Here is a 144179-nt window from a genome sequence, read left to right as displayed (position 1 = left end):
ACACACGCCCGTGTGTCATGGCCGTGTCGATACCAAATCAAGTTAGAATTACACACGGCTTGAGCACTTTCACACGGGCGTGGTACAGACCGTGTCCCTGTTAGACCCAAGTCTAATTCTATTCGGAAAAGGCTAATTTTGGGCTATTTTGGCATTCCAAAGTCTATTTAAACACCCTAGAAGAGGATGAAAAGGGACATGCAGAGTAGAAGGCAGAAAATACTCAAGGATAGCCATCGGAATCAGCTCAGAAGCAGGATCTACTACAAGATTGAAAAGATCTCCATTCAATTTCCTTAGAAGTTCTTTGGGTTTCTTTATGTTTTTTTCTTTTCCCAATTTTGAGATGTTTTCCATTATTATGAACTAACTCCTTAAATACCTAAGGGGGATGAAACCTAAGATGAATCTTATTGCTATTTGAATTATATGATTGTAACACCCCTCGCCCATATCCGACGCCTGGACAGGGTTCGAGGTGTCACCGGACTTAACTCAAGCATACGCATGTAAAACTGGGCCATGAAATTTTGATCAATTTAAAACTTTTCATTTCATACTCGATCTGTCCCTTAAATGGGCTTTCGAGGCCCAAAACATACATTCTAGATGATTTAAGTTTAAACTGAGAACTTAAGAAAAACTTGGAGAAATCCATGCCTTAGGGTTCTACATGCCCGTGTGACTCGGGACACGCCCATACCCTTGCCCTGTGTGCAACACTGACTTTAGGGCGCGGCCATGACACATGCCCGTGTGGCCTACCTTTGGACAATACTGACTTAGAGACACGACTATGGCACACGCCCGTGTGGCCTAACCGTGAACAATAATGACCTAAGAGTTTAAGTGCAGGGAACACACGACCATAACACACACCTATAGGGGTAAGCCATGTGTCACACATGGCCTAGACACACACCCGTGTGTCTTGCTCGTGTGGACAAACTAGGCTATTTTCCAAGCCATTTTGTCACCCATTTTGCACCATCTACACAAGATCATTTCAGTATACTAATTCCATACCAAAAGACATCAATTCATTCATAGAAGGAACATCATATACATTTACCAAAATGAATAATAACCATTATCTAGGCTTAATAAAAAATGAAGGGCTTTTATCTTAAGCCAATATACATAAACAATTTCTCAATAAAACAACTTCCTAGCCTAGCCTTATACATGCCATAATAAAAAATATGAATCCAATTATACCGAGTATTTCGGCCGATAGTGTGATCGATATCTCTGACTTCAAGGGATCCTTGAGCAATTTGGCAGTATTGAAAGAAAATGGAAAGGAAACAAAGTAAGAATAAAGCTTAGTAAGTTGCATATAAATAAATATACAACAATAGTTTCATCACTTATCATCATGCTCATAGCTCAAAGGTAAGCATAACTTGACTTACTCATTACCGTCCACTCAAATCACATTTTCTAATTGAGATCATTACACATGTATACTAAAATAGGTACCTGTAACACTCAAAACATTATCATACTTTCCTTATTAAATCTCTTTCTTAACCCTTAGAGTTGAACCTTTTGGAATACTACCGGATATTCTATAAGCCTCAAACATGGGTTAAGTTGCCGATGCCATGTCCCAGGCATGGTCTTACACTGGCTATCTTCATCGAGGCCGATGCCATGTCCCAGACATAGTCTTACACTAGCTCTCGTGTATACGTGCTGATGCATGTCCCAGACATGTCTTACACTAGCACGAAGCTTAGTCTATGCATGTCCCAGACACATCTTACACTGGCTATCATCATCGTGGCCAATCCATGTCCCAGACATGTCTTACACTGGCACTCCTCTCTATGCCGATGCCATGTCCTAGACATGGTCTTACACTGGCTATGATAATGTGGCTGATGCATGTCCTAGACATGTATTACACTATCCCTTGTCTCAATGCCGATGCCATGTCCCAGACATGATCTTACACTGGCTCTCACATAACCCAATGTTATGGCACGAACATCCGGTTTGTTTCTTAGGGTTCTCACTGGATCTTTCTACTTTCTTAATCGTAAATATGCATACTCAATTCAAATTCTAGAAATTCATGCTATATCAAATCAATATAAATAGAATACATGCATTTAACAATATAGTTGTATTATTTAAGTACAACTTACCTCGGTTTACAAAAAGTACTTGACTAAACGACTTAATCAGATTGCTTGGCTTTGCCCCGGTCTAGGCTCAGTTTTGGTAGATCTTGATCTATAATAGCAAAAATGTACTCATTTAGTTATTAATTACAATTAGGAATTCATAATTTCATATCTTTGGTAAAATGACCATTTTGCCCCTAAGCCTTGGCAAAATGACCATTTTACCCCTATGCTGGAAAATCAATTTTGATCGAATTTATTTGTATTTCAAGCCTAGATAAACTCTTTTTAGTCTTGCAGCCACCTCAAATTCTCACTATTTCACACACTTATTACCTATTTTGCAACTTATGCAAAATAGTCCCTTTAGGTGTTTTCAAGTTAACACCTTTTACAAAAGTTGCTTATAACACAACTAGGACTCATATTCCTCCATAAAAACTCAAAATCTATCACAATTACATCCATGGAAAAATCCTAAACTCTTGACTATTTTGCAAGATATCACCCTCATTTGAAAACTCATGCTTCAAGGGTCTCAAAAATGTGAAAATCTTGAAGAAAACTCATTAAAATCACTTACTTGTGAGGGGAATAAGTTGCTGAAAAATTGAAGCTTTCAAACCCCCTTTCATGGCTGAAAATTTCTGTGGAAAGAGATGAGAAGAAAAGAAATTGATAACTTTTTTCTATTTTGCTTCTTTTTGGTCAAAATAGCTACCAAATTCTACCTACTCTTAAAATTTGTCCCCTCTATGTCTCATGGCCATCCAACCCTCTTAAAAAGGGTCTAATTGCCCTTTAAAGGACCCCGATTTTATTTATCTAGCTATTTAACACATTTGGGCACTAAAACGTAACTTTTACTTTTTATGCGATTTAGTCCCTTTTCGCAATCGAGCTCACAAACGTTAAAAATTGACTCACCAAATTTTTCATGCACTATTATAATCATGCTATAATCTCATAATTATAATAAAATAATTTTCCTAACTTCGAATTTGTGGTCCCTAGACCACTGTTCCGGCTAGGCCCTAAATTGGGTTGTTATAATGATAAATACTTGTTCTTATTCTTAATTGTGAGTTTTAACCCTTGCTTTAATATTCCAGGATATTAATTCAGGTTTTTGATGTGCTTATTCAGTGGAGCAAAAGTCCCTGTTTAAGAGTAGATCATTCATAATTAAGCGGAGTTGCATGCAATCCTAGAAATAGGACGACATAAATCTGCCGGATTAGAGTCAAATCTAATAAGGGAATCCATAGATCGATTTAACGCGACAATAGGGGTTTTAATTAGAAAGAGATTTCGATTAATCAATCTAGAGTCAGTTGTTTTTAGTCTCTCAAGAGATATTAACATAAATCAGGGATTTCTAAAGAATAAGTCAAGTAAATAAATCGTCTAATTTAGAAGTGATAAGTGAAGTCTAGGTGGATTCTTCCTTGGGTATTGTCTTCTCCATCGACTTTCTAAACAGTGTTTTCAAAATTTTAAATCTGTCATAATCTTAGTTAAATAGATAATTAGTCTTAGTTCAAAAACATCCTTTAATTCTTAGGCTAGATAATAAAAAGATAGTAATTACTAGTACTTTTAGTCCTTGTGGATACGATATTTCCAGTCTCACCATAACTATACTACTGTTCGATAGGTGCGCTTGCCTTAGTCGAATTTTTAGTTAGTTTCACGACCATCAATTCTCCTTTCATTTCAATAGTATTATTGCATGCAAAACCATTATCGACTACTTTTATTATCGGTTCGACATTTTCTAGAATTAACATAACTTATCGAGACCTCTTATTTTCACTATTTTAATATTCAGTTTTAGGTACATGAATCTATTCTGGAGTTTTACTTATTAGTTATGTCTTGGGTCTCTTTTAGAGCATCTGCTTCCACTATATGACCATCTAGAAGAATTTTCATCTTTGGAACCGATCAATTTATTATTTAATCTAACTGATTGTCCTACTGGGACTTTGATTCAAATTAAAATATTAACTAGGTTATGCTCATTAAGTTTGTAAATACATTTGACAGTTAACTTGTAATGAGTTATCCTTGTTGAACTCCTGGTTCAAATTACTCTCCTCCTAACTCATTACATGTTATTATTTCTCTCCCCCTAATGTTGGGAAAACTATTGAGTCAAAATTGTAATAAAAAAATCAAGTCATAATTGAATCTCCAATACATTCAAAATATCTAATAATACAAAAAAAACTTGTAATTAATATATATTCCCAACATTCTTTGAGGATTCACTCATCTTTGTGTGTTGTGGTAGAGTAATTGGAACATATACGTACATACAAAAATTCAAAGATGAGAAATATTTAGCTCTTAATCAAAAACAAATTATAATGGAGAGTATTTATAACTTATTGGCTTGATGTGTACAACACGTAAATCAACATAATCTCATGTTGAAATAGGAAGTTTAGTTCTCATAAGTAATGGTTTAGATATTAATCAGAGGCGTTCAATCAATAATTTCTCTAAACCATTATGTGCATAATAACAAACTTTTACAAAAGTTTTTCAAACTCAATCATTAAAAGAATGAGATATAAACTCATCAGTATTAGCAAGGTGAATTATCTTAATTGCATGATCTGAAATTAATTATTTAAACAAGCAATATTGCAAACGACAGGTTGCAAGTTGGTAACACATAGGTGATTATTTTGTTGATGCATCTACCAAAATAATATAATATCAAAACCATCCACATGGTGGATGAATGAGCTCATATTCATTTAAGAAATGCAAGACATTAAATTTCAACTTTAGCTAGTGAGTTTCTAACAATCAATTTTCATTGAGAACAAGCAACAAATGAGAATTCCTTAAATGAGAACAATTAATTTTCATTCAGAACAAATGAATGTCCATTTGAATTCTCAATTAATTTTTGCATAATATATGATCTAGGATGGTCTTACTAATCATGCCAAGTAGTAAATGCATTTGTATCAGTAAACTTCTGGTTTACTTTAACATTTGTTTCAATTGTACTAATTTGTAACAAATTGATAATTTTACTATCATTTATTTTACTTTGTATCCACGTATAAGTACTATTGCGACATTTACTACTTGAAATGTCTAATTCAATGTGAAGTTTATAATGTCACTAAGTCAATAAATATAATTTCTAAATAATTATATGCAATATTCGCTTTAGGGAATATGCCAAAATCTTCAAATGTAAGGCATTTGGTCTAGTAGTATAATTCCTGCTTCAGATGCGAGAAGTCTCGAGTTCAATTCAAAATACTTTTAAAACCTTTTTAATAAGAGTTTTGCATAATCAGTTAACTACCAAGAATAATTGCCTAGGTCATGTTTAGAAGCAAGCCTATATCAATAAATGTCACATCTCAAACATAAAAATATGACATAATGAAAAACTAGCATTTCTTTTCAGAACAATCATCATAAACATGCATGAAATTTAATTCAAAATCCAACCATTCAAGCTCATAGAACTTTTCATTTACAATTGCTCGTGTCATTTCTCTAAATAATTAACAAATGAAGTAATATATAATGTATGAACTACTACATTTAACAATTCTTTGAACTAAATCAAATTTGAATAACCGTAAAATTCATTGGTTTGTTAACATAAATTTGCATGCTAGATATGTTTTAAATATATTATTTAATTATAAAACCTACTATAGTGACATAAATAAATCAGTTAATATTCATTTTCATGAAAAAATGAGATGCTTAAAACAAAATGTAACATATGTAATCAAAACTTAAAAAGAAGATCATCTCAACATATTTAAATCATATATCAAGTTGATTTAATATTTTAAAACATACATTTTTTTTGTTCTACGTTGAGTCTTGAAGATAAGAAGTAAGCAAATTAGACTTCAATAGTAGACTTTGAATCCAATCAAAATCTATTAATAGCAAACTTTGAGAGTGGATCTTATTTTCCAAGTGTACAACAGGTACATAACCAATGACTTTTCATACACAAGTTGTCTCTTTTCTTAAAGAGTTATTGGAAATTCTTGTTCTTTTCTTATTTTCTTTATTTTTCACTTCTACTGGTGAGAAAATTTATTATGATCGTCCACCATGACTATTATTATAGTCCAATTTAATACATCCAGGTCAAAAATCATGTCTTTCGAATTTATTACACATTGTTACATTCTCTTTAGGGAATGATTATGTCTCGTGGTTACAAAATTTTGTTCAATCATAAGAAAAAAAATTCATGATATTGCTACCGTATGAGCACACTTGAATCATAAAAAGTTGAATAAGTTCTCTCTTACAAGGTTTTCATCAATAATATTTTCCACGTAATTTTAGTTGAGAACTTATTCTGAATATTGTAGAGTTATACTCGTAATTTTAAAACTTGCAACTTCAGGTGTATCCAACCATAACGAGCTTTAGATAGAATTATCATATTCTATTGCTCATTTTTTTCTTTTAAATTATTCCACAATTTAAGTAGATATTTTACAGTTAAATATTTTGCTTTCAACCTTTTAATGGGGATGATGACAAAAGAAGATCATAAAGATAGTCACAATCAATTCAATTTAATAACAAGAGTACTCAATAACTCAATCCTCTCAAAGTTTATGAATTCTATATGAGGGTAAAACACACATGACGAAGTCATTGGATAAAACAGTTGGATGAATTGCTTTCGTAAAGAGTATACAATAAGGAGTTTTCAATCATGGTACTTCTTATGGACTGACTCCATGATTAAATAATTGCAAATTACTGGAACGATACTTTTGGACATAATTACAAGCACTAGAGTTTAATTATATATGTTTGATTAGTCCCTCTGCTAGCTCAACAAAAGCTCGATCGGACTGCATTTGAATCGAAAGGAAATTTTACGACTTTGGGAATAAGTTAATTGAGTCAATTTATTCGATATGGAATTAAATTAGGTGGTCGTAAGAATTGTTCAACTAGAGAATTTGATTTTTTTTTGAAAAATTAATTTGGAAAATCTAAGTGATTGTTAGAAAATTAGTTTTGATCAAGTAAAATTAAATTAATCAAATTAATTAAAATTAATATGATATTTTTAGAAATTAATTTTCAAGTTAGACAATTGGCCCAAAGGGTAATTGAACTTGAAAATTGGACTTGAGATCGTAAATTGGGCTCGGGAACCCAAAATTGAAACCAAGACCTAATAACTGGTCGAACGGGCCTGATAAGTGAAATTGAGTCGACAGTCCAACTGGTGGCTAGATCGGACCGATCGGGTCGTCATTGACCCGGACTGAACCGGCAGTAGTTGAACTGGCTCGAGGTGTTGTAAGGGTGTTGCAACTGCATCACCAGACACGGCGGTACCAATGGTTGCGACAGCGGCACCCTAGTGGCCGGCGGCTGTTGGTCGTTGGTGGTTGAGCAGTGAATGAGTTACATTCCTACTGGAATTCTAGCAGAGAATCTGATTTCAAATTAATTATTTCAAAAATAATATAAGGGGCTCCGCGTTAATAACCCAGTCAATTCTTAGAAAATATATTATATTACCTTCACTGATAATAGTTAAAAACATTGCCCGTATGTTATTATTTCAATTTCCTGAGTGGTCTGAGGATTTAACGGATTGGAATCGAGAATAGTTTAATATTAAATTTAATTTAATACTTATATTAATATTATTTTATTAATTTAATATTAAAGTGATATCTTAATATTAAATTTAATTTAATGTTTATTTTGTAGATAAATATTTTATTATTTTAATAAGATTTAATATTAAATTTAATCTAATATTTATCTTGATAAATATTATATTAATTTAATATTAAAGTGATTAAGTTCAATCATAGTTGAACTATCTAAACTCTCACTATATATAGAGAGTATTGGGTCATTATTTACACACACTTGAATTCAAGAGATAGTTGTAGAGAGAAAATTCTCTAAAGAGATTTTTTCAGAAAATTTCTAGAGATATTTTTTTAATTTACAACTTGATCCAAAAGTTTAGAGAAATTGCAAAATTACCCCACGGATAATTTTTGTGAAAAATTTTCTGATTCGAAGTGAACCCACACTCGGCAGACGTGAGTTTGAGGATAGCAGAGAAGACTACTCAATCGAAGCGCTCATCTTAGACAAATCAAAAAGGTACAATTTTAATTAAGTGTTTATTACTTTAGATATCACAACTAAGATCTTGTTTTGGAAAAAAAAAATTGAAACTCTGGGTTTTTCCCCTTCCAAACTCGTTTTTCCAACACTTACGCCATATACCGCCGTCGCGTTGTCACCCCATAAAACCTGCTGACAGCCGTCATAGTGATACTCTATGGAACCTAATATCATCGTCACGATGTCGCCCGAAAAACCAGTTGATACCACTATCACGGTAAATATCTTTCCATAATACTGATTTTCGGACTCCTCCTCTCATTACCTCTTTTACATCACCTAATCTTGATGCTTGAACACCATAGTGTTCCCTTTGCAAGGCCCGAAACTTCGCCTTTAGCGGTATATAACAAGTTCATATTGGGAATTGTGTCCATATTGTAGTAAACATGAAACTATTTTCTATTTGTTTGAACGATGAATAAATAAATAAAGTTAATTTTACATTTCACTATTATGTCTTTTATATTTTTGTCTTTCATATTTTGCATAAACAATGAAATTGTGACAAACAAATATTAGCTTATTGATTGTCTAAGTTCAAACTAATGATAAGTGGCGTTGTAGGAATGTTTATATTACGAGAAGATAACTTACTTCATTAAATAATTTAAACGAGTCCATAATCCTATAGAAGAATCAAAGTGAACATTTGATTCAAATACTAAGAAGAATTATTATGTCGTCTACAATTCCAATTGAGGAGATGACTAGTCTTGGCTATCGAAGCAGTTGACTTCACGGGTAGAGACATAGATGTATTCATTGAAAGAATGATACATGATACCAGACTCAAGATGAATGAATTCTGATTCAGTTTGTGAATCAATTCACTTGTGACGTTCATGGTGTGATTTACATAAATCCGAGTTAGTCACTGACCATGCGTATACAACTTATGTGCTTTGATATAAGTGGAGGCTTATGCTCTAAGATTATCGAGCCCATAGTCGGTATGTTGGGTACATGAATTGTGTATGGCATGGCTTTACTAACAAAAGTGGAATTCATAACTCAATTAAAGAGTTAATGATATCTTCTAATTGGAATTGTGTGGATTGATAAATATTTAACGTGGTCACAAGTTGCTAGTTCTCAAACGAGCAATTTATCATAGCCATTTGTTGATAGTGATCATAGTAATCATTAAGAAAACACAATGGTGACAATGAGATAAAATAGGATTGTATTGAGTGAACGAATTTAACTCAAAGAAATTAAGGATATCATATGAGGGTAACACACACATGACGAAGTCATTGGATAAAGCAGTTGGATGAATTGTTTTTGTAAAGAGTATACAATAAGGAGTTTTCAATCATGGTACTTCTTATGGATTGATTCCATGATTAAGTAATTGCGAATTATCGGAACGATACTTTTGGACATAATTGCAATCACTAGAGCCTAATTGTATATCTCTGATTGTTCCCTCCGCTAGCTCAATAAAAGCTCGATCTTTGAATTAGAAGGAAATCCTATGACTTCGAGAATAATTTAATTGAGTTGATTTATTCCATATGGAATTAAAGTAGGTGGTCGTAAGAATTGTTCAACTAGAGAATTTGATTAAAAAAATTTCTTGAAAAATTAATTTGGAAAATTTAAGTGATAGTTGGAAAAATTAGTTTTGATCAAGTAAAATTAAATTAATCAAATTAATTAAAATTAATATGATATTTTTTGTAAATTAATTTTTAAGTTAGACAATTGGTCCAAAGGATAATTGAACTTGAAAATTGGACCAGAGATCGTAAATTGGGCCTAGAAACCCAAAATTGAGATCAAGACGCAAAAATTGGTTGAATCAGGCCTGGTATGTGAAACCAGGCCGATGGTTCAAATCAATGGTTGGATTGGACCGACTGGGTCGTCACTGGTCCGGACCGAACTGGCAGCAATTGAACTAGTTCAGGGTATCGGCGGCTGCGACGGCGACATTCTAGTAGCCGACAAACGGTCAGCAGCGATGGGTTTTTAGTAGTTAAGCGGTGGAAGAATTACACTTCTACTAAGACTCTACTAGAGAATTTGATTTTAGATTAACTATTTCAAAAATAATATTATTTTAATAGATTTAATATTAAATTAAATTTACTACTTATTTTAATAGTGTTTTATTAATTTAAAATTAAGGTGATTATTTTAATATTAAATTTAATTTAATATTAATCTTGTAGATAAACATTCTATTAATTTAATAAGATTTAATTTTAAATTTAATGTAATATTTATCTTGATAAATATTATATTAATTTAATATTAAAGTGATTAAATTTAATAATAGTTGAATTCTCTAAACTCTCCCTATATAAAGAGAGGTTTGGGTCATTATTTTTTTACACACTTGAATTCAAGAGAAAGTTGTAAAGGGAAAATTCTCTGAAGAAATTATTTCGGAAAATTTCTAGAGATATTTTTCTAATTTACAACTTAGCCCAAAAGTTTAGAGAAATTACCCTACTAATAATTTTTGTGAAAAATTTTCTGATTCGAAGCAAACCAACATTCGGCAGACATAAACTTGAAGATAACAGAGAAGACTACTCAGTCAAAGCATTCATCCTAGACGAATCGAAAAGGTACAATTTTGATTAAGTGTTTATTATTTTAGATATTACAACCAAGTTCTTATTTTGAAAAAAAAATAAAACTTTGCTTTTTCTGTAAACTTATTTTTTGCTGTGTTTTCCAAACCTGGTTTTCCAATAGTTCACTCCTCCCCTCTTAACTTTATCTATCCTATTGAGTTTTTCCCCATAGTTATCATGCAATATATTCAACTAATCATCATCTATCTTAAAGCAGCAATATTCAGCTTCTCATGACTCAACAACATCATTCATGCACAGAATACTCTTCATGCATTCCCTAGTTCATGCAAGTAGCATATCATCATTTATCACTTAGAAGCAGGGTGTAGAAACTCACATTATTTCCTTATCCTTGTCAACTTGGCTTGCTCGAATGCTAATGCCTTCTTAGACTTGGCAATAGTCCATCGATTTTTCTCCTCCCCAAACATCCATGCCCATGACTACTGCAACATGCAGAGCCTCCTGCAAGTACAGCCTCTTCTTATTTAGGACGACTGAAGAAAAAGATGACGATTTTAGAAAGAAGAATGGGTAAATAGAATTAATAAATTCCCCCATTCTCTCATCCTCCTACCTATATATATACCCTTATGGCACGATCTTCACAGACCGTTACCACCACACAATCCTAATTATTATGTTTCCCATTATGTAACTAGTCGGTCCCAATCAAACCAAACTAGTTTTGGACTCTATCTTTCTCCTAACCAGCCACTTAATTCTCTAAATTTATTGCTAGTGTCCCCAACTTTTTGATACTATTCAATCAGCTCCTTGACTCCTCTTTGAGTTCTAGTATCTTGGAAAATCAAGTGTGAAAATTTAATTCAACCTATATCGTTGGATCTAGGGGAGCTCAACTACAAATAGACATCTTTCCTTTATTTGTAATCATCCCATTGATAGTTAAAGAATATATTTGAGAGTATATACTTAAACACTTGGTGCACATTGCTTTCTTGTGGCATTTCAACTCTTTTGTTGCTCTTTTTGTTTTGAGTTGCTTTCGCTATATCTTTCGACGCCTTAGAGAATTTCCGGGAGAATTCTTGTCTTTTGAGAGCTAGGCTGACTTAGGCAAATTTGCAGTAAATGAATAGCTTAAAGCCAAGCGGTTTGCCAAATTAAAGTTTTAGCCTCGTGACATTAGAATAGCCTTGTGTTAGAGTAAGTTTTTCAATTAGTTTCTAATAGTTTATAAAATTTTCTAAATTTTCTAAAATTTTATGATTTTAAATTAATTTCTAATAATTGTTATAAATTTAAATTTTTTTTTATGATTTTAAATAAATTTCTAATATTTTTTATAATTTTTTATAAATTTATAAAATTTTATTCTTTTTAATTAGTTTCTAATAATTTTTATAAAATTTATTTTTTTTTATGTTTTTTATACTTCTAGAATTAATATAGACAAATGTGCATCAATGTTCAAATAAATTTAGACAACCAGTTATCCAGATTCATTGTGTGATTATTTTAAAAATAATTATTTTTTTATTTTTTGCGGACATGGCAATAGGCATGTGCTTGTACCATGTTAAAAAATGGCTCTAACATGACGTTTATTAATGATCACATTAGTATTGATGTTAAATACTAACTGTCAATATCGGATAAAAGGCTTATTTAGTTAAATTTTTTTAGTTTAGAGATTTAATTGGATGAAAAAAATTGAGAGGAGTTTAATTCCTTTTTCGAAAAAATTTGAGTCCCCTTAACAAAATAGTTTTATTAATGCATTTTGAAATTAGTCCTGCTTATTTCAAATAAAACACATTGATGATTTACATGGGTATAGATTCATAGAAGTAGTAAAATTATATTTCCCAAAGCCTCTCCTAAAATTCCCGAAATCAAGCTTCTCACAACAACTCTGGCCCAGTCTTGCCCAATTCTCCTCCTCATCTAGTCTTGCCCAATTCGGTCGGAGTTATTTAATAATTTTTTATAAATTATTTAAAATCGATCGATTAATTAAATTAATTGAATTTAATAAATAATATTATAATATATAAATAAAAAAATAAGATCGATTAAGTTAATTAATTTTTAATATATTTTATCTTTATTTTAACATAAAAATATAAATTTCTGTTAATGAAAAAGGGTAAATTTCGGTTAATGGAAAAAGTTTGGTTGTTTAAAATTTTGATTCGATTAAAGATTAAGAGATTAAAAGGATTGATTAATTCCATTGATGAGATTAATGATGGTTCGGATGGATTACCCTTCGATTAACCAATTGAAGAACCTACTCCAGTCTCTGTCTTCAAGCTTCCGACAGATCAAACCAAATAGCATAATATTAATTAAGGTAAATTTTGAAACTTGAGTCATTAGATTGAGTTAGGGCTTGGTTAATGTTATCTACTCTCTGCCTCTGCACTCACTGTGCTATATCTGATTTTCCGTTTTTGATCCTATTGCTTGTTACACTCTTTAATCCAATTTTTTAAATGGTATCGGTTTCCAGACATAGTGGAATGCTATCGACACTATTTTCTTTTCTACTATTATTAGCGTCTGCTGTCCCTGATGTGAAATTTGTTAACACTGCTATTAAAGTTCTTTAGCGGCGGTGGACGATTCAGCTACAGCCAATAGTGGCTGCCAGTGCTATTTAACCTTGAAACCCAAAAATTTGGAAAATTTAAAAGGTAGCTGAAATTTTTTGGATTGTCATATTGACTGCATATTTGGCAGGGGAAAAAAAGAAGAACAGATGGGGAAGAGGGGAAGAGCGTGTGTGGTGGTTCTAGGAGATCTTGGTCGTAGCCCTCGTATGCAGTATCATGCCCTTTCCCTTGCGCGTCAGGTCTTGCAGTAATTTTCTTCTGTAATCTGGATTTACGGTTTTATTTCTTTGAAATATTTTGCTTTAATATGCTAGAGTTTTTGGTTGAGCTGAAATGTTTATTTTAGGCCAAATGGAGTTTAGTTTTCACAAATTTCTTGCTCAACTTCTTTATTGACGCAATGATGTTATTTTCGCTTATTTGTTTGCATTATGGATTTATCGTGTAATATAATGACGGGTATTGGCATGAAGGAAAGTAATCCTTAAGATAAAATGTTTATTTGGTATTTGGTTTTATACTTGCCTTTTGTGTTGGAGGCAAAATAAGCAAGTTTGAATGCGGAAACACATTAACATTTTGAAGAATGAGAAGTTAAAAGGTTAACCTTTATTCTTGGACAAAAACTACCGCATTTTAGATTCTTATGGAATAATTGTATTAGGATTGATGATTTGTTTGTCTTTTAATCTTTTCTTGGGTACATAGTCTTTTATTAAGTTTTAAGCAATTGCATTTTGCTTTCTACCATTTTCTTTTATGTTTTATTAGTAAAGTGTATCGTTTTATATCAAATAGAAAAAAGCAAACTGAGAAGATGAATGACCATGTGGAGCCTAAGTAATTGGTTCGTGCAAGGAGACTTGTGCTAAATTAGAAATGCATGTGTGTTGGTTCTTCCTGTTCATTTGTTTTGAACAGAATGAATACCCCTAACTATGTATCTACATTGTTTTCTATAGTACTTAATTAATCTTCATAGGAACAAAGCTTGATATAATCGATAGGATTTGACATATGTAGGCATTAAGATAGCAATGACTGGCACAAACATTTTGCAGGTTATGCCTCTCTATATACTTTGGAGAAGACTGTTGACTTTCTATCATTCTTTATGTGACATCAATAATCTACTACAGTTGCCAGTCTCCTTAGTTCTTGTATTTTCCATCAATTCATGCCTACGCCTTGGTGGATAGGCCTGAACCATTTCCATAATTTTTAGAAGGTTTAGATGGAAGAAATTAGTTATGGTAAAGACCGGCTTCTACAACTTCTAAGCTGTCATACTTTCAATTGTCGTGGTTAAAGGAAATTTTCTGTAAGGTTAGCTTTTGTAAATTAGCCCAGTATTAAAAGTTTCATGGGAAATAAGTACTCTGTTTTTTGTTTTGTTTTTTCTTTCTTGGTGTAGGATGATCAGTACTTTTTGATATGCAATTTTTATATGCCCAAATACGCATCCTCTACCTTCCAGTCCTCACAGATCTTCCACAAAAGTAATAAACTTTAATGCTCTGTATATGCCAGTCCTATGTAATGACATGCTTATCTAACATGTCCTAAATAGAGTAGAAACATTTAGAGGAAGCATGGAAAAGAAAGCATGTTGTTTTAGGAGGCACAGTTATGTCTTAGAAATAAAGAAAAAAAACATTATGTTTATTTTTTGTAAATGCCATGAAGAGCTTTCGTTAAAACAAAAGAGTAGTTAAATAAATGAATAAGCTGTCTATTCTTCTCATTATAATTGATTTCGCAGGCATCCTTGGAAGTGGATATTGTTGCTTATGGAGGTATACCTTTCTATGTAATAATGAATTAAATTGCACACCTTTTTTTTTCTTTCCTTTTTTCTGCCATGGAATGTTTACTTTATAGTAAAATTAATAGGAGAGAATCATGTGTACTACTTAACAACTTTCAATAAGAAAAAAAGTTTGGAAAATTTTCTTGTAGGATGGAGATTTTGTGAACCCAAATTTTACATTATGCACTATATATGAAAGATTATTCTGTTCGAACTCTAAATTTAGATAGGCTATCTTAAGAATTTTTTATATTAATAAATATACTAATTGAATGTGAATTTAAATATTTTGATAGGTTCCGAACCCCACTCTGCTGTTATAGAGAATGAATCTATTCATATTCACACAATGGTATTGTCTGGAGGAATATCATGGAGCTAAGGTATTATTACTAGGCTATTATTTAAATTTTTCTAATTAATTCGAAGATACTTTATCCACTAATGCTCTTACTGAAGCCAATCATTCAGTTTGTAATACTTCTTTGGTTTCTTTGCTTCAAAGTTCCTCCTCCTGATGCCTTCATAGTGCAAGTGAGCTTCTATTTTCCACTAGAGAGATCTCAAGTTCTGTTTTCTATATTGTTTAGAACAAATGGTCTTACTCTAACTGCTACGAAATATTGCTATGTCTTTTCCACCAGAAATTGTAGAATCTTTTCAATGGAATCTGTCTTTCAAAGATTTTGATGTACTATCATGGTGTTAGAGATTAACCACAAATTAGCTCTTTCTATTAATTGCTTAAGAGGTCGGAAATAACAGTTTTCTAAAGCTCAAGCGATGAGTGGAAGGCTTATGACTTATGAGCAATGTTTTCAAAAGAGAGAGAGATAAAGAAAGGAATAGACAGAAGGGTAGGGCTTATTTTCTCTCCTTGGACCAATATCTAAATTAGTTGTTTTTCTTTTCCATTTAAATTAGGAAAAAGACTTGTTGGGGTGGGGCAGGGAGGGGAAGGATGTAGTGTACAGAATGCTTGAATGACATCCTCTTCATTTATTTTAAGAACAAGGGACCTTGTGCATACTGTATTCCCTATGAAGTTTTGTGGCTGTTTCCGCAGTGGTTCTTCTTTATCAAGCTTTCTATGATTTTTAAATGAGATTTAACCAGAGTTATCTCACACTACTGCAGCAAATTTCTTCCTATATATTTTTGGGCTTATTTTTGTATGAGCAGGCATGTGGTTGGGTGTACATTTGTTACCTCTGCATGTGTGAATGAGTTTTGTTGGCTTTCTGGTTGTTTTCCTAGTGATTCTTATTTATCAAACTTTCTATGATTTTTAAATGAGTTTTAACCAGAGTTATCTCACACTACTGCAGCAAATTTCTTTCAATGTATTTTTGGGTTTATTTTTGTATGAGCATGCCAATGGTTGGGTTGTACACTTGCTACCTCTGCATGTGTGAATAAATTTTGTTGCTCAGTTTTTGCATTTTCAAACTTTCATTTTAACAAGGAGAAAATTCAACCAAACTCTAGTAGCCATTCTTTCTTAATGATGTGCAAAGTCTTTTTTTTTTTTTTAAAAGAAAGAGAATTCCTATGGTACATGCTTATACATGATCCATATTCTTATGGAAAAATTTTTTTGAATTACATTGATGATTATACTTTTTACTCATAATCTACCTGTGGTAGTATTTACATCATATAAGGCCAATATGGATAGGTGGTGATGGAACCTTACTATCATAATTTTGTTTTTGGTATGTATGGCATCCTATTTGGATTTGGTCTACTCCACGAGGTAAAACTCTCCTGTTTCATTTAAAGCCACTGCTTTCCCAAGTTTCTACCTTAGACTTAGGTGAAACTTTGTAATGTTCTGTAGTTTGTCATGTCTTTCTTAGCATCTTGTAATATCTCCGTGGTTATCAGTATCTTGTTTTTTAGTTAGCTGTTTTTTTCTCCTTATTGCCGGTTTTAAAGGTTGTAGATGCCTAATTTTTCATTACATAAATTTAGCTAGGTCTTGCTCTTTCATTGTTTTAAGAAATTCCTTTTTTTCCCTCTGAAACTCTCTTGATATTTCATCCATTTGTGTAGAATCCTCCTTCTGTTCCAACATTAGTGGCTGTAAAGTGGGCGAGCTCAATGAGAAAGTTGGCATTCATTGTTGATTGGCATAATTTTGGATTTACCTTACTTGGATTGTCTGTGGGAAGAAGCAGCCCATTTGTCTCTATATACCATTGGTAAGTTATAAGCCTCCTGTTTGGTATTGTCAAGAGGACCTTTTTGGAGCTGTGCGATGGATGGATCTTGTTTTGAATTTTAAGTATCTGCTTAGGTTTGAGAAGCGTTATGGGCAAATGGCAAATGGTTCCCTATGTGTAACAAGGGCAATGCAGCTTGAATTAGCTCAAAACTGGGGAATTAGGTAAGATTTCCAGCTCATTGTTGGTTAATTATTTTCATTGTCTGATGAAATGTTATGGGAAAATGTCTAATTATATTGCATGTGGTTAAATTTACAGAGCCACAGTTTTATATGATTAGCCTCCTGAGTTTTTTTGTCCAACTTCACTTCAGGAGAAGCGTAAGGTGAGATTCATGTTATTGAGTTCTCATAAAGATTTATGCTCTAAGATTTATTTTGTAATGGAGTTTCATTTTTAGTTGTTTTGCAGATTAAATAGGTATCTTTGTCACCCTCTTGGGGTTCGAGATTGTGTAACTGCTAGTAAGTCTAGTAAATAATCAAATTTATTTTGATTAGCAGCCTTAAAGAACACTTTTGACTGATTTTACCCTCATGCGGCAACTACAGAAATTGGGGCAGATGACCAAAGTGAATCATTATTTAGAACTCAGGTTGACACTGACATCTTGTTGAAGCCAAATAGGCCGGCTCTTGTTGTAAGCAGTACAAGCTGGTGAGACCATCCTCTATGAGTGCCCTATTTGTGGACTTCTTGCACTCAATATTTCTGCTTTTCTTTTTATCCTTTGTTGTACCCTTAGTTGCTCTAGCCTCATTAAACTTTTACCCAGTAAGTGTAGAAATCAGAGTATTTGATACTAAATAGAACATAAATCAGAGTTTTTATATACAACCTATGACACTACTTTAGGAAACTCTAAGTTAGGAAAGATACTAAATAGGAGATATGATCCCTTAAAATAAGGGATTTTAATAAAAAAATATCTACAAAATATTCCTAAAATATTTACAGAATATTCCTACACTCCCCCTCAAGCTGGAGAATATACATTGTATAATCCCAGCTTGAATAGGAATTTATTGAACACAGGTTTTGGCAAAGCCTTGGTAAGAATGTCTGCAATCTGTCCTTCTGAAGGAATGTAAGAAAGAGTGGCTGTCTTTTTGTTGACTTGATCAGCAATAAAATGCCTATCAATTCAACATGCTTTGTTCGGTCATGTTGAACTGGGTTCTTGGCAATCTGAATGGCAGATTGATTATCACACAAAACTTCAAAGTGATCCTCCTGATTTGTGCCAAGTTCTTTTAGTAATTTAAGTAGCCAAATTCCTTCGCATATCCCCAAAGCTAGTGCTCTAAATTCAGCTTCAGCACTACTTCTTGAAACAACAGATTGTTTCTTACTTCTCCAAGTTGTAAGGTTACCCCAAACAAAAGTGCAGTACCCACTAGTGGATCTTCTTTCAGTGAGATCTCCAGCCCAACTAGAGTCTGTAAAAATCTTAACAGTTCTGTCTTGTGTCTTCTTAAACATTAAGCCGTGTCCTGGAGTTTTCTTCAAGTACTTGAGAATTCTATTTGCTGGTGCCATATGCTCTTCAGTAGGATTAGTCATGTGTTGACTTATCACATTTACGGGAAAAGCTATATCTGGCCTTGTCAAGGATAAGTAGATTAGTTTCCCAACTAACCTTTGAAATTTCTCTCTGTCTACTAAGGACTCATCTTCTTTATTGAATCTCAAGTTTGCCTCCATTGGTGTATCAGCCGGCTTACAGCCAAGAAAATCAGTTTCTTTGAGTAAATCAAGTACATACTTTCTCTGGTTGATCACAAGTCATTCTTTTGATCTTGCCACCTCCATTCCTAGGAAATACCTTAGCTTTCCCAAGTCCTTGGTTTCGAATTCCCTGTTTAACAACTTCTTCAAATTGCTAATCTCTTCCTCATCATCTCCAGTAAGAATGATGTCATCCACATACACAATTAGGATAGCTTTCTTATTTGTAGAAGTTACCTTGATGAAAAACGTATGATCGGCAAGGGACTGCTTGTAGCCATTTTGAAGAATGACTTTAGTGAACCTCTCGAACCAAGCTCTGGGTGATTGTTTTAACCCGTATAGAGACTTGTTGAGCTTGCAAACCTTGTTGCTACCTTCAATAGACTTTGAGCCAGGTGGCAATTGCATATAGACTTCTTCCTCAAGCTTGCCATTAAGAAATGCGTTTTTTACATCAAGTTGGTGTAATTTCCAATCGCAATTTACAGCCAAACTTAGGAGTACTCGAATAGTTTTAAGCTTTGCCACAGGTGCAAAAGTTTCTGTGAAGTCTATCCCATATGTTTGCGTGAAACCTCTGGCCACTAGTCTAGCTTTGTATCGTTGGATACTGCCATTGGAGTTATACTTTACAGCAAAGATCCATTTACAGCCGACAGCCTTTTTTCCTTGAGGAAGGTCTGTAATGGTCCAAGTAGCATTTTTCTCTAGTGCACAAATTTCCTCTTCAACAGCCCTTCTCTATTTTGGATCCTTTAGAGCTTCAGCTATGCTTGTGAGAACCTATTCTTTATCCAAAGTTGCTGTAAATGCTTGAAAAGACGGCATCAATGAATTATAACCAGTAAATTTTTCAATAGAATGCTTGGTGCACTGTCTAACCCCTTTTCTAATAGCAATAGGAAAGTCATCTAGAGTAGTGGACTTATTGATTTCTTCTTCCATTTCGGCAGCTGGACCCAAATCCAATTCTCGGCAAGAATCAGATTGCAAAACAGTCTCAGGGATATGTCTTTTTTTTCTTGTTTAGACACGAAGCTGTTTGGGTGGTGGTGTTTTTTGAAGACTGTCAATTGGAGTAGGTGTATTTTCAGGAAGAGTGTTTAAAGTGGGTGTAGGTGAATTAGTCATAGGTACTACAGGAGAATCAATGGGAGCATTCACAGGTGACAGATCTGCAGGTAATGGCGAACAAGATGGCAATTCTGAAGGTTGAGAATGAAGATTAGGAGGAGATACCTGTTGTGGCTGAAAATCACTCCATGTTTCCCCCTGATTTTCAGCCTGAGTGAAATAGGAATCCTGCTCATAAAATGTTATATCCATAGTGGTGAAAAATCATTTAGAAGGAGGATGATAGCATTTATAACCCTTCTTAAGTGAAGAATACCCAACCAATACACATTTTAAAGACTTAGGATCTAACTTGGACTTATTAGGAGCAATATTTTGGATAAAAACAGTGCAGCCAAAAATTTTAAGTGGCAGAATGGAGGAGATAGGCTTAAAATGAGGAAAGTGCTGCAAAAATATAGATTGAGGCGTTTGAAATTTTAAAACCTTACTAGGCATCCGGTTGATTAAATATGTGGCAGTTAATAAGGCTTCCCCCCACAAATATTTAGGAACATTAGTGGTAAATAGAAGAGAACGAGTAACTTCAAGAAGGTGCCTATTTTTCCTTTCGGCAATGCTGCTTTGCTGTGGGGTTCCAACACAAGAATTAATCTGAACTATGCCCTTTTCCTTAAAAAAATCACCAAAAGACCTAGCAAAAAATTCACTGCCATTATCAGATTTAAATAGCTGGATTTTAGACCCAAATTGAGTGAGAACCATGTTATAAAATTGCACAAAAACACTAGCAGTTTCAGATTTATCTTTCAGCAAATAAGTCCAAGTTATCCTACTGTGATCATCAATAAAAGTGATAAACCACTTACAATTATCAGCATTCTTCACCCGAGAAGGGCCCCAAATATCACTATGGATCAAAGCAAAAGGGTAAGAAGGCTTGTATGTAGAAGGAAAATAAGATGATTTAGTATGTTTGGCAAGAGAGCAAACTTTACAAGAAAAAGAATTAGGCCTTTTATTAATGAATAGAGCAGGAAACAATTTTGCAAGGTATTGGAAACTAGGATGGCCTAAACGAAAGTGCCATAACATAACAGTATCAACTTTTCCTAAAGCGGTAAATGACTTGGAGATCTCGATTTTAGGAGAGGTAGGGAGGATGTAGAAACCATTATGCAAGCTGGCCTTACCAATCATCTTCTTCGAGTTCAGTGCCTGCAAAGTACAATCACGATCATTAAAAATTACAAAGCAGTGCAAGTCTGTGGACAATTTACTAACAGAGATGAGATTGCACGCCAGATTTGGTACAAAGAGAACATTTTTAAGTGCAATCTGTTCATTGAGAATAACAGTGCCATGTCCCTCTATTTTGCACAAGGTACCATTAGCCGTTTTGACAGCTTTACCAAAGGTATGGAAAAAATTGTGAAACAATGCTTTGTTACCAGTCATATGATCCGTAGCACCAGAATCGAGGATCCAATTAGGAGTCAACTGGGAGGAGAAAAATGCAGTAGAAGAAAGGTTACCTTCTGGATCTTTTATGACCAGATTACCCTCACAAGACCCTTGAAACTTTCCAAATAGTTTTTGAAGTTCAGCAATCTGTTCTTTAGTGAAACTAGTGACAGAGGTGGCAACGACAAGGCTTGATTTATTATCTCGAGAGTGCTTGGACTTCCAGTCCTGAGGCTTACCATGAAGCTTCCAACACTTCTCCTTAGAGTGGTCGGGCTTTTTGCAATGATCACACCAAGGTCTCCCCCGTTTGGAAGAGGGAGATGATTGATGGGTCAGTAAGGCAGATCTTTCAGAAGTGGAATATGGTTCATCAGACAGTATCACACACCTTCGGCTTTCTTCCTTCTTGACCATAAAGAAAGCCTCTCGAAGGGAGGGAAGAGGAGACGAATCTGATGGAGCATCGGAACCAAAAAAATTTTCTGGATTTGAAGTAATCTCCGAAGTAGGAGAAGGAGTTTCGGACATGGTCTAGGTTGAAAAAAGAAATCGTAACCTAAGCTGATACCATGTAGAAATCAGAGTATTTGATACTAAATAGAACATAAATCAGAGTTTTTATATACAACCTATGACACTACTTTAGGAAACTCTAAGTTAGGAAAGATACTAAATAGGAGATATGATCCCTTAAAATAAGGGATTTTAATAAAAAAATATCTACAAAATATTCCTAAAATATTTACAGAATATTCCTACAGTAAGAGCGGTAATGGAAAGAATATGCTAATAGATGTTAGTCTATGGAATTTAAAAAATGGTCAAGGTGACAAGTTTTGTTCTTAAAATTGACTTTTTACACAATAACTTTTCCTTAATATGGAAGAAGTTTATCTTCTGTTCTATTTAAGATCACTTAATTTCATTTTCAACCATTTTTATCATTTTATTGAAGTATAGTTATGCTCATTGTAGAAGTTTCTCCTATCCTATTTTAAGATTATTTAATTTCAATTGTAACCATTTCCTTCCTTTTGTTCAAGTATGCACATGCTTGTTTTTGTGTGGTGGGTATTTATAAATCTATTTAGAGATTCATTTTCGAGAATTAACATCTTTCCAGGACGCCAGATGAAGATTTTGAGATTTTATTGGAAGCAGCGGTGATGTATGATAGACGAGTTGCTGCTTTACTGGATGAAAATGATTCTGCCGATGAAGGGGTCCTCTGGAAGGAGATCTCTGGTGGAAAGCAATACTTGTACCCTAGGTTGTTGTTCATCATTACAGGTAATGGTACTGTATGTCCCAGAAGCATTTGCTTCTGTGCTCCATTGTTTCTTAAAAATTTCCAATATTCATTTAGGCAAAGGTCCTGAAAAGGAAAAGTACGAAGAGAAAATAAAGAGGTTAAACGTCAAACGTGTTGCATTTCGTACCATGTGGCTATCAACTGAGGAAGATCCATTGCTTCTTGGTATGATATTCGTAATCTATTTTCTCTTCCTCATAGTTCATTAGGAAGAAGGGAAAAGTCCTTCATACTACACATCCATATTCTTGCTTCATTTTACAGGTTCAGCAGATTTAGGTGTTTGTCGGCATACTTCCTCCTCAGGGTTAGACCTTCCCATGAAGGTATGTCATTCTGGAGCTCCTGTTAAAGCCTTCTTAGGAAAAGAACATTTGCAGCGATAAACCTTTATCACTCACTGAACTTGTATTGGCTAGTAGGTGGTGGATATGTTTGGTTGTGGACTTCCAGTATGCGCTGTTTCCTACTCTTCGTAAACTTGTGCACTTATCATTCATGGTTTATTGGCTAATAATTCGATACCTTTTAATGCTAAAGTCTATTACTATCTGCTACTGGTTTGACTTCTGAAGTATTGACGAGCCTGTGAAGGCTGAGAAAAATGGTCTGCTCTTTTCATCGTCATCAGAGCTAGCTGATGAGCTCTTGGTAAGTGTTTTGTACTTGACAATGACAATTGGTACTTGCAAATAGAAGTGGATGATGCAAAATATCTTGATACAACCCTGCCTAGGAATCATGATAGTTCTTGTTAAGCATCCATTCTCACCTAGATCTAGATAATTTGTTAGATCACTATTGGATCGATTGAAAATTACTCCACTTGCAATCAATGTTGTAGTAATCGGACTGGTGGTCAAACCGGCTTGACCATCTATTCCCAGTTCAACCATGACAAAATAAAAAATTTCAAAATATTCTAGAAAATTTATAAAAAATAAAAATAGGAAAAAAAAATTAATAAACACAATAGATAATGAGGAAACATAAACTTCCATTTTATAAATTATAACCTCAAAATTAAATATTTAAACTACTTCAATCTAGTTCAATTTGTTTTTTAACCGGTTTGATTGGTTTTTACCAGTTGAACCCTTGTTGGTTTTATGCTACTGGTTGGACTACTAGTTCATGATTCAACCATTCGGTCTGGTCTAGTTTTGATCACCATGCTTGCAACTGACACTTCATTACAGCAAACTCCTCTTGTAGGTCTAAAATCTCATGAACTTAATCCACATCAACAAATTCCTTGAAATTGAACAATTACTCATGATTGCATCATGATGACCCTCGAACCATAGCTCCTTAGGCCCTATAAGCTACACGTTAGGGGAAGTGTGTAGCAGTAAGATTCCACATCCATCAAGTATTAGGCTACCTGTGGTCTTGTATTAAAGTTGGGTCCCTCCACCTACTACCAATTGGTTTTAGGTTGGATGCTTGACAATTCTTTTCATAAAAAAGAAGAAAATGACCTCCTACATTTTTCCATATGCAAAATTCCTTCAAAATCCTCTGCTTTTCTCTTTCCCACAGCCTATTGGTGCATCACCATTAATATTAATGCCTTTCTCCTAGGTGTGTCTGGGGTGGATTTACACCCCCTGGACCTTGAAATTCTTTGATTTGGAATCTAATGTCTCTATGTGATCTCATGTTAGCTTGTGTTTGGCTGTTGAACCTTATTATAAACTTGGACCAGAATAACTAATTAAATAGTTCATTGTTATTTTGTGACTTACATTTCCTGAGACTGTTACAATGGTGGTTTCTGATATTCCTTGGTTTTCTATTTTACATATCAACATTGGTAGATGCTCTTCAGGGGATTTCCAAATGAATGTGATGCTCTGAAATCTCTCAAGAACGGTGCATTGGAAACAGGTTCTTCAGCAAGATGGGCTGCTGAGTGGGAAGAACATGCTAAGCTGTTAATATCAGAGGTTATTTAACTCATCCTTAAGCCTTTTTTTTATGTTCCATTTCCCTTCACATTTTACTTCCTCTTATCTGATGTTTCTCAATAAATTATGTCTTATTCATTTCTCTCCTTTTCCTACCATACAGGGTGTATTACCCCTTTCAGCATGCTTTTTAATGAAAGATTTCCTTTAATTTTCCCATTTTTAATTGAATAAATGGACTTCAATTTGCAGGTCATATCCAGAAACTTGAAATAACCTTAACTTCAGCCATATTGTATCAAAGCTAGCCATTCCAGCCAACTTCCTCTGCCAGATATGTTAGTTTTTAGTCAAAGTGTTTGCTTCATGGGACATATGCTTACTCCAATTTTCCCAGGGAATATCACAATCCTTTGGTTAGAACTCTTTAGATTATAGTCCTTTTAGTTCCAAAATGACAGTAAGTTTTTATTTGTGGCAGCATACATATGATCGCATGGTTTGGATTTCTCATGTTTATAGAGTGTTTGAATGCTTCAACCCCTGAAATGTATTATTATTAAATTGATATAAATACATGGCTGCTAGTGATTTGTTACCAGCTGATCATGGTGGAAAAAATCACCCATGGCTCCATTTTAACGATCATTCAGATTACGTTAATGCATAACTGTTTGTGAAAACATATGTGTATACATGCCTGCATACGTGTATGCATGCATACATATCCACAAATAGATGTGGATATGAATATATATGTACATATCCTTGTCGAAGGTCGAAGTCTTTTTTGTTTTGCTCAGGAAGATTTTGATATTTATTTGTTCCATTTTACAAAAGTTGTCTATTTTGTTTGAGTCTTCAGCTATTTTGTTGCTAAGTTCTATACTAGTGTGTTGCCATGCTCTTTTTTGATCAAATTTTCTATGGGAACGACTGGATGGTGTCATTATATACATGTTTTTTTTTAATGGTGAAGAGGCAAGCATCTAACTCTTAATGAATCAAAAACATTACAGTATAAATCATTTGGGACAAATTGCAATTCACAGGCTACTACAACAATAGCTGCAGGGGGTTCCTTGAAGATCCTCAGCTGGCGAGTGTCTCTGCCTGGTTGCTGATCTCCATCCTGGTGCAGCCTTTACTCTATTCAAACAAATATGTCTAGTCCAAGCAAGAGTGTGCTAAGATCGATTCCATGCTCGCATGTTCAGCTCCAAAGACCCATTCATTTCTGTTATTCTTTTTTCCAAATGTTCCAATAGAACATTCCAAATATAATGCACCATTGGTAACACAATCACAAAAGAGAGAGGAGCATTTCAATTAAGGAAGATGTGAAAATTTTGTTATGCATACCTTGTGGAATCAATAGTTTCCAAGTATCTGGAATGGGCCAACAGTCATCTTGAAAGTTTGACAGCTGTCTCACCTTCATGTACACCAGTTCGGTGTGAACCATTGTTGAAGTACTTCCCAAAGCCGTTACCTATTAGTATCATCTCTTATTGACCAAGCGAGACTTTGCCTTATATCACTCCAAACACGCATTCAAGCAAAAAACAGAGCAGTTAGCCCTATCAATCGATATAAGACAAGTATCAATCATGCAGTATTTTTTGCCTAAGAACCTAAGCCCAAAAATATTCCGTATTTGTCACAAGGCTCACTCCAAACTTGTAGATGAAGGAGATGTTTTGCTTTAGCATTCTCCTCAATCCTAAAACCACTAGTTTTAACATGTTGGCATACTTCCTCTCATTTGACAAGAGAGATTTTTCTTAAAAAAAGACGTTCATCCTATCTAGATTTGTTCGTGGACCGTGTCGGGCCTATACTTAGTATTTATATTAATCTCCATTGTTTAGGCTCGGCTCAAAAAATGGACTTAATTTTTATCTAAGCCTGGCTCAAATAGAAATCTAAAAGCTTGGGTCTAACTCGTCTCGCTCATATTAGTTTTTTAATATTTTTTTGTGTAGAAAAAAAATTAAAAAAATCATTAAATACACTAAAAATCACTAAAATAAATGTTTCCCAATGCATTGAGAATACATTAAAATAAAGTCACAAGTAACATTAACAAAATAACAAAATAATAGCAACAATAGCAATAAAATAAAATAAAATAAAGTAGCATCTAATTAGCACTAAAATAGTACTAGAAATAAACAAATTAACACTAAAATAGTAGCACCAAATCAACATTAGATCAACACTAGCAAATCAACACTAGAATAGTAGTACAACATCAACAAAACAATAGCAAAACAATAGCAGAACAGCAAGACTAAAACAGTAACAAAATACTACTCGAACATCCTAAACTAGCAAATAATTTTTACATTTTGGGCTGTTATTTTTTACATTTTGGGATAATTTCTTACTTGGGTTTGACTAGTGTCACGAGGTTAGAACTTTAGTTTGGTAAACCGTACGACCTTAGGCAACTTCTTTATTTCAAATCCGCCTAAGTCAACCTAACTCTAGCGAAAATTCTCTCAAAAATTCTCTAGGACATCAAAAATAAAGTAGAAGCAAACTCAAAAAGAAGGAGCAATGAAAAGCCACAAGAAAGCAATGCACACTTTGAGTAAATACTCTTAAATATATTATTTAACTCAAGAATGGAATGAATACAAATGAAAAGGAGGACTCCATTTATAGTTGAGCTCCCCCAAGGCCAACGGTATAGATCGAATTACATTAATAGTTGAGATTAGTTCTCATCTACAATAACAGAGTTCTAAGAGATTTAAATACTATGCATCCTTATCCTTTAGGATTTACAATAATTATCTTATCCTTTAGGATTTACAATAATTATCCTGGTAAAAATACAATTTACTAAAGTGTTTACAATTTAATCATGATTCAAATAGATGGGCTATGAGTCTCTCCCAAGCAATAGGTCAGTCCTGTCGGGCCAAATGACCCCCAATAAACAAGAGAGATCAAAGTGTGCCCTGGTTGCGGGCTCCTTTGCACAGCCTGTGACACTAGGATATGCATGTTTGGGTTTGAGGGAAATGGCTTTAAAATAAATTTATTATTATAATTTAACATATTAACTATATATCTAATATATTTATAATATATTCAGGTCAGGCTAGGCCTGTGCAAAAAATTCTATCCAAGGCCGGTCCCAAATACAAAACAAGCTTTAAATCTTACCCAAGCCCATTTTTCGAGCATCATTTTTTGTCTAAACCACCCATATTTTGGGCAGGCCTTTGGGCCTGGGTAGATGGCTCGACTCACGAATAGGTCAAATCCCATCCATTAAACCATTTATGAATTTTATCAATAAGAATTTTGAGAAACATTTTATTAACTCGTTTATGTAGCAAAGGAATTCGTAAATAATTTCCTTCTTCATCCATACTTCAAAATCTTAGTTGAGAACTAATTGTGTTTGGCATTGACTTCTCTGTATTAGTCCAGAAGATTATTTGAGTTTTTTAGCATTCTCTTTATGTCTTGAGAAATATCCAAATTGAGATAATACACTAAATATATTTGTTTTTGTATTAGTCTAGAAGATTATTTGAGTTTTTTAGCATTCGCTTTATGTCTTGAGAGATATCCAAATTGAGATAAGACACTAAATATATTTGTTTGGTCAAGATTTTATTGAGCAAAAAGAATAAGGTTTTTGGCAAAAAAAAGAAGGGAAATAGGTAGTGTAGCAATCTAAAATTTTTCATAAAGCATATGACACTATTCCAGGATCTAAAATAGTGAACTTACAAAAAAAAATGAAATACAAGCAAGATAAAGAATTTTATGAGAGGAACAATTGTAATGTAGATGGAAATAAAAAAAAGTATCTTCGATGTGGAAATGAGGCAAAAAGGATCAAATTGAAAATTTTGAAAAGTTTGAAGACTAAAGTACAAATTTAACCAAAACAAGGAATACGAGTTATTAATGATTAATTGGTATAAGAATAATTTGGAATATGTATTGATGAAAATCACTTTTGGGACCAAATTGGAAAGATTGGAAAGTACAATGACTAAATTGTAAAATTTCTATTTTTTGTCGAGAAGAGAGTAAAAATGAAATATTCACCATCCAATGACTATTATTAAGGGTAAATGTGAACTGTGAGATTTGGATATGGAAAGTGTCTATTGTTGTGAACAAATCATGCATAGATTGAAAAAGGGACAAAATGGTAATTTATCATGAAAAAGGTATTTTGGTCATTTATCAAGAATGTATTATGGAAATTTTATTTTGATATGATAATTTATGTATGAGTTTATATAGGCTTTTGGGTGTGATTATTGTGGTGAGCTTAATTATGGACCATACAAATTTTAAACACCTTCAAAACCCCCATTTCAACAAGGGTTTTTATGGTTCTTGAGAGAGAAAGTTGTGTTGGAGTATGTCCAAAGACCAATCATGAGATGATTGTAATTACATACTTGTTCACCTAGTTTATTAATAAAAGGCATTGTCATTATTGTTTATGTTTCTATTTTTGTGCATTAAATAAATTGTTTAATAATAAAGTCCTAAGATTAATATGTTATCCTTAAATGTCCTTAGTCAAGTATTATTGTGGGATTAGACAAAAATAATACATTGAGACTGATGCGTAGCTGATTGATGACAAAGTATTGTCATTGACATAGGGATGTCAAAGTGTAACAGCCCACCCGGCGAAATCTTTGTATTTGGTTACTGTTTGGTGTGTTTTTGATAAAATAAGCATAGATATAGTAGGTAAAATGTTTGTTTTGACTAAGTATAGGATTCTATGTATGCCCCATTCGGTGAACTTTTTTTTGGCGTGTTTTGTAGTTTGGTGAACTCTTCTATTTAGTATCTGCCAAACTCAGAGGCTTTGGGCGAACTTAGTAAGTTTCACAGTAGTTTAGATTTGTTTATTATTTAAGTATGATAATTTGGTTAGTGAAGTTAAACTTAGTTAAATCAGAACTATAATACAATAGATGATAAGATTTAAATTAAACTAAAAGTACTTAATCATGGAAATCCAGAGAGTTAATGGAATTATTTGATTTTTCCACTAACCTTTGTCTCTGAGCTTAAGTATATAAGGTTAGTGGTGGTCTTTCTGGACACCTTTACATTTTCTTATTCTTTCTTGATTTCCTCTGAAAACTCTTTGAAAATTTAAGTTAAAAAAACCTCTTCGAAGTAAGGTTCGTAGTATTCAACTAACATATACATTAGTACCAGCTTAGTGGTAATTACTAATGAACTCTAGGTTATTCTTTAAGTCATTTACGTGTTCTTCGTTCTGAATGCATAAGTGTTAAAATGGTGTGCAAGGAAGGAAGCTTTCTGATTCTGGTATAAGTATTGTGACTCTTGCATGCATGACCAGATTTGATAGGTTGATGATTTGATATGTTTAATTATTTTTATTTTAGCTCAAAAAGATAACGAAGGTCCAAGTGATAAGGGTAAAGGACCTATTAAGACTGTGTTAGAGTTTCTGGTGAGTTCCTTCTTATTTCCATGTGTTGTAGTTTATTTATTTTATATTTCGTGTAAGGCAAGTATTCTTCCTCTGTAATGGATGAAAACTGTGTTAGTGTATAATGATTGAAAGATGTTTGTGTGGTTAATGGTTATCTATAATTATCAGTCTGAGTACATTTTATTAGTAAAATGAAGTAAACGCCATTCCTCATTCTTAAGCCACTAATACATGCTTTTGAAATGTATGAAATCTATGAAATGATATGATCTTATATGTGATGAAGGAGATGTGGAGATATGTTATATATTACAAACCAAATTGGCAGATCACAATAAAACATGCTATTCTGAATGAAAATGATATAAGGAGTTAAGGGGAGAATGGATGTGAATAAATCTGAAAGGTATGCTTCTAATCCTGAATTCTAGTTACATGGCTGGCATAAAGATGGATTAGTATGAGTTGCGTTAAGTTGGCGTACAGTATACGCCCAAGTGATATGAGTTGGCGTATTGAGTTTGTCTGTGTCTTGTACACGCCAGTGGGTGTACTTTGTGTTATACGTGTTTGATCTTCAAAAAGGTTTAGATAGTGTATTAAGTGATGTATTGTATGATTTTTTTTGGAACTCATTAAGTTCATTCGAACTTACGCTATTATTCATTTTTCCTTCTTAAGACTGTTGATAGAAGGAACATTTTGTTTAAGGACTACGTTAGAAAGCTATTACGATTGTGAGCTGACTGCTTTGTGTCTTATCATGCATATCTTATGGGCGTGGTGCATAATTGTATTTTGAAAAATAATTGTATATAGAACTTCTTTTTGTTAAGACTCTATTTTGATGAGGTTTTTATAAAGTACTAATATTTGAGTTTGAGTCAATAAATTATATTTATAAAGTTACCATATTTGAATTTATACGTCATATGAATTGTATATTATTTTCAAATTGATGATATTCGCTTCACCTTAGTAAAATAGAAGCTAAAATACGAATTATATCCATAACTTTGTAAGAATTCTTCAAAGTTTCCGCCAAAATGTTTTTAAGCCAATTTGTTTTCAAGAAGTAATACATCATTCTTGGATTCTATAATAGGGTCGGGTTTGGTATGTTACAAAAATTCAATGTATAAGTACACGTTAGAGAACAACGTATTGGACTAACCTGGCATGCAAATGTATAATATCACGTTTTTCAGTGGTGACGGAACAGTGGTTTCGAAACAATAAATTCTAGCATGTCGTCCATAAATATTATTTATATATTATTTATGAGGTCATTAAGGTCGTATTAAAATTTGGTTAAGAAATTTTAATTGTTAGACAGCTAATTAAAGAAAAGGATTAAATTGAAAAAAAGAGAGTAAAAATTAATAGCTATTGATGTTTTAGTGCCAATTTGATTTTTTATTAAATGAGGGGGGTTTAATATGGTAATTAAATCATCCTAATGGCTAGTGGACAGTAATGGAGAAAAAAATAAATTGATTAAAACATGTGTAATGACAATTTTGTAATTTAATTGAAATTAAGTTAAAAACAAAATTTAAGAAAACACCATCTTCTTGATTTTCACTTGTTTTGGCTGAAAACACCATAGGAGTAAAAGCTTGGAGGTTCAACTAGCACATTTCTTTGCATGAGTGAGTTTTATAGTCCTGTTTTCAATGAATTTTATGTTTTTGAGATCGTTACAAATAGGTATATCTAAATCATACCTTTATTTTTGAAACTGTTAAAAATTTTAAATGTTATCATTGATGAATCTTGATTTTTCTTGATGTTAATGATGTGTTTGAAGTCTTGGTTGTGATTTTGGATGGTTTTGTAAAGTGATTTTTGTTAGTTTTTAGTTAAAGGATTAAATTGTTAAAATGTTAAAAACCTCATGGTATAATGGAGAAATAGTGATATTTTAGGGATTGTTTTGAAGCCTAAATATTTGGCTGGATATGGTGATTTTCAAAAGTGGCTACTTTGACGATTTTTGGGTTAAGGGACTAAGCCGCATAAAATTGGAAAAGTTAGGGGCAATTATGTAATTTTGAAAATAGAAGGGTTCAAATTTTAGAATTTATAAATATATGAAATTTAAGCTAATAAATGAAATAAATTATATTTTAGATCAAGATTCTGTTGACATACGGGAAAAAGGAAAATTAGCAAAGTAGTCCCTAAACTTCTACAACTATTGCAATTTAGCCCAGGTAAGTTCGTAGTGGCTTGTTTTTTATTACAATTAACTTATAATTTATATTTCTATTGGTTTATAATTTGATTATAGATATACTACAATATAAGTTTCAAATGTTAAATAGATGTGTAAGAAATTGAGAAAAGATTATTATTATGGTGATTGAATTGTATTAAGTCTATATATGAACGAAGTGAATTGGATAGCATTTATGGAAACAAGGACGTGCTTATGATTGTACTCTGGTACCCCCGAATGCACATATGTGCTCCTATTTGTACTTCGGTACCCTTGAACGCATATACGTGCTCCTTTTGTACTTCGGTACCACCTGAATGCACATACATGCTCCTGTTTGTACTTCGATACCCCTGAATGCAAAAAAGTGCTCCTGTTTGTACTTCAGTACCCCTAAATACACATACGTGCTCCTGTTTGTACTTCGGTACCCTTGAACGCACATGCGTGCTCCTATTTGTACTTTGGAACCCCTGAATGCACATACGTGCTCCTGTTTGTACTTCAATACCGCTGAATGCATAGCTTGTTTGTACTTTGGTACCCCTGAATGCACATACATGCTCCTTATACTTCGGTACCTTAAAATGCACATACGTACTCCTATTTGTACTTCAATACCCTTGAATGCACTTGAGTGCCTTAGAGTTGCATCATTGATGCCCCTGAAAATGGAATATTGACCTATTGTATAAACCAGGTTTAATTAATTTAAAGTAAAAGTTACACTATGTCCTTACTAGGCTATGTAAGCTTATGCTTTTTCTCATGTTGTTTTGTAGATAATTGTTGTTGACCGTTTGGAAGGATCAACCTCAAAGCTCACACTATCCATCTATTTTGGTAGTTTTTGTATCTCATTTTGGGTTGTGGCATGTATATAGGTTTTTGTTGAAAGAATTTTAATGTTAATAGTTATAGATGCTATAGAAGGTTAATTAACTCTTTGGAATGTGTCATGTAATGCTGAATTTTGATATCTATATATAGATGATTATTATGACGTGTATTTGGAGTAGAAATGTTAATATGTGTGGTTAAGATTGTTGATATAGATTTGGTTGTTTTTATGAAAAATCTTGGATAGAGTGTGATATTGAATTGCTTATAGATTGAGGTGCCTTTGAATGACATCTTGTTTAGAATCTTTAGGTTGTTTATTTGGTATATTGGTGAGTGTTTAAAGTGTGTTTTGAGCTATTGAATGAATGAGCAAATGATGTGTCTTGATTAGCAATGATAAGTGTTGAAATGGCTTGTTGTAGGGGTTAAATTTGGTACACACGACTTGGGACACGGGTTGTCACACAACCGTGTGGCACACACAGCCTGACCACACGGTTGTGTGTAATTTATAAAATAGGTGCATGTTTCACACAGTCTAAGACACGGGCTGAGACACGTCCATATGTCTCAAGTCAGTAGGTTACACGGGCTAGCACATGACATGTGACACAGCCGTGTGAGCCAAGTCAGTGAGTTACATGGTCTATGGCACTGGCTGGACATGGTCGTGTGCCCCTACACGAATGCTCACATGGTCTGAGTTGTGTCACACAGCCGTGTGACCCCTGTTTTCCAAAATTTTAAGCTTTTTTTCTAAAATTTATGTTTTGATTCAATTTGATCCCTGATTGCTTTCAAACTAATTTTAAGGCCCCGTAAACCTTAAATAGGGCCCATATGAATAATTATTCTATGAATTATTATATATTTATAATTTAATTGAACATTTGTTCTGAATTAAGATAATTTGTTCTGTTTGGTTTTGTAACGCTTTGATCCTTAATCTGACAACGGAGTCGAGATATGGGTGTTACAAAATGTTTCTTGGATTATTATGTTTCTTGGATTATTATGTAATAGTCCTAACATTTCTCATAGTGATAATTATATTTATGATCCTTAAACTTCAGATCATAATTATTCTAACATCTTGAGTCATATGCTTTGACACAATCAAATGTCTTCTATAAATAGTTGTACTATAAAAATTGGTGTTGAGTGTGCCATAGTCTGTGTAATGGGATGTGAGTTTTCAAGATAGGATTTGTCCCTCCTACATAATAGGAGAAATATATTAGGCCTCTTGATCGAGTGAGACTAGAAATGCATGGCCATGCTCAAATTAGTTAATATGAAATATCACACTTATTTGTTTATCTTAGTCTACTCAGGAATCAAGAAACAAGAGATTAGACTTTGCAAGTGTGACTATTACATGACTTGTTTTCAACCTAGATATAAAAGACAAAGGGATGTACTACATGTAGGAAAAACGGGTTTGGAAAATACAGTGAAAAATAAATTTAGGCAAAAATCAGAGTTTTAAATTTTTTTCCAAAACAAGATCTTGTTTGTGATATCTAAAGTAATAAACACTTAATCAAAATTATACATTTTCGATTCGTCTAGGATGAGCACTTCGAATGAGCAGTCTTTTCCGCTATCCACAAATTAACGTCTGCCGAATGTGGGCTCGCTTCAAATCAGCAAATTTTTCACAAAATTACTAGTTGGGTAATTTTGTAATTTTTTTAAACTTTTAAGTCAAGTTGTAAATCAGAAAAATATCTCTAGAAATTTTTTGGAATAATCTTTTCAGAGAATTTTCTCTTTACAATTTTCTCTTGAATTCAAGTGTGTAAATAATGACCCAAGACTCTCTTTATATATGGAGAGTTTAGAGAGTTCAACTATGATTAAACTTAATCACTTTAATATTAAATTAATATAATATTTATTAAGATAAATATTAGATTAAATTTAATATTAAATCTTATTAAAATAATAGAATGTTTATCTACAAGATAAACATTAAATTTAATTTAATATTAGACTATTAAAATAATATTATTTTTGGAATAATTAATCTGAAATCAAATTCTCTGGTAGAGTCCGTGTAGGAGTGTAACCCTTCCACTGCTCAACCACCGAAGACCAATTGTCGTCGGCCACTAGGATGTTGCCTCGCAGCCACAGGCACCACCATGTTCGGTGATGTAGGTGCGACACCCTTCTGGCACCCCAAGTTGGTTCGGCTGCTACCAGTTCGGTCAGGGTCAATGACAACCCGACCGGTCCGGTCTAGCCACCTGTTGGACCGTCAGCCCAATTTCACATACCGGGCCCAGTTTGACCAGTTTTGGGCTCCTATGCCCAATTTACGATCTCAGGTCCAATTTTCAAGTTCAATGGTCCATTGGGCCAATTGTCTGACCTGAAAATTAACTTCCAAAAATATCATATTAATTTTAATTAATTTGATTAATTTAGTTTTACTTAACCAAAATTATTTTTTTCCCAAAAATCACTTAGATCTTCCAAATTAATATTTCAAGAAAATTCTTTAATTAAATTCTTTAATTGAACAATTCTTACATCATCTAATTTAATTTCACATCGAATAAATCGATTCAATTAAATTATTCCCAAAGTCATAGAATTTTCTTCTGATTCAAATGCAGTTTGTCGAGCTTTTGTTAAGCTAATAGAGGGACCAATCAGACATATACAATTAGGCTCTAGTGATTGCAATTATATCCAAAAGCATCATTCTGATAATTCGCAATTACTTAATCAAGGAGTTAGTCCACAAGAAGTACCATGGTTGAGAACTCCTTACTGTATACTCTTTATAAAAGTAACTCATCCAACTGCTTTGTCCAATGACCTCGTCATGTGTATGTTACCCTCATATGATGTCTTTGATTCCTTTGAGTTAAATTGGTTCACTCAATACAATCCTATTTTATCTCATTGTTACCATTGTGTCTTCTTAATGATTAATATGATCACTGTCAATAAATGACTGTGATAAATTGCTTATTTGAGAACAAGCAATTCGTGGCCACGTTTAATATTTATCAATCCACACAATGCCAATGAGAGGATATCATTAACTCTTTAATTGAGCTATAAATTCCACTGTTGCTGGTAAAGCCATGCCATACACAATTCATGTACCCAACATACCAGCTATGGGCTCGATCATCTTTAGAGCATAAGCCTCCACTTATATCAAAGAACATAAGTTGCATACGCATGGTCAGTGACTAACTCAGGATTTAGGTAAATCATACCATGAACGTCATAAGTGAATTAATTCACAAACAGATTCAGAATTAATTCATCTTGGGTCCAGTCCAATGTATCATTCTACCAATGAATACATCTATGTCTCTATTCGTGGAGTCAACTGCTCCGATAGCCAAGACTAGCCATCTCCACAATTGGAATTGTAGACGACACAATAATCCTTCTCAGTATTTGAATCAAATTCTCACTTTGATTCTTTTACGAAATTAGAGACTCATTTAGATTATCTACTAAAATATGTTGTCTTTCTCACAATGTAAACATTCTTTACAATGCCACTTAGCTTCAGTTTGAATTTTAAACAATCAATGAACTACTATTTGCTTGTCACAATTTCACTATGCACACAAAATATAAAAGACAAAAAATACAAAAGACATAATAGTAAAATATGAAATTAACTTTATTTATTTATTCATTGTTCAAATAAATAGAAAATAATTACATGTTTACTACAATATGAGCATATTTTCCAACACTACATAATAGTGTTGTCATAGAAAAGCATGTCGAACCACGACTTCCTGTGACTTGGGTAACAGTGATGCATTGCTAGATGTCACTCACTGTCTGTAACATTAGAATCCTTTTAATGTTGCTACCAACGTTATAGGATCCTATAGGCCCACACCCTTTGATTGGGACAATTAGAATGTAATAAAAGTTGGGACTATATTTAACATGTCACAAAAGTTAAATTTAATTATTATAGTAATGTTCTAATAATTAATTTAATTTGAATATGTTAAAATAATACATTATCTATGTACATACTTGATGCACATCTATATAGAGGATTTAATTAAAATAATGTGAACAATGAGCTTCACACATTTTAATTTTATAAGCCCGCTTAATCGAATTTATTAAATATTGTATTTAATAAACAATTTGGTTGAGGGGTTAAATTAGGATTTAAAATTAAATTGATGTCTCTTTAAGTAAAAGAGATAATCACGTGTAAAAAGATATATCCTAATTTTCCTCTAAGAGTTTTAATAAATTAAAACTTATTTGTGAAAAAGGCTTAATCCTAGTTTGTGTTTTCACCTGAAAGACTATATTTACTAGCAAAAAGAAAAGTTTCGTTTTTCCTCTGAACAGATTTTGATCATTCTCTTCTAGGTGGATCATGTAGAGTTTGGGAATTTACATTGCGATTGTGGTTTGCGACATAGGCAGAAGGATCCCCTTCGTACTATACATGTTTCCAAAATATTAAAGGTATATTTTCGACCTTTGTCAAACTCGAGTTCATTCCTCTTACATGGATCTTTGGTTTTGGTCGCCAGAATAGTTTTTCCGCTACGCCAAGTGGCATATTGGCAATCCAACAAGTTGGAGATAGAGAGACAAACCTTCGTCAAGGTAAGAAATGGTATTTTCCACCTTTCCTAACTTGATATTTGAGTTTGGTTACCATGTAAAAGCTTGAAAAGCTTAGGTACTAATATATGGTTATATTTTTGTGGATGAGAAGTTGAGGACATGTCAGATAATATATTTTCAAGCTAGGATGAAGATGGAGTCAATTATTTGGAAGCTTGATCTTGAGTGTTTGTACACCCAAGAGGTAAGTACCCTTTGAATATCCATACTTATCTTATGCTATTATGTTTAGGGAAATTTACGTCATTGATACTATACTACTCAATAGTTAGGAATCAATTGAGTTGCCAATAGGGGTTAGATATTATAAAATTTTGATATGTTTGGAGTTGTTTGGGCATTACACAAATTATATGCACTCTTTGTTGGGCTTCGGGCTATACACTCATTTGCATTCCCTTAGTCTTTGTGTTGGGATTTAGCATAAATCATTTCATTAATAAGCAAACATAAAATTTAAAAATTCATTGGATAAATAAAGATAATAGTTGTGAAGGTAACAAGCCTTTGAACCAATTGGCCAAATAGTTTCTGTAGCATGATTCCAGTCATTCTAACATTGCATTTCCTCTTCAATCTAGGTGACTTCTCAAACATTCTTAGCATGATAGTAAGAATAACACGAAAGAAAACTACAAAGATATGCCATAAATTGGATGATCCATCAAGCAAAAAAAATAAAATAAATGTGCTCTTATCATGTTCAACATCTTGAACTTCCTTTCGAAATGAGGACCATCAGCTGGAAAGAAGATGAGCAGAAAATGAACCTGGACTCTATTCATCATCAAATGGAGATAAACAAAGGAGCATACAGTGAAAAGTCATGCAGCTGGACAAAGAATTTAGTATTTTTTTTTTCTAAATTAGAAATATAAAATAAAAACAAAAACATCCTATTCTTATTTAATATTTTGTGTTTATTAATTATAAAATATGAATAATTCAACATATCCATAATAAAAGTTTAAGGTTGAGCATCTTAAGAAATTAAAATCTTAATCCAACACAATCAAAATCATATTAATAAAATTATTTATATATTTTTTAATTAAATTATCTATAATAATAGTAAAAATAGTACTTAAAAGATTTTTGTATATATTTTATTCATTTCTTTCTGTGGCGTATGATAAGACAAATATATGAGGTAACACCCTAATAATTGATATTCATAACACATGTGAAACCACTTCCAAAAACTATATATATGATTCACAAATGCATAATAAATTTTTGGGGTTTCCAATTTATAAAAATAAATATCTTTTGTTTATATTTGTGTTATTTGTTAAATCACTTTAAAATAAAAAAAAGTTAATTTTGTTACGTCAACAATTAATTAATTTTTAAAAAATTTAAAAATTTTAATTAATTACTAACGTTCATGTCAGTAAAATTTCTATTTATTTTGGTGTAATTTGAGAAATAATATAAATTTAAAAACTAAAATAGGATGGCGGCCTCTTGACAATAAATAATGATGCAAAGGGAGGATGATGGAGTAGCAATTGAAAATTTGAATGATTAGAAAATGAGGGTCCCCTTTTTATGCTTAGAACAAAAGTTCACGTGCTGGACACATGATTACATCACAAACTTCACGCATTAAGTGGTGTGAAAGGGACATAGACATGAATTGTAGGAAGGAATTTGGGTATCAACCCACGTGAAGTGGCGAAGTCATTTTGTAAGGTTGCCTCTTTTATCTTTTCCTACTCCTACTTGAGACGGAAACAAACATTGCATTGCATCGCATCGGATGTCCTTGTTGCCTAAAGTCCCCTCAAATTACACTTGCTCTTTGCTTTTTTTCTCCTGTCATTTTCCCACATTTTAGGCTTCCTTTCATTGCATGCATGCCTCTACTTTGTCTAAACCACCAACTAAAACACACATAAAAAGTACAACTATCTTTTTAACTTTTTCTTTTTTAGGACTAAATCATAATTCTTCATTTTTTGCCAAATAAGTTCATAATTACAAATCGTGTTTGAATATTTCATAATTATGGACGAAACCCCGAAATGAAATAAAGAAAGGTAGTAAGTGAAAAAATGGCTAAAGCGTAGTTTTTTTTTGTTAGAAAGCTATTTTGATAATTCCACATCGAATTTATATTGGAAATATTATATTATAAGATGTTAAATTTTTGGAAAGAATTTTAAGCCATTGGAGTGGATTTTTAACTTGAGAATTAAATGTGAACCACACATTTTAACTCACTTAAACTTTGACTTAATTTTTTAAATGGTGTATAAAATAAATAAAAATGTGAGATTTTTCTCATCCTTTCTTCCTTATTTTTAGCAGCATTTATTTTGGGGGGGTAACCTCTCCTTCCATGGCTATCTTCCCCTCTCTTCTAAATAGAAGCAACCCAAAAATCCAAGTTTCTTCCATTAAATCTTGCTAGTAAACAAATTTTTTTTTCTTGTTTTCCACCATCACCATTGTAACACCTCCTACTCGAATTAAACTGATATATCTTGAGTAAGGGATGTCACATTTGAGTACTAAGACCACTTTAAATTGAACATCAATTTCAAGACTTCATTTTAACACAATTGAGCTCACTAGAAGTGATTCAAGTCATTCTTAGGTCTCTTTTAAAGTTTGGTAGCAAACAGGGGTCATTCAGGACCCTTTCAGAGCAAAACAAGGCAAACAGAGTTAGTGTTAAGACATTGGAAAGTTTATGTCACAACATTGAGGCCAGTTTGCATCCAGTGTCTCGATTCCAACTAGTTGTGTCACAACATGGGAACCAAATGGCTCCCAGTGTTGCAACCCACAAACAGATTACTTGATATGAGTCCAAATCACCAAAAATTAAGTCCAAACTATCTCCAATCATTCCATAACATTTCTAAACATTTTTAGAACTTAAAATATATCAAAAGATCATTCAAAAATGTCATATAGCAAACATATTACTTGATATAAGTCCAAATCACCAAAAATTTAGTCCAAACTATCTCCAATCATCCCATAACATTTCTAAACATTTCTAGAACTTAAAATATATCAAAAGATCATTCAAAAATATCATATAACACACATATTTGTCATGATCTCTTTGGGAGTATGAAAATTCTCATGTTGCTTTTGCAACGCACCACTCATGCTCGCTAACATATAACATCGAGCAATCGAGTCAGAATCTCTTCAGCGATTTCTCGCTTTGGGCTGAGCTTCAGGAGGGCACGTTTCATCAAGGACGAATTTTTGTTTCTCACAGTTGAGAACTATTAGCAAGTTATGTTTCTATTCTTGAAAGTTATCCCCGTTCAATTTATTCTTAATAAGAATGCTAATAAGAGGAGTATGAGACATGTAGCGACGTGAAAATTTTAGCTTGGTCGCTAATTGTGGCGATCTATTGAAAACTTGAAAACTGAAGTTTGATTTTAAAATAAACAAGGAGTCGCCACCGATCTTTTTTTTTTAGGTGTGATCGGGCACTTATTAGATCTCTTACTAAAACAAATAAAAGGCTGAGTTTGGGTCTACGTTAAAATCCAGAGAAAAATTAGGGTTCGGGAGTCGGTTACGCGCGAGGAAGGTATTAGCACCCTCACGACGCCCAAAATTGGTATCTTATAAACACAAACACGTGTTGTCTTGATTTTCAAAAATACGAGTTCAATATAAGATTTGATCGTGATCCATTTGAAAAGACAAGATATTTCAATCTTTTTGATTTTTTCTTTTTTTGAGAAGGACGTACCGTTTCAACAGAGTCGATTGATGTTCACCTAACATAGCGATGAAATTAGTGACTTTGTGTTAAATTGGTTCGTTACCTTGATTATTAATTAGGAAACAAGAATATGATTTTTGAGGTAATGCAAAGCAAATTGATAAAAATAAATAAATAACAGAACTAGAAACATATTGAGGCAAATGTAAGTGCGACAAACATACTAAAAACAATAAAGATACACGCAATATTAAATGTAATACTAGAATTAAACATGAAATGGAAACAACGAATACATATATATGATAATGATATTAAGAATATGTACGTAGAATATATATATGTAAATAATAATAGTATTAGAAATATGCTATATAATATTCGAAATAGGTACATGATTTGTATAAAAATACAATATTTAGAAGGTATATATATACACATAATATATGAAAATACGTATACAATACAATGTTAAAACACTCATATAATATATACATGCATAATTATAATGTTGAAAGAAAACATAATGATATTAATAATAATACTAATATAAAGATATACCTATATATATATTAAAGATATATACATGTATGATAAAATACATGAATAATATGATATATAAAAAAAAACATATACGTAATACCTATAATAAAATAATAATACATATAGTACACATAGTATAAGAATATAAGAGTATTAAAAACATTTACATAGTAGTATATAAAAAAATACATACATAATGCAAAGTTAAGAATAATATATGAAATATATATATTATCTATTAAAAGAATATACATGTAATATATATATACGCATGTATTAAAAATAATAATGACATAAAGAAAATAAAACAATAATATGTTAAAAATAAATTATAATCATGTACAATAGTAAAAAGCATGTCTATACGTATATAATAAAATATATATTAATAATAATAATAAGGATAATATAAGTATATATCCACGAAATAGTATATGAAAATTATATATAACTAATAATATCAAAATATATACATGATAATATATATAATAAAAAAATTTGTTAGAAAACATATGTACGTAGTATATATATAAAAATGTATACGAAATATAGTATTAAAATATATGTATGAAATATGTACTCATTAGAGATAATAACAATACAACAAAATGATTATTAAATATACTATATAAATAAATACACATACATACATTAAATATGCTTACATATATATAATACAATTATACATTGATATTAATCATGATCAATTAATTTTAACCATAAAGTAATAAAAATAACTAAAAAGGGGATTAGATTGAACTAAAACAAAATATTTGGGGTGAACCCAAAGTAAAAAAAAAATAACAAACAAAAGAGACATGGGCTAACTTGCACGCGCAAACGAAATAGGAGGACCATGTAAAAAAAAACCATTCCTGGGCGCGTACCCAAGTTCTAGTATATTGGGATTAATTTGAAAAGTTTAGAAAATTTTGTGGCCCAATTTAACAAATTAAAAAAAACCAATTTATAGCGCTCCACAGAACTGAGGGACCTCGCGCGTGAATATCCCAATAATGGGAAACGCGCGAATTTCCCGGGTATGGATATGGTTATGCGAACAAAGACCCTATAAGGTGTCGTTTCAATCGCTGGTGGCCTTAGTGCCAGCACGGCACCGTTTTACTACATCCTTTAAACCAGTTTTTTTATTCTTTTTATTTCATTTTCCTAAACAGAACACCCCTCCCCCCTTTTCATATTCTTTCTCTGCTAGGGTTAGAGAACCCAGTGTTGCCACCGCCGTCACGTCGCCGTAAGGGGCGATCGGAGTTGCTCGAAGAGGGGTTTTTAATCCTGGTCATTAGAACATCCAAATACAATGCTCTTTTAACCTCAAGAGCGTGAAAGAAGGAACCCCGTCTTCCCTTTTGAGGACGATTCCTACGACGGAGCAAGAGTTCAATCCTCGCGTCTTCGGGGTTTAGGTGAGTCCCTTTTCTTTTATTATTCGTTGCTTGAAATTAATAAATTTGTAATATGAAAAATAAAAGAAACAAAATCGAAAGAAAAAGAGAATAGATCAACCTCTTCTTTTTTTTGCTCTTCGATTTCTTGATATTGTGTTTGATCTTGTTCTATTCTTTTGCTTGGATATGGATTGGATTGCTTCTCAATATAGATTTGTGTTTGTATTGTTTAGGTTTTTTTTTTGAATATTCGAAAAAAAGAACCCCCTTTTACAAATTTCATTCGGGTTTTATAACCCTTTACATTCATTATAATATTGTTTTTGTCTCTTTCTTGAAGGTGAATGGCGATGGAGATGACCGGTGGTGCAGGGAGTGGCGCTGTCAGAGGGTAGGTGGCCGGTTAATCAGGGGCAAGTGGGGGTGGTTGCGGCGTTGCAGGTTAGGGTTAAGGTTAGCTGATGGGATTTGGGGTTATTGGGTCAGTGAGCTTGCCGGGTTTTGGGTTTAGGTTAGTTTGGGTTCAATTTGGGCTATTTTGTATTGGGTCTGATGTTGGGTTAGGGTTTAATGGGTTTGAGGGTTTAAATGGGTTAATGGTATTAGGTAGGGGTTAGTTGTATTTGGTCTGATGGGTTTTTGTTGTTTTGGGTAATGTATTGGGCTATTGTGGACCACTTTGTATTGGGTTTAATTTGTAAATGTAACTGGGCCCGAGTTATCTTAAAAAATGACCCAAAATTGGCCTATAACAGCTGCCCCTCTTTGCTCATTGTCGTGTAATGAAAATAGAGCAAAGACACAAAGGAAGGCCAATTTTGCCCAGTCTTGCTGAGTCTCGACTTCTTTGGTGCCCTTCTTTTCTTCAGGTACCCTCATTCTAGTCCACTGCATCTTGTAGCTTTGGATTCAATCCACTGCATCTGCTGATATATGCCTTGTAACTTCAAGAATATAAGATTTGTGGCTTCGATCTGCTTTCATGCAGCTTCAGAAAGATGAGGTCTACAGCTTCAATCTGTTCTTCTATTGCTTCAGTGAGATAGGGTTTGTCGTCTTTTCTTCTGTAACTTTAGAAAGGCAAGATTTAATATCCTTGATCAGTTCCACTGTAACTCCAGGGGGATAAGACTTGCAACTTTGACCTGCTCCAATGCAACTTCAGAGGATCCAAATATGGTGTCTTCCATTAGCTTCAATCTTTATTCTTTGCTCGGCATGCGATATTAAGCTTGACTCATTTCTCGCAATATAAGTTGATTTTTGAAAAATAAAAACTGAAAATACCTCAATGTGTCTCGAGGCTCAACTCACTTCTCGCAATATGAGTTGATTTTTGAAAAACAGAAATTAAAAGGCTCAACTCACTTCTTGCAATATGAGTTGATTTTTGAAAAACAGAAATTAAAAGGCTCAACTCACCTCTCGCAATATGAGTTGATTTTTGAAAAACAGAAATTAAAGACAGAAATTGAAATTACCTCAGTGTATCCTGAGGCTCAACTCACCTCTCGCAATATAAGTTGATTTTTGAAAAACAGAAATTAAAAGGCTCAACTCACCTCTCGCAATATAAGTTGATTTTTTGAAAAATAAAAACTGAAAATACCTCAATGTGTCTCGAGGCTCAACTCACCTCTCGCAATATGAGTTGATTTTTTAAAAATAGAAATTAAAAGGCTCAACTCACCTCTCGCAATATGAGTTGATTTTTGAAAAACAGAAATGAAATTACCTCAGCGTATCCTGAGGCTCAACTCACCTTTCGCAATATAAGTTGATTTTTGAAAAACAGAAATTAAAAGGCTCAACTCACCTCTCGCAATATGAGTTGATTTTTGAAAAACAGAAATGAAATTAACTCAGCGTATCCTGAGGCTCAACTCACCTTTCGCAATATAAGTTGATTTTTGAAAAACAGAAATTAAAAGGCTCAACTCACATCTCGCAATATAAGTTGATTTTTGAAACATAAAAACTGAAAATACCTCCATGTGTCTCGAGGCTCAACTCACCTCTCGCAATATGAGTTGATTTTTGAAAAATAGAAATTAAAATGCTCAACTCACTTCTCGCAATATGAGTCGATTTCTGAGAACAGAAAACATCAAAATACCAAAACCTGTCATTCGGTAGAACCCAGGTGTTTTTTCTTTGATTCAGTACAGCTATCATCACGTCCTCTTGCTCTACTAGATTACCTGTATATGCCATGCATGATGTTATCATGATATGCACATGTTTGTCTTAAATGCCTTTATGCCTACATGATTATGCAGTGCTCCTTAAGCATGTTTGTCGCATGTCCTTTTCGCCACGGTTGTTGAGGATCTGCGTTCATTGCTTTGATTCTCGACTTTCTCTTCAGACCTTGTACCCGTCCTCATGCTTCACGAATAATCTACGTTTCTCAGATATCACTCTTTTGCCCCTGGTTGAACTCTGTCCTTGCTCTGAGGCTCTTGTACTTATCAAATTCTTATCCGGGTAATGCTTAACATTTCTTTTGTTTAGAGTATGTCATTTCACTATTTATCATGTAAATGACACACACAATGAGATACATGAAAATAGTCAGGTAAGGATAAAAAGGCTACCTCACATTTATTTATTTCAAATGTAGCAAACAAAGAAAGTTAATCAATGATAGTAAAAAGTGTCGTAAAGAGAAAAGGGATCACATTCAACGGATACAAATGCTCTAGATATTCAACACATGAACTCTTCTACGTTCCTTCATCTAGAATATTTTCGAGCATGGCTTCTTGCGTAGAAGATTCCGAGCTTTCATAAATACTTCAAATACTGTAGTCTCGCTGTTTGACCCACCGTTCGAAACGCCTTGTTCTTTAAGCCTGGGTTTGCTTCATTAGAATGCCCTTTCGGGTTTTCATCCTAATCTTTTGTGTTTAATCAAGACGCCCTTTTCGGGTTTTCACCTTGATCCCCCTTTTTTCTTTTTTTCTTTTTTTTAAGATGCCCTTTTCGGGTTTTCATCTTGGTTTCCTTTTTCAAGCATAATATTTCTTTATAGCATCTGAGTTCACTGGATTCGGTAACTCCTTCCCATCTATCTCGGTGAGAATCAAAGCTCTGCCAGAGAATGCCTTCTTTACGACGTATGGACCTTCCCAATTTGGTGCCCATTTTCCTCGGAAGTCTTTTTGTATTGGGAGAATATTTCTTAGCACGAGTTCCCCTTCGTGGAATTCTCTTGGCCGTACTTTCTTATCGTGGGTTGCGATCATTCTCTTCTGGTACATCTGTCCATGGCAGATTGCCTTCAGACATTTTTCTTCAATAAGGTTTAACTGGTCATATCGAGCTCGAACCCATTCTGCTTCTTCTAGTTTTGATTCCACTAAGACTCGTAGAGAGGGGATCTCAACTTCGATGGGTAGCACAGCTTCCATTCCATAGACCAGAGAGAAAGGAGTTGCTCCCGTAGATGTTCACACAAATGTGTGATATGCATACAAAGAAAATGGTAGCTTCTCGTGCCAGTCTTTATATGTCTCGGTCATTTTTCCAATAATCTTCTTAATATTCTTGTTGGCCGCTTCAACAGTTCCGTTCATTTTCAGGCGATAGGGTGATGAGTTATGATACTTTATTTGGAATTGTTCACACACCTCCTTCATCATCTTGTTGTTCAGATTCATGGCATTATCTGAAATGATTCTTTCAGGCAAACCATATCGACAAATGATTTCCTTTTTCAAAAACCTACAAACTGCGGTCTTCGTCACATTGGCAAACGAAGCAGCTTCTATCCATTTTGTGAAGTAATCAATAACCATAAAGATAAACCGGTGTCCATTAGAAGCTTTTGAGGAAATTGACCCTATAACATCCATGCCCCACATAGAAAAAGGCCATGGAGAAGTCATGACATGAAGGGGCAAAGGGGCTACATGGATTTTATCGCCGTAAATTTGGCATTTGTGGCATTTTCTTGCAAAACTAATGCAGTCACTGTCCATCATCAGCCAATAATAACCGAGTCTCATAATCTTCCTGGCCGTAGTGAAACCATTGGCATGTGTCCCACAAATTCCTTCATGGATATCTTCAAGTATTTCCCTAGCTTCAACAGTATCCACGCATCTCAAGAGCACCTGATCTTTTCCTCTTTTGTACAGGATGTCCCCATCAAGAACAAATCCCGCTGCCATTCTTCTGATTGTTCTTTTGTTGTTCTTATTTACTTGTTCGGGATACTTTTGATTCTTGATATATTCTAAGACATCATAAAACCATGGCCGTCCATCTGGCTCTTTTTCAATGCTGAAACAATGTGCAGGGACTTCATATATGCTTATTTGAAGAGGCATTATTTCTGTTTCTCTGTTTGCTTTAAACATTAAAGCCAAAGTGGCTAGGGCATCAGTTAACTGGTTTTCTTCTCGTGGGAAGTAATTAAAGGTTATTTCTTTGAATTCTTTAGTCAGCCCTGTCACGAGATCACTGTATTTGATTAATTTTGAATCCCTCACTTCCCAATCTCCACGGATCTGATAAATCACCAATGCTGAGTCTCCGTATACCTCTAAAGTTTGGATGTTTCGTTCAATTACTGCGTGAAGTCCCATGATACAGGCCTTATATTCCGCTATGTTATTGGTACAGAAGAAATTCAGTCTGGCAGTGAACGGATAATGGTTCCCTTCTGGTGATACTAAGACTGCTCCAATCCTATGCCCCAATGCATTCGATGCACCATCAAAGCTCATCTTCCATGACTTTTCTTTTGATGACTCACATTCTTTTTCTGTAATACACATCAAGTCTTCATTTGGGAAATCAAATCTTAATGGCTCGTATTCTTCTGTTGTTCGAGTTGCTAAGAAGTCAGCTATTGCGCTCCCTTTTATCGACTTTTGGCTCACATAGACGATGTCATATTCTGATAGTAAGATCTGCCATCGTGCCATTCTTCCTGAGAGTGCAGGTGATTCCATCATGTACTTTATTGGGTCCAACTTTAAAATTAGCCATGTCATATGATACAGCATATATTGCCTGAGTCTCCGAGCTACCCAAACCAGAGTACAACAGTATTTTTCAATAGACGAATACTTTGCCTCATATCCAGTGAACTTTTTGCTGAGGTAGTAAATCGCCTTTTCTTTCTTTCCTGACTCGTCGTGTTGTCCCAATACGTAACCCATTGAATTTTCAAACACAGTCAAATACAATATCAATGGTCTTCCCAGGGTTAGCGGTACTAGCACTGGAGGACTAGACAAATATTGTTTTATCTTATCAAAAGCCACTTGGCATTCCTCATTCCATTCTCCCGGGTTGTGTTTTCAAAGAAGCCGAAAGATTGGGTCACATTGGTTTGTAAGTTGAGCAATGAACCGAGCGATGTAGTTCAACCTCCCTAAAAATCCTCTGACTTCCTTTTGCGTGCGCGGATGTGGTAACTCTTGAATGGCTTTTATTTTATCTGGATCAATTTCAATGCCTCTCTCGCTAACAATGAAGCCAAGCAATTTTCCTGAGGTAGCCCCAAACGTACATTTGGCCGGATTGAGCTTTAGCTGGAACTTTCTCAGTCTGTCGAACAACTTCTTCAGGTTCACTACATGCTCTTCTTCCCCTCGGGATTTAGCAATCATATCGTCGACATAGACCTCTATTTCTTTATGCATCATGTCATGGAATAACGTCACCATAGCCCTCTGATATGTTTCCCCAGCATTCTTTAATCCGAACGGCATTACCTTGTAGCAGAATGTTCCCCACATTGTTATGAAAGTAGTTTTCTCCATATCTTCGGGGGCCATCTTGATCTGATTATACCCCGAGAATCCATCCATGAAAGAAAACAATGAATGCTTTGCTGTGTTATCCACCAACGTATCAATGTGTGGTAAGGGAAAATTATCTTTAGGACTTGCTCGATTCAAGTCACGATAATCTACGCACATTCGTACTTTGCCGTCTTTCTTTGGTACTGGAACTATCTTAGCCACCCATTCTGGATATTTGGATGCTTGTAGGAAGCCAGCATCAAATTGCTTCTTGACTTTCTCTTTTATTTTCAACAATATTTCAGGTTTCATCCGTCTTAACTTTTGTTGAATGGGTTTACATTATGGCTTTATTGGGAGCTTATGGACCACTACATCTTCATCCAATCCTGGCATGTCCTGATATGACCATGCAAATACATCTTTGTACTCAAGGAGCAAAGCAATCAAATTATACCTGGTGCCCCCTGAAATGGAGGTGCCAATCTTCACTTCTTGCTTCCTTTCTTCAGTTCCCAAATTTATTATTTCAACAGATTCTTGATGAGGCAAAATCTGTTTATCCTCTTGTTCCACCATTCTTAGCAAGTCAGGAGACGAGACATAGCCTTCAGCATTTTCTTCGGCTTCGAATTCTCCTAAACAAATAGCCTTCTCAAAATCGATTTCAGGACTCGTAACGGGTTTGTTCATGCCATTGATATCTGAGCACCTGAAAGTTGAATGGAAAAGGAAACTATAGAGGGGCATCCCAGTATTGGAACCAACAAACGAAAAGTTATGACATGATATGAGGCAAATGTATAGATAGGCTATGAAATGAGGAGATGATTATGAAATTAGTGATAATGCGAAAGATCGTGACAAAATACATCTTCATTGATATTCATTTAAATGATAAAGAGCGAATGCAAGCTCTTACAAAATAATTCTATTATATCTAAGGACACAATAGAGGGTTAATGTTTGAGCATTACTCTGAAGACTTATAAACTACAAGAAGGTCCTCAGCAGTCCAATTGTTCAACATGAAACCAGGAGGACAAGGGCGTATCGTTGAAACATCTTTAATAGCCTCACTTCCTTTGTCAATGACATTTATACTAACATTCTGAAGACCCCTTTCAATTAATAACAGTGTGCTTTGTATATTATCCTGTTCGGGGTATATCATTCCCGCAGATGTAAATGTTTTTGACAAAGGAGGATATGTTATGGGCTCCCATTCTATTTCTCGGCCCAAAGTTCTCGCAATCCTTCTCTCCTGATCCTTCTTCCACTGTTTTCTTCTTTAACGCACATCTGGTTGGAACCCCAAACCGTATCGGGCCTTGTGGTGTACTGGCTTTAGAGCCCTGACTATTTCTTACAGATATCTCCCTAAACCTTTTCTTGCTCGGGCTCCTCTTCCTACAGTCAATATGACACCCATTCTGGTATTTCTCGAAAGTTTTGGCGCCGAAATTTTGTCTCCCTCAGCGACGAATGTGGCATTGACAAATTCAAGGGATCAGAAGGAACATTCTAAAGCATCTTTACTCACCTCAATGTATGGTGCGTCGGTAGAAATAGATGCTACAATATCTTCTTCTCCCTCGACGGTGACCAAACAGTCATCCATGATAAATTTCACCTTTTGATAGAGGGATGATGGGACTGCTCCAGTAGAATGGATCCAAGGTCTTCCCAAGAAACAATTGTATGATGGTGTAATATCCATGACTTGAAATTCAACATCATATATGTAGGGACCCACTTCTAGAGGGATCTCAATTTTTCTCATGACTTCACGTCTTGTTCCATCAAATGCCCTTACTGTAGAATGGCAGGGCCTCAGATAGGATAAATCCATCGGTATCCTAGAAAGTGTGGCCAGAGGCATGACGTTAAGTGCCGACCTATTGTCGATGAGCACGTTCGATATTATATAGCCCTTAAAACGGGTTGTGATATGCAATGCTTTCACTGAACCTCTACCATTGGGCGGTATTTCATCATCACTAAAAGAAATAAAATTATCCGCATTCAAGTTGTTCACCCACCTATCCAATTTTTCAACGGATATATTGTTTGCCACATAAGCTTGATTTAACACTTTTAGTAGAGCGTTCCGGTGTGGTTCTGAATTCAACAGTAGAGATAATACCGAGATTCGCACTGGCTGCTTACTCAATTGTTCTACCACATTGTACTCACTGTGCTTGATAAATTTTAAGAATTCCTATGCTTCCTTCTCGTCCACAGGCTTTTAGCTTCTTGTTCAGGCACAGTTTCATTCTCATCTTCGGTCACGTGCATCGGTGTTTTTCCTTTCTATTTCAAGTCACTGTTCTTCTTCACTGATTCGACCTCTTTCAAATAACATCTTCCACTACGAGTGAAATGACCTACTTCCCCAACGCTTCCAGTCATGGCTTTGGGTTTTTCATATTCATATGTGACGATATTGACGTCGTATTTTCATGGTACTGCTTTATTGTCCTTGTAGGGGAAAGGAGATGGTACTTCGATTATCACTTTTGGTTTCACCAGCTCCTTCTTCGTGTCATAATAGATTATTAACAGTCGGTCGGCGCTATACGGGAAACTTGACGATTGATTGTCAGAGGCACATATTTCTCCTCTATCGGCCTCTTTACCTTTATAAAAAATCTCAATCTCCTTATTGTCCATCATATTTTGCAGTAATCTCCTGAATTCTTCGTAGGATTGAATGTCGTGCCCCTCAATACTATGGAATTCCCAAAAAAATTAATCTTTTGTATGCCTTCCCTCGAATACTCTGTTAAGATGACAGAGCAACCCCTTTTCAACTAGCACCTCCCAGATTTTCTGTAGAGGTGTTCTTATTTCAGAAACCCATCTTCTACTTTGTTGTTTGTCATCCTCTCCCACTGCGCTCACATTCCCTTCGGTGTGGTTTGGGAATGGGTTCCTGGATGTACCGTCGGTGCCATCAAAACTCAGAATACCCGCATCGATGAGTCCTTGAACTCTCATTTTGAAGGCTAGGCAGTTTTCCGTAGAGTGCCCCTGGTTCATGGCATGGTATGCACAACTAGCATTTGGATCGTACCATTTCGGGTATGGAGGTTTAAGGGGTACCATGTAATGGGGAGATATTAATTGCTTCTCCAGGAGTTTTGGGTACAGTTCCCATAGACACAGGAATAGGGGTGAATTGCTATTTCTCGGGATTGGGCCTTGTTGGTCTTGGTTCATTTTTGGGTTGGCTTTGAGCGGGTAGAATGTTTTGTGGGAATGTAGTGACGGGCCTTTGGTTATTCATAGCGTATACAGGGTAGGAAGGAGGTGGTGCTTGGTAGTAAGGGGTCTGAGGAGGATAATAGAAATTCGGAGGTGGATAATTTCGAGGTCGGGGTTGATTTGGATATGGATTAGGGGTATAACGGCTTCCCATTCCCACCATATGGGCTTTTGGTTCTTTTTTGTTCATGGGCGCTGCCCTTTTTGAACTTTCTGAACCTTCCATCCTCCCACTTTTGATGGCATTCTCTATAAGCTCACCGGATATTACAATATCCGTAAAGTCTTTCGTGGCACTTCCTACTAATTTGTCATAAAACGGCGCTTTCAAAGTGTTGATGAAGAGAACGGTTATCTTCATTTTTATTAGTGGGGGTTCCACTTGGGCCGAGATGTCCCTCCATCTCTGCGCATACTATCTAAAAGTTTCTGACGGCTTTTTCTCCATCATTTGCAAAGTCATCCGGTCTGGCACCATATCCGATACATACTTGTATTACTCACAGAATACTGATGCCAAGTCTCTCCAGGATCGGATCTTTTCCCTACTAAGCTGGTTGTACCACCGAAGAGCCTATCCTACTAGACTATCCTAAAAACAATGTATGAGTAGCTTGTCTTCATTTACGTAACTAGTCATTTTTCGGCAAAACATAACAAGATGAGCTTTTGGACATCTCGTGCCATCGTATTTTTCGAAATCAGACACTTTGAACTTCGGAGGCAGAACCAGATCGGGCACCAAACTGAGCTCTTTGGTACTTAGTGCAAAGAAGGCTTCAGTACCCTCTATTGCTTTGAGTCTTTCCTCTAAGCTCCTGTACTTCTCTTGAGCCTCGTGGTCAACGGTTTTCAACTTGGCTATTTCTGCTGGATCGTCCAAATCTGGAACGAGTGGATCAGCAGGACTAGCCTCCAGGTTTGATACAAACATTCCTTACCCTATGTGAGCAGGTGGCACCGTCCGTTGCTCCAGGTCTGTGGGTTCCCCTTGGGTGTACCCTCTTTGTGATGCGTGGGCATGCGGCGGAGTGAATCCTGGGGGATAGAGCAGATCTTGACTGTGATTAGCTCTTGATCGAGGTTCCTCGACGTCAGGGCTCTGCATGGGTCCCTTTCCTTTAACTAAAGCTGACATCATCTCCATCATATTGGCCATTTGGTCTTTTTGTTCAAGCGATTCTTCTCGAGACTTCACCATTAAATCTCTTGTCTCTTGCTGCGACTTGGCCAACTGCTCTTGTAATTCCCTCTGAACTCTTTCCATTCTTTCGATTCTTTCATTGAATTCAGCCTCCATTGCCCTAGCTTGTCGACGCGTTCTATACGAATGACGCGGTTCCAGTCTCGTGGTATTACAACTGCGAATTGTATGTTTTAACCTCAGCGAACGATTATGGGATATGCAATGAATGAATGAATGAATGAATGCATAAATGTCAAATGAATGTTTAATCATGAAAGAAATGCAAGAAGTTGGTGTTGATTTCAAGATAGCCCCTATTTTAGGCATTTCATTCATTAAAAGAGTTCATTACAAAATATTTTACCATTTTTGATTCAGCTATTACACAAACTTCCTAGCTATATCGCTGTATTTCTTTACTCGCGCTAAGAACTCTGATATGTTTGATCTTTAACTTAGAGGGGATTGGCAAATGAGAATTTCAGCTTCTTTCGATAATTGTACCACGTGCATGGCTACCCCAAGAACTTCATTGATCAAATAGCTAAGTTGTATTTCTTTTTCTTGGAGGCCCTCTTCGTAAGCACGAACGTCTCTATCATACTGACTATCTTTTTCTTCCAAAGCCTTTAAGAGAGTATCTAGCTGTTGTTGACGATCTTGCAGCATATCTTCTAACTCTCATATCCTTTCTTTTAGTTCTTGACATTTGGATCGACTAGTCATTACCTCAGTAGACACAGCTTCACATTCGGCGTTCTTCTTCCTCAGTTCTATCATAGCCCGGGCAGCCTTTTCCTCCTCTTTCTTCACTTTTCCTTTCCAAAATTCCATTCCGCCTTTAATGTTCTTATTTCTTCCTTCCATTCTGCCGACGACTTACCCAGCCCACTATTCTTTATTGTGCTTCTTAACTTCTTATTTTCTAGATGAAGATCTCTTAAGTCATTTCTTACGACTTCAGCCTCTTTTTGCATTTTCTCGGTTCAGGATCTTTCAATTTGAACGTCGGTCTTCAATTGGTAGTTTTCTTCTTGAAGAGAACTAAGGTCCCGAGTCATCTTCGCCTTTTCTCGTTCAAATTCTTGTCTTGCAATTTCTAGCTCAGACGGCATTTCCTCTGAGAAAGGATTCTGGACGGTGTAGTTCGTTGACGAGATTTGCTGACTATTCACCCGTTGCTTCCTCCAGATATCGTAATCTTAAGTGAGGGTATCAGCATATAGAACCAATTCCATCAGATAAATTTTCTTCTAAGACTTTGCAGTGTCTCGGACCCTCTTCATATACCCTTCACCCGCAAAAGCGAACTCGGACTGTGCTAATCCTCCAGTGGCGGGTATGAATTGTCACGAAGAAAATTGTCTTTGGACTAATAGCGGGGCATATCCAACTCCTCCCTATAACTCGAGTAGTGGTACCCAATCTTGATCACCGACCTTATATAGCAGAACCGAATGGCGTATCCACGGTGCTCTTCACGTTATATCCTCATCTCGAAGGTTCTGAAAAACTAAAACCCAATGTTCTTCAGTGACATCCTTTGGCCATTCTTTCTTGAGATAAGCTTCCAACGGGGAAAATATTTTTGAAAACATATGGAACGGTGTGCGCTCTACTTTCCAGAAGTGACTCAAAATCCATACATTTAGTAACTGCGGGCGTCCGATAAAACGTCCCTTCCCCTCTTTCCTACAATTGTTTAAGGATCTGAAAGTGTCGGCTAAGATAGTCGGGACAGGGTTGATTCCTTGCTTTAATCTTTCGAAGAAATCCACCACCGCAACTTCTATGTGTCAAGGACTTTCGGGAAGATGATCAAACCGTAAATGGCCAAAGCAAATAGATTTACCCTTTTCAACATGTCGGGATGGTTCAGAACTAAATCTCGTAGGGAAGACCACGGAATGCAAATGGTTTCATTCTTCTTCTTTATCTATTTTTCGGCCCATGCGCCAGCCATGTCTGTCAATCTTACTAACTTCTTCTTGAAGGTCATCGGCTTAGGCTCCTTCACATATACTTTATGGAATTGCGCATTTTCAACACGAAGCAAAGCAACGTACTCCTCTATAGTCGGAGTCATATCTTCTTGATTGAAGGTAAAACATTGGTAAGCCGGATTCCAAAATCTGACTATGGCTTGGATCAATCGTTCGTCTACGTTGACAGCAATTAAATTGGCTATGTCTCCATATCTCTCGGTGAAGATACCCCTAGTGTCCGAATTCCACTGATTCCAAACCTGAACCAAATCTTCAAGGTTATTCTGGCAAACATTCACGGTTACGTGCTCGGGCAGATTAGCAATACATCCCTCAACTAGACTATCCCCTTTTCCTTTCTGAGTTTTTAGAGACCAGTCTCGAACCACGGCATTCTTCTCGGTTGTTTGTATAATTAACTCTTCCATTAGAAACCCATTTTTTGGCAACCAAATCTCTAGTCAACACCTTCCTAATATGATGCCTATAATGCATGATGTAAAATAAGAATGAAAACAAACAAACTTGGTTAGTAACCACAACAATTATACATTGAGAAACAAATTAAGCTATCCGATTCAGTTCTTTTGCATAAACAGTGTAAATGTAAAGAAAATGAGAGACAAGAGGCGTTTCTCCTGTGTATTTATTTTGGTGACAATTAACGGACGGAGGTTCGGTATGGCTCTAATTAGGTGGCTCGTACGGTTCACTATATGCAGTTTCGGTTCTAGATAGGTACTCGAATTGTCCGTACTGTCATCTACTAAGATTAGTATGTAACCTCGGTCGTAGCCCATCATAGGCTCACGAGTTCAATTCAAGGGATTACATTTACTTATGCCTATACGGAGGGACAAGTTAACTCACGAAAGCATAAGTCATATGTAATCCGAAAGTATTCACTAGCCTGTGCAGAGGGACGAGTTAACTCACGAAGGCATAGCGTTTACTTTCACTTAAACGGATGGAGCCCGGGTATAGAACTCATGTTATGCAAGAATGCACGTGCACGGTGTGTGGGGAGAAACTCACAAACCTTTACGTTTTATTTAAAAACTAAACCAAAACTAAAATCATAAGAATTTAAAGCTTTAAAACAACCGGACAAAACAAGTTAGAAGAATATATACAACACAATGCAAATGCATGATTTTTCAAAAACACAATTTTAGGATCACGACTAAATATTAATTTGAGCAAGGAATTTTGAAAATTTTGACAACACACGTTTAATTCGACTTGACTCTCAAAAATGCGGGTCCCCAGCGGAGTCGCCAGCTGTAGCGACGTGAAAATTTTAGCTTGGTCGCTAATTGTGGCGATCTATTGAAAACTTGAAAACTGAAGTTTGATTTTAAAATAAACAAGAAGTAGCTACCGATCCTTTTTTTTTAGGTGTGATCAGACACCTATTAGATCTCTTACTAAAACAAATAAAAGGCTGAGTTTGGGTCTACGTTAAAATCCAGAGAAAAATTAGGGTTCGGGAGTCGGTTACGCACGAGGAAGGTATTAGCACCCTCACGACGCCCAAAATTGGTATCTTATAAACACGTGTTGTCTTGATTTTCAAAAATACGAGTTCAATATAAGATTTAATCGTGATCCGTTTGAAAAGACAAGATGTTTCAATCTTTTTGATTTTTTCTTTTTTTTAGAAGGACGTACCGTTTCAACACGAGTCGATTGATGTTCACCCAACATAGCAATGAAATCAGTGACTTTGTGTTAAATCGGTTCGTTACCTTGATTATTAATTAGGAAACAAGAATATGATTTTTGAGGTAATGCAAAGCAAATTGATAAAAATAAATAAATAACATAACTAGAAACACATTGAGGCAAATGTAAGTGCGACAAACATACTAAAAACAATAAAGATACACGCAATATTAAATGTAATACTAGAATTAAACATGAAATGGAAACAACGAATACATATATATGATAATAATATTAAGAATATGTACGTAGAATATATATATGTAAATAATAATAGTATTAGAAATATGCTATATAATATTCGAAATAGGTACATGATTTGTATAAAAATACAATATTTAGAAGGTATATATACACATAATATATGAAAATACGTATACAATACAATGTTAAAACACTCATATAATATATACATGCATAATTATAATGTTGAAAGAAAACATAATGATATTAATAATAATACTAATATAAAGATATACCTAAATATATATATTAAAGATAAATACATGTATGATAAAATACATGAATAATATGATATATAAAAAAAACATATACGTAATACATATAATAAAATAATAATACATATAGTACACATAGTATAAGAATATAAGAGTATTAAAAACATTTACATAGTAGTATATAAAAAAATACATACATAATGCAAAGTTAAGAATAATATATGAAATATATATATTATCTATTAAAAGAATATACACGTAATATATATATACGCATGTATTAAAAATAATAATGACATAAAGAAAATAAAACAATAATATGTTAAAAATAAATTATAATCATGTACAATAGTAAAAAGCATGTCTATACAATAAAATATATATTAATAATAATAATAAGGATAATATAAGTATATATCCACGAAATAGTATATGAAAATTATATATAACTAATAATATCAAAATATATACATGATAATATATATAATAAAAAAATTGTTAGAAAACATATGTACGTAGTATATATATAAAAATGTATACGAAATATAGTATTAAAATATATGTATGAAATATGTACTCATTAGAGATAATAACAATACAACAAAATGATTATTAAATATACTATATAAATAAATACACATACATACATTAAATATGCTTACATATATATAATACAATTATACATTGATATTAATCATGATCAATTAATTTTAACCATAAAGTAGTAAAAATAACTAAAAGGGGGATTAGATTGAACTAAAACAAAATATTTGGGGTGAACCCAAAGTAAAAAAAAAATAACAAACAAAAGAGACATGGGCTAACTTGCACGCGCAAACGAAATAGGAGGACCATGTAAAAAAAAACCATTCCTGGGCGCGTACCCAAGTTCTAGTATATTGGGATTAATTTGAAAAGTTTAGAAAATTTTGTGGCCCAATTTAACAAATTAAAAAAAACCAATTTATAGCGCTCCACAGAACTGAGGGACCTCGCGCGTGAATATCCCAATAATGGGAAACGCGCGGATTTCCCGGGTATGGATCGGGTCATGCGAACAAACGATGCCGTTTCAATCGCTGGTGGCCTTAGTGCCAGCACGGCACTGTTTTACTGCATCCTTTAAACCAGTTTTTTATTCTTTTTATTTCATTTTCCTAAACAGAACACCCCTCCCCCCTTTTCATATTCTTTCTCTGCTAGGGTTAGAGAACCCAGCGTTGCCACCGCCGTCACGTCGCCGTAAGGGGCGATCGGAGTTGCTCGAAGAGGGGTTTTTAATCCTGGTCATTAGAACATCCAAATACAATGCTCTTTTAACCTCAAGAGCGTGAAAGAAGGAACCCCGTCTTCCCCTTTGGGGACAATTCCCACGACGGAGCAAGAGTTCAATCCTCGCGTCTTCGGGGTTCAGGTGAGTCCCTTTTCTTTTATTATTTGTTGCTTGAAATTAATAAATTTGTAATATGAAAAATAAAAGAAACAAAATCGAAAGAAAAAGAGAATAGATCAACCTCTTCTATTTTTTTGCTCTTCGATTTCTTGATATTGTGTTTGATCTTGTTCTATTCTTTTGCTTGGATATTGATTAGATTGCTTCTCAATATAGATTTGTGTTTGTATTATTTAGGTTTTTTTTTTGAATATTCGAAAAAAAGAACCCCCTTTTACAAATTTCATTCGGGTTTTATAACCCTTTACATTCATTATAATATTGTTTCTGTCTCTTCCTTGTAGGTGAACGGCGATGGAGATGACCGATGGTGCAGGGAGTGGCGCTGTCAGAGGGTAGGTGGCCGGTTAATCAGGGGCAAGTGGGGGTGGTTGCGGCGTTGCAGGTTAGGGTTAAGGTTAGCTGATGGGATTTGGGGTTATTGGGTTAGTGAGCTTGTCGGCTTTTGGGTTTAGGTTAGTTTGGGTTCAATTTGGGCTGTTTTGTATTGGGTCTGATGTTGGGTTAGGGTTTAATAGGTTTAAGGGTTTAAATGGGTTAATGGTATTGGGTAGGGGTTAGTTGTATTTGGTCTGATGGGTTTTTGTTGTTTTGGGTAATGTATTGGGCTATTGTGGACCACTTTGTATTGGGTTTAATTTGTAAATGTAACTGGGCCCGAGTTATCTTAAAAAATGGCCCAAAATTGGCCTATAACAAGACATATTTGAACTAAAATAAATAAATATTCACTAATTACTATCTTTGTATTGAGCAAATATTTTCATTTCAGCAACATATCAAGAATGCAGTATAATGCATGCATCTTGTATTAAAACCTTGAAAAAATATTTTTCCTTTGCTACGATCATTCTCACACCCATCAATCATGTCGACTTAATGTCCCGTGATTAACTAGCAAGAACATGGATTACATCCAATCAATTCATGAATCTTAATTCTTAAGACTCCACATGGGCCAATGACCGTTTTAATGTTTAGCCATCATCTCTAGCTTAAATAGCGTTTCTTGGGAAACTAATTAATAAGAGAAGATCTTGAATGTGTAACCACTGACTCAACACCCATTATGAACATGCTTTCATTTGTGAGTATCTTGGGATAATCTCATTGAGAGTCATGCATGACTAATTATCCTTAAAAGGAAATCTCATTTAGTGAACCCACATGATAAAGTTTACCTTGGGGTATCGTCAGGATAGGAGTCGACTCGAAACTTTATCATGCTATTACTTAGAGACCATCAATGAAGGTCGTAGGTCTTGTTTAAGAACCTTCTCCCACTCAAATTTTAAAACAACATGCAAGGTTTTTTATCCTATTTTCAAGAATGATCATACAATAGTCTTAATGGCATTCTTACCTAATCTAAATGAAATACTTCCAATATATGCATGGCATGCTATGGTAATTTTATAATATTCACATTCATTTATTCACAAGAATCAATCAATTATAAAATGAACAATTTTAATTCTCCACAATTTTCCTTTTGATGTAAAAACCGAAGAGGTGAATGTGAACCCTGCATCATGTAGGATTCTAGAAAAGGGAGGTGAGTCAAATTTTACCAATTAAAAATCAAGTATTTCCTAGCCAAAGCCAATCCTAGACATGCACATTCTCATTACCATATTTCTCACAGTAATCGAATAACTTAAAGAAGTGAATAAAACAATACAACACATGTATTTTCTCATTACCACAATTTTTATTTTTTAATTGATCAACTATGGATCATCTCATATATATATATCACAATTATAACATTACATAATATAAGTATTATAAACAATTACAAAACAGATATATAAGGAGAGAGGTAATTAAAATAAAATTGTCAGCCAAGGTTTCCATGGTTTTATTTATAGAAACTAAATGAAAAAAATTACATAGTTTTTCGCCATAAGACATTCATTGGATCTTCAACCACCATCGCTCCATCTTCTCCTCGTCATGAACTCCTCTTGAAAAAGTTACATTTAAGTCTTATTTATGTTTTCAGCTCACAAGAATTTTATAAATTAAAAAAATAGTCCTAAATGAAGATGATAGTCTATGGTTTATTTCCTAAGAACCACAACATTGGCAAAAAAAAAAAAAAACTATTATGTAGGACTATCTTCAGATAAGCATTGTATGATGCTATAATCTTCCCTACACATAATCATATTCCCGAATCCATATTTAGTAACGAGAACAAGTCATAGTTTTAATATTATTCCTTAGATACATCTTAATTTTAGTTTTGAGACTTTAGGCAATAAGTAACTAACCAACCTAACTTAAATGATTAGTGGCAACTCTACTCATATGGGTTCTATGTCTAGCTTAAGGAATATCTTAATTTATTTTTGAGACTTTAGGCAATAACGACTAACCAACCTAACTCAAATGATTAGTGGCGACTCTACTCATATGGATTCTATGTCTAGCTTAAGGAATATCTTAATTTGTTTTTGAGACTTTAGGCAATAAGCGACTAACCAACCTAACTCAAATTATTAGCGGCGACTCTACTCATATGGGTTCTATGTCTAACTTGTTAAGCCCTCGATCTAACACATTATGACAATTATTAAAACTTTTGTACAAACCATACATATTTTTTATATATGGTAAATTAAACTTTTCATTTTCATTTTTTTTCTTTTCTTAATAACTAATAATTTCATAACAATAGCTTGTAGATATAATAGTATTATTTATGAACTTTGTTATATGAAATGTTAAATTATTTATTATATAAATAAGTAAAATTTTCTATTTAATACTAAAGCGTTTTTTTCATTTTAATTTTTTAAAAATTAAAACATAATAATTTGATATAAAGTAATTCAATATTTTATTTATTATTAGAGTTTAATTATATTAGGATATACTAAAAAGTAACTTTTTAGGCATCCAATAAAAATGAGGTAAACTATCAAAATAGTCACTTTTTTTACCTCATATTACATTTTAGTCACTTACGTTAATGTGTTGTAACATTTTAATTACTGAGCTGTTAATTGTCGCTAACGATATGACAGTAAGCTGACATGACACGTTAAATCATCATTTCAAACAAAAATTTTAGGTTAAATTATACAATTGGTCCCCATATTTTTTCATTTTGAGAAATTTTTTTTCTTTTATGTTTTTTTAACTCTTTTTTTATTATTATTCTCTTCTTCTTCTCCCTTTGTTTTTTTCCCTTCCCCATCTCTTTTAATGTAGTTTTTTTATGTTTTCCATTTGTTAAAAACTAGTCCCTATACTTTTATTTTTTCGAACAATTCAATTTTTCTTTTTATTTCTTTATTTTCCTTTTCTTCTTCCCCTTTAGTTTTAATAGATGAAAAATATAGAAAAATTACATTAAAAGAGATTGAGAAGGAGGAAAACAAAGAGAGAAGCAAGAGAGAATGATAAATAAAGAAAGAAAAAAGGAAAGTTAAAAGAATATAAAAGAAAAAAAATTTCTCAAAACGAAAAAATATGGGGACCAATTGTATAATTTAATCTAATTTTTTTATTTGAAATGATGATTTAACGTGTCACGTCAACTTACCTTTACACCGTTAACGATAATTAACAGTTCAGTGAATAAAATGTTACAACACGTTAACATAAGTGATTAAAACGTAACATTTCAAACATAAGTTACAAAATGTAATCTAAAATAAACAAAAGTGACAATTTTAGTAATTTACTCATAAAAATGTGTCACTTTATATTTTTAAAAGACTTTCTAATTAATATCAAATACTTATTAACATTACATAAATTCTCCTTAATAATATTTTAATCTTAATTAGTATAAATTAATCAAATAAAATTAATAATTAGTAATAAGTAATAGTAACGTTATGTTTTTTTTTCAATTAGATTTATGATTCGGTGGATTAGGATTTAAAATTTAAAATTTTATAATTTTAAAGGAAAGAGTTAGATTAAGATTTAGGATCTAAAAGGGTCTAAAGCAATGATTTTAAAATTAAATCAGTAATCGAATCAGTCAAATTATTAATTCTTGATTCAACTGATTCAATCCTAATTTAATCGATTTATCATATAAAATAATATTTATTTAAAAAATTTTAATTAAATGTTGGACTTTTAAAATATACAGATCATTATAAAGCACAATTGTTTTTGGTAAATATTAAGCCCAATTATTATTAGGCCCATAATAAAAATTAAATATAAAAAAAGCCCTAGCTTATTATTTTCCTTTAACTGATTCGATTAGTTTGTCTGATTTAATTTTAATAATATTTTTTTAAAATTTTATATACAAAATAAATTAATTTTAGATTGAAAAATAGTAATAAAAGTTATTATTAAGTGAATTATCATAATTTAAGTTAAATTCTTATTATATAAATCCATTTGATTTTTATTTATAAATATAATAATTCTTGTTATAAATAAATTTATTTTAGATTATAGATAAATGTGCAATTTTTTTTTAAAAAAATAATTATTTCGTGGATAGCACTAATTTGATATAGTCTTACTTTATAAGAGCATCACAAACAGAGAAGGGGCCTTTTATGTTTTTCTTTGTGAACACAGAGTAGGGCCTGTTAATTTTGTTGATGTTAAATTTTTGTGTAAGCTCGACTCAAATTATAGATGTTAAATTCATATTAATTTTTCTTCAAGTCTATTTTACCGTTCATGTTTGAGGTTTCTAGCTACCCCTCCTAACAATGTCATTTTAAAGGTTCGAACCTATATTCTCCTTTTGGAATGTAATATGTCTTATCATTGTACCCAGTTACTTGTTGGCATATAAAACAAATTTAAAAAATATAATATATTAAAAATATTAAAAACATTAAAATAAATGTTTCTAATAAATTTTAAAAAGACATATATCCGGACCAGGGTCAAGCTAAAAAAACTTACCTAAAGCCCGACCCATTTAAAAAATAAGCCTCGTTTTTTGTCCAAATCCTCCCTTTAGGTTTGGTCGGGTGGTCTGGCCTATAGAGAACTCTATGTGCAAGTCATATTAACAATTAATTAATTTTTTTAAATTAACAAACTAATTGTTGACATGACAATTCATGTGTAACAAACTAAAAAACTAATTGCTACGGCAACAAGGTTAATACATGTTAATTTTTCTATCCGTTTTGAATGTAAGTTTAAAAATCTAAAAATTGAAGGTTGAAATAAGTAGATTAATTTAGGGGTTTCCGACCTTTATTCTTTAACATTTGGAAAGAGTGGGGCCTTTTTAAATCTAGAAATTATGGCAGTACTGGTGTTAGTGTGATTAAGGAAGACATCCTTCCTATGTCAACTTGGTGTTGTGTGTGCCATGCCTACCTCTTTTTGCTATGTACAACACCAACCCAACCCTAACCAATTCTCCATTTCGGAATTTCATTCTCAATTATCTTCAAAATCATACATCTGTTTACAAATATTAGGATTAGTTAGTTAGAATAAGATTAGGATCATAATGAAGTGACGCGAGGGTGAATGTTGTTAAATTCACTACTACTTCACAGTTGGTATGCTTTGCTCTGCTCTACTATTCGCCCCATTTCACTATGAATGTATAGTCTTGAAGATCACTACCTTTGCCATTGATGTTGTATGCATCCATTCCCGTCTCGTTCCGTTCCACTCTGCTTCGATTTTATTTATTTATTTTATTTATCTTTAAAAACATTTTTAAATTAGAATAAATATTTAAAAATAAAATATATGGTTTTTTCTATAATACATCTTTACATTTTTAATAGTTATAAATATATATAAAATGATAAAAAATTTTAATAGTCTGAAAGAGAAGATTATATTGTATAAATAAAAAAAGTCAGTCAATTTTTAAAAATCAATTTTATTTTTTTTATATTTGAATAATCTCATTGTAAATTCTGATCATATCTGTTTTTTTTATATATACAATGCTTAGAACTACCCATAACACTTCCCCAACCCATAAATAGAAGGATAATGCGCTTTAACACACTCAAACCCACGTCATTCTACATTGACAATAATGTCTATACCAATTGAACTTAAACTTAATTAGCTTTTATTTTTATTTTTTAAAATTTTAAAATTATATTGAATAAAAAAATATTTTTAATAATGAAAATATAAAAACATGGTTGATAACTATTTTTTATAATAAAAATATGAAAAATAAAAATAAAATAAATTATATTTATATGGATTCGAATTAAAGTAACAAATTCACATTGAAAAATAATTTTGGAGATTGACATGCTTTTTCGTTTTTTTTTTTGAGCATGTACTATGTTAAAAATTGGTTTTTAACTCATATTTACTTTAATTTTTTACCTAATTCGATTTATTTATTTTTATAATGTCATTAATTAATTTAAATAGATAATACTTTTTAATTATTTCAATTACGTTATAACAGTTTATAATAAGTTTTGATCATATCTATTGCTTTTAACAGAATATTTAGAATTATCCATAACCCCTCCCCAACTCATAAATAGGAAGATAATACGCTTTAATGCACACTCGAACTCACATCCTCCTACACTAGTAATAATACTCATGCCAATCGAACTAAGACTCAATCGGCAACTTAAAACATATTTTAACATTTAAAATTATTGATAAAAATAATTAAGCAACAATTAATTAATAATAAAAGAAAAAACAAACATATCATTTTTTGTATAACAAGGAAAATAGTGTTGTAGGGATTGGAGGGCCAATTTTAGCCATATATATAACAATGTAAGAATTAATTAGAATTTGTCTTTATGCAAATGTGTCACCTTTCATGCATCTGTATGCATTGATGGCAGGATTTCAAATTAATTAAAAATGTTATATGCTTGATGATTGATGGTGTACATATCTATTTACTTTTTCAATCTACATTATTTCTTAATGTAAACATATAAAATTAATTTCAATTTTTCATTTATTAATTACATAATTATTAATAATGAAATCAATATACTAAATACTGATGCAACTGTGGGAGTGAATTCGTTCGTTGCTGTAGTAGGGGGAGTGGCCAGAGACAAACGGGGGACATTGGCTATTGGGGTCTTCCCGTAAAATAGAAATTTGCCCAGTGTTGAAAGCTGAGTTATAGGGAGCTTTCAGGGAGTTAAGAAAATTGTCTTAGACATGAATTGTATAAAGATAATTAACCTGTTGAGTGGTCATACTTGATATTAGAACTTGTTAGGGGAGAGAGTAAAGGATTTATTAGAACGGATGGAAGAATTTCGAGTGATACATGTATTAAGGCAGAAGAACAGATTAGCGGACGATATGACCAACCTTACCATGAGAATGACTGTTGAATGGAAAGTCTTTATAGAACTTTGCTAAGCAGTGAATGATATTGTGATGACCAAGACTCCAACTCCGTAACAAAATAAATGGATAAATTTTTGTTTTATTTTAATATTTTCACACTAAACTTTAATTCAATTACATTGTCACATCACACTTTTTTTTTTATATTTTACACTAAGTCATATTCAAGTGAACTTAAATTAAAATTTTTAAACATTATCTTTCTATACAAGATTTCAAACAATAATATAAAAAATGTCATTCTTTCTATATAAAATGCATTTTTATTTTTTTTACTAAAAAAATAAATTAGTCATTCTGTTGAAAGTATTTTGTTTATTTTTAGTGTTAAAAATTGGTCTATATATATGAACACGAGATCATTGTTCACAACCATGTCAGCTTTTAATAGTGGAACTAAATTGAAATTTTTAATAGAAAAGATCCGCTTACTCTTTAATTTAATTTATTGGGATTAATTTACCTATTTTTTAATAGAAAAAATAAAATATAATCTGATATTTAATAGAAGAACTCTTACGAATAAAATACAGATACCCTCCATTGGGAATATGGATATAATTAATTGAAATAGTGGATAGATATAGGAAAATAAATAAAGATGGGGGACCTTGGGAAGAAGCAAAAATGAATGAGAAGAAGAGACAAAGAGGGGTAGGAGGAAAATAAATAAAGAGATAGTGACGGGAGGCAAGCAGCAGCAGCTGCATGGTTGGTGTTTGTATGTTTTTTTGTTGTCATCTTAACAATGTGACCAAAAGGGCTTAAAGGGCGTACGTCCACTCGTCTCATAAGTTGTTCGCTCTTTAACTAACAATCTTCCAACTTTCACCTACGACCTTACCAATAGATGGACGGCCCTTGGCCTTTCTCACTATCCCCTTTCTTCATTATTTTCATCTCACATTTTGGATTAAACTATAGTAAAGATCTGTATCAAAAATCAGATTGTATTTTATCTTTTTTATTAAAAAGGCGGTTAAATTAATTTATGTGTATTATATAAAAAGTAAGTTGATCTTTCTATAAAAAAAATCTATCTAATTTTACTGTTAAAAACGGGTCATTATACATCATCATAAAGTACACGTGGCCACTTTCTAATTATTCCGTCAGTTACACCAGTTTTTAACAATACAAATGAATGAAATTTATAATAAAAAAGACTAGTTTACTTTTTTTTTAAGTAGAAGTGGCAAAATGCAATTTGACTCGTGCCTCTTTTTGGTCCTTATATATCAACATAAAGTATGTGTGGCTACTTTCTAGTTGTTCCATCAGTAAAGCCAGTTTTAATAGTACAAATTAATAAAATTTTTAATAGATTGAAATAATTTTCCCTTTAATTTAACATATAGTGACTAATTTATCTATTTTTAAATAAAAAAAAATTTTTAATCTAATTTTTAATATAAAGGCTTCCATAATATTTTTACTCACGATTTTTTAATTTTAAAAACAAAACAATTTTAATTAAAATTCAATTTCATGTTTAATATTAAAATGAGAAAACATGCTTATTTGGTTGTTTGTCCTTTTTTCTAAGTTGATTATGTTAAATGTCTTGTTGTTTTATTATATAAGATCTAGAAATTTTCAATGTCAAATCAAATTATCTCACATCTCTTTCTTGAATTTTATTTAATATTAGATTTCTTCTCTGAGTTTTAAGTACAATTATTATTCTTATTAAATTATTTTTTTTACTACCTTTGTAATTATCCTCTTGTTAAGTTATAGGTAAATTATACCATTTGTATTTGATCACTGAATTAAAAAAAAATTATAATTTAATCATTAAATTATTTGAAAGTTTTTATTTAAATTAAATTATTTGAAAGTTTTTATTTAAATCACTGAACTATTTAGATGGTTTTATTTAAGTTATTAGACTGTTACTTTTTTTTAAAAAAGGGTAAACTGTATGATTCATCACTAAATTATGGATACGTTTTCGTTTTGGTCACTTAACTAAAAAAAGTTACAATTTAGTCACTTCTATTTGAAAATTTCATTTAAGTTATTGAATTATTCAAAGATTTTTATTCAAGTCATTAGACTATTACGTTTTATTTAAAAAAAGTTCCGCCAATAAGTTATAAGTGACGATTCGGTAATCTGTAGGTGGATCAGTACCAATTAATGAGTAGAAGAACATACCTTAGATCCAAGTTGATCTGACGGTCAGTGTCAGTGGTCGGAGAAAAAAGTTGTTTAAATTTTGGTTCGTAGATTTGTAAAGTCCAAAATTGTTTTATGAAAAAAATTAAACTGTAGAAGAGAAGGGGAAAAATAGCTTTCGATTAGTGCAGGCAGTGTAAACAAAGAAACTATATAGCAACCATTTTAACAGTCCGGTAACTTAAATGAAAACTTTTGAATAGTTCAGTGACCAAATTGTAACTTTTTTTAATTAAGTGATTGAAACGAAAACATGCCCATAATCTAGTAACTAATGGTGTAGTTTACCCTTAAATTATATATGTTATCATTTTGTTTTCCTTTGTCTTTCTATCACTCTATCTATATATATAAATATATGATGTTGTGCACTTGTTCCCTAGTACTACTCACTTTCACTTTAGCTTAAGACATTCATTTTTAAGTTATTGGAAACACTCTATTCCAAATGTCTCTCTCTGTCTTAATGGATTCAGGTTCTCCAACCATTCTTTTACATCCATCCATAGAACCAAGAGATGAGACGGGTGGTGTCCTTTTTGACCCATCCAAGTTGCAAAACCAATCAAGTTTACCCTCAGAGTTCATATGGCCATGTGGGGACTTGGTTCACACCCAAGAAGAGCTTAACGAACCATTGATAGACTTGGGCGGGTTCATCAAAGGAGACGAAGAAGCTACTGCACATGCAGTGGGCCTTGTTAAGACTGCCTGTTCTAAACATGGTTTCTTCCAAGTTACAAACCATGGTGTTGATTCAAACCTTATCCAAGCTGCTTACCAAGAGATTGATGCTGTGTTTAAGTTACCCCTTAACAAGAAGCTAAGTTTCCAAAGAAAGCCTGGTGGTTTTTCAGGCTATTCTGCTGCCCATGCTGACCGGTTTTCCGCTAAGTTGCCATGGAAGGAAACATTTTCTTTTGGCTACCAAGGACTTAACTCCGATCCTTCTGTGGTTCATTATTTCAGCTCTGCCTTGGGGGAAGATTTTGAGCAAACCGGGTAAGCCTTTATAAATGATTTAATAAGCTGCATTATTTTATGGTAAAATCACACTTAGTATAAGAGTGAATTGCATTTTTTTCCTTTTTTTATTTAAAAAGGGGTAAATTAATCATTATACATTACATCAAAGAGTAAATTATTTTTTTGTTAAAAAATTCTATCCATTTGTACTATTATGGAATAACCAAACACACCACGTGTACCTCATGCTGACATACATAAACCAAATTTTAATAAAATGACTAGTTTACTCTTTGGTCTAATATACATGGACTAATTTGCCCATTTCTATGTAGAGAGTAAAATGTAATATAACTCCTAATACAAGGGTCTCTGTGATACTTTTAGCTTATTTTATTGACGAATATATGTATATATATATTATATTTAAGACAATAAGTTAACCAATTAATGGTGATTTGACAAATAATACAAGTTGAAAAATGAAAAAAGATGGAGAAATTAAATGTAGGATAACAACTTTTTTGAAAAGTTGGATGACCAAATAACTCATTATATTTTTTAAAATATGACTGTAAAAATAGTGAGTGAAACGAGTTATATATATAGAAAACGAAGTGAGGTAAAAGTATTATATAATAAGATTTGGGTTGCAATTTGTTTCTTTTATTAAAAAATTGTCAAATTAGTCTATTCAAAATTCTAATTATTTTTACTGTTAAAAACTTATCCCTATATGCCAATAAGTGTGTCTAGTTATTCTGTTAGCCACAACAGTTTTTAATAGTAGAAATAGATAATTTTTTTTAAAAAAATATCAGTCTGCTCTTTAACTTAACTTACAGGGACTAATTTACCCATTTAAGTAAAATGAGCAAAATACGATCCGACTCCTAATACATAAATCTCTATGATACTTTTACTAACAAAGCAAAATAGTTGAGTTCCTTGATAAATAATAAGGTTGTATATGGATGTGAAGGTGGATTTACCAAAAGTATTGTGAAAAGATGAGGGAGCTGTCGCTACTGATATTCGAACTGTTGGCAATCAGCTTGGGGATAGATCGTTTACACTACAGAAAATTTTTCGAAGATGGGAATTCAATAATGAGGTGTAATTACTATCCCCCATGCAATAATTCTGGCCTCACCCTTGGCACTGGCCCTCACTCTGATCCTACTTCCTTAACAATTCTTCACCAAGATCAAGTGGGAGGGCTCGAAGTTTTCAACAATAACAAATGGTATGCTGTTCGACCTCGACAAGATGCCTTTGTCATTAACATTGGTGATACTTTCATGGTAAGTCCATTTTGCTGCATTTCTAATTTCCACTACTAATTTAACCCGGTAAAAAGCTATTAGATTATCCTCTATTCGAAACATGGGTAAATTAGTTTTTATATGTTTAGTAAAAAAGAAAATTAATTTTTCTGTTAAAAATTTCATCAATTTCTGCTGTTAAGAATTTGTCACTATACATCTACATGAGGTACATGTGTCACTAGCATATTCTTCAATTAGCTATGCCAGTTTTTAATAATACGAATGAATTAAATTTTTACAAAAAGAACAAAATTACTCTTCGATCTAATGTTTAGGGGCTAATTTACTCATTTTTTAATAAAAGAGACAAAATACAATTTAACTATTAATATAAGGGCCTCTATAGTACTTTTACTTCCTAAAGTTGGTGACTTTAGGGAAAGAGGTATGTAATTAATGGCATCAATTAATTGCTTACTATACATGACTTTAATTAAGACGTTAATCCACTTTATTAATTTAATTGATATATTTTAGGGGTGAATGTACGGGAATGTTCCTTGTATTATTGGGGTTAGATCAAATTAGTTTCTCTACTATTAAATGGATTAATTAAATTCTTTACTATTAAAAAATAAAATAAAATCCAATTGAAAAAGAATTAATATTTACAGTTTAACAAAATTAATATTTTAAATTTTTTGTGGTTTTGTAAATGAAAATTTTTTTTGTTTAGAACTTAACTACAATTGAATTTTTTTTCAAATAAATATTATAATTTGAATTTATTTGATTCTTTTTAATAATATAAGGATTAAATTGATCTAATCCCTATAATATAAGGACCTCCTAAATCATTTAACCTATTTTAGGGTAACGACTACCCCGTACTATTTTAGTCGAGGAATTGAAGATACTAGTAGCTCATTAGTACTGTAATCCAACTTTCGTACATTAACAGTTGCTTTATTTCCCCCCTGAAAAGAACACGTAAAAGAAGAAGAATTTTCATGAGTAAAATCTTGATTTTGAATTTCAGTCCTGCTCTACTCTACCCGACCAAAATTAAGATTTTTTTAAACCTTTGTGGGACCTAATAGCTTGTGGAATGACATATAAGGTTGTAGAATGAAGATAAAGAAAATAACGTAATTCCAAAGCTAAAGTTAGAGAAATATATATGTTTGTCCCCATGTATTTACAATTCAAAATTGACGTGTTTAACAAAATAAATAGTCAGTATGTGGTGTAGTAGCATATGCTGGTGTATAAAAATTAATTTTTTTATTGTTTCATCTAATGTATAAGGACTAAATTGAATAAAAAATAGATAAAATATGTATGATTGAAAAAGTGGTGTGTACTGTAGGCATTATGTAACGGAAGATACAAGAGTTGCCTGCATAGAGCAGTGGTGAACAAGGAGAGGGAGAGGAGATCATTGGTATACTTTGTGTGCCCAAAAGAAGACAAAATAGTGAGACCCCCACAAGATCTAATGTGCAGATCAGGAGGGCCAAGAGTGTATCCTGATTTCACATGGTCTGATTTGTTGGAATTCACTCAAAATCACTATAGAGCTGACGTTGCTACACTCCAAAGCTTCTTCCCTTGGCTCCTTTCTTCTAACCCTACTTCCAACTTCTAGTTCTCTACTCCCTATCTTTTCATATAAATATCTTGGTTTCCACTTTGTATCTATCTACTATAGATTATAATATGTTTTAAGTCTATGTATATTTGAATTTGAGTTTTTCTATTTTTCGATTTTAAAAATTTAAGTATAATTATTAAAATCATTAAAACCATTCTATTCAATGTTTTGGTGTCAAGGATGGAGAAAGAGAGGGGCAGGTAGTGATCTTGGTCACTCCTAAAACATGAAAAATTGTTTATATCATCTCTAGGAAATCACAAGTTAGTATAATGGTAAATTTACACTTTGACTTTCCAAAATTTTTATTCATATTTTGGTCCCTAAATTAATTTCCCAACTTCACTCCTAGTTAGTGTGACATTTGGAAATGATAAAAATTTTCACCTAGTAATCATGTAACGATACAAATGACATTGTAATGGACTTCAATTTAACAAAAGACTTCAGGGGTGTTTGATAAACAGAGTTTTGAGTCTTTTTTAGTTGATTTGGGCACAAATAGAGAATTGAATAGTCAAATCCTCTAATTGTAGTGTTTGGTGAATGGGGTTTTGCAATAGCTTGTTGAGCTAAAACCTCCAAAACAAAAAACGCTGAGATGAACAACTTTTTTCAACAGGTGATTGGGAATAAGATATGTAGAATGACATATCTGTCCGTGCTTGCTAAAAAATTACTCCCATTGTCACATGTCTCAAACTTAATATGCCAAAATATTAATAGCCTCTATTTTCTCATTTTCACTTTAAAGTTCAAAGTCCAAAGTAAATTTAACAAAAAAAAAAACTCCACGGTAAATCTATAAAAATCAACATTGTCACGAGAAATTTTCAATCAACCCCATTCATCCTTGAATATTTATGTATTCTTAATTTATTTTCAATTTACTTGTGTAAAATGATTTTATATGCAACTTTATATTAATTGAAATATGCTACTTGACAAATTTATTTAGAGTATGACATAATTATCACTAATTTTGTTTATTTAAATTTTCAAAAATATTCACTAATTAGTTTCCATAATGGTTGTTTTAATTCATTGGTAATAGTGTTTTATTTCAATAATTTCACCCAATAACGGCTAAAGTATTACAAACAAATAAATACGTAATAATAAAATGTGTCATGCCCTCATTTGTCATTTTATATATATATCAGCTTTCAACTATCAATTAAGTTTTACTAAACACTTTTAAATAAACTGTTAATAGACTTTATTAACCTTGTATGTTTTTTTCCAATAATTTCATGTCTTTTCATATAAATATGATAGTTTGGACTTTATATCTGTCTACTTTGTACACTATATATTAGATTATAGTATGCTACATGTCTTTGTATTTTTTTATATATTTAGAATTTAGTCCTTTTATTATTTTTTTAAAAATTCTGGCACAATTTTTAGAATCGTTAAAATTATTTTGTTCAATACATTAGTGTGACATTTTGAAATAATTAAAATAACAAAAGAAATAACGTTATTATGGACTTGAATTTAACAAAAGACTTTTAAGATTAAAATATGCAATAGGTCCTTGTACTCTTTGTAAATTTAGAATTTAGCCTCTGTACTTTTATTTCCAAGAATTTAATTCTTCTACTTTTCAGATTTTAAAATTCAGATCCAACTGTTAGCACTATTAAGTTTTTTTTTCTTAAATATTTTGAAATTAAAAAAAACTCACTTGGTAGCAATAAAACTAAAAAATGATGAACTAATAAACCTGAATTTAATAAAGTAATTTTAACAACTGGATCTAAATTTTGAAATCTGAAAATTAGAGAGACTAAATTCTTAGAAATAAACGTATAGAGACTAAATTCTAAATTTACCAAGAGTGCAGGGACTTATGGCATATTTTAACTGTCTTTTAATTGTATTAACAATTGGACTTGAATTTCTAAATCCGAAAGTAGAGGGACTAAATTACTTGAAATAAAAGTAGAAGGACTAAATTTTGAATATACAAAAAGTAAAAAAGAGTTGAAGGATATTTTAACCTCTATATATTGTGTCAATTGGGCCGCGATACATGTAATTGTTGGATGAAAATAAATAAAGTTAAATCAATTGGTTTTGTCTTGAGAATTTCAATTATTTCAAATTTGTTAGAATAAGGATATTTTTAGAGTATTGATCTTAAAGTGAGTGGTAAAATAGTAATTTTATCATGTAAATGTTAAAATATTAGAATTAATGAGTAAATGTGGTGATGAGATGCATTTTCACCATTAAATTTCATTTTTGATACCATCAATAAAATTTGAGTGCCCATTCATTTCTTGTGTTGCAAGAGATGAAGCTCTCTTTTCATTTCCTTTGCCATTTTTCTCCATTTCCTACTCAATTTTCCACCATTTTCTTTAATTCTCTTCAAAACTCACTTTCAGATCACTTCATTTAAGCTTTTCTCTTCATCTTTTCTGTCACCACAATCTAGGGTTCGGGTGCCTAGAGTGAGTGTAATATCTTTCACCCGTTCTGACGTTCGATACAAATGGAAGATGGCATCGAAGTACATATATAACAAAAATCTAAAAAATATTTAGGAATTCAAAGTTTGCAACAATTTAATAAAATTGTAAATTTGAGATAAAATCATTTGGAGGATTTAGAATTATCCTAAAAACATTTCGTGAGTAATTGGGGGTGTTCAAGACCAAATACAAATTTCAGAGAACTCAAAACACACAAATCAGTGCAGTGACTTTGGTCCAAGGCTACGTAGGTCTATGTATCAATACATTGAGGCAATATATCAAAATATATGCCCCGTATTGTAGGCGTTTAGCTATTGTCAACTAAGGTTCCGACACATAAAGCATATGTTTCGGAACTTGTTTAGCTATTGTCAACTAAGGTTCCAACACATAAAGCATATGTTTCGGAACTTATATCCTTGAGACCAAATTTTGGTCACTGGCTTGTAAAGTTCTGGTACATTTAACCAAGGCTTAGAAACCTTTGTGTAGGGACCAAAAATTCAAGTTTAAAACACTTTAAGCACACTCCAATTCAATTCCTACCAAGGAAAACATAAAACAACACACAAACTACGAATTGAAATAATCCAGAGTACAAACTAACTGATTACACTAAAACCCACACATAGCAATAGCTCATGGTGGGATTCGGAGACCCACACCTTTAATTACACATAATAGGTCTCAAACCTGCGCACTCAAAACCTAGAGCCTGTGTCTTTACCAACTGTGCCTAGGCCTCATTGGCATTTCACATTTATTTTTATTCATTAATTGTTATAATGATAATCTTCCTTCGACATTAAGGCCAAATCCTAAAGTGACAGAGAAAAAAAACTAATAGTACTAAGAATGAAATCTTATGCCACGTTTGATTAGTATTGTAATAATATGAGGAAAAACCTAATTTAATACACATATATTACAATAGTTAGACATAAAAAAATAGTTAGTACAAATTTAAACTTGAAATTAGAAATATAAGTAAAAACTCTTGTAAAAAAAAACCTCTTCAAAATAAGCAAAAGATGTTCCATCTCTTTTCCAAAAATAAGCCATACGAGTGGGGTAAAAATTACCAATTAAAATTAATGTATTGGTAATTGATATACTAAAACATAGTGAAAAAAGCAATAATACCCTTACCGAACGTAGCATCAGCTATCTTTCTTTAACTTCATGTAAAGTCACAAGAAAAATCGAAAATGCATTGAGTATTTAAGAAATCAATCCACAAGTAAACTAAATATTAGTTCACAAGGGAAACGTGGAAGTTTTTAAAGTAGAAGGGTGGGATTGAATTGTGAAAACATAAATTTTAAGGAGCTAAAAAGCAATTTTACCAAAGCTAATTTCTAGCGAAACAAACGTTGGGATGCATGATATTGAATTGCTTATTCTTTACAATCATATATGCAGACATTATACTCAAATCATTTCAAGATAATTATATATTTCTATTGATTGAATGAGAGTATATATGCCCTAATATTACATAACAATACAGTACATATCCAAGTGTGTATATGAAATTAATTGACATTGCAATGCAAAAACTTGCATTTAAGAAGGAAAAAAAAAAGAAGGGAAAAAGTTGGAAAAACATATTTCCAGTTGTTCTTACCAGTACCCCACTGAATCAATTTGGTCTTGTTGCTGTAATTGCTTTTGAATGTTATTGGAAGAGAAAGGCAACGAAAAAGGTTGATCAGAAGGGACAAAGGATGTGTGACGAGACAATAAATTTGTTGAAGAGTATACATTGGTGTTGAAGGCTATATTTTGTTCATGTTTTGATTGTTGATGCTGCTTTTGCTCAGATCTTTGTTGCTTAGGAAGATTAAGCTTCTCTCCTTCAATCTCTCTATATTTGGTTAGGTACAATTTTAAAGGTCCTACATATTCCTCAAATCCTAAAGTAGTGATTGCCCAAATGATATCATCTCCATTAATGGTCTTTCTCTTCTCTCTTTGGCATTTATCTGAGGCTTCCCCAGTGACAAAGCTAATGAACTCTGACACACATTCTTGAACAGTTTCTTTTGCATCTTTAGATATCTTCCCATTGCTTGGAATCACTTTTTTCATAATTCTCCCCACGTTTGCTATGGGGAGGAAACGATCTTGCTCTTTATTATTGTTGTTGTTGCTGCTACCACCACTTTTGGCACATGGGCTTTCGGGGCTTCCTTTGTTATGTTCATGTGCCGCATTTTCATCTTCCATTTTTTTTTATAAAACTTACTACTAAATATCTCTCACAATGTTTGAGAATTGAGAGAGACTATAGGTGACAAGTTTTTGAGTTTTTTTGATGTTTTGAGATTTTTATTATGGTGAATTAGATGGAAACAATTGCTTAAATGTAGGCTGTTGAAAGGGAAACTAAAACTCCTCTTGTTTCTTAACCAAATGACTCCCCGGGACTCGCTCCTCCTATGACCTAATCATTAACTTGTTTATTTATCACATTCACTATCCTAGTTACACCAAACCATTTCTATTTTAAGATGAGGTGAGTGCTATATTCACATCTACTTCTAACAAAATTCATTTATTCCTCCTTACACTTAAAAAGTATTATAAACAAGAGTTAAATCACTACTTCGACCCTAAATTTGGTAATCACTCCTATATTAGTGTCTATTTTTTTTTAAGTTTGTCTATGATTTTAGCAATTGTTCCTACATTTGGGTTTGAACTTTTTTTTTTTGTTTAAGTTAGTCCTTGAATTTGACTGTTATTCTTACATTGATGTCTAATTTTTAGGGTTTTCAAATAAATATCAAAGGTTTATTTGGATAATAAAAAAAGTTCAGACTCTATGGGAATAATTATCAAGTTCAGAGACTAATTTGGACAAAAAAAAATTAGTTCATGTGGGAGTAGTTTCCAAGTTTAGACTCCAAAAAGTGTATTAACTCCATAAAGAAACAACACTTTTATATATATTTTAGAGTCGAACATGAGAGTAGTTGTCAAGTTTAAGAATTACTAAATTTCTTATAATGTTGTAATGTTCATCTAATTTCTACAAATTATAAATTACTATTTTTTTTACAAAATTATTAAGATTTCTTAAAATTTTCTAAATTTCTTTGAAAGTTACCAAATCTCTCACCAAATTACTAATTTTCATGTAAAATTATTAAATCTCTTACAAATTTATTAAAATTTACCTACTTCTTACAACTTCTCAAATTGTTGAACATCTTACAAAATTGCTGAATCTTTTACAAATTTACTTTTATAATAATCTCAAATTTTCGATGTCTGAAATGATACTAATCAAAGACATGAACCATCATTTTCGGAATAAATAATAAACTTTGTGGATACAACGATGTAGTTCACGCCTTGTGAATAGTATTTTTATGATTAAAACTAAAGAGATTTGCATGTAAATAACTTGTGAAAGGTAGAAGATGGAGTAATTTAAAATCTAAGTTGAAGTTGGAGGGCTTAAAGTGTAATTAGGCCAATACGCTAAAGGATTATTTTTTTTTATTTTTGGAAAAATGGTGGCAACAGATCATGCTATACCTTGCATTGACAATAGCGGTTGATGGCACATAACATTTGCAAAATTGGTAAGAGAATAATGGAAGGGTAAGTGGCAAAGTACAAAATTAACACTTACTTATTAAACCATGTAAGGTAAACGGTGGCAAAGAGAGGACTTCACACTTGTTTTACCATGAAATAAGTTCAGTAATAATGTAATACGTTTGTATTCAACAACACTGTTACTTTATCTAATTAATTACACCTAAACCCAATTGCCAGGTTGGACAAAGAGAAGGGCTCAAAGCCTAGGACCATGCTTTCAAGTTCCTAGTCTAAAATTACATTGTCATAATTGTAGAGATGAGATTTATTGGTCCCATTCTTGTTCATGCATGCTAAATGTAAATCTTCCTATGAGCATTGGGGAGAAGAATGATAAAAGTTCAAGCATTGAAGGCAAAAATAATCAAGTTTCAACCAGCTTAACAGAGCAAGTTAGGAGGAAAGGATGAAGCCTGCCTCTAAAATGAATCACAAAGATGAAGCTTTCTCCTGGATAGATTTTCTAACTGCATTAAACAGTAATGGCATCAACTTCTGGTTGGTGACAATGATGCCTGTGTCCAGATCAAGATACTTTCCCTTTGAAAAATCCAATGGCTGCCCTGCAGCATCTGTGACCACACCCCCAGCTTCTGAAAATCATGAGTTGCAAACAGATATGTTAGAAAACAGATGGTGGATTAGTGGATGGGTGAGTGGTTGAAGGTTTGGTAAAAGTATCATGGAGGCCCTTGTACTAGGAGTCCGATTGCATTTTGCCCCCTCTAAAAAAGTGGGCAAATGAATCACTGGATGTTAGATCAATGAGCAAACTGATTATCCTATAAAAATTTCATTCATTTCTACTATTAAAAACCAAACCCTATGCATCAACATGAGTGGCATGTCACATGTCAATGTCTGGTTATTCTGTCAGTTATGCCAATTTTTAACATTAGAAATGGATAAAATTTTTAACAAAAAAGACTAATTTGCTCTTTAGTCTAATGTACAACGACCAATTTGCTCATTTTTTTAGTAGAGGAGGCAAAATGCAATCTATCTCCTAATACAAGAACCTCTATGGTATTTTTACCGAAAGGTTCCAACACTGAAAGGGCAGAATAATAAACCAATGTCAGCCAACTAATCCTTCGCATTTTAACTTTGAGAGAGATAGTAGCAGATGATGGAGTGGAATTGGTACGTACCAGTCACAACAATACACCCAGCAGCATGATCCCATATTTTTTCTCGATACCCTTTGTGCGGAAGACGCAGATATATGGCTCCGTCTCCTCTGGATAGAGCACCATACTTTGCCTGGCTATCAATTCTAACCGGTGGTGCTTTGACGCCGAGTTTCTGTTTACATCTCAACGTTTTCAATACATTATCCAAAAGCGTTAGTGTGTGTATATATACATGTATTAAATTTATATTGGTAAAAGTACCATGGAGGCCATGTATTAGGTGTTGGATTGTATTTTGCTCCCTTTACTCAAAAAATGGGCAAATTAGTCTATATATGTTAGATCAAAAAGCAAATTGGTCTTTCTGTTATAAATTCCATTCATTTTTACTGTTAAAAACTTATCCATATACTTCAGTATGATGTATATGTGACATGCCATGTGTCACTATCTAATTATTCTATCAACCACACCACTTTTTAATAATACAAATGGATGAAATTTTTAACTAAAAAGACTAGTTTGCTCTTTGATCTAACGCATAGGGATTAATTTGCCCATTTTTAGAGTAGAGGGGGCAAAATACAATCTGACTCCTAATACAGGGACCTCCATGATACTTTTACCTATTTATATCTATGTAGAGAAAGCAAGAGGGAGAGTACCTGGGCAATCAAGCTAGATAAATCATGCATGGAGTGTGCTGCTTCATAAGACTCAAAGAATGATGCTTCTTCAGGATTTTCAACAGCACTTACTTGCACCTGGAGATCCCATATAATTGTATAAGTTGCAGATACATACTGAGATTAATAGCAAAAAATTATAATAAGTCGTTATAACCTTTACTGCCGAAGAACCATCAAGTGGCTGCATATAAGTTCCACCACCTACTACAGCAAAGAAAAGGCAGCCAACTTTATTATTTGGAGAATGCTGACCAGCATCACTGAGGGAAGTTAGTGGAAGATTTGGACAAGCCAGCACACCCAGGACAACTTTTCCTCCTTCTAGCAAAGCCAATGCTATTGCATATTGATCTCCTCTCAGAAAACTACAATGTAAAATATCAAAAAAACATAGACTAAGTCATCAAGTTGATCTAAAAGAACATACAATGAGAAAAAGTATCATTTCTTATAATTGGAAAAAGGTAGAGATCATTATTATGCAAAAATAAAAAGATTAGCCATTTCTTTCACACTAAATTGCAAAGCAATCCAAACATAACATGTATAACAAAGATAAAACAAAAGTTATATACATGAGAGAGTTCGTTGATGATCGGTCATTTAATTCTAAGGCACTAAATTAAAAGGCCTGGCCATGCAAGACCAAGACAGAATTATGGTTTGTCTTGCATATAGTACTGTTAAGGTATGCCCCTAAACATCCCCCTGCAGTAGTCATTGCTGAGTTAAGGAGTGAAAAGGAAAGTTACTACCTCATGTTGGATAAGGCATATCATAAACATGCACTCAGTGCACATGAATAATTATTATAGCAGACATCAACTTCTTTATGACTAAAGCAAAATCACTTATGTCAAATATAAAGTTTCAGAGCTCACCCTTTAGTACCATCTATAGGATCCAAAACCCAGTGTCGACCTTGGGAACCACCTTCAGATCTGCCATTGTCAATGGCCTTGAGAACACCTTCTGTGGATAAAGTAACATTGTATGATCCATCACTAGTTAGAGAATCGTTCACAAGTTTTGTAATGCGCTCTACTATTTCCTGGCCACCATCCTTGCGAAGATCTTTAGAATCCTAAAGAGAAACCAAAACATTATTTAGAAGGAAAGAAGAATTCTATGATGTAAAAAAAAAAGATGGCTGATGCATGCTGCTGAAACTATTATTCACAAGTACAGAGATTCACCTCCTCAGCAACTAATGAGAAGTTATCAGGAAATTCCTGCTGCAGCACAAAACTAACCAGTGCTTGTGAGCCTGATGAAAATTTTAAAATATAAAAATGTCATGAAAACATGTTAGTAATTAGTTAAGGATTCTTTTCTGTCAACCCTTAAGTTGAAAGATGATGGGACCAAGAACAGCATATATACTTAAAACAGAAATTTCTTAGGGATAATCAATGTAAAAAAAAAAAAGCAAATTTCATAAAATTAGATAATGCCTGCGAATTTTGCATATGATAGGTGCATTGACTAACAAGTTGAACATTAAATAATAAATACAAGCTGTGATCATATTTCCCCCGGTAAAAATAACCATGGAGGCCCTTGTATTAGGTGTCATATTGCATTTTACACCATTTACTCAGAAAATGAGCTAATTAGTCTTTGTATGTTTGGTCAAAGAGCAAAGTGGTAATTTCTATTAAAACTTTCATCCATTTCTACTATTAAAAACTGGCATGACTAACAAAATAACTAAACAGTGACACGTGGCGTGCCATATGTACCTCATATAGGGACCAGTTTTTATTAGTAGAAATGAAAGAAATTTTTAACAGAATGACCAATTTACTCTCTGATCTAACGTATAAGGACTAATTTGCCATTTTTTTAGTAGAGAAGACAAAATGCAATCCGACTCCTAATATAAAGGCCTCCATGGTACTTTTATCTATTTCAGCCTAAAATTTGATTTGTACGGATAGCGCAGAGGAGCATAGAGGATGTAAAAGTAGAGGCAACACTCAAACAAGCAAATGCATTAAAGGGCAAGGTGATCAGTTCACACTTGAGATATGCTCATCAAACAGAAAAACTAAAATATCACAATTATGCCATTTTGTTTTCACCAGAACAATAACATTGCATCTCATAGAAAATTTTGTTCATACGGCTCATAATTTCCTAGTATAAAAAATTAATAAAAGCAGGAAACAACTAAATTCCTAGTAACATGCTAACATGTAGAAAGAGCAAATTCCTTGTATTAGGAGTCTGATTGCTTTTTACCCCTCTACTTAAAAAATGAACAAATTAGCCCTTATACATTAGATCAAAGAGCAAATTGGTCCTTCTATTAAAAACTTCATCCAGCTTTACTCTTCAAAAATAACCAGACAATTACATGTGATGTGCCATGTAACATAACGTATACGGACCAATTTTTAACTATAGAAATGGATAAAACTTTTACTAGAAAGGACCAATTTTTTCTTTAATCTTACTACAAGACATTAATTTGTTTTTCTTTTTGGAGCAAAAGGGTCAAAATGCAATGCTTCAATGATACTTTTACCGGATAGGAACCATTTCAAATCCAAGATGCATATTACTTTAAATAAAGAAACTGGTAATGTTACGTGAAAGAACCAAAGAGGAAGGAGCAATTTAGAAACAAACCATAATCAGCAACAGTTACAGGACTTTTATCATTCTTTGATTGAACATCGGATTGCAGCAAAGCCTTTTGTACTTTCTGGAAATTAAAACAAACACCCAAAATTCAAATTCAAATTCTATATATACACAGCTTCACATATCTTAATTCTCAACGAAAAGCATAAATTTATTTGAAAAAAATAAACGAGACTCAATTCAGTGACTTCAATACCCCTAATATTAGAACAGTCGATAATTCCAAAGAAAAAGGATATGAGGAAATTATTGAAAACCCAAAACACATAATACAGAGAAAAAATGAGTTTTTGGATGAAAAGAGAAACCTGACAGAGACGAGCAGCGAGAGAGGCTGCTTTCTTTGCAGCAGCCAATTCTTTATCATAAGACATTGCCACAATCACAGCTGAAGAAGAAGAAGAAGGAGGAGGAGGCAAGTGACAGAGATGAAAAAGAGAGGGCTTTTTAAGAGAGGGGGAAACAAATCTCAACCAATTTATAGACATTTATTAAATTTTCAATTCAATAAATTCGTATGAAAATTCCTTTATTTTGGTTTCTTGTTTTTCAGAGCAGAATCAATCATATTCATCACTCACTCACATTCACGTGCTTTTTAATCATTTGTTAATGGAATATAGATATTTACTTTGGTTTAAATTTTCTTTTAGTCCCTGTACTTTTCAAGATTGTATGTTTAGTCCAATCTTTTTTTTGGGTAAACTGCATTAGTGATCACCCAACTATGAAAAGCTACAAAATGTCACCCAAATATTAGTAAATTTCTTTTTTAGTCACCTAACTATGGAAAGTTTCAAAATGGCCACCCAACTGTTTACTTTTGTTTTGTTTGTCACCAACTGGCTAATGTAACATCTAAAAATTCAAGATACTTGAGTGACCATTTTGTAAATATTTATAATTAGGTAACTAAAAAAAATTTACTAATAATTGGGTGACCATTTTATATTTTTTCATAGTTAAGTGATTAAAAAAATATAATTAAATGACTACTAATGTAATTTACCCTTTATTTCATAAATTTATCTCTGAAAATTAAAACCTAATTAATACTATTGTTAATATATTTTCATTAAATTCGAATATATGATATTTTAATATTGAAAGTATTGATCTTAAAATTAAATTGTATTTATATATAATGGTGTTATCAATTGAAAATAAATTAACAATAGAAGTACATTGGTAAAAAAAGTTAGAAGTACTAAATTTTAAAAGTTAGAAAAAATATAGGAACTGAGAGCAGAATTAGACCATTTATGTGACAGCCCAAAATTGACCCTAGTCGGGAAGTGGTTTCGGGACCACAAAACCGAGTCATACTAATAATTAGCCATCATATTTGATGCTTATTATATGTATATATGCATGTGTGAAAATTTCATGCTTGAATTTTGTTAATTGTAAGTGAATTTTATTAAATAGGACTTATGTGAGAAAATTTAGAAATGTGCTAGGCAAATGAGAAGTGGCCTATTAATGCATGTTATGAAAATGATGGGTTTGCATGTCAAATTACCCAAAATTTGAGCTAGTGGCTGGCCATGCTATGGGTGGAAACATGTTGGGAACATGTTGGCTTAGTGTGTTATGTTAGAAACAATAAATAAAAGGGTTAGTAATTAAGTAATGAAAAGGGAGGGGTGATGAAAACAAAGTTGTCTCATCCATCCCTCCCCCTCCATTTTGCCGTAACTAGACAAAGAAAAGAAAAAAAAAGAGAAAGGGTGTTCATCCTTTAACACCTTGGCTGAAAATTTGAAGGAGGAAGGAAGAAGAAAGGTTGAAGAGATTCGGCCATGCATGTAACTAGGCTAAGGTATGTTTGATGATGTTCCATGAGATGCATGCATGTTTTAGTTGTTAGTTTGAGTTCTACCTAGCCCATGGTCTAAATCTTGCTATGTGATGGAGATGATATTCGGCCATGGGTGTTGTCTTTCTTGGTTGGTGTTTTGATGTTGTGGTGATGAGGCATGAAGATGATTGAGCTTGAGTGTTTAATAAAAAGGTTTGGATGTGAGAGTGTGTGAGGAGTAGAAATGAGGGGTCTTAGCAACTTCATAAAGGTTCGGCCATGGTGCTTCAATATTGCACTTGTGTTTAACCCTAGGATTAATTAGTTATATGGTTAGTATGGGTATGGGTGACCGAATATGAGAGCATGAATAGATGGAGAGTTTGGTGAATTGATATGTGGTAAATGTTAAGTGTTAAATGAAATGGAGATGATAGATTAATGTTGCACATTCGGCTATAGTTAGGCATGTTGATGATCTTATCTTGACTTAGATAATTAGGCATAAAAGGGTGGTAATGAGGTTGAGGTTGTTGAATGGTTAGTTGGGTAACAAATGAAGCATTCGGCCATCACTTGGGAGCTTATGTGATGTTGAGTTTAAAATTAGCAAAGGTGATTACCGAATGTCCAAGTATGCATATGCATGTGTGATTAGATTATTGATAGTATGGTAATTGCATGAGGTTATTAGCCGAATAGCTAAGAACATAAAGTAGCAAGATGAAAATTTTACCATGTCATTTCGTATGTCATAAAATCATTAAAATGTGGATACCAATATATGTAGCAAAGCGGTTAAGTGAGTTAATTTATTTGTTTAAGCTCAAGACTCTAAAGGAGAGGCGTCCAACAAGGGAAAATCGAAGGTCATTGAATAGCCGCCGAAATTGATCGACCACATCCGAGGTAAGTTTTAAGCGATTAAACGTTGAGTAAATTCAATTATAATAGGACATGATGAGTTGATTTAATAAGATATGATGTGGCCATGATATGTTCTAAGCTCAAATGGTAAGTTCTTAAGTGTTTGAGCTTGGGAATTCAAGGGTAATTTGAAATAGTCTGCTTAGGACAGCAGCAGTAACGTGACTTTAGAAAATCACCATAAATTTATGGCTTTGAATTAGAGGCTGAATGAGACATGAAATTAAAGCTTAATGAGTCTAGTTTCTTATAAAAGAAACCGTGTAAGCAAAGGAATTTCCGATAATGAGATATTTAAAGTTGTGTGAGACGGTGTCAGAATGACTCCGAAATCCCCTGTTCGGTTTTTAGAAAATCATTATAAATTGTACAAAAATGGTTATAAGATAAAATTTATATGCTTAGACTCCTTAATGAGTCTAGTTTCAAATGAAATCAAATACAACACATTTTAAATTCTGTAAAATGAGAAATTTGATTCTTAGTGAAGAGTGGTCAGATTAGTCAAACAGTGAAACAGGGGAAACTTTAAGAAAAATCTGGTATTGATTGGCCAAACCTAAAATTCTGGAAATTATATGGATGGAAGATATACGAGTCTATATTCAGGGAAAATTAACGGAAAGTGATTTGGAGTTTTGTAGCTCCAGTTATAAATAATTTAGTGACTATTGCTCAGGAAAAACAGCTTGTGCTGAATTTGAGATTATGTTGTGAACCTTGATAAACTTGTTTTAGTTGCTCATAAGCTATTGATTAAACCCATACTTGAATTCTAAATCGTGATATTGTAAGTTATGAGTATTCGAATATGAAATGATAGTAAGGCCTAATGGCCGATGTGATGAATGTGAAAGTGTATATATGTGATAAGGCCTAATAGCCGATGTGATGAATGTGAAAGTGTATATAGGTGATAAGGCCTAATAGCCGATGTGATGAATGTGAAAGTGTATATATGTGATAAGGCCTAATGGCCGATGTGATGAATGTGAAAGTGTATATGTGTGATAAGGCCTAAAAGTGTATATGTGTGATAAGGCCTAATAGCCAATGTGATGAATGTGAAAGTGTATATATGTGATAAGGCCTAATAGCCGATGTGATGAATGTGAAAGTGTATATAGGTGATAAGGCCTAATAGCCGATGTGATGAATGTGAAAGTGTATATATGTGATAAGGCCTAATGGCCGATGTGATGAATGTGAAAGTGTATATGTGTGATAAGGCCTAATGGCCGATGTGTGAATGTGAAAGTGTATATATGTGACAGGGCCGAGTGGCCAACGTGATGGATGTGAAAGTGCATAAATGTGATAAGTCCCGAAGGGCATTTGTGTCAGCACTATATCCGGGTTAAAACCCCGCAGGCTTTATGCGAGAATATTATCACTGATTAGTGTCCTTAAGCTTCGTGCTTGTACTATATCCGAGCTCTAAAGACCCGATGACTACGTGTGGGGATTATGTCCGGGTAAGACTTCGTAATAAGAATTGCTTATAAATATATTCAATGCGAAAGGTTAAACAGGTATGTACTCCAAGTTTATATGTGAGCTTGATTTGCACTAAATCATAAGGTAGTTATGTGATGCATACGAGAGCAATCTATGAGACTATTCCTATGATTATGTGACATCGGATCAGTGTGAGAGGTGATGTGAAATCATACGATATATCTATGTCACATGAGCTCACTTTTATGTGAAAGTTTATCTGCTTATTGTATATGATGAGATGTGCATATTCGGTAAAGGGATGGTATGCCTGAAGGAAGAGTGAAATAAAAATACGAACAACTATGTTATAATTTGATTGTTATCTGTTGACACTTCTTAAAACTTACTAAGCATTGTAATGCTTACTCCGTTTACTCTGTTTCCTCTGTTTTATAGATCTCATTGCGAAGCTACAGGCTCGGGGATCGTCAGCAACTAGTCACACTATCACTATCCACTGTTTGGTACTGCTACGTTTCGGATTGTCTTATGGCATGTATAAAATAGACTAGTGGCGGAAGAATATTTTGGTTAATGTATATAGCCATGCGAAAATGGCTTATATATATTTGAGCATAATGTTATAATCATTTGGTATGGAATGGTTAATCACTATCATAATTTGTGCTATTTATGCTAAAAGAGCTAGTTGAATCATGGAAACTATGAAATAGGTAAAGTCTACCTTAAAGGCAGATGCTAGCAGCAGCAGTGATGTAGATTTGGAAAATCACTAAAAATATTAGGATTTAAATTAAATAATGAATAAATTATGTAAACGAACCTTGATGAATCTATTTTCATAGGAAAGTAACGAAACTATCATATGGACAGTATGTTAAGAGATATTCAGGTTCTCGTGAGACAGGGCCAGAACAGTTACTGGATTCCCTGTTCCGACTTTGGAAATTCATTATAAATTAACCAGAGATAATTAGGAGTCATTCCATATATGTATAGATTCCTCTCTGAGTCTAGTTTCTATAGAAACAAACGGCATCAGTATTGAAGCTCTGTGCAGGGAGATATCCAAGTTGTAATGCACAAAGGTCAGTGTAGTCGATCCCTGTAACATGGGAGACTTTGACTAATAAACTGTACTGATTGGCTCGACCAAAAATTATAGAAAAAAATATGTAGATGGGCATTTGAGTCTAGTTTCAGGGAAAATTTACGGAACTGGATTTCGAGTTTCAGAACTCAAGATATGATTTTTTAAGCGACTAGTACGCAGACTGGCAGCTTGTCTGAGAAATTTTTTTTTAAGTGGTTTGAAGTCTGTTAACACCTCGTGTTCGACTCCGGCGACGGCCTCGGGTTCGGGGTGTTACAATTTACTTAATGCTACCCGGTTTAGATTGATTGGCCGTTCATCTATGAGCACATAATCTTTCCCTTCCGTTAATTCAGTTTTTAATTGTTGAACTCAGAGAAAAAGGATAAACTTACATACAATATTTTATATTTTGGCCACTAAATTTTAAAATATTATAATCATTGAACTATTTCAAAATTTTCATTTAAGTCATTAGACTGTTACACCGTTGTTGTATGGCCTTCTCTGTTCACATTGTTTGCACCAATCAAGAACTCTCTTTTTCCTTCTTTTTTACAATTCAAATTTTTTTATTCCATGAAACAATTCTGAATGCTATAAATTTGCGAACTAAAATTCAAATAACTTTCGTCTCCGATCTCTGATACTGATTTTCAGATCAACTTAGATCTAGGGTATTTTCTTCTACTCATCGATAAGTACTGATCCATCATACCTATTATCAAATTGTCGCTTGAAGCTCGCTAGCTGAACTTTTTAAAATAAAATACTTAATAACCCACTTAAATAAAAGCTTTCAATGAAAATTTTTAATAGTTCAATGATCATTTTGTAATTTTTTAAAATTAAATAATCAAAATGTAAATTTACTAATAATTTAGTAATCTTGAGTATAATTTACAAAAAAAAAATCATTCTTCTAATTTTCTGCCTTTTAGTGTACCTACAACCATGTGTGTTTGTAAAAGTTCGATGAGTGGTAAATTAATTTTTTAGTCGTGCCAAGCATAAATTTATGACGGTATTTGGACTTAACATTTTTTTCTTAATTTAGTATTTAGATTTCTTTTGTTTAAATTAGTACCTGAATTTAATACATTTTACTAATTTGATACCTAAGTTTTCTTTTGTCCAATTTAGTATCTAAACTTGACACTTCATTCTTAATTTGGTACCTAAAGTTTTTTAAGTTCAATTTGATACTTAAACTTGTTAACTGTTGTACAAATTACCCAAAACACTAATGGTGTTAAAAAAAATTTGTGATATGCTACAAAATTATCATCGGTATTAGAGGAAATTCGTGTTAAAAAACTATGCATTGAACAATGCTTAATGAATTAATTTTGAAAAAGAAAACAAGAATTTTAAAACCCAAAATAAAAAAAAGTTCATCACTTTAAATTAATAAAGTAAAATAAATAAATTAACTAAAAGTAATTGAACATTTAAAATACAAAAATGAACCAGCATTTCATTTACCACATGCTCATCATACATTAATTATTTTTATTACCTCGTAAAAAAACAACATTGTTAATATATTGAAGTAATTCATATTATATAAAACAAATATGTTTTTTATATTTTTTTAACAAAAAAGTCTATTTATTATATATTTTATATTAAGTTATAGGCTTCATAGAATTATATAAAAACTATATTTTTTGTGAATTACAATAACAAGGCAAAGCCAGAACAACCAACGTGACTAGAACCCATGCCACACTTGGAACAATGAATATCTTATGGCCATCAGGCCATCACATGAGGCTCTGAAATATATATGACTTTGATTTCTATAGTAATTTAATAAATATATAAAATTTATTATTATAAAATTTATAAGAATAAAAAATTATTATAATTAAATATTTTTATATGAATAATACAAATATGAATAATAATTTCTTTTACAAAATTTTAATATAAGCATGAGTTTAGAAAAACTTTTAAATTTACAATAATACTTTATTATTATTAATTATATTACTAAATCTACATTAGAATAATAATTTATTAGTATTATTATGTAATTATAATAATAAAAGTAATATTAATTAATTGATAATGTGTTAATTAACTGAAATTAATTAATTTGGTTATATCTTTTAAACGTTCTACTTCAAAAATAACATAATATATTGTTAATTGTTAAAATTATAAATTTATAAAATCATTGAATATAATTCGATAAATTAAAAATAATAAAAATCTAAAATTTTTAATTAAATAAATATAATTTTTATATATAAATGTCCTTTATTTTTCATCATATTACTAAATTCACATTTAACAATTCTATAGGGAAAACTACAACAATAGTTACTTTCGTTTGCCTCATATTACATTTTAGTCACTTATGTTTAAAATTTTACGTTTTAGTTGTTGCGGAAGCGACGATAATATTAATAACAATATTATCAGAAATATTTAGATAATTATTATGCCAACAATTATACTAAGAAAATTCCCAGTTAAATTGGAGGGGTCACAATGGTCCCGCTTAAAACCCAACAACTAGACAGAACTCACTTAGATATTTATAGCAATAATAACTAAATAAATATAACCAACATAAAGCTATTAAATAAAAGCAAACAAATAAGAAATAAAATACCAGAGTTTTAACGAGGTTCGGCCAATTTAGCTTACGTCCTCGGACACTACCAAATTAATATTTCCTCTAGAAATATTACAAAGGAGAAGATTTTGGGCTGATACAACCAAAGGGGGAGGGGTTCTATATATAACAAACCAAACCCCCTCCCTTTCTATCTTTTCCTAATGTGGGATATTGCCAATATTCAACAAATCTCCACCTTGGCGATATTCCACATCTTCGAACATCTTCTCATAACACAAACTTCAATAGTGTCTTCAAATTTGCAACCAATCGCCTTCTTCCCTTTTGGTAGTTGTGCCAGCTTCCACGTCTTGTTTTTCTCTAGAGATTGCATTTCCTCTTCCATTGCACCTAACCATCTATTATTCTCTAAACTCTGAATGGCTTCGGTGTAAGTGGATGGAATATTATCAACAACTGGAAGTGCATAAGCTACCATGTCAGTGAAACGAGCAGGTTTCTGAATTTCTCGTCTCTGCCTTCTGACTGCAATTGGCTCTGATTGCTGTTGAGGTTCTTGGGTAGAAACCTCTTCCTCATCTGACTCTGCATCTGCCAATGAAGAATCACTAGTGGTACCTTTTGCTGGAATTACCACACTCTGCTCAAACTCCACCTGCTGCGGAGTACACTCCACCTGCTGTGAAGTACTACTCACTCCTTCTGGATTTACCTTATTCAACATGGCAGATTCATGAAAGGTAACATCCCTACTGATTATCATCTTCTTTGCCTCTAGACACCACAAACGATATCCCTTAACACCAGCATTGAAGCCCATGAATAGAGCCTTCTTTGCTCTTGGATCTAACTTTGATTCTTTCACATGATAATATGCAATAGAACCAAAAATGCACAAGGTGTCATAATCAGTAGCAGGTTTTCCATACCATTTCTCCAAAGGAGTCTTGCCATTTATAGCAGATGATGGCAAATGATTGATGAGATGTTGAGCGTACGTCACAGCCTCAGTCCAAAACTTTCTATCTAATCCAGCATTAGATAACATACATCGAACTTTCTCCACAAGCGTTCGATTCATACGCTCTGCCACCCCATTCTGTTGCGGTGTTCCACCTACGGTGAAGTGCCTTACTATGCCACAATCTTGGCATATCTTTAGGAAAGGATCGCTTTTATATTCTCCACCGTTGTCTGATCGGAGAACCTTAATCTTCCTTCCTGTCTGATTTTCAACTTTAGTTTTCCACTTAAGGAAAACTTCAAGCACCTCATCTTTGTTCTTCATAGGAAACACCCAAACTCGTCTGGAAAAATCATCAATAAAGGTGACAAAATAACGTCTTCCTCCAAGTGATGGAGTCTTGGACGGTCCCCATACATCAGAATGCACATAATCCAGAATACCTTTAGTATTGTGAATCCCAGTGCCAAATTTCACCCTTCGTTGTTTTCCCAGAACACAATGCTCGCAAAATTCAAGTTTGCAAGTCTTTGTACCTTTCAATAATCCTTGCTTGGCTAGAGTTTGCAAGGATTTTTCACCAGCATGGCCCAAACGCATATGCCACAGCTGTGTTGCCTCAGCGTCCTTCTTGGTACTCGTAATTGCTGCTGCTGTTGTCCCGACCACTGTACTACCTTGGTAGTAATACAGATTGTTCTTTCTTATGCCTTTCAACATCACCAATGCTCCTGAAGTTGCTTTAAGAACTCCATCTCGTATTGTCACAACTAGGCCTTTAGATTCTAACGACCCCAAAGAGATGAGATTCTTCTTCAACTTTGGGACATATCGTACATCCCGCAAAATTCTAGTAGATCCATCATGACTCCTCAGTTTAATTGAACCTATCCCGGCTATTTTACATGTGTTATCATTACCCATGTAAACAACCCCTTCATCTAGTTTTTGAAATTCAAAGAACCATTCCCGAATGGGACACATATGATAGGAACAACCAGAATCCATGATCCACTCATCTGCATATAATGTTGAAGATGTCATACTAAGAGAAAAGTCTGACTCTGCTTCACTATTGCATTCTGCAACATTTGCATCTTGCGGAGTCTTCCCTTTTTTCTTCAATTTTGGACAATCTTTCTTCCAATGTCCTTTTTCTTTGCAAAAAGAACATTCATCTTTGGCAACAGCTCGACCTTTGGACTTTCTTCTCTTCCCCTTAGACTGACTTTGCTGACGACCTCTTGTTACCAATGCTTCCACTGCTGCTTCACCTGAACCTTTCAACTTATCCTTTCGGCGTAGTTCATAGCTATACAATGCAGCAGTTACTTCATTGAAAGTTACTTCCGATTTTCCATGAAGTAGAGTAGTTTCAAGGTACTCAAACTCCTCAGGAAGCGATCCCAACAACATTAACGCCAAGTCTTCGTCTTCAAAAGTCACATCCAAATTCAACAAATCAGCCACCAGCTGATTAAAATTGGTAATGTGCTCGTTCATCGTGGTACCAGGAACATAACTGAAACGAAACAGTCTTTTCTTCATATGTAACTTATTTTGACTGTTCTTCTTCAGAAATTTCTCCTCCAATGCTTTCCACAATTTACTTGCAGAAGTCTCTTTACTGAATGCATACTTCTGCTCTCTGGAAAGACATGATCGAATTGTACCACATGCCAATCGGTTGATGGTCTTCCATTCTTTATCATCAACCCCTTCTGGTTTTTCTTCCTCAATGGCAATATCTAGACCCTGTTGAAAGAGGGCATCTAGAAGCTCACTTTGCCACATGCCGAAATGACCTGTTCCATCAAAAATTTCCACTACAAATCTCGTATTTGCAGTTCCAATCCTCGGCAAAATGTACGAAGTGGAAGTTGTTGATATGGATGGTTTTTCTTCTGTCATTTTTGCCATAGCTTCTACTTAATAGCCACCAAATGCAGAATACCCACAAGCTTTAGGAAATGTTTCTGATGTGTAAGATCAGACTAAGCTGCAAACACAGAGCATACTACAAAACCTTGGCTCTGATACCAATTGTTGCGGAAGCGACGATAATATTAATAACAATATTATCAGAAATATTTAGATAATTATTATGCCAACAATTATACTAAGAAAATTCCCAGTTAAATTGGAGGGGTCACAATGGTCCCGCTTAAAACCCAACAACTAGACAGAACTCACTTAGATATTTATAGCAATAATAACTAAATAAATATAACCAACATAAAGCTATTAAATAAAAGCAAACAAATAAGAAATAAAATACCAGAGTTTTAACGAGGTTCGGCCAATTTAGCTTACGTCCTCGGACACTACCAAATTAATATTTCCTCTAGAAATATTACAAAGGAGAAGATTTTGGGCTGATACAACCAAAGGGGGAGGGGTTCTATATATAACAAACCAAACCCCCTCCCTTTCTATCTTTTCCTAATGTGGGATATTGCCAATATTCAACATTAGTCACTTACGTTATTGTTTTATTACGAATAGTCACTCTATTGTTAAGCTCTATTACCTCCTTAATGGCGGTTCTACGTGGCAATCCAAATGGGTTTTAAATGTCAACTTGGATGTTCTACGTGACAGTCCAAATTAAATTTATTTCATTAAAAACGTATTTTCATCCCAGCAACCGAACATCCAAGTTGGCATTTAAAACTCATTTGGATTTCCACGTAGGATTGTTGTCAGGGAGGTAACGGAGTTTAATAGTAGAGTGACCACTTCGTAACAAAATAATAACGTGACTAAAACATAACATTTCAAACATAAGTGGCTAATATGTAATATGAGGCAAATAAAAATGACTATTTTTATAATTTGCCCGTATTTATAATATTTAATTTAGAATTATTAGTTAAAAATTTTAAAATAAAATTGATGTTGTGATAATTATACATTTAAAAATAATTATAATTTAATAAAAATTGTGATAATTATACATTTAAAATAATTATAATTTAAACTGAAAAAAAGAAAAGAAAAGAAAAGAAGGTTAAGCTAATTTTAAAATAGAAGTACTACTTAAATAGAACTATAAGGGAAAAAAGTTGTGATGATTATAATTATAATTTGCAACTATTAGTTAAAAAATTCACATAAACAAAAATTGTGCTAATACTTTAATAGAATTCTAATCACTTAATTAATGCTAAAGTTAATTATGTTAATTGATTATTATTTTTAATAATGTTACTTTGTATTAATTACCTAAAATAAAATTATATTGTAGATTGAATATATTAAAAATGCTTTACTTATTATTTTATTTTTATATTATAATATTTGAATTAATACGTTAATATATTTTAATTATATTTAGTAATTCAAATAAGAAATATTATTCTATGCTAATTATTGTAAATAAAAATATTATATTTAAAAAATTAATTAAATATTAAACACATAAAATCACATGCATGTGCCATTATAAGTGAGTAAAAATTTAAACTAAAATTATAAATAAAGTTTTAATATATATTTCATAATTTAACATAAAAATATGATTTTAATTTTTTATTTTAATAAATTTGATAATTTAATTATTATTTAGCATATTTCATTTTAAAAATATACTCTTAATTATTTATTTTATATATACCTAAAATTTAGCTTTATATCATTAATTGTCATGATTCATTCTCACTGTTATTAACTAATCCCACAGCCACTATTATTTTCCATCTCACCAGTTACCACTCATCCAAAGAGAGTCGAAGTGAAAACTTTACACACATTAATGTTATAGATTCAAGTTCTATTTTATATGGAGTTTTAAAATTTTAAATTATTTTTATAGATTTTATATAAAAATATAAAAAAGAAAAGAATATCCTCGTAATAATTACCCTTAATATCAACTAAGAAGTCAATAATAGTATAGATACAATATCAAGTTAATTAAATTAGTTCAAATGTAGATTACATAATAATTCAATTTTAATCGAATTTTGCTCATCCTAAATACCAGCTGTAACTAAAATAAAATAGTTGATGTTGGTGATGGTGATGGTGATGGTAGAGCTTTGCAGCAATCAAACTATCTTACAGAAATAAAGCCATAAATTTGCTTGGCATCTATCAAACAAAGTTACAATCCCAATAAAACATTATGGCTTATAGAGAAAAGAATGTATATATGAATATAATTATTTTGTCCCAAGGCGATGAAATATTACAAATCTATGATAAAGGTTGACAAGAGTTTGCCAATGTATTATAATATTCAAACACAAATCTCTAAGAAAGTGTGATAAAATGTTGCAAGGAACTAACCAAACTAGGAGGCCAATGCTTGGTTTCAATCACGTATGAGAGATCTGTAAAATGAGGATCAAGTAGAGTTGCAATTGCGAATTGATTTTCAGCTAGCAATGGTGCATGTTTGTCTGCATATAAAACTGCAGCAAGAGCTGCATGTACTTCTGCACAAAATCATAAAACATGGAAGCCCAAAAGGTGTTAGTTGCTTAGAGAAGTTCAAAATAAATAAATAATATAAGGGAGGATATTTGATGGGTCGGTGCATTAGAGTAGTTATGTTAAAATGATACAACACCTTAAAAAGTTGTGTCATGTAATGTAACCATACAATTTATGTCAATAATTGTGCTTTAAAAAGACATGACATTTAATGAATAACAATGTCATGTAATGACACAATTCATGGCAATAATTAAGTGCTTATTAGCAATAATAGTATGTTGCATTATCAGCCATTTTACTATTTTTATTTTGGATGTTTTGAGACTTTGTTGTATTCTGGAGGCAAAAGTGTGTTACGCCTCAAAGTCTATTTTGATTATTTCTTGCATTATAAGTTTGTTTCTTGTCCCACTATTTTTTAAAACAAAAGCTTCTTAATCTTCAATGTTCAATAAATTTGAACTCTAATATAGTACCTGGATATCCCTTTAAAGATATTGAAACATCTTCCATCTCTGCAAAAGCTTCTTCTTTGTCTCCAACCTCGTATAAGGCCAATGCCCTACCAACTCTTGCATAGTCTGAGAATGCAAAATCTTTATAATTTTCAACCACCTGAAAGCAAGTGATGAAAACTTATTCACATACATTGCTGCATCACAGCTTCACAAGCTGGTCTAAGTTCATAGGCATCAGAGGTGCATTAAAAATAATAAGAATTCTTGTATATATGTAATATGCTATGGTCATAATAATCCTCTTGCAACGAAATAAGGTCTGAAAAGGGCACACATTATACCTTCATATATTACTATATATTAGACAGTAGAATTCAAAATTCACAAGCAAATTGCTATAAATCCTGTTATACCTCCACCCCTTGGAGACAACTTTTCGAGAAAGCACCTCGCTTCTACTCCTCACGAGTGCCCCACTTACTCTTTGGAAGCATACTCCTTGGAAGCATACCTCCTTGACTTAACATCCACACGAGCATATGTGGACCTCACTTATTAACAGTCTCTCCTGATTTCAACTATTACGTCCTATCCAATGTGATTGAAAGCACATCCCGTCGTCACTCTACCTAAACCAATGGTGACAGACCACTTGGCCACTTGCCCTTGCCCTTTACTCGCCTATGAGGGCATGACGCGCGGGTATATAAACACTTAGCCCCTATTAAAAAGGGAATCCTCTCTCCCTCCTGCAAGCCAAACTGCTATAAATAACAGCAATATTAACCTTAAAACTCTCCTCTTATGAACATTTATGTTCTGCATATTACTTTCTCTTAACTTTATCCAAATTCCTGGCTCAGATATGGTTAGATGGAACGTAGCTTCTGAGAAGTATTGTTTTTAATACAATCCAATCATCTCAAACACATCCACACCCCTACACACAGGGGAATCTGCGGATCCAACCTTGATCTCGGGTACAAATGAACTCTCTTTCATAGAGAAGAAAATTGAAGCATAGATGTTTTATGGTAAATAAAGAATCATGATGTTAATTGCTAAGGATATATATATATAATCATTTTTAATTCAGTGAATTGAACTATTAGCAAGAAAAAGAAATCACTATTGGGAGTTTATAGACAACAGGTAGAATCGAAACATGGCACAAGATATTGCAATTATACCAAATGCAGCTAGAAATATGTAAACTAAGCACAACAAAACGAACCCAAGCTAGCATTTTTTGGTTTTAAAGAGTGGGGGATGAATTAATATACCAAAGTAAAGAAGTGAAGAGCTTTGGGGAAATCACCCTGAGCCTGCAATTCCTTCCCTCTCTCCAACAACTCCACAGCTTCAGTTACTCTGCGACTAATGAGGGAACTGGCGTCTTTCTCAGCTTGACTCACTGGGTCAAAACTCGAAGCTAGAGCATCCATGATATTGGACTGAAGTAATTTAGCATTGTCAAGGGCAAGACTGTTACTGCTGGGAAGGATAGGAGAGGAAAGGAAGAACAAAAGGAAGCGCCTGCTGGTAGTTCCAAGGTTCAAAAATGGGGTTCTCAGGGTTTTATGGTTGGGATTGGGTGAAGAAAGGAAATGGGAAATTGGTGCTTTGTGTGCACCCATTGCTGCCTCTGCTCTCTTTCTCTTTTCTTGTCCAATTTTGGGCGGTTGGCGTTTTTGTAGGTTTTTATTATTAAATTAGAGCCACAAACAAATTTATGCTTAAACTCCCTTCATATCCATCCTTCACGATTTATTATGTAATACCGGTGGTTTACTTCATATCCCCTCATCATTCACGTTAAATCTTAACACCTGCCAACGGTTTTAACGGTTTTTTTTTCCAAAGCATCTATCATTTTAAAACTGCTCTATACTCAAAACGAAAATACAATAAATAACGCATCATCATTCTAACAATGCTCGGAGAACTAAATACATGCATGTTCAAGTTACACTCCTGCTACGTTACCCGATTTCCTTTCTCTATGTACCACCTCTCAATCTCTAAAGTATTTTTTTTTTTTTGATATTTAATTTTTTTTCTCAATTTAATACTCAAAATATTATTCCATCCAATTTTTTAATGCTGTTTTTAAAAAATAGATGATCAATCAAAACATACCACGTGATGTTTTTAATTAAAAAATACATATATTTTTATCATATATTTATATATCAATTTTAAAAAATTATAAATTATAAAAATATAAATATAAAAAATTCAGAAAAATATATAATAATAAAGTAAAAAAAGACGAAATTTATAAATAAAAATAAAAATCCATTAACATAAAATAATTAAATGTTTTTAACCCAAAAAAGTCTAAAAATATTTTTGGTATTCTTCTTCCTGTTCATCATGCTCTTCATGTGAAAAAAGAGAAGAATTAGATTCTTTTTATTTTTATTCATAGTAATTTAACCAAAAACAAACCCAAAATTGTTTGGAATCTCCTTTAACTAAAATTGTGTTTAACTACATTTACTTTATTTAATTTAAAATCCAAATCATAAAAGTTTCAAAACTGAAACTAAACTAAATTTAGAAAATTTCTAGATTCTAACGTCAACGGCCACCATCGGTCGCTACTTACTGTAATTGTTTGAGCCCAAATTTCATCATTTTCTTGTTTTTAATCCCCTATTTTCATTTTCAGCATTTATTTTATTCTTCTTTCTGTAAAAATAAAAAAAAAAGTATTTATTTTTTTAAAAGAACACTAAATTTTTGTATATATACAAATAAATTTCGAATTTCAACACCAAATCTAGGTGTTTTTCACTGTCAAATTATCTTCAAATTTCAATATATTCTTCCGCTCTTTATAAGCTTCTCTTTTTTTTAACACTAGATTGACCAAACAATACCCAAAAAAATCTATTCTTTCTTTAGTTGAAAATTGAGTTGATGATTTTTTATATTTGAAAACACACGTAATTAACATTTTTATTATTTATTTTAATTAATTTTGGACATTAATTTTTCCTAATTTGGCACTTAATCAATCAATTTCTATATAGATATAATTATTGTCTAACGTGTCAGGAAACAAATGAATATACAAATTACATAAAAGATTTGACAAAAGAACTCAAGTTGACACACAAGACAAAAAAATTTAAAATTATTTTATTAATATTATCTTTATTAACACTTTTTTAATTTTAAACTTGCCCTTGTCTTCACCATTCTTTTAGCTTTAGGTTTTATTATAATTATATATATAGGAGTAAGCATTTGACCAAATCGAGTGAAAAAATTTAGAGTTAATTAAGTTAACGAGTCTTATTTTATCATCCTAACTCGATTTAAAATTTTTTTGAATCGAGTGAAATTATTCGAGTTAAATTAAAAAAAATAAACATGTCAAATTAAAATATTGTTACAGTATAACTAATTCCAAGTTAGAGCACATAAAATTGAAACCATATATATTTGAAAACTTTTCAAAGTAAAATAATAATAAAATAATATATTTTAGTATAATAAACTTGAATTGTTAATTAACTTATTTAGTTCGCCAAAATTATTATTTTATTTTTTTAAAATTTTTAACTTTTTTATATATTTTTTAAGAATTTTTTAATTTCTTTTATAATTTTTTAAAAAACATAATTTGTAACGTCCCAAATTTTGAAAATCTATTTGATAAATTTTATTAATAATTAAGTATTTGTTATAGTGGTTAAATGTTTTGTTTATATATTTAAGATCAGGGGTTCAAGTCTTCTTTTTTAAATTTTTACTGTTTATTTTGGTTCAACCCATATCATTGAACTCTTGACTCAAGTTTATTTTTGCGTTAACTTGTGTTAAGAATGAGTCTGATAGTTCAATGGTTAAGCTTCTGTATAATCTTTGGTCTTGTATTCAAGTTTCTGCGTAAGCGCAGGGTGAGTGTGTAAATTTTTAAGATTTGGGTTTACTCGTCAAAGCTTTCGACATAACTCTGTTTTGTTCGAATTTTCGAGCGTTCATTTGGGAATTAACTGTTGAATCAATCATTGGTTGTTCATTGTTAGGTTCCGAAATTATTCTTGTTGCTTTTATGTCAACTCTGCGTCAGGTGCGTAACGAAAACCTCAATTTTTGCGTTCGACGAAAGCCAAAAAACATGGTTGTTGACGCCACACGGCCGTTTGCTAGGCCATGCAATAGGACGTGCAATAGGCCGTGAAACTCACTGTTTTGAGCAACACGGTCATGTGCTAGGCTATGTGTGACATTGAGGTAGGCCACACAGGCGTATGCTAAGCCGTGTGGACAACACGGGCTAGCCATCCAAGCCGTGTGGATCCACACAAGCATGTGGGCCAAAAACTGGGATTTTTCTTTGGGGCCATAAACGTCATTCTAATAAAACGTAGACAATTACCATAGGGTCTGTTCGATATGATTTGGGTTATAAAACCATTAACTGATAATTTGCTTCTATACAAGTTGTTAATTATATATATACATTCGATATGTAAACTGGTGAGTAACTATATTTTGTACTAGATGAGTTTAATTTGAATCTGTAACACTACATGCTTATATCTTATATCTGTTAAATCTGCATCTGTATTGGGGACTGAGATTGAATAAAGCAGGAAGCATGAGCAGTTTAATAGTCTGCCAAGACTGGTGGCTAAGCCACGTATATGTATATAATTCTGACAGCTTATCGCACTTTGTTCTGGTAGCTAGCTTGCGACATTTTGAAGGTGACATACAATCACTATGTGATGTGTAGGGATGGATGGGTACTTGATACTCTTTTTGGTGTGTAGGGATGGGACGGAGATGCTGTGTAGCGAATGGGGTAGGAAATTTATATTTATATCTATAACTGATACATTCTGTTATGCTTCTATATCCAATGCTGAGAACTGTTTGAATAATGAGAAATTGAATATCTGTTCGGTAATTTATGCTTAATAAAAATTATAAGCTACGCACTATGTCTGTAAACTCATTTTGTTTGTTGATTGAATTCCAAGTAACTCACCAACTTAAAAGGTTAGGCGTAGTGGGAGCTCGGTCATTCTTGTTTGGAATATTTTAATGTTTTATTTGAAGTTATGCTATTACGTATGTTTTACTTAGATTGCCTACTGCTTTTAAGGACTGTTTGACTAGGTTGTTTATGTTGTTCTAATGGTTTAAAAACTTTTAAGATTTTATTATTTAAAATGGTTGCCTTCAGAATTAGTTAGTGTAACTCTCCAAATTTGACCATAACTTTCAGGTTAGATTTGCGGTGTTACATAAATTTTAGAATTTTTATAAATATTTTGAACTTTTTAAAATTATTTTAATTTTTTTTTGCAATTTTTGTTGACTGAGAGATCAATTTATTCAATTTTGAAATTAATAGAAATAAAGGGGTATTTACATCAATCTGTTATTTGAATTATTTCAGTTATTCGAATTATAAAATTTAACTCGGTTCGAACTCAAAACTCAAATAACTCGATTAGATTAACTAAAAATTTTTAAAAAAATCGAATCAAATCAGTTTTACTCACCCTAGATAGTTTATAAAATAAGTTAGGCAGGTGACAACCACCTTTATTTTATTTTTAGGGTTTATTTTATTTAATATATACATTAAGGGTGGGTTTGGATAAGCGGTGCATTAACCTGCGATTAGTATAAACAGTGATGGTGATGGGATTAGATACTATAGTGATATTGTAACGTGAGACAAAAAGTAAGCTAAATACACCGCACTATACCACACCGCCCATCCAAACCCACACTAAGATAGAGATAATGAAGAGTGAGGCGCATTTGCGCAAAACCAAAACCATTGTTGTTTTCTTTTTTTCTTTTTTCTTTTCTTTAAATAAAATTTATCCTTTTCATATTTTCTTTGATTGTTATTTAATTTTATAAATTAGTTTCATATAGATTTTGGTCGACAGTCAATTTGCAAAGGAGTCGTGAGATCCAAACTCACACTTAAAAATTTCCATTCCAATATTTGTTGTTTCTCCAATTCAAGAGATAGACACCGTTTTCTCATAAAGTTGTATAGACACCGTTTTCTCATAAAGTTGTACTGACATTAAGTCAAAAAGAGCTCATTGATTCGGTATTGATAGGCACACAATTGGAAGTACGAATTGATTGTCTGTCATATTTGGTCTACTGAAAAACACATTGGCATGTCCAATTAAATAGTTGGTTGGATCTGTCAAGGGAAATAGCAATTGGATCTAAACGACCCGTGTGGTTGAGGCCATTGGTTCAAGTTGGGTCCTTCTAGTATGCAAGGCTATAAGAGAGCTAAATTGTGAATGTGTGTTTCATGGTTGTTCATTCGGTAAAGGTTAGTTGTTGGGTGTTCACGCAATTAATTTACACACGAAAAGGTTGGTGGTTTGAGGTGTCTTCGACCATTATAACTGGCTTATTGATTGAAGGAGAAAATTTGTTATCAATGATTGATTTAAAACTGGGGCAAAAGTTGAGCCTAAAGCTAGAATTCCATCATATCGGTTTATTTAATTAAATTTTGTTTCTGCTTATTTTTGTTGTTATTTCGATTTCATTTATCTTTATTATTTTTTTACTTTTATCAAATTTCATTTCTCTTTTTTTTTAAAATTTTTGCACAAATCGTCATGCATCATGGGCACAATAGCTACTTAGGCGCGAAACCTAGTTGAACCGAACTACAATTTTACATATATCAATCTCTGCGGGATTTATCCTACTCTCTGAACCGCTATTTATTTACTATTTAGGCAAAATAATATTATTTTTTGCGGATTCGACACCTATCAAATTTTGATGCTGTTGTTAGGGATCATGTCTACATGGACGAAAAATAATTCAAAGTAATATTGAAGCTTGTAGTAAACGTATTAAGATAATGAAAATTTTGCTTTAAAGGTTTTTATAGTGTAAGCAAATATATCCTTTGTTAAAAGAAATTTTATATATGCATAAAATACGTCTGTAACATTTTTCAATTACACCGATTGTTGAATCGAGTAAAAATATTTCAATAAAAGTTCTAATAACTCATGGTGACATAAGTTATTTCTCATAAGATAATTTAAAAGTGGAAAGTTGTTAAAAAAATTGTTCAGAAACATATTTTTATAGTATATTTGTCTTAAAAATAAGAGTAAACTACTAAAATAATCACTTTTGTTACCTCACCTTATATTTTTGTCATTTATGTTTGAAATATTATGTTTTAGTCACCTACGTTAATGTGTGGTAACATTTTAGTCACTGAGTCGTTAATTGACATTGATAGTGTAACGGTAAGATGAAGTTGCACATTAAATCATCATTTCAAACAAAAATTTTAGGTTAAATTATACAATTGGTCTCCATATTTTTTCATTTTGAGCAATTTAATTTTTTTTCTTTTATGTTCTTTTAACTTTTATTTTTCCCCTTTATTTTCCATTCTCTTTTGCTTCTCCCTCTATTCACCATTTATTTTAACGTAGTTTTTTTATATTTATCATTTGTTAAAACTAAAGGGGAAGAAGGAAAGGAAAATAAAGAAATAATAAATAATAAAAGTATAGGGACTAGTTTTAACAAATGGAAAACATAGAAAAAACTACTTTAAAAGAGATAAAGAAGGGAGGAAAACAGAAGGAGAAATAGAAAAGAATGAAAAAAAAGGAAAAAAAAAAAGTTAAAAGATCATAAAAGAAAAAAATTAAATTGCTCAAAACAAAAATATATATATATAGGGATCAATTGTATAATTTAATCTAAAATTTTTGTTTGAAATGATGATTTAACGTGCCACGTCAGCTTATTATTGCACCATTAACGACAATTAACGGCTCAGTGACTAAAATATTACTACACGTTAATATAAGTGACTAAAACGTAATATTATAAACGTAAATAATTAAAATGTAATATGAAGTAAATCAAAGTCACCATTTTGATACGTTACTTAAAAATAATTTAGACCACCTTTCAAAATTGATTCTCTCTCAATGAGGTGATGTGATTGTGATCATTATCGATAATCTAAGATCATTACCGCATAGAACTATTTACTTTATTTAACAAATTAGGGGGTAATTGTAAAAATATAGTTTGAATTCTAAAATTTGGAGTGACAAGATAAACCTTAACTATTATTATTCGCTTATAAAGGTGCTAATATCGCATATAATTTCTACATTATTATTAAATACGGTAAAAGTATTATAGAGGTCATTATATTAAGAATCGAATTATATTTTATCTTATATATTAAAAAATGGGTAAATTGATTATTGTACGTTAGGTAAAAGAGTAAATTGGTCCTTCTGTTAAAAATTCCTTTCATTTTTACTATTAAAAACTAATCCATGTACGTCATCATGAGGTACACATGACACACCACATGTAACTATCTGGTTATTTCATCTTAGCCATACCCATTTTTAACAGTAAAAATGGATGAAATTTTTAACAGAGAGGACCAATTTTCTATTTGATCTGATGTACAAGGAAAATATATTCTAACTCTTAATACAAGAAACTTTATAATACTTTTACCTACGTACAGTTATATATAACATTAAAAAATATTGCCCCATGCTAGGTCCTATATAAAATATCAATCCTATTAGTAAAATCTAAAAGATCATTTTTGTCGAAATCAACTTAAACTTTTTAAGTAATTGGTACCTTTCCTAACAAAAGCCCGAGTTCTAAGGTTTAATTTTCGTCTTTGATTTAATTAGGGTATTGTTTTGTATTATAAATTTTCATTTCAGAAACAAATAGCAAAAAATTAGGTAAATATCATAGAAGCTCTTATATTAAGAGTTGAATAACAATTTGCCCATTTACTCAGAAAATAGGTAAATAAGTCCTTATATGTTAGATCAAAGAGCAAATGGGTCCTTTTTATTAAAAATTTCATCAATTTTTACTATTAAAATCTAGGCCCTGTACATCAGAATGAGGAACATGTGATACGCCACAAGTAACTGTCGGGTTATTTTGTCAACCCCGTCAGTTTTTAACAATAGAAATGGATGAATATTTTAACAGAAATGACTAGTTTACTATTCGATCTAACATAAAATAACTAGTTTATCCATCTTTTAAGTAAAGAGGCCAAAATGCAACAATTTGACTCCTAGTATAGGGTTTCCATGATACTTTTACCCAAAAAAAAATTATAATTGGAAGTGAATAAGTAAATAATCTTGTAAAAGTATCATAAAGGACCTTGTACTAGGAGCCGGAATGTATTTTGCCCTATCTACTAAAAAAATGGGCAAATAGTCCCTATACATTAGATCAAAGATCAAATTTGTAACATTCCGAAATAGGGCCTAAACGGAACAGTGGTTGCGAAGCCACAAATCCGAGGTAGAAAAAAAAATATTTTATTATTATTTTGAGATTCATGGTATGATTACATGATTGTGCGAAAATTTCGTGATAAAATTCTATGCATAAAGTGCTTAAGTTGAGGTTAGGGACTAAATCGAATAATTTACAAAACTTGCATTCTAGAAGTTTTTAGTATGAAATTATTTTGGAATATTAATTAGGAGATCTTAAATGGTAATTTGACCAATTTTAAGTTCATGGACAAAATTAGGACATGGAAGGAATTTTTGAAAGTTTAGTAAGGAGGGGTATTTTGGTCATTTGGTTATTAACATTAATAAAAAGGTAAAAAGATGATAAAATTGTATCATCTTCTTCAAGTTACCAGCCGAACCTTACCTCTCTCCATAGCTGGGGTTTCTTCAACTTTCAAGCTTTATAGTAAGTGATTCCAAGCCCTGTTTTTAATGATCTTTACGTTTTTTAAGTCCTGGTAGCCGATAAAGCTTATGCTAGCAATAATTTAAGTTAGGAATCAAATTTGGAAAAATACCCATAGGTGAAATTTGTGTATTTTGATGTTTTATGATGGAATATGAGGCTTTAAATTATGTTAGACAACTTGTACTACTTGGTTTTAAGTGAAAACGAGTAAAAAGGCTTAATCGGTAAAAATACCTAATAGTCATAAGTACATGTTAGTGTGTGAAGCTGATGTTGTCATAGAAGGGAAAAATGATCAGTATGTCATAAAACATAAGAAAATAGGATGAAGTTTAATTTACGAGCCTTGGGGCAAAAGTGCAAATATGTGAAAGTTTAGGGGCAAAAATGTGATTTTTCCAAAGTTTGAGTAAAGGGTTGTTTTGATAAATGTTGATATTAAATAAGCTAAATTTGCTATTATAGATCAAGAAGAGCGAAATTCGGGAGTAGATCGAGGAAAAGAAAAAGTAAAGGACTAAATTGTAAACTTTAGTCACATTTTGTATCGAGGTAAGTTTACAGTAAATAAATGCAATATTCTTTATTTTACATTATTATTGTCAATTTCCAGCATTTATATATTTATGTTATGAAAATATTTAAAGTCGAATTTAAGGTGAAGTGATAGAGGAAAAGTGTTAGAAAGCCCCGGTTGAACCCTAGGAATGTTAGGATATTAGGGTTGACAGGACAGAACAGAAATGAGCCATGTAAGTCCATATTAGAAATATGGCTTTGGAGACAGGATTGAGCCATGTAAGTCCATATTATATATGGCATTGGAGACAGGAATAATTCATGTAAGTCCATGTCAAAGACATGGCATTGGCAGGGTATTGATAGACAGGAATGACCCTAGTATCCTTAGTATTCCGAGTGGTTCAACGGGTCAGAATACGAGTTAAATTACAGTGAATTAACAGCAAAGGAAAAATAGATTATATTTATGAAAAAGGAAAGGCCAGGTAAGAAAGAAGGTAAGGGAATAAAGAAGAAGATAGAAATTGAGAAGTAAAGAAATTTATGATGTTAGATGATATTATGCATAATTATCCATTATGTTGAATGTTGTGATTTATTTGCTTGTAAGCTTACTAAGCCTAGTGCTTAATCTCTTTATTTTCTTCTTCTTATAGTCCTTATCTAGCCACTCGGGGATTGAAGGAAACGTCGGAGGCCGATCACACTATCAAAGAAATAACTCGGTATAATTAGACGTTTTTTTTGTGTATGGCATGTATAGAAACTTAGCTACTTTTGGTATAATATGAACAATGAATGATGTGTAAATACTTGCTAGTGATTAGCTAATAAAAATGACAGATGATATGCATGTTTATTAATATGTATGATTGAATGGTGATTATCACATGAAAATTATGAAAAATGTGAAAGTAACCTAAAAACAGATTCAAGTAACAGAAATGACGTAACTTTGAAAAATCACTAAAAATTATAGAAACATAGTTTGAAGATGAATAATATATTAAATTAAATCTTATTATGTGTATTTTCTTATGGAATAAGAAAAACAGGCAAAGGTATTATATTATATGATATATCTGAGTTTTAGTGAAACAGGGTCAGAGCGATTTCTGGATCCCCTGTTTCAACTTTGGAAATTCACCATAAATTGTACAAAACTAATTAGAAGGTTTACTTTATATGGTTATAATCCTTGTTGAGTCTAGTTTTAAGAGAAACAAACGGCTTAGTGATATGAATTTTGTACAGGAAGAAACATGGTTCGTAGCAAGAAGAGGTTAGTGCAGTCGAGTTTTGAAACAAGGGAAACTTTAACTAATAAACTGTACTAATTGGCCAAGTCAAAAATCTATGAAAAAAATTAGTAGATAGATATATGAGTCTAGTTTCAGGAAAAATTTACGGATCTTAATTTTGAGTTTTGGAACTCAAGATATGAATTTTTAGGCGATTACGACGCAGAATGGCAGCACATTCCGAAAAGCTTAAATAAACAATTTAAAACTATTTAAGTGATAGATTAAGTTTAGTAATGCCTCGTGCTCGATTCTGGCAACAGTCTCGGGTAAGGAGTGTTACAAAATTGGTCATTGTTGTTTAAAATTTCCATCCATTTTTGCTATTAAAAACCGATTATTGTTCGTTAGCATGAGGTACACGTAGCATACTAAATGTCACTATCAATTTTTAAGGGATAAATCCCAAAACTATACATGAACTATGGTTTAATGTGCAATTGTATACATGAGCTTTGATTTTGTGCAATTTTGTACATGAAATTTTGATTTGTTCCAATTCTTGTAAATTATTAACACAATTTTTTATATAACATCATTTTATGTTTATATATTGCATGCATAAATAATTATATTTATCCAATATAAAAATAAATTGATGTATTTTTTATTTAAATGTGTATGATTAAATCAAAATTAAATCTTCTACTATACAATTGAATCACAATTAGAATTTCACGTGTATAATTGCATTAAATTAAAGTTCATGTATACAATTGCACATTAAATTAAAGTTCATGTATAATTTTGAGATTTATCCCTATTTTTAATAAATAAATAAGACAATTTGCTCTTTTACCTATTGTACAAGGACTAATTTATCATTTTTAGGTAGAAAGTGCAAAGTACAGGGACCTTTATAGTAATTTTTACCTTAATAATCCTATACAAAATAATATGGCCCGAATCTTAAATTAAATATTTCACTTTTTCCGTTGAAATAATTAGATAAACTTTGACTAAAAAAGATAAAAAGGAGCTGTAATTTTAGTGTGAGTTGGACTCTTTTTCATATATATTATCATCTTCCTTTCAATAGCACTGAATTCTTTTGAAGAAATCGAGTTCTGTAAAAATGTCGAATAATTTCGGATTGGGTACAATGGAAAATATTAACAACTATGAGGAAGATGATGAAGAGCTGTTGAACTCATTTCCGGCGGGTTATCGGTTCAAGCCACGCGACGACGAACTCGTCCTTTTTTACTTGAAGCCCAAGCTACTGAATTTACGATTACCTCCCAATAGAATCAGGGATGTCGAATTGTACCAGTACAATCCACAGCAGCTTATAGGTATGATTTAATAATCCCTTTTTCTACTTTCATTTAAGTATATTGAAGATGCTTAATGTAGTATGTTAATCAGTTCTATTGAATTTTGCTTCTTCTTTTTTTCTGCGTTATAAACCCTAATGAATATAAACACCATGTTAATTACTTCGAACTTTTAGGCTTCGATTAGTTTTATTTTGATTAATTTTCTTTCTTTTTTACAATTCCATTTTTTAATTGATATATCAATTGTAATTTCGATTTATTTTTGTTCATGAGATTCAAAATTATTGTTAAATGTTATTTTGTTTTTTTTTTCTTTAAATATGGAAAAAGATTATTTTTGTGTGGAAACACAGTAAATTATTGTTAATTTTACACACTCCATGATAGAATTACAAGAACTCATGAAACAGGATTTAAAATTTAGATACCAAATTATTAGGGCAAAAGCATCATTGTTAATTTACAAGCTTCAAGATTTTTAATTTCTTAGTTTAAGAGAGATTTAGTTAGCTAAATTAATTTTTTCTCCAAATTTTTCTTGATTTTAACTTAAAAATATCTCCATGAAGTGAGAGATCTTGATTTTTTTGGCTAAAAGAAAATTACATCATAACCTAGAAAATAACTAAAGTAAACGATTTAGAATTCCCATCTAAAATATGTTTAGTGTTACTTGTATTATAAGATTTTGATTTTGTATACTTTAATTTGTACTAACAAATACCAATAATTATAATTATTTTTGTCACATACTCATGATAAATAATGTAATTAACTTATGCTCTACTAATATTTTTGTATTAGATTGAAATTTGTAATTACTTTGAACTTTTATATTCATATTTCAAACTAAGTGGTTGAAATGTATGTGGTAATAGTGAGATTTGTAGCTGAATGTGTATTTAATGCATGTGTGTATTTCCTATTGACATGGGCAGATTAAAAAAATATAGTGTTTCTTCAATTGTTTTCCTATTTTAGTTCATATATATATATAGCTAAGAAAGGGTACATGGTCCCAAAATGGTAGATTTGTTATTTAGCCCTTTAACTTTTCATGAAATTATATGTTGTATAATAGTAAAATTATAATAATTTATGATTCATATCTGACTTCAAAAACAAATTTCTGGCTTTGTCCTTGTTTAATGTAAGTTGTAATATTGATTGATATAGAAAAGTATGAATCATATGGAGAAGAAGAATGGTATTTTTTTACACCAAGAGATAAAAAATACCGAAACGGATTGAGACCGAACCGAGCAGCGGGTGATGGATACTGGAAAGCCACCGGAGCTGATAAGATCCTTAAATCTGAAAGCCATGAAATTGGATATAGAAAGGCTTTGGTTTTCTACAAAGGAAAGCCCCCTAAAGGTGAAAAAACAGATTGGATGATGCATGAATTTAGACTCAAAGATCCTCCCGCTAAGCTTTCTCAAGATGAAATGCGGGTATCCGTTTTAACTCAAAACTTTTAATTATGATTAGATATTGTACCTTTAGAAATATTATGCTTGGGATGTCTATGCTCGAATATGCTTTGGATTTTGTCTCCCGTACTCTAAAAAGAGGTTTACGGAATTTAGGAAACACCTAAGCATCAACATTTGGCTTTATTGAGGTTTGAACCCAACAATGCCATATAAGAGCATAGGTTGGAACCCTACCAAGGCCAAAAATGCTAAAAACATTTCTTGTTGGATCAGGCATTGGCACCAAACTCCTTGAATACTGTTGAGCTCTCCCCGAAGTAAAGATACAACTCCGAGCATAGACACTCCAAACACAATACATTCACCATTTAAAGTTCAAGACTGACTCAGATAATGTCTTCCACTCAACAGATATTATTATGGTTTTTTTATACCTCAAACTAATCACTCGAATTTGTTTTTGTTTGCAGTTAGATGATTGGATATTATGCAAAATTTATAAAAAGAGTGATAAATCATCGAAAAATTCAGCTTTAATATCAGATAATTCACATGGAGTCGTGAGTTTTGAGTATGGAAGTGATGAATTTGGAGAAATGGATGATAATCTTTATTGTGAATATCTGATGTTTGACCATAATCCTTCCTTGTTGCTGGACGATAATTTTTGTGATTATTATGATCCGAGCTTAATGCCAATGGCGATGGTGGAACAAGGTAGAATGGACAGTCCTGATAAAAAAACCACATCATGACGACAAACATTTCAATTGAATATTTATTTTTGTTTCATTATCAATGTTTGCTTATAAACATTTAGGTTTGAATCGTTTAGATGGATAGCGTATGCATATAATGTGTTTCCCCATAAATTATAGAACTGGACAATTGTCCTTTACACACCCCAACTGATTGACTCCATCTATGAATAGGATTTATTTTTAGGTTGAATACCTCAACTCCATGAATACGGAGGCAACTCCCCAACTGTACGACTTGGACCAAAAAGGTCTTAAAAAGAGAATATTCTTTGATCATTTAAGTGTGTTTGCTTTGTATATTTCTACTTGGTTATTTGTTGTTTAGCTTGATACAGGACGAAAATTGATCCCACTGTTTATTAATCCTTTACTTGGTTACTTCAATTAATTTCCTTCATTTTGACTTGGAAATGTCCCCTTCCTAAATGCACGCCATAACGTGGAAAATCGCTCAAGGAAACAAACCACGTGTTTTTTTTTTCTTTCACTCTTTCTCCCAACACCCTATTCCACCCCAACCCAAATAGGCTTAACTTTTTTTATCAAATCTAACTTAGATTATAAATACTAAACCCGATTCAGTTTGAATTATAGATGTTAAAGTCGAATATCTAGTCCAACCTATATTAAATTTTTTATTTTATTTTTATATAAAAAATAAAAAAATACAATACTTAAAAAACACTAAAAACATTAAAATAAATATTTCTTAATAAATTGAAAATATTTTTTTATCAGCAAATACTCTAAAATAATAGCAAAATTAATAATAAAATAATATTTATATAATATTCAAATAATAACAATAAAATACTAACAACATAATAGTGAAATTGTAACAAAACAATAATTTTTTTTTATAAATTTGGGTTAGATCCAGGCCAAAAAACACTTACTTAAGGCCTTCTTGTTTCTTATTTTTTTACCCAGACTCTCTCACTTTTTAGGGGGTCCAACCCATGAATAGTTCTATCTTATTCTATTTCTAATCAATTTCTAATACTTATCTCCAATTATATTATCATACATTTATTTAAAGTTATTGTATGTTAACTGAATTATACTATTAAAAGTATTCAATAATATATTTATAAAAATAACTTTTGCATGTATATATTTTATACAAAAAAAATTGCAAATATATATATGCCCACCAATATACCTAGTATTTGCTCTCACAATGGGAAAGTATGCACCAATAGTTATAATTATTTCCATCTATTATTTATCTTTATCACATACACATGATAAATAGTGTAAATTAATAACTTTTACCCTATCAATATTTTCAGTATTACATAGAAATTTGTAATTACTTCAAACTTTTATATTCATGTTTCATAGGAAAAAGAAGATCTCTTTTGAGTGGATATGTCATTAAAGGCTTTGTCGAAATAGTCAATGGTGGCAACTAGATTTTCGCTAAAAAATAAGGGAGATGTCACATGGCCTGAAAAAAGAGACAACTTTAAGGCACATGAGGGTTTGATTGGTCAAGCAAAAATTTAGGGCTTTTTTCGAGATGTAGGTATTCATGACTGGGCAGGTGCAATTCTGGGGATAAATATGGATGGGACGGTGGCAGGAGATAAGTCGTTTGGAGAGCTTAGGGTTGTTACTGCTCTGATAACTGTGGAAGATTTTCTCATAGAGATTGGAGAAGGGAAAAAACGATTGCGTACTTCGCGATTTTCTTCGGTTTCTATGCTACCAGATTCAACAATAACCTTGACTGAGCATGATACTGTTCAAGCTTTTGATTCATCGACTGGCCCTTTCTTGCAGGGCAACTAGTCACCATGAAAATCCTTAGTTGGAATGTCCAGGGTTCGGGGAATCCTAAGCAATTCAACACCTTCGGCACATATTGAAGAAGACAAAACCCCATTGTAGTTTTTCTGATGCAAGCAAAACTACAAAATTCACAGATGGAGAAAGTTTGACGAAGTTGGGGATATGTCCACGGTTTGAAAGTTAGCAGTATTGGTATTAGAAGAGGAATTTCACTTTGTTGGAGAGAATGATGTCTTGTTACTCTGCGTTCCTTTTCAGGAAATCAAATTGATGCTTTGATTGAATATGATCCTGATGGTCACTCCTAGAGATTCATGAGGTTCTATGGTCAGCCAAAAAAATTTAACTGATCGCTGTCTTGGGAGTTGCTACTAAGTCTTTGGGATGGGGATCATACTCATTGGTTTGTGATGGGAGATTTTAATGAGATTCCCCTTTCCCAGGAAAAATAGGAAGGCCGATTGAGGAATGAACGCTATGTGGAGGCTTTCCGCGCTGTTCTTTAAGATTATGATCTTTCAGATTTGGGTTTCGAAGGAAGGTGATGTTAGATCTAGTGCCCTAAGTGTAGTATTTTCGTCAATATACACTTGTAATTTTTTCAAACTAATTGATTAATAAAACAAATTCTTTGATTACATTTACATTAATGTACTTTGTATAATTGTCCTCACATAGTTTTTGCACACAAAACAAAATAGAAGCAAATCTTGCTCATTGGTTGTCTAATGTTTAGCTAATACTAAATGTAACACCCCATACCCGGCCTAGACGTTATGGCCGAATCTGGCAATGTCACATGGAATGGGTTTTGAAATCAAGCTTATCGAGTTAAAACCGTTTTTGTTTATTAACTTCTATTTATCTCTCGTCAATTTCAAAATTATTTTCTCGTTAATTTGATTTGTTTAAAAACATATTTTGTAGCAGAAGCTTTTAAAACAGTGATATTTAAAGGAAACCGTTCGCGTTTAGGAAAACCGTTGTTTTTAATTAAACCGAGTTTTTATTGAGTTTTGCAGTTTAAAAGTCCATGAACACAGTTAAAATTCAAAATAAAGACAAACAGTCCAAAAGTCCAAAATTAAAACAAAAATACCCAAAAAAACCGTAAATGAAATTAAAGTAGTTCAATAGACATGTGGTCACCATTGAGTCCTCCGCCACACCGGTCTGTCTAAGTTTGGGGATTACCTATACAGATAAGATAGAAAGGGGTGAGTTTACCTAAACTCGATGTGTAATCCCCACAGAAGACATGCATACAGTCAAAAAAGAGTTATCAGTCAAATGCAGTCTGGGGCCTAAATCCATTACAGATTCAGATATAGATATAAATTAGGACCTTAGCCCGTCTCAGATACAAAATGCATACAGTAACAGAAATCAGTATCGTACCTACCAGCCTCTATACACCATCTTCGACCATCCCTACACATCATATGGGGTTTAAAACACCTACCCAGCCCTACACACCAAGTCATACCGAATGCGGCACATATCAGTAATATTGCAGCTGAGCTGCCAGATAATAATCATGAAAGCCTTTCAGAATACTTCTTCCAATAATCAATCATCCCACTCTAATCACATTAACAGGCATGCATATAGATTTAAATAATAAATCATGCTTTTACAAACGGATAACAGATAACAAATATAGGCATGCTCAAAACAATACAACAGTCTAACAGAACACAAAGGTTTAGGTTTTAGTAAGCCTTTACCGACCTTACGGTAGGTCCACAGTAAATTAGGACGACCCATGCGACCCTACGAAAAATCACAGTATAATCAGCCCACATGTCCGTGTGGCCTACCCATGTGGGCCCACACGTCGGTGTGGCATATGGCCACACCCCGGACATCACACGGCTGTGTCCTACGTACGGCCTAGCTTTTTTCATTCACACGGCTGTGTTGTCACACACAGCCTACCACACAGGTAACCACACGTCTGCATGGTGATGATAGTGGTTTTTTTCGGCTTTTACCGACAGCGCGATTTCTGCACACCTGATACGATTTCATAGCAAACGTAATCCTGAGCACTTCAAAACCTAACAATTGATAATCCAAAGCCCAAATTCATATTTAACATGCAATTAAACCGTAACTACGAAACCAAATGAGATATATCGACTACTCATCACTTACCTCTCAATTCCGGGCAATCCCTATCTACGAATCCGTAAGAGGAAGGTCACGACTTCCACAATTCGCTACTGCCAAATTAAAAATTTGACATTAACGTAGAGTTAAAAACTTCTCAAACGAACAAAAAAAAAACTTTCCCCCTTCAAAGAAGGCACAACCCTCTTACTTACAAACTTACCAACCGAACGCAGCCAACGTTGGACTGAAAGAAGACAAATTAGAGGAAGAAATAAAAAAAAGGATGTGAAAGAGTCAAAATTTAGAAAAAGGGGATGGGAGGAAAGATACGTCAAAAATTAGGGAAAGCAAACCGAATTCTTTTAAAAAAATAAAACTAATGATACACTAAATCCCTTAACTATCTCTACAATCCCTAAATTTACTCCCCCTAATCCCACTAACCTACAATTACTCCAGAATCCCCACTCAGCCTAAATTCTTGTCCATTACCGTACAAAAATAACACTTATGCTCAAGCAGGGATTCGAACTCTAGACCTCCAACACATATCTTAACTTCTAGACCAACAGGCCCATTCTATTAAATACCTACAAACAATTAAACTTAAACCCTTTGAGAAAGGTTAAAGCTATACTCAGAAAAAAGACAAAAATTCACCCAATATAAGGCTTGAACTTGGAACCTCCTACACACACCCAAAACACTTAACCATTAAAGTAGACAGATATTTGTGTCAAAATTATCCAGAAACAGAAATAAGAAATTTTGGAGTGTTACAACTCTACCCCTTTAAAAGAAATTTCGACCTCGAAATTTACCTGATCAAAACAGATGAGGATACTGCTGACGCATCTAGTTTTCAGGCTCCCACGTAGCCACCTCAGTGATATGATTCTATCACAGCACCTTCACTAGAGGAATGGACTTTTTCCAAAGAACCTTAACATCTCGATCTAGGATCTGAACCTGCTCTTTCTCAAAAGTTAAGTCCAGTCTAACCTCGATCTTCTCAACAGAGATAATGTGAGATGGATCAGATCGATATCGCCTCAAAATCGAGACGTGGAACACATCATGAATATGGTCCAGTTCAGAGGGTAACTCCAACTAATAGGTAACTGGTCCCACACGTTTCAAAATTCGATACGACCCAATAAACTTAGGGCTTAGCTTGCCCTTCTGACCGAATCTCAGAACTTTCTTCCACGGAGAAACCTTAAGAAACATAAAGTACTCCACAGAGTACTCAATCTCACGCCTTTTTAAATTTGTAGAAAACTTTTTTCTATCAGAAGCTACCTTCAAACGATCCTGAATCAGTCATACCTTATCCTCAATCTCAAAAACCAACTCAGGACCCAAAACTCGACGTTCACCTAACTCTGTCCAACACAAAGGAGTACGACACTTACAACCATACAGTCTTGTAAAGTGCCATCTGAATACTTGACTGGAAACTGTTATTGTAGGCAAACTCGGCTAATGGCAGATAATCCTCATGTAACTTCTCAACTTCTCAACATCAGTCTGAGGATGGAACGCAGTATTGAAGTCCAATCTCAAACCTAAAACCTCATGTAACTTTTTTCAAAATTGAGCCGTGAAGCAAGGATCCCTATCAGAAATGATTAAGATCGGTACCCCATGCAGTTTCACTATCTCAAAAATGTAGAGCTTCGCCAACCTCTGCAGAGAATAATTACTTTGAACCAGAATGAAGTGAGCAGATTTGGTCAATCGATCCACGATGACCCAAACAGAATCCTTCTTAGCAGGTGTCAAGGGCAACCCACTAACGAAGTCTATAGTCACTCATTCCCATTTCCATAAAGGAATCTTGACTGGCTGCAATAAACCTGAAGGTAACTAGTGCTCAGCTTTAACTTGCTGGCACGTCAGACATCGAGCCACAAAGTCAGTAACCTTATGGTTCAAACCTGGCCACCAGTATAACTCACAAAGGTCACGATACATCTTATTACCGTCGAGATGCATAGCATAAGGGCAACTGTGTGCCTGCCTTAGGATCGACTGCCTCAGATCCACATCGTTCGATACATAAATCCGACCACAGAAACAAAGTATCCTATCATTATTTAGTCCAAAATCTGAAGTGTTGTCACTCTCAACCTGACAAAACCGTAAACTCAAAGACTTATCCCCCAACTGCTTATCTCAAAGTTGCTCAATCCAAGCCAGCTTAACTTGCAACTCGACCAACAGACTCCCATACTCAAATAGACTAAGGCGTGCAAACATCACCATCAAATCAGACATCACCCTACGACTTAGAGCGTCGGCCACCACATTGGCCTTACTAGGATGATACTCAATCATACTGTCATAATCCTTGAGCAACTCAATCTATCAAAGCTATCTAAGATTCAACTCCTTCTGAGTGAGGAGGTACTTGAGGCTTTTGTGATTAGTGTAGATAATACACCTATCACCGTACAGATAGTGCCTCTAGTTTTTAAATCAAAAACTACGGCAGCCAATTCCAAATTATGCATCGGATAGATTGCCTCATGCGTCTTGAGTTGACGAGACGCATATGCCACAACCTTACTATCCTGCATCAGAACACAACCCAAACCCATATTCGACACGTCACTATAAATCACAAACTCCTTTTTAGGTTCAGACTGTATCAGAACAGGAGCCTCAATCAGAATAGTCTTGAGCTTCTAGAAGCTCTCCAGCTGTACATCAGTCTAGACAAACAGAACACCCTTACGTAGCAGCTTAGTTAATGGCACTGTAATCAATGAGAAACCTTCCACAAACCACCGATAATAACCCACCAAATATAGAAAACTGCGAATCTCAGACACATTTTTAGGTTGTTTTCAATCCAGTACAGTCTTAACCTTCCTAGGATCAACTCAAATCCCCTCAACAGAAACCACATACCCCCAAAAAGTTACTTCACGTAACCAAAATTCACACTTTCTTAGCTTAGCTTGAAGCTGTTTCTCATGCAGAATTTGAAGCACTACTCTAAGATGCTCATCATGCTCGTCCTCAGTCTCAAAGTATACTAAAATGTCTTCGATGAAAACTACAATGAGCTGATCCAAATAGGGCTGAAACACTCGATTCATCATATTCATGAATGCAGTCGGTGCATTCGACAATCCAAAAGGCATAACTAGAAACTTATAATGCCTATACTGAGTCTTAAATGTAGTCTTATGTACATCAACCTCTTTGACCCTCAACTGATGATACCCAGAATGGTGATCGATCTTAGAGAACACAGAAGCCCTTTGAAACTATTCAAATAAGTCGTTGATCTTCGGAAGTGGATACTTATTCTTAATAGTCAGCTTGATCAACTGTCGATAATCTATGCATATCTTCATGGTCTCGTGCTTCTTTTTAACAAACAATACCGGTACTCCCCACGGAGACACATTGGGACGAATAAAGCCACGGTTGAACAACTCCTGTAATTGAACCTTAAGCTCCATAAGCTCATTCGGTGTCATTCGATAAGGGGCGATAGACATCAGAGCTGTACCTAGAAGAAGCTCGATCCCAAATTCAACCTCTCGGTTCGGAGGCAATCCCTGTAGCTCTTCAGGAAAAATATTCAAAAAATCTCTCACAATTCTGATATCCCCAACTGAAGAGTTCTCAGAAGCAGTAGTACTGACGTAAGCCAAATACGCCTCGTACCCCTTTTTGGACTAGTTTTTCAACTATCAGTGCTGAAATCACATTCGTCAAATAATTCCAACGGTCTCCGATAATAACCACATCTTCATCTTTCTCGATTCTCAGAACGGCCCTCTTAGTCACACAATTCAAACTAACCCGGTGCTTGACCAACCAGTCTATTCCCAGAATTGAGTTGAACTCTCCAAACGGAAGTTCCATCAGGTCCGCCAGAAAAATAGTTCATTGCACCCCTAAGGGTATATCCCTATAGAGTTTACTAACCCGAATAGATTGCCCCAACAGACTCAGTACTGTGACCTCACTCGTAGTGCTCTCAATCGATAACCTCAGATTTTCAGAAACAGAATAGGCTAAGTAGGAATGAGTAGATCCTATGTCTATCAGAGCAAGATATGGTATATCAAAAATAAAGAACATACCGATGATGACGTCAAGAGCATCTTTGTCCTCTCGGTGATGAGCAGTGTAAACCAAAGCAGGCTGACTCGTCTCGGTCTGACCAGCACCTCTATCGGGTGCTTTCTACCCTCGGCCCATACCATTAACGCCCCTAGCCTGTCACGGCCCCTAGGTGGCTGCTAAACTACTCTCTGCGGCTGTGCAGGACCCGATGCTAGAGCTTGCACCTAATCAGCCCTCAATGGATATTCCCGAATGCGGTGCTCAAAAGACCCACACCTCAAACAAGCTCCGATCCTCCTCCAACACTCGCTCGGATGGCTCCTACCACAATCTTCATAATGTAGTATCCCAGTAGAAGCAACAAGAGGAACAGGGCTTCCACTCTAACTAGCCCATCATATTTAGCCTGTTTCTTAGGCCTTTGCACAGAACTTGAAGGGTCTGAATCTCATTTGTTCTTACCTCTCTCCATGTCTCTATTCTGGCGCTCAGCGCGCTTAGCCTCCTCAACATTCTTCGCTTTTTCTACCAGGACAGAAAACCCGCGCTCCCTCTGCGGACCTATCAGTACCTTCAAATTATCCATTAAGCCATCATCAAATCAAACACACCTCTCATACTCACCTGCCACCATGCCTCGAGCATAGTGGCTCAACCTCAGAAATTCGACCTCATACTTGACCACAGATCGATTATTTTGCATGAGGTTCAAAAACTCACGTTTGATAAAATCAACATAGTTGGCTCCCATATATTTACTTTAAAACGTAGTCTTAAGGAACTCCCAAGTCAGATGGTCAAGCTGATTGTCTTCCTTAACAATCAACCACCATTGGTAAGCCTCATCACAAAGCAATGAGACTGCACCCTTCAATTTCTGTTCAGAGGTACAATCCAAATCGTCCATAATCCTCACTGTGGCCTCCAACCAGTACTCAGCCATATTAGGGGCGACTCTTGTGATACCTTTGAATAACTAAGCTATATTAGACTGGAGTCGCTCAGTCACTGACCCTCGGCCCCATATCCAAAATTAGGTCCAGCGACCCTCTCCAATATCCTCAACATGGCTTGGAAAAGTGCATTGTCCCAGCTGATCGACTCTGAGACCCAGTCTCAGTAGCGAGCGAAATCTGTGTCTCACTCGTGTCTAAATTTAGCATACTGCCTACAGAGAAAGACTCAGCTCGAGCCCCCTACAGCCTCTACCACGGCCTTGAATACCATATCCACGGATACCTCGTGCACTTATTGTAATTTCAGAGTTTATCTACATTAAGAATTTTATGCATCAATTTCAGTTTTTATTAATAGGTGTTTTATGTATAAAGTATCATAAATTCAGAGTTGTCTTCAAAAATTTTAGTCTTCTAACTAACTCAGTACAGTTTCAAAAGGTATTAACTATAGTATTTCAAAATAGTTTAACTAAGTACAAAAATACTTACAGGATCGATCCTAGAGACTCGGTGAACCACTACAAAAATACTTATAGGATCGGAGCTAGAGACTCGGTAAACCACATTCTCAATCAAAGTATTTTAAACCATTTGTAAACCAATTCTTTAAAACATATTTTGAAGCACAAAATCCACAGTCGAGTTTTGAAACCTGGCTCTGATACCACTAAATATAACACCCCATACCCGGTTTAGACGTTATGGCTGAATCTAGCGATGTCACATGGAATGGGTTTTAAAATCAAATTTATCGAGTTAAAACCATTTCTGTTTATTAGCTTTTATTTATCTCTCGTCAATTTCAAAATTATTTTCTCATTAATTTGATTCGTTTAAAAACATATTCTGTAGCGGAAGCTTTTAAAACCGTGATATTTAAAGGAAATTGTTTGGGTTTAGAAAAAATGTTATTTTTAGTTAAACCGAATTTTCGTTGAGTTTTGCAGTTTAAAAGTCCATGAACACAATTAAAATTCAAAATAAAGACAAATAGTCCGAAATTAAAACAAAAATACCCCAAAAAAAGGAAATAAATCGTAAATGAAATTAAAGTAGTTCAATAGACATGTGGTCATTGTTGAGTCATCTACCATACCGATCCATCTAAGTCTGGGGATTACCTATACAGATATGATTGAAAGGGGTGGGTTTACGTAAACTCAGTGTGTAATCCCCACAGAAGACATGCATACAGTCAAACAACAGTTATCAGTCAAATGCGGTCTGTGGCCTAAGCCCATTACAGATTCAAATACAGATATAAATTAAGACCTTAGCCCATCTCAGATACAGAATGGATATAGTAACAAAAATCAGTATCCTACCCACTAGCCTCTACACACCATCTCCGACCATCCCTGCACATCATGTGGAGTTTAAAACACCCACTAAGCCTTACACACCAAGTCGTACCGAATGCGGCACATATCAGTAATACTGCAGCTGAGCTGCTAGATAATAGACATGAAAGCCTTTCAGTACACTTCCTCCAATAATCAATCATCCCACCCCAATCACATTAACAGGCATGCATATAGATTTAACTAATAAATCATGCTTTTAGAAACGGATAAAAAATAAAAAATATGGGCATGCTCAAAACAGTACAACAGTCTAACATACCCATATTTGAGCATGTCCACACACCCATGTGGCCTATACGCCCAGATTGGCCTTGCCTATGTGGATCACACCGTTTGACCCAGATATCACACGTCCGTGTGGCGTGCCCATGTGGTCCATAAGGTTACACCCCAGCCATCACACGACCTAGCCTTCGTCATTCACACGGCCTACCACACAGGTGATCACACGCCCGTGTAGCGACGATTATAGCCTTTTTTAGCTTTTGCCAACAACTTGATTTCTGCGTTTCGAGTATACACTTGATACAATTCATAGCAAACGTAATCCCGAGCACTCCAGAACCTAACAATCGATAATTTAAAGCCCAAATTCAGATTTAACATGCGACTAAACCATAACTACGAAACCAAACGCGATATATCGTCTACTCATCACTTACCTCCTAATTCCGGGAAATCCTTAACTATGAATCCGTAAGATGAGGGTCATGACTTCCACGATTCGCTGCTGCCTTAAAAATTCGACATTAACAGATAGTTAAAAACTTCTCAAACGAACAAAAGAAAAACTTTCTCCCTTCAAACGAGAATGGAAGGGTTTGGGCAAAAATATAGGCCCAAAAAATGGGCTTGGATAAAAAAAAGTGGCTCGTTTAGAAAACGGGTCGAGCCTCGGGCAAGAGTTTTTGGCCTGGGCCCATCTCGGCCCGACCCAAATTATATAATAATTTATATTTTATTTTTAATCATTTTAAATTTTTAATATAATCACTTTTTATTATATTTTCAATTTGTGTATTGTTTTAAGAATTGTTTTAATATTATTTTTTATTTGTTTTAATATTTGTTTTTATGTTTTTAAACGTATTTTATTTATTATATTTTAAAATTTTTTATTTAATAAAATAAGCTAAAAAAATTTAATATGGGTCGGGCCAGGTCGGGCTAGGGCTTAGCAATTTTATTTTAGGTCGGGCTTGGACAATTTTTTAGGCCCCCATTTAGAGACAAGCTCCGGCCTAGAAAATGGGCCTAAAATTTTGTTTGATCCCGAACCCGACCCGGCCGATGACCAGCTCTAATTATACCTAAATTAAAACAAATTAGTAATTTAGGTTATAAGTATTGTTTTTACTAATTTTTTTAAGAATATATACTTAATTTAGGGATCGAGCTCATTTTGAGTTACTTGTTCAAGCCATTTAGGTTTATGTTCATTTGGAGTTCGATTCAAATTCGAGTTCATGTTAATTTTAAGTTGGGTCGATTTTGAATTCGAGTCATGCAACTACTGTAAATAATGCAAAGGACCTTTACAATTGCTAATATGAATAATTTTTCTAAAAATCTTTATGAAAGTTTTTAAATTTTGTTGAATTTTTTTAAATTTTTTATGAAATGTGTACATGGATTACTACGAGAGTAGTCACATCGAAGTCATTAATTTTTAATTGTCCAATTAACTTTTTAAATCTAAAAAAAAAGTAAATTGACTAAATTTTAAAGTTGAGGGCCAAAATAATAAAAAAATTGTGATCAAAATAACAAAAATAAACATTAAGAGATAAATTTATTATTATAACTAAACTAGAACAAATTAATAATTTAGGTTATAAGTATTATTTTTATTAATTTTTTTAAAATATTATACTTAATTTAGGGGTTCAAATCACATAGAGTTACTTGTTCAAGTCATTTAGGGTTCTATTTATTTCAAGTTTAATTCAAATTCATATATTGCCACGAGAGTAATCACATTAGTGTCATTAAAGTTTTAACAGTTCAAATAACTTTTCTAATCTAAAAATAGTAATTTGACTAAATTTTAAAGTTCATGGTCAAAACGACAAACAAAAAAAAACAAGTTTAGGAGATAAATTTATTATTATACCTAAACTAAAATAAATTAATAATTTAGGTTATAAATATTATTTTATATTAATTTATTAAAAATTATATTCTATTTAGGGATTCAAATCACTTTGAATTACTTGTTCAAGCAATTTAGAGTTATGTTTATTTCGAATTCGATTCAAATTCGAGTTCACCTAAATTTTAAATTAGGTTGTTTTTCAATTCAAGTTGGGAAAATAATATAAATAATGTATTGAACCTTTTACAATTGCTAATATGAACAATTTTTCCAAAAAATTTTATGAAATTTTTTATAATTTTTTTTATTTATTGAATTTTTATAAAATGTGTACATGGATTGTCATGAGAGTAGACATTTAGTGTCATTGAAGTTTTAATAATCCAATTAACTTTTTTTTATATAAAAATAATAATTTAACTAAATTTTAAAGTTGAGGATCAAAATGATAAAAAAATTTATATGAAAAAAACGTTAGGAAATAAATTTATCATTATACGTAAACTAAAACAATCTAATAATTTAGGTTATAAGTATTATTTTCATTAATTTTTAAAAAGTCGTGATTTAAAATCAAATCACTTCAAGTTATTTGTTCAAACCATTTAGTGTCATCAAGTTCACATCAATTTTAAGTTGAATATTTTTGAACTTTTATTATATTTTATGAAATGTGTACATGAATTGTTAAGAAAGTTTAAAGTAATTTAAATAGTCCAATTAGCTTTCTTATCTAAAATAAGTAATTTAACTAAATTTTAAAATTGAAGACTAAATTAATAAAAAATGATTAAAATAGTAAAAAATTAAACTTTAAGAGATAAATTTAGGTTAAATTATACCAACAATCGCTCAACTTTAGGGTAACTGGTAAAACAGTCACTAAAGTTTCAATTCAGTCACTCAACTTTTAATAAATAACAAATTAGTCACTAACATTATTAAAAAGTGACAAATCAATCACTCATTATTAACATTTTTCGTCACACAAGTTTAATAGTATAGTTGACGTGGCAAGTTACCTTCAAAAAGAAAAGAAAATATAATTGGGTTTTACTTTTTTCCTTCTCATCTTTCTCTTCATCTTTTTCTCCTTATGCTTCTTTTCTTCTTCATCTTCTTTTCATCTTCTTTTACCACTTCTTTATCCTCGTGTGCTCTTTCTTCGTCTCTACCTCCTTGTCTTTTTTCCTTCTTTTTTTTCTCTATGTTCTCATCATCTTCTTCATCTTTGTGCATCTTCTCCTTCTTCTCTTTCTTTTTCTCTTCTTTATTTCTCCAATTTCACTATCCTCTGTTTTTTCTTATCATTCTCTTTATGTTTCTCCCCTTTATCCTCCTTATGCTTCGGCTTTTCCTTCTCATTAATTTGGTCTTCTCCATTGTTTTTCCTACTTATGCTTCACTTTCCTTATGCTTCAACTGAATGTGAAAACTGACATTTCAAGCAAATATAATAACAAGAAAAATAGTGTTAGCATAAAAGGTTTCAATGATAAATCAACACAAGTCAAAGAAAAACTGCATTTTCTTACTCCCTCTATCTGTAAAAAGATTTTGCTTGCTGTTGTTTCTAAAAACTGCATGTTGGAATTTCTTCTATTTAAATAGAAAAAATAAAAATTTCTAACTTTATACCCAGATTTCTAACATTTCAAGTCAAAGAAAATGGATCTTTATACCCAGATTTGTTTCTAACTTTCTTCAAGCAAAAACAACCCATGAATGCAATTAATCTTTTTCCAAGAAGAAAGTTAATACAGACCAGACATGGTGCATTGGCTAGTGAGAGAGATTAGATCGAGTCGATGGACGATAAACTTGTCGTTGAGGACAGAAGATTTAACTTCGATTTCGACGAGACCGATGGTATGGTGGGAACCTCGGTGATCTTGATGCAACGGAGGGCGTTGACCATGGAGGCATCGGTATCGTGGAAGTAGTTATCGTCTTTAAGTTCCAAAATTTTGACTTTTGAGAATCGCTGGTACAAAGCTACTTCAATTTTCTCCTCTTCTTCACCATTTCATCTCTTATTCTTCTTTTTCTATTGCCCAAGGCTCTTAAATGGAATTGTTTAAATGACAACTAGACCCACCATTAAATGTCACCATTAAATACCACGTTCCTTTTTCGTTAAGTCGAAGAATAATTAAAAAGATTAATTTATTATTTTTTAAAAGTTGAATAATTAAATTAAAACTTAAATGACTGTTATATCTATCATTATAAAGTTAAATAACTATTAGTATAATTTACTTATAAATTTATCATTATACTTAAATAAATAAATAATTTAAGTTACACAAGTATTATTTTAATTAATTGTTTTTAAAATTATACTTAAATTCAAATCACTTCAACAATTTTAAATTTAGGTTAGGCAAGTTTAAATTATTGATTTTAATGGCCAAATCTAAATTCAAATTAATTGAATAAATAATTGGGTAGCATTACAAAAACAAGCATAAATAGAGGAGGTAAAAACAATTTATGCAATATTGTAACCAAAATGGAGCCAAAGTGATACATAATAGCATTAAGTAAAAACAATTTTTATTTATAGTTAAGAAATATAAATACATGCTCCAACAATTATAAAATCAAATCAAATCATAATGAAACAAAAATAAATTAAAAATTGAACTAAAATTAACCAACCGAATTAAAATCTGTACATGATAACACAATAAAACAACTAACCATACGCATGCTAAAACACAATCCTTAGTACTCAAACTCAAATCCTCAATTTCAATCTCTCATTGAGAGTAAAAGCAAAATTAAAATAAGACATATCAACATGTACTTTTGAAATCCTAGATTTCTTGTGTACAAAAGAGCTGTGTTTAGAACAGTTACCACCCACAAAATTATGCATTTCCACCACAAAATCTAGAGGGACCATCAAACACTTGTTCGAAAATTCGAGTCCAATTGCTAGGCAGTTTTCTATTGTGTCAGGTGGGACAAGCCTAGATTCAGGTGAGCAAAATACAGATATAACCAAAGACCTTATCTATACATTTAACACTTTCTGGAGTTGTCCAGTTATATCATCTACACCTACTTCAGTTTCTTTTTGAGTTACCTCTGCTGTCTTCATCTTTTGGAGCTCTGCATTCAGTTCAGCAATCTGCTTTTCTATCTTGGCTCCCTTATCAGGCAACCTCGAAATCGTAATCTGGCACAACAAATTCAGAAGATTATAACACAAGATTTAGAAGAGTTATGCAAAAACAGATTTCCTGGTGTACCCAAGGTGGTATCTTCAAAAATTGACTATGAAACAGCAAGAGTACCATGGAGACCCCCATACTAGGAGTCTTATTACATTTTGCCCTTTTTACTCAAAAATAGGCAAATTAGTTTCTATATGTTAAATCAAAGAGCAAAATGGTCCTTTTTGTTAACAATTTCATCCATTTTTACTGTTAAAAACAAATGTCGCTAACAAAATAATCAAACAATTACAACTTATGCTAACATACAATGACCAATTTTTAATAGTAAAAATATTTGTTCTTAAATCTAACGAACAATAATTAATTTAACTATATTTTGTGTAAAAGAGGCAAAATATAATTTGGCTCTTAATACAAGAGCCTCCATGATACTTCTACAAAATGAAACTGTAGGCTAATGAAAAGAACCATATAATTTCATTGCTTGCATACACTTAATAGTCGAACACAGGCAAGACTACACAAACAAGATGAATGAAATGCAAGAAAACATGCTATATTTGGAAAATTGAATTTCAAAGAGTGAATTTGAATACAGTTTGTTGTATAAATTGTGAGGAAAAAATTGAATTAAGATTCAATATATACCCTATAGTTGAAAGAGTATAAAAAGACAATCATGCATATTTAGACTGGCTTTATCATACATTTTATAGTAATTTTGAAATCCATATCCTTTCTTTCAATAGTAGGATCAGAATATAATTTTACAAACAAGCCCAACCAGAGAAAATAAGGTTAAAAATTAAATAAAGTAAAATGCAGCCACCAGCCTGATCTTGAGGGAAGATAACTCAGCCATACAAAAAACTTCGGTTACGTAATTTAGTTTACCATTATTTAACCATTTCAAGAAAGAAATGCACACAAGATTTGCCATGCACAACACTGTCAAGAAAGAAATTTGATTCAAAACCGTACCTTATTAGCATATATTTGGGACAGACGGTTAATTCTTTGTTTAATTTCACTCTCAGTTAATTTAGCTACTTCAATAGGCGACAAGCTTTTCCTGCTCATCATGATATCCTTTGGCTTGAAAGCATATACAGCCCTGTCAAACATTTCAGATATAACTATCATGTTCCACACAGATATGTAAAGATTATATCAATAAAATAGTGGATGGTCATAAGAAATACCCATCAGGTTTCTGTTCAACAGAAGAACTTGAAGATGAATGTCGCACGACCATATTTTCTTTTTTCCTGATTCCGTTAATGTTTGGAATGGTTAGAGCTTTGACAGAAAAAAATGAACATACTATAATACAGGAAGCTAAGTACACAATTTGGATCAAAAGACAATAGGGGGAAAGCAAGAGGCAGAGTTTTTACCGTATGTCTTCATCTTCTTCCTCTACAACTTGTACAGGTGCTGTTTTAGAGAAAAGTAGACTGTGATGACTAACTCCTGCTATTCCCAGTGTTTCCAGGAATTTTATGTGGGTTTCCAATAACTCATCCCTGTAAGACAAATTACAAAAATCAGAACATAGAAATACATGAATGCATAATAAATGAATGTCATAAACAGTTCCAGAAAAGTCTAAAATTTCGATATGCTCCTGCAAACAAGCAAATATTATGTTGCTTCATAAAAATGTATCTAGTGAACAAAAATGATAACATTGTTTACTCACTTAGGTTTTTCAGAAGTATTATGATCAACCAAAAGAAAGGTTTCAATTTTTCAAATAAATTATTGAAGACCTAGATTCTAAATGAAAGCAGAATTTATCGGTTGGACATTTTAATTCATAGATGTGGATATTAGAACCAAGAGTGGGGATATTCAAGACACTAAAAAAAACAAGGGAGAGAACTAGACAAAAAGAGAAGCAACTTAGACAAAAAAGAGAAGTAAACATATTACATAAATATAGATAACAGTTTAAAAAGAAAATACAGCATTACTCATCCCAACAGGAAAATAAGCAATTTGGCACAGGTGTCTATATTCAAGAAAACTATAGCACGTTCAAACAGAGAGTAGTTTTTGTTAATACTCCCAAAGAAAGATAAATTTCACCATACTGCTGGCTTCATTATCCTTTACAATTTAAGTTATTTCACTTCCATTAAAATAAGGTATTAATAGCAGTGTTATCATAGTAGGAAAAGAAGTTCTAATAAACAGTGCAATAAAAGTAAATCATGGTATCATACTACTATAGATAGAACAGTACATTTTATGTTGACTATCATGCTCTTCATGTAATTGCTTTTGGGTGAGTGAAATGTCAAACCCCTGTTTCGGAAGACTAAAAAGTTCTCGAAGATCCTGAAAGAAATATAAAAAAGCTAAGTATGTCTATCACACACAACAAAGTACTAAATGCTTAAAATAAACAGGACAAGTTTTAATTAAAGAATACCTGCTGGCTGAAGTAGCGAATCTGTTCTTTGTGCTCAGTTGCCGTCTTAAATAACCCCCCCTTGTATATCTAGATCACAATTTTTAGGCAAAGTAGTGAAAATAAACACATCAGTAAAGAAATTAAGGAAAAATGAGACCACGGCTGTAAGGCTGGAGGCAAGGAATCCTACATGTAAACTAGAATCCAAAGTTCCCATATGTTATCACAAAATAGTTATTGTTGCCAGATAAAATTTATCATTCTCTTTATGCACAGCTACAATAATTACGGCAATGTCAACCACCTGGGAGTCCCAGCAGGTTAACATATAGGTACTGTAAATGAATCAACACGGATAACAAGAAACTTCTGAGATTTCATCAACCTGCTTTCTGTATATCTTTTCTTCAACAGTTCCACAGGTCATCAACCTGTACACAAGGACATCCTTCGTTTGCCCAATTCGATATGCCCGATCAACACTTTGATTATCCGTGCTGCAAAATTATTAATTAGCTTATTAACCCTGAAACAGGATATACCCTTCCCAGAAAAGCAAAATCAGTTTAGGTTAAGAAAGCACATTTTTCAAAAGCATAGCAGCAGAGTTAGTTCATAGTAGAAAAAAATAGGATTAGGAAAATACAATTGCAGAACTTTTTATCATTTCAACAATTGTTCTTAACATGCCCAATCCTGTCTCACGTCCACCAACCTCGTGTATGCCTCAAGATGTTTCAAGTATTTCACCATATTGTCTCAAAAAGAAGTGATAAAATTAAATAATTTTATCAAAAAATAATAAAAATTGCTGAATGTATTTCTTTCAGGACTTTGGATACAGATAATATTCAGCAGGCAAAATTTATGCGAGTACCACTTGGCAACTCTTTCATCCACCTTTAATGGAAAATTTTGCTAATGACTACAGCTGCTGGGCAAGAAAAAGCTGTTACTTATTAGTAATAAAATCCCATCCACCTCCCAATGTGGGGTGCATGCAGACATACACAGAAAGAATCCTACTGAACCAAATAATTTTGTTCAAACTCTGTTCTATTACTTGAATATCAATCTTCTTATTTAACAACCTGAAACTATAGGTCTAATAGAAGCCCCAAGTGAGTATTTTGTTAATAAATGCTTCAGATAATCGATATGGGCAATCCAATTTGGAATAAAACTAATTTTTGGGTGAGGAAGGTCCGAAAGAGAACATGAGCCCTCACAGTTTTTAACTCAATCGGGTATTTGAAACCACGCGGCCAAGATGTAGAGAAAAATCCACCATTACATTGTTAGATATTAGATAAACTGATGGCCCAAAAAAAAAAAACAAAGATATTGAATAAACTAATATCAAAGGCTAACTATTTTACCAAATTCTTCATTTCTTAAAAGGGAGTATTAATCAAATTATACTAGAAACAAACTGAAGAACTGAGGAGAAAAAAAGAACCTTGGGTTCCAAGCAGGATCGACCACAATGACACGATCTGCTTTTGTAAGTGTAAGGCCTAGACCACCAACTTGGGATGTCAGAAGAAATATAGGAGCCCCATTACCTTCTTGAAAATCCTGAAAATAGAAGAGATGAAAATATAACACCAAGAGAAAATTTAAATCAATTTAATGTTAAAGAAGCACTTACATTAACAATCTTCACTCTATCACTTGCTTTCGTGGTACCATCAATACGTAAAAATTTGTAGTCGTTTAACACTAGAGACTCCTGTGATCAATAATAAAACGTGATCACAAATTGCCTTGGGCACAAAGTCTAACAAATTAGAAATTCCAAATAAAAAACAAAACACAATTCAAAGAAGATTCATCTTTGATATATTGCAGAGATTTTTTATGTTACAGGGTAAATCAGTGAATCCACAAGTTGGGTTGCAAGCAAGGCTACCACATGCCCTATTTCTCTTTTTAATTCTCCTTTTCACTATACCCTAACACATATATGTCACCATTCCAACATGCTCGTGGAGTCTAAAAAAGCTCCATTGGCAACGTATTAGATAGTTTCTCATTCAAGGAACTCTTGGTTCTCAAGTTTGCATTCAAGCATTTAAAAACAAGTCAAAACCAAGAATTTATAAAATTCTATATATGGAAAATTCCCCCTATTTGAAGTTCTTGGACAATTATGTTATAAAACAAGTGAATTCTGTTCGAGAATTATATACAAAAGAGTTAAGCATATAGTTTCACCTTATGAAAGATGGACATAGACAAGACATTGGTACGATATGGCACAGACACCAGGACATGACAATTTTCAACAAGACAAAACATGGCAAAAATACAATAATTAAAATGTATTCGATATATTTTAATTAATTTAGTTTCATATATAAAAATAATTTTTATTTTTTTTTCCATATCAAAATTCTTTTCAAGTACTTTTGAGCAATATTTTTTTTATGAGTATTAATTTTCTTAAATTTTAAAGTATTAATAATCTTTTTATGATATATATTTTAAGATTAAATAGTTATAATTTATTAAAATTCAAATTAATCTTTTTCTTAATTTCAACAGCCCAACCTTCTCAATCTCTTTAAGCTTTACCATGTCCAAACAAATTTGACCGCGTCCTAACCGTAGCAATTTTTTTTTTTGTTGTTTGTTTTTTCTTGTGTTCCAGTCAGGTACACATTCTATGTCCATGTCAAAAACCAATAAAATACCACTACAACCAAGGTTCAAGCATGTCCATGCTTCATAGGTTTCACCATACAGAAAAGCAAATGAAAGCCAGACCTTTGATGTATTCAAGAGAAAAATAAAAAAAGATTTTTTTTTCTTAATCATGAATGAAGACAATTGTGAAACCCTTAAAATTTCAAGTTCAGATAATGATTAAAAAGGTTGATGAATTTTATGGGAAAATATTTGATACACTACTAGTAGAAATTTTAAACTCCACAAGCATGGTTGGAGTGATGACATGTGTCCTATAGATATAGTAAAATATTTTAAAAAATAAATATATAAAAGAAAAGGAAACCATGGCAAATTTTTAACTCTGCTTGTGGAGTTAAAAAGTTACACTGCTTGTGTACCAAATACTAACGCAAATTTTATATGCTAATCACACTATATTGCAATACATAATATGATAAAGAAATTTGTTTCATATCTCATGTCAAAATGGGATAGACTCCATTCAGGATAATTTAATGGATCAAAAGTATATGTTGCAACCTCAAATGGAGCTAGGATTTTTAGCTCACCACAAGTAAGCAACCAAGAAGACACGCCATGTTACCCAATTTATTACCTATCACTATTAAGAAACTTCACTTTCTTCTCTTCAGGCAAAATGAGTGAGAAATAGACATCAAAAGGTAGTGTCTGTTTAATTGTTGGGAAAACAATTATATAAATATATGGTACAGCTGCCTCACAAAATTGGCAGATGTTATAGAGCAATCTCAGCAGTCTAAGCAATAACTCAGCTAATGCTACCATGAACAAAAGCATAAAGTAATACCCCAGAGAAAAGGAGGATCAAGAGGGAAGGATAAACAACAAAAAAAGAAGGGGCTGGATGGCTTATTTGGAGAGTCCATTGTATTACTAGGGGTCAAATTTTAGAAATGGCAAAAAGTTGCTTCCCTTGAGGTAAAACTTAGTCCATAATTTCCTACCAAGTTGCTCATACTGGCAACTAAAACTCAGAAGCTTGAAAAATTAGACAGCATGCTACCATGAAAGGTAAATGAGCTAGCAAGTCAAGATCTAAAACAAACCTGAATATGATTGAGCATTTTACGAGTTTGAGAAAATATAAGAACATGGTGGCCCTCTGGAATTAAAGTGTCCTGAAAAAACCATAAAATGCATTTGACTTAAGAAGATTATTTATACCTTGGAATAAATCTATACATAAGCAGAGCCCCTTACCAAAAGTGAAAGTAAAAAGGATATTTTGCATGAGAGATTGTTGTGATTATCTTGAAAGTCATTCGTTTCAGCAACATCAGCAACATGCATTGCCAATTTTTCAGCGACACTAGCATCTTCTGGATTTAGCATTGAATCCATCCCTTCTAGTACATCCTCAGCAGCTCTCTTTGTCAAGAGAAGTGGATGATCACATATTTTTTTAAGAATCTGTTTCAAAGAATGGGCACTTTTTCTTATTACCTCAATAAGATTAAAAGGAACTAGCTAACTATGTCAAAACTGTATAATCCAGCACACAAACTGTTTCAGCTAGTCCACATAAATTAACAGCTAATTATAAAGAATAACAGATCATACGCAAGTTAAATATAACCAGAAAAGTTTGGATACTAAAGATTGATAAAAGAGACAGGTTACTTTAAAAGTGTAACTTTATCCTGACAAAATCTGTGAAATAATATATTCTAACCACCTAGATAACCTAAAATAAATATTCCAAGCAAGCAACTACAATGAAAGATAATTCCTCCAATTGAAGCACTGCAAAAGAGACATATCTCTTCAAAAAGGAGATACAGAATGCACATCTTATGACAGATTCAGAGAAGAAAAACATTTTCATAAATAGAATGGAATATGTTCACAACTAAACTTTCAGTATAACAACAAATAATTATCAAAAAGCTGGTGCCATCATTGGATTCTTTTGGCCAACAATCCCTAGAGATTTTAAACAGACTGGAAGCACACAACTCTTGTGTTGATTGACAACCAAAATACCTGAAGAATGTTCCTTATAGCTAAAACCTCCAAATCTTAAAGAACAATTGATGGTTGTGCACATCAGCACATGAAGAAACGACTAAACATACAAAAAATCAAATGCGTGTGTAAACTGGAGGAAAAACAGAGATGGGAAAAATTGAACAGAAAATGGTACCGTCAATGCAGCTAGAGGCGAGCCATCAAAAGCTGAAAGAACTATCTCACTATTCAAAAAAGCTTCGTACAACCGTCGCTAAAAGGGGAGACACGAATAACCATGAGCAATAAAAAAAACTAATAAATCCACAATCAAGAGTAACATTCAGAAAAGTAATGCTAACGAGTTTGCACCTGGCAAGCAGTCAACTTTAACCACACAATGATCTCATTTTTCTTAGAAAGCTTGGCAGTTGACGTATCATCTTCACCAAATACCTCTTTCTTTAACCGGCGCAAAAAGTAAGGTTGAATACGTTCTCTTAGCTCCTACACGGGGGGAAGGAAAAAAGATAAAAAGTTATGTTCTTTCATTTCAAGACACATTAAATGGCCATAACAGAGAAAAAAGAAAAGGCAACAAGTAGGCATTATGGCTCCAAAACATAAAGGACAATTATATGATATAATTTAAGATGGATAGCAAAGTACAAATAATTGAACATTAAAAAATAAAAAATTGGCTCCCCTGAATTGAAATTTTTCACTAATAAATTTTACCAGAATGCATTTACTTGTAACATCACCAAAAACCTCAGCATTTATATGCAGTCAGATTTTACCAAGATCTTACATGGTGAACTTGAATACTTATATTTTTGTTGAGGATATTTAAGCAAATAGACATATGATAGTGCCTCTTAAATCAAGTTTTTACAAAGTCATATGGGATGCAGCAAAGATTGATTTGTACCAAGTCTAAAACAAAATAAAATTACTATAGCCATGGATGGTCAGGAATCAAGAGAGATTATAGATTGAAGTCTCTAAAACATCGCATTTGAAAAGCAGTTTGAGATCAAAATCAATTTTTACAAAGTAATCCTATGAGACTAGGAGTAGAAAAGATTGATGTGTGCTAAAGCAAATGGCAAATAACAATGCCCATGGTAAGGAATATAAAGAAAGATAAGAATAGTTTCTGCAACACTGCATCTTCACGAAAAGCAATTTGACTTTTAACATTAGAATAATTGAATGATGCCCAGGATTGAATCATCAAAGCGCATTCTTATCAAGTAATACTTATTAAAACAACACCTTGGCAACCATTGAGCCAACACGCTTTTCCCTCTCAGAAGCATTTTTGTCATTTCCACATAAAATAGCATGCTCATATCTTTCCTTGAACCTGAGAAAATATCCAATTCTGTTACATGCTGCAGGAGCATAACAAACACCAGTTGAGCAAAAACAATTACCATTTATTATCACCGAGTAGCTCAGGACAACAGAAGTTGAACAAGGCCCACAGTTCCTAATACAAATCAATAAAAGACAAAAACAAAGTAGAATACGATAATCCAAAGTTTGATTTCAAGATAAAACAAAAATATAGTGCATTTTTGGAGTCAAAGAAAAATGAAGATAAATGTGAAAGATGTTACCTTTAGATTATTCTGAATTGGTGTGCCACTTATGACTATACGATGAGCACTTGGTATATCAAGTAAACTCTTTGCCCTTTGTGTGCTAGGATTTTTTATGAGATGGCCCTGGAACAGTAATGCAGTATGAAAGTCAAGCAAAGGAACATGAAGCACTTACAAGAAAAATGACACATTCAAAAGGAGACAAGATTTTATGCAAATGCAAAACATAAAAGATATATGTTGAGTGAGTTGCCATCCTAGTGCTGTCATCTTCAGCAGGCAACCATTATCTGAAGAAAATTCATCAATAGTAATCATATATCATTTAATTATCCTAAAACTCCATCATTTAATGGCCCCACTTTATTTTTGAAGCTCATCATGCTTCAATAGTAAATCATTTATAAGGTATCTTAAAGCTCATATGACTTTACCTGCAAATAATAAGTTCTAACTACGCCAGAAGATTAGATCTTAGGCCATCTTTTGCCCCTCACATAGTACAATAAATATCTTATTACCAGCTTTACGTGATAAAATACATCTAAAAATACTTGGCAGTACAAAATACTTTTATTATGCCAATAGAATCAAGAAGAAACAAAAGGAGAAAAATATATTTATCCCTATAGTAGAATCAAGAAAATTTGAAAATGTTATTTACCACTGCTCAGAATTTAGATCAATACTTTGCCTTTTATATTGGATGGATTCTTTAACCTTTAAAATTTAAAATAAATGCTAATAAGGAAAAAAAACAAAAGACCCCAAATCCAATATACATACATGAATGCATGAATACACTCATTAGAAGTACAACATTTATTTAGTTAGCCGTTTCAGCACTGTCAAGGGTGTCAGGCGCACTCAAGGTGCTACGACAATGCCCGATTAAAATAAGACACATACATATAAATAAATATAATATATAATTATGTAATACATGTAGATTAGAATAAAGAATAACTAGTAAGGTAAAATATGAAGAAAAAAAAGAATTTACAATACAAACTACAAAGCCAAAAACAGAGCTCTGTTTTTTAACGCTGAGCAACATTTCCTCTATTTTTAAACAACAAAGTAAACTTTAAAATCAACTGACCATAAAGGAGAAAAAAAAAATTAAAAGCAGGAAAGAATAGTAGAGTAGATAGAGATTAAAGTTTGGCCCCCAAAAAAGACATATTAAAGCTAAAAATAGGGTGTTGGACAGAGGATGAAGGTTTAAAGAGAGGTTCACTGTCTAGTGCTCATCTAGATAGCAAATCTGAAACATCTGAGGGTTGCATATTATAGCCAACAAAGATAAACTATATCAGCACCCTCCTCCCCATTCAAAGATCTGGTGATAGGATGCTCCGATGGAGCTACATTAAGAATCAGTTAAAACAAATCATACTTAATGTAAATACATCAGATTTTTCCTATTCTGCATATTCAACAGCTTTTGAACATAAAGCCCACAAAAAAAATATAAACCAAAACACTGCCATTAAAAAAATAGAAATTGCAAAAATTCATTGGCAACCAAAGCCTATAAATTTTGAATTACAGGCAGCATAGCAACATTGTCTACCTCATCAAGAATCATATAGTCCCATATGATATCATCCTCATCCTCATCATCATCACGGTAGTAGCTTTCTCCTTTCAAAGCTTTAGAATTGTTTCGTACAATATCATATGTTGTAAGAAGAATCCCTTGGTTCTACAAGAAATAAGAAAATTCAACAAACATGAAAACACTAATGTGGAACAGAATAACAAGCCAAGGAGGAATTACAAGCATTTTTGTGTGAATGCTATATGCACAAATTAAACAGCAAACAACACCATAAATGAATAAATAATGTCAAATATCCAGAAACTTCAAAAATCAAATAGAATTTCATGTTAGCCAAAGTTGAAATAGCCTGAAACCTTGAAACTTGCAAAAAGATAACTTCCTGAAAATTGAACCGGATCCTAAAGGTGCAGTTATTGTCTCTTATTCACTTGCAGAATATGAAGTATTTGTTTATATTTAGCATTATTATGGGGTGTTAAATCAACAACCATGACCTGAAGCACATCTTCGAGCTCATATTGCCGAGTTTTAGCAGAAGTCGCAAAGTACCTGTGCAGAAGCCGAAATAATGATTATTCATACTAATTCAGCATCTTAACATCAGAAATACTGTGAAATTTTTAGTCAAGTAGCCTCACTCTCTGGTCTTCCCAGAAAGCCCTACAACCGAGAGTTCTTTGATCCAATGAGAGAGCAATGTTTTCGGGGCAACTATTAAAGCTCTTTTAATCAACTTTGAATGAAACAATCCTGCTAGAAAGCCACAAATCTGCCCAAATAACAAATAAAAAAGTTTCCATATGAATATATATGACACAAACACACACACACACATTTCCTTACCTGCATTGTTTTTCCCAGGCCCATATCATCCCCTAAGATTCCACCCTTACCCTGACAATGCAAAGACCAAAGCCATTTCAAGCCCTCGCGCTGATGCAGATACAACATTTTTGCAACTTTAGTTGGAAGCTTAAAGGTTGAATTTGGGCCACTCAAAATAAAAGGCTGGTCAGCTTCTGATGAGTATGAATCATCAAGCTCATCAGCTTCCTCGGACTGATCAGACTTCTTCAAGTTACCACCACATTTAACAGCTTCATTAAATCCTTGCTTTGAACTCAATACTGCACAATCATTGTCATCCTCTTTTTCTCCATGTTTTGATGCAAATGACCTACCCACAGACATCAATCGCTCATATGCATTCTTAGGTTCATTCTTCTTAAGCCTTTGGAAGTTTTTCTTAGATTCATGTACCCTAGTAACAAAAGTGGCATTCCCAAAGTCACTCTGTGATTCACTCTTTTCTTCTTTTTCTTCAACATTTGAATCAAAAACCTGCCTTGCAGACACCAATTTGACATTAAGTTTTTTTGACTCTTCTTCATAAACATCATCTTCACACAAATCAACTACATCCTGAACACCACCTCCAACATTCTTACTCGAACCTGATGAGGTATCAGATGGATCAGACATACTGGAAAATGAAGACTCGGCACTAGCATATTCTGGAATATTCCTTTTAGGAGCTGTCTTTTTCTCTATAGACATAAGCTCAAGCTTAGAGCTCAAGTCATTTAAAATATCTCTAATTTGACTTCCACCCTCACAAACATTCTTCGTTTGCAAAGGTGAATCAAAATCACAAATTCCAGAAAGTTTAGGTTCATTGGCAATAGAGGTTTTATCAGCACCCCCGCCATCTCGAGATGAGACTTTGCACAAACGACGCCTACCCTCAATCTTCACCTTTACAGGCTTTGCTTCATCTTCTGAAATTCATTCATTCATTCAAAAAAAAAAAACAAGCACGTTAATTGCAGAAAATAAAGTAAAAGGAAAAGGGAGGAGAAAAGAAAAACAAGTAGATCGTCCTTCTGAAAGCAAAAACAAATGAGAAAAAAAAGGGGGTAACGATAGACTCTAAACATATAAAGGATAAAATCTTTCAGATAAGAGAATTAAGACCTATAAACAAAAAGAAAACCAAAAAAAAAAAACCAAGTGCACAAATAAAATATATAATAACCGATTGAATAAAGCAGAAAGAAAAACATCTAACAGGAGAAAAAAAAAAAGAAGCACAATATATTGTAGAAGAGAAAATCAAAACCCACACTTTAGCTCAATCGAAATTATATAAGTACTTATATCCCTACTCAAAGAACTCGGTTCCAATCTCCGTTCCAAAAATTTGAACTTGATTGACACTGAAACCCATTTAAAAAATGAAGAGATGTAACATCACTATGCTTTTTAGTAAAGAAAACCAAAGCCCACCAAATATGTAATAAAAAAACAAACAAACAAGAAACTGGCATCTAAGCAGTAAGAAAAAAAAAGACTTCTTATACCAAGAGGAGAATCAAAATCGGTGATTTCAGAGAAGCCAGGAATAGAATCATCTGTATGGGATTGTTTGCAAAGACGACGCCGAACTTGGAATTCCTCCTCTTCAGACTCTTCTTCTGCAAAAGCCACAACAATCGAACCAATAATCACGACATAGCCCAAAAAAGAAAAAAGAAAAAAACCCTATTTGGGGGAGGGGGAGGCAATAGAAAGGAAAAGAGAAGCGATTGTACTGGTGGGTTTGGGTTTGGGAGGTGCAGAAAGATCGTGAAGGAAACGGTAATGGCTGTCGTTTAAGCTTACAGCCTTTCGAATGTTGCTCTCCTCTTTGTCCGCCATTGAAAATGTATCTCCTAAAGGCTAAAACTCAACATTTGGAAAGATTATATATAGAGAAAAATTAAAGGGCGTCACTCCTTTTCCCGCTTTTGTGTTGAATTTTTGAATTTTGGTCAATTGAAACAACAGTTGCTTCTCTTTTCGAGTTTTTAATTTCTTTTTCTTTTTACAAAATCAAACTTACAAATGAGAAAACTCTTCGTATTAATGCAGGGCTATCCATTTTTTTATGCTTTATCAAATAAATCATGAGAGGTTTTGCTCATCATGGGTTGGAGCCGGATGAATGAAAAATTTTAGATTTAATTTTTAGGTTCTGGTGACTCGGAATATGGGCTTTTTTTTCCCAAAATCAGCTCGCTTGAAAAAAAAAATCCAAAATGAAATCTGAAAGCCCCCTCGAATATCCGAATTTGAGCCTCAATTACGAGAATTATTTGAGATACACGCATAACATAGTTGAATTTTAAAAGACTCGGTATGAGATTGTTACAAATATATATTTAACACATAGCATAACACATCCAAATCATCATAAATATATCTTTCACATATCATCAGATTTAATGAACATAACAAGTTATGCTTATGCACATTTCTGAGGATTTACTATTCATCTCCGCTACACGCTAATATCGAGTTTCCAAAACTTCTCCATCCGATAACACACTATTTATGGACAACATCACATAGATACCGATAAACGATCACATAATACATCGTGGACAAGCCACCATACATAATTGCCGATAATTACCACATAATCACAGTTAAACTGCCACATAGCTTCCTCCTTTCACAATCCCACCCCATGCATGTGATATGACCATTTTAACAAATATGTTTCACTTTTCACATTTTCCACATATTTATGCTCATAACTCATATTTCTCGGTTTTTACACATATCCATATATCATGCTCACATTTTCACATATCACATAGTTTTCACTTTAGAATGGTTTAATATATATATGCATCACAAATCATGGATTTTCACAACACTTAATAGTTTAGGACACTTAGATTCCTCTTTGATTAAGTTTTTCAACTCCACTCGAGTACTTAATGTACTCACAAATTAATTAATTAAATAACATTTTATTAAAATAAATAATATTATATTTCACTTAAAACGAGAGTTAGATCCCACGACTTAAATTATAGATCCAATTGCCACAATCCTATTAGAGGAGATTTCACTTGGACCTAAGCCGGTAGATGAATCTATCACATCAAACATGTATTTTAGTTAGATCTATCAGATTTGATTTTTTAACACTTAAAGTTTTAATCATTCGAAATAGTTCTCACCATCACTTATTCTTAAATCGAGACTTAGATTAATTGTCTTCGTTATCACACTAAGGATCTCTTTGATCAGCGCCATTTGGTCCTTCAAGTTGATACAAAATCACATTAGTATTTATGTTAAACAAATAATAAAATAATTTGATGATATTATCACCCTAAACCATTCAGCCAACCCATGGTATTACTAAAATGATGAATTTTACGAATCAAACAACCTTACTAAATTTTAATTTAATACAAGAAGATCAAAGGATCGAGAATGGAATGGGATCAAATGTTTAAGTGATCTAGAAATAAATAATCGAATAAGTGAAAGAAAAATATGAGTTTTAGTCACTAAGCAATCGGTAAAAGAAAGAGGAAGCAAAAAGGAAAAAATTTGGTCACTGGCGACAGCTCAGCGGTAGTTTGGCTATGGAGGAGCGGCGGTTCGACAGTGGTGAGAAAATATTAAAAGGAGGAGGTTTCGGTCACTACAATTGGAAGAAAGGAGAAAAGAGAAAATAGGTGGAGGAGAAGGAGAGCCGTGGTGGTTTGCTGTGGCGGTCATGATAGCTCATGACGGTGGAAGGGAGAATGAGTGAAAAAATGCGGCTTCTATAGTGGTTAGGAGGTCTTTGATGATGGCGGAAGGCTCAGTTGGGGTGGTTGGAGAACAAAAGTTAGAAAGAGGTGGTGGTGGTGGTTCTATGTTAATTTGAGGGATAAAAAATATGAAGAAAATGAAAAAATGGAGATTAGGGTGCAAATAAGGGTGGTGGACGACATAGTGGGTGTGTGTAGCTTGGTTAACCATAACCAGGTTCATTATATCACAAACTTATGGCAAGAGAGGAGATTTTGGCAAGGGAGTGAAACAAGGAATGAAAAAGAGGATGTGTCTCACAACATAAGGCAAGTTTGACTTGCTAAAGGAGGAAAAGAATCCTCCACATATGGCAACAAAAGGGTGGACGGCAAGGCTTGAATGCACATGCCAATTGTATGCAAAAATCTAATTAAAAAAATGAGAACATGAGGGGTTCAAACTAGGAATTTCTAGGGTAGTTAATGAGCTTCATTCGACTAAGCCACAACACTTTCTTGTGTTCATTTTTGTGCAAATAATTTAAGGCATAAGAGATGGCAATTTCACTATATTACAATAATAGAAAAAAAATGGGATGTGACAAAGGGTTGAGGAAGACATTTTGCAAAAGCACAATTATATTTTCAACTTTTTATGTTTTTTCCCTAAAAACACTCTAAATCCAACTATTTATCATATCTCTAAACCTTTTAGTAATTGTAGATGTTTATTTTTTGTTACAGAGGCTTTTAACAATAATAGTTTGGGGAAATATCGTTCTTTGCAAAAGCATGTTTGGGAATAACTACCTTTGGGAGTAACATCATGTTGGAAACAACTAATCTTGGGAGCAACACTATGTTGAGAATGACTATCTTTTAGAACAACGTCATGTTGGGAGTAACTAGTATTGGAAACAATTTTCTCATTCAACAATGAGACAATCTTATTTTGGGTTATTATTATGAACATTTTAAATTTGAATATTAGTATGTTTATATTTTTTTTTAAATAACTTAATTGAAATAATAAGTTTTCAAAGTGACCTCTGTTATTGAAATTATTTTGTTTTAAAATATAAAATATTGTGTGCATGTAACTTAAGCTACGTTAATATTGATTGGCCTGAAGGAAGGTTAATATTTAACAAAATTACATGTGCAACTATAGTAATAAACATGTGTCGACTATTCGATTTTACATGTGAGTAATAAATCAACCCAAAGAAAGATTTATTGCTCAACATGTTTTTATTGCCATTGTTTGATTACTACACTAAAATATCACTTACAAGTTAATATTTTGTCC

General features: G+C 32.9%; 6 protein-coding genes, 1 long non-coding RNA gene and 1 pseudogene across 8 annotated transcripts; 4 read left to right on the top strand and 4 right to left on the bottom strand.

Moving 5' to 3' along the window:
* The first annotated feature begins 13247 nt into the window (after window positions 1–13247).
* Window positions 13248–25068, top strand: LOC107888501 (UDP-glycosyltransferase TURAN-like; annotated as a pseudogene).
* A 34274-nt stretch (window positions 25069–59342) lies between these two features.
* LOC107888503 (uncharacterized) lies at window positions 59343–60423 on the top strand. Its single transcript, XR_001681382.2, has 2 exons — window positions 59343–59641; window positions 59965–60423. It is a non-coding gene; the product is annotated as an uncharacterized lncRNA (long non-coding RNA).
* Window positions 60424–69244: 8821 nt separating this feature from the next.
* LOC107888504 (gibberellin 20 oxidase 1-B) lies at window positions 69245–73174 on the top strand. Its single transcript, XM_016812635.2, has 3 exons — window positions 69245–70183; window positions 71130–71451; window positions 72785–73174. Exons 1-3 carry the CDS (start codon window positions 69630–69632, stop codon window positions 73061–73063), a joined length of 1155 nt encoding a protein of 384 aa, XP_016668124.1. The 5' UTR covers window positions 69245–69629; the 3' UTR covers window positions 73064–73174.
* Window positions 73175–76910: 3736 nt separating this feature from the next.
* On the bottom strand, window positions 76911–77864 carry LOC107890181 (nuclear transcription factor Y subunit B-7). The gene has a single exon (XM_016814677.2). The coding sequence runs from the start codon at window positions 77782–77784 to the stop codon at window positions 77179–77181; it is 606 nt and encodes a 201-aa protein (XP_016670166.1). The 5' UTR covers window positions 77785–77864; the 3' UTR covers window positions 76911–77178.
* Window positions 77865–79180: 1316 nt separating this feature from the next.
* On the bottom strand, window positions 79181–84249 carry LOC107888505 (SAL1 phosphatase). The gene is made up of 8 exons (XM_041077576.1): window positions 83947–84249; window positions 83624–83699; window positions 82186–82256; window positions 81871–82073; window positions 81144–81354; window positions 80966–81064; window positions 80319–80472; window positions 79181–79760 (listed from the first exon to the last, which is right to left on the bottom strand). The coding sequence occupies exons 1-8, from the start codon at window positions 84124–84126 to the stop codon at window positions 79597–79599; spliced, it is 1158 nt and encodes a 385-aa protein (XP_040933510.1). The 5' UTR covers window positions 84127–84249; the 3' UTR covers window positions 79181–79596.
* Window positions 84250–96624: 12375 nt separating this feature from the next.
* Window positions 96625–99131, bottom strand: LOC107888507 (uncharacterized). The gene is made up of 3 exons (XM_016812638.2): window positions 98656–99131; window positions 97391–97529; window positions 96625–96913 (listed from the first exon to the last, which is right to left on the bottom strand). The coding sequence occupies exons 1-3, from the start codon at window positions 99007–99009 to the stop codon at window positions 96729–96731; spliced, it is 678 nt and encodes a 225-aa protein (XP_016668127.2). The 5' UTR covers window positions 99010–99131; the 3' UTR covers window positions 96625–96728.
* Window positions 99132–109994: 10863 nt separating this feature from the next.
* Window positions 109995–112744, top strand: LOC107889836 (NAC domain-containing protein 1). Its single transcript, XM_016814387.2, has 3 exons — window positions 109995–110252; window positions 111414–111691; window positions 112144–112744. The coding sequence occupies exons 1-3, from the start codon at window positions 110033–110035 to the stop codon at window positions 112426–112428; spliced, it is 783 nt and encodes a 260-aa protein (XP_016669876.2). The 5' UTR covers window positions 109995–110032; the 3' UTR covers window positions 112429–112744.
* A 12989-nt stretch (window positions 112745–125733) lies between these two features.
* LOC107888509 (protein CHROMATIN REMODELING 24) lies at window positions 125734–141265 on the bottom strand. 2 transcript variants are annotated; one of them, XM_041077575.1, is made up of 23 exons: window positions 140885–141265; window positions 140654–140767; window positions 139137–140071; window positions 138932–139062; window positions 138788–138842; window positions 138303–138434; window positions 136742–136849; window positions 136556–136611; window positions 136395–136485; window positions 135489–135623; window positions 135313–135390; window positions 134370–134579; window positions 134216–134287; window positions 132106–132186; window positions 131914–132032; window positions 130840–130951; window positions 130473–130541; window positions 130284–130378; window positions 129433–129561; window positions 129238–129303; window positions 129017–129149; window positions 127942–128034; window positions 125734–126285 (listed from the first exon to the last, which is right to left on the bottom strand). In XM_041077575.1, exons 1-23 carry the CDS (start codon window positions 140988–140990, stop codon window positions 126262–126264), a joined length of 3144 nt encoding a protein of 1047 aa, XP_040933509.1. In that variant the 5' UTR covers window positions 140991–141265; the 3' UTR covers window positions 125734–126261. The 2 variants fall into 2 exon arrangements, with proteins under 2 accessions (XP_040933509.1, XP_016668128.2); XM_016812639.2 differs by lacking the exon at window positions 125734–126285 and having other exon boundaries at window positions 127481–128034.
* Window positions 141266–144179: the final 2914 nt, after the last annotated feature.

Source organism: Gossypium hirsutum, chromosome A09 (genome assembly GCF_007990345.1).
Source record: "Gossypium hirsutum isolate 1008001.06 chromosome A09, Gossypium_hirsutum_v2.1, whole genome shotgun sequence".
Taxonomy (NCBI): domain Eukaryota; kingdom Viridiplantae; phylum Streptophyta; class Magnoliopsida; order Malvales; family Malvaceae; genus Gossypium; species Gossypium hirsutum.
This window is presented reverse-complemented; position numbering and strand designations above follow the sequence as displayed.

Coding starts and splice junctions, on each gene's coding strand:
- LOC107888504 (XM_016812635.2), top strand. CDS start 69,630: ATGTCTCTCTCTGTCTTAATGGATTCAGGTTCTCCAACCATTCTTTTA. Junction 70,184..71,129: donor GAAGATTTTGAGCAAACCGG/GTAAGCCTTTAT, acceptor ATGGATGTGAAG/GTGGATTTACCAAAAGTATT. Junction 71,452..72,784: donor ACATTGGTGATACTTTCATG/GTAAGTCCATTT, acceptor TGTGTACTGTAG/GCATTATGTAACGGAAGATA.
- LOC107890181 (XM_016814677.2), bottom strand. CDS start 77,784: ATGGAAGATGAAAATGCGGCACATGAACATAACAAAGGAAGCCCCGAA.
- LOC107888505 (XM_041077576.1), bottom strand. CDS start 84,126: ATGTCTATAAATTGGTTGAGATTTGTTTCCCCCTCTCTTAAAAAGCCC. Junction 83,700..83,946: donor TCGCTGCTCGTCTCTGTCAG/GTTTCTCTTTTC, acceptor TTTAATTTCCAG/AAAGTACAAAAGGCTTTGCT. Junction 80,473..80,965: donor TATCTAGCTTGATTGCCCAG/GTACTCTCCCTC, acceptor AGATGTAAACAG/AAACTCGGCGTCAAAGCACC.
- LOC107888507 (XM_016812638.2), bottom strand. CDS start 99,009: ATGGGTGCACACAAAGCACCAATTTCCCATTTCCTTTCTTCACCCAAT. Junction 97,530..98,655: donor CTCTTCACTTCTTTACTTTG/GTATATTAATTC, acceptor ACTTGCTTTCAG/GTGGTTGAAAATTATAAAGA. Junction 96,914..97,390: donor ATCTTTAAAGGGATATCCAG/GTACTATATTAG, acceptor GATTTTGTGCAG/AAGTACATGCAGCTCTTGCT.
- LOC107889836 (XM_016814387.2), top strand. CDS start 110,033: ATGTCGAATAATTTCGGATTGGGTACAATGGAAAATATTAACAACTAT. Junction 110,253..111,413: donor CAATCCACAGCAGCTTATAG/GTATGATTTAAT, acceptor TGATTGATATAG/AAAAGTATGAATCATATGGA. Junction 111,692..112,143: donor TTTCTCAAGATGAAATGCGG/GTATCCGTTTTA, acceptor TTTTGTTTGCAG/TTAGATGATTGGATATTATG.
- LOC107888509 (XM_016812639.2), bottom strand. CDS start 140,990: ATGGCGGACAAAGAGGAGAGCAACATTCGAAAGGCTGTAAGCTTAAAC. Junction 140,072..140,653: donor CGATTTTGATTCTCCTCTTG/GTATAAGAAGTC, acceptor AATGAATTTCAG/AAGATGAAGCAAAGCCTGTA. Junction 132,033..132,105: donor ATAGAGTGAAGATTGTTAAT/GTAAGTGCTTCT, acceptor TTCTATTTTCAG/GATTTTCAAGAAGGTAATGG.